This window comes from Culex pipiens, chromosome 2 (assembly GCF_016801865.2).
Source record: "Culex pipiens pallens isolate TS chromosome 2, TS_CPP_V2, whole genome shotgun sequence".
NCBI classification, from domain to species: Eukaryota; Metazoa; Arthropoda; class Insecta; order Diptera; family Culicidae; genus Culex; species Culex pipiens.
The window spans coordinates 63,202,726-63,324,327 of NC_068938.1; the positions used below are offsets into that span (position 1 = coordinate 63,202,726).

Sequence of the window (121,602 nt, forward strand, 5' to 3'; positions counted from 1 at the left end):
ACTGTTACAATCTTGATAAATATTCATGTTTCAAAGCTTCTTAAAACAACTTCAAATTTCAAACTTCATAACTATTCACTTACAAATTGCGTACGTTTGCTTTATGCACCCAACATAATAACAAGGATTAGCAGCATATCGTCACCCTCATCCATCGTCATAATCCAAATCCTAGCTTTCGGCAAAGGGACTTTTCAAGCCGGAAGAGGGTGGCTCACCACCAGAAACAACCCCCAAAATTTTGCGCCACTACCACGATAGTGTTATGGCAACAATCTTTCCAAAGGGGAAGAAATCCTGCTGGTTCTGGTATTTTCACCATAGTCAGTGTCATAAAATCAGCTGGCTTCTCGAGCGAAAGATTTGCCCGGACGTTTCTTCCACCCTGCCCCGAAGGGGAGTTGTTATGCTTCTGGAAAAATCTTTTGTCTCCTCCGCTCTCCAGTGGAAATAATTGCTTTATGAGACGTTAGCAAGTTAGTACCGAGTGCCGAGTTAGTCAGGGAGCATTTTGCCTTAAGCGTCGCAAGTTTGGAGCGTGTCTCAATAGTTTTACGCAAAGTTTGATGTTTGAGAGGTCGTTAAAATTAAAACTTTGCTCGTTGGCTAAGAGTCATGAAATTGGATGGGATCCTTGGGGAGATATGATAATTTTAATATCTTTGCTTAGTAACACCCCAGGAACTGATGGTGATCGCATGAACTCTTGCATTATTTTTGTCAATTTTTCAACAGATCATTTATTGTTTTATAATTTTTGTTTTGCCAGTTTTGCACTTGGGAAAGAATTTCTAAATTTCTTTTAATTCAAGGAAATTCTTCGGTTAATCAACTTGGCTATTACATTATGAATATCTTTGAATTTGTATCAGCTCTTGTTGACAAGTTTGGAATAAATTACGTGGCCTTCGAGTTTGTCAAGCCATCAAAAGTCTATTTTTAGCTTGTCACGTAAAATGTCAAATGGACAGTATAACACCGCTAAAAAAAAACAAACGGAGCAACTTTCCACAAAACCACTAAGCAGATTTAATTTTTACGACTGACCAGCTAAATCCTTCACATTTCCCCCTCCAAAATGGGGGAGAATCTTTTTTTCGTCATCTGACCAGAGATATAATTCGCGAAGCAAACACAAAATATCCTCCAGCAGGTATTTATAACTGGCACACATCAAGTGGGGTGGAGCATTTTATCTGCCGGAAAGGAAGTGGCCAACAGGCAGCTGCCTCAAACCACATCGCGTCACCACGCGACCACAACTCTGGGCAGAGAGGAGAGAGTTGAGTGAAGTCTGTAAAAGTGCTGACGAGCGAATAATTTCCTTAAAATGAGCAGCCAGAACACGGGAAGCTCAACTAGAGTCATTCGCTTTTTGTGCTAGCACGGTGTTCTTTAAAACAAATATTTCGGAAACATAGATTTTGTGTTTTTGAAAACTAACTTTATTTCCCGGGATTCCCGGGAGATCGGTAATTTTTGACCTCTTGATTGCCGGGAAATTTGTGTTTCGGAATGATATTAATAAATGTTGAAAAATATAATAAAAAAGCCAGTGCAATTCCCTGGGAATTATGTTCGAGCCGAACCAGCGTTTATGGCTGAAATGCTCGTTAATAAAGACAACTAACTAACTGGGAATTCAGTAATTCGATTTTTTGTATTTTTTAATCGGTATGCCCAAAGAAGCCAATTTGCATCATTAGTTTGTCCATATAATTTTCCATACAAATTTGGCAGCTGTCCATACAAAACTGGTACGAAAATATTAAAAAATCTGATCGATTTGATGTCTTCGGCAAAGTTGAAAGTATGATTAAGGACTACACTGAAAAAAAAATGATAGATGGTAAAAAAAGGGTGATTTTTAATTTCACTTTTTCTCACTAAAACTTGATTTGGAAAAAAAACAATATTAATATTTTTTTTTATTTTCTGATATGTTTTAGGGGACATCAAATGCCAACTTGTCAGAAATTTCCAGAACGGGCAAAAAATCTATGACCAAGTTATGATTTTTTGAATCAATACTTATTGTTTCAAAAGAGGGAAAAAATGAATAATTGCGACTTTTTTCAAAAAAGTTATCTAAAAATGGCTATGACTTAAAAACGGTGCACTTTATCATAATTTCACTAAAGTACTTTTCGATTGCAAATTCGATATTACATCGAAAAATGAAGTTGAATTTTTTGGCCCCCCGTTCTGGAAATTTCTGAAAAGTTGGCATTTTATGTTCCCTAGAACATATTTAAAAAAATAAATAAAAATAAATATAACAATTTGATTTGCAAATCAAGTTTTAGTGACAAAAAGTGAAATTGAAAATCACCAATTTTTTTTACCTTGTATCATATTTTTTCAGTGTAGTCCTTATCGATACCTTCAATTTTGCCGAAGATACCAAATCGATCAAAAAATTCTTTCAAAAGATACAGATGTTTGAATTTTCATATACAATTTTTCTATGGACAGCTGTCAACTGGAATAATCTCAAAGATCTTTTTGAAAGAACGACATTTTTGGAAAAATTCACGTATGTTTTAAAAAATTGAAAGATATTACAACAAAAAAAAGTTAAAATAGCTATTTTCATAAAATATTTTATAAGCCAGACTTTTTTTTTTATAGATCAGCTCATGTTCGAAAGAATGGAAAATTTACTGAAATATTACAACCATCAATAAAAGCTTGTTTTTCTAAACTGGAACTTCCCTTTAAGTATTTTTTGAAGTCAGACATTTCTTTAAAAAAAACTGTTCATGTTTAAAAGAATGGCAAAACTCAAAAAATATCACGACAATCAAGAATACGTTGTTTTAAAAAATGAAACAAAATAAGTCACAAAATATTTTTGAAATCGAAAATGTTTGAAAGCTTATGTTTGAAAAAATTGAAAAATATTACAACAATCAAGAAAATGTATTTTTCTAAAATTGAAAAATAACTTTCAAAATATTTTACCAATCAGTTTGAAAAAAAAGAGCTGTTCATGTTTGAAAGAAAGGAAAAACTCACAAAATATCATAACCATGAAGAAATGGTAGTTTTTATAAACAGATATTATAATTTACAAAATATTCTAGAAGTTGAACTTTTTTGTTTTAACTGCTCATGTTTGAAAGAATGGAAAATTTCTCAACATTTTTAAGAAGGAGGACTTAAAAAAAACTGCTAATGGTTGAAAGAATGGGATAACTCACAATATTATTTATTATTACTTAATATAATTAAGAATGGAAAAACTCACAAAAAATACAGATTTGTTTGTAAGAAAATAAATTCTACAATAATATTTTGGTAGTCTGACTTTTCCGCACGTCTTTAAATACATGTGTGGTAGAAAACTCACAAAAATATTAAGATTTTTTTTTGCTTTTTCAACATTTGACCTTTTGTTCATTTGACCTTTTGTCCATTCGACCTTATGTCTTTCATCTTTTATCGCACATCCCTTTTTATGATCTGTAATAAAATTTTCAAAGTGTAGCAGCCGGAGTCGTAGTCAGCTTATTTTTATTGTATGGAAATGTGTTATTGGAGCCGGAGTCGCTACTCAAGACTCCGCGCTCCTGGAAACTTACCCTTAACCCTCTAATGCCATTTTTTTAGATTTTTTTTTACTTCTTCCTAGTTCAGTAGATCATTTTGAACATTTTTTGTTCTACGAAAAGCTTTGCTTCACCTTTTTTTTTGTGTTGCTTGTTTCATTTTTGGTATTATATTTTGCATTTGTCTTGTTTTTATGTCTGTTTTTGATAGTATTTGGCTGATTTTTACACTTCCTATCATTACCTTTTGCCTTTTTCGTTTTTCCATGTTTTTACAGACACTTTTTTAAGTTTTGGCTTGTTATTCACAGTTTTTACAATAGAATGATACCATTACCATTTCAATTGAAAATTAATGCTTACGGGCATAGTCTGGTACAATACAAAAAATACTTCATACTCATACTGCGTCCTCAAATAGTGAAGTGAAAAACAGAGCCAAAATTGACACCAGAAAAAATTACATTTTTATAAACATTGGCAAAATCACTTAAAACAAGTCAAACTTCCATCCTCAATTTTTTTTTTCAAATTTTATCAGTTTTTCTTTCCAATTCTTTTTAAAGATCGAAATTTGGTTGAAAATTTTAACTAGGGGATCAAAGCCCGCCTAAAGGCGGGGTTGGGTTGTAGAGGGTTAAAAATGTATGATTGTATCTAAATGATTATTATTATTTCTTCACCCAGAAGAAAAAAGGAAATCAAAATCTGTAATAGCGTATTTGCTATAAGAAATATTACATTTTATAACAGATTCTGCAGCAAGCTCGCAAAGCAATTTTGCCCGTGATTAAACATGAATCAATTTTTCATCCAATTTTGAATCTTTAAAAAGCATTGGAAGGAAGAGCTGAAAAATTATAGAAAATTATAGGATTCAAGTTTGAATTGATTTATAACTAAAAATGTCATTTTATGGAGTCAATTTTGGCTGTGTTTTTTACCAACATTTTCAGTAATAATAAAAAAGGTATGCAGTAATGATTATATTGTATTGTATAAGACTATGCCCGTAAGCATTTTATTTTTCATTTAAATGATAATGGTATCATCATTTCGTTCGTGGTATCATTCTATTGTAGAAAATGTGAAAATCAAGCAAAAACTTGAAAAAGTGTCTGAAAAACATGGAAAAACTAGTGCAAATTTTTATGATTAAGTAAGGTTTTTAGTTGAACAAAAGTTGCTCAAAATGATCTCCTGAACAAGGAAGGCGTAAAAAATAAATTGAATAGAAAAAAAATGTTGCCATTAAATGTTAATAGAACACACCGTGACGTGGTGGTTTCGCGCCCGGAAGCGCTGTAAACCCATCTTGGCCTCCACCGCCGCCGCCACCACAATTACGTCGGATGAAATCGTCTTAGTGGTCAGGCACACCTGTCCTGATTATGACGATGCTGGTGTTGGTGGTAGCTGCTGTTTTCTACTGGGAATCATGTTCACTTCCGTTGCTTGACGGCAAGAGCCATTGTGCTTCATGTTACATATTTAATTAAAAGTTTATTCTCGAACTAAACAACTCCAGCGGGTTGGTTTCATAATATCTCTTGATATCATAATTGAGCAGGGCAGGGAAAAAAATCCTAAATGAGTTTGTGGTTAGAAGTGTGTGATTGTTGATATAATAAGGATGCATTGGGGTAATTCTCCGCCAACTCACACAGCAGTTGCCCCGACCCCTCTTCGATTTGCGTGAAACTTTGTCCTTAGGAGTAACTTTTGTCCCTGATCACGAATCCAAGGTCCGTTTTTTGATATCTCGCGACGGAGAGGCGGTACGACCCCTTCCATTTTTGAGCATGCGAAAAAAGAGGTGTTTTTCAATAATTTGCAGCCTGAAACGATGATGAGATAGAAATTTGGTGTCAAAGGGACTTTTATGTAAAATTAGACGCCCGATTTGATGGCGAATTCCGAAAAAACGTATTTTTCATCGAAAAAAACACTAAAAAAGTTTTAAAAATTCTCCCATTTTCCGTTACTTGACTGTAAAATTTTTTGGATCATGTCATTTTATGGGAAATTTAATGTACTTTTCGAATCTACATTGACCCAGAAGGGTCATTTTTTCATTTAGAACAAAATTTTTCATTTTAAAATTTCGTGTTTTTTCTAACTTTGCAGGGTTATTATTTGGAGTGTAACAATGTTCTACAAAGTTGTAGAGCAGACAATTACAAAAAAATTAATATATAGACATAAGGGGTTTGCTTATAAACATCACGAGTTATCGTGATTTTACGAAAAAAAGTTTCGAAAATGTTGGTCGTCGTTAATCATGGCCGTTCATGGTCACCCGCGACAGACACGGACGACGAAACAAAGAGAAACGCAAAAAGTAACTTTTTCAAAACTTTTTTTCGTAAAATCGCGATAACTCGTGATGTTTATAAGCAAACCCCTTATGTCTATATATTAAATTTTTTGTAATTGTCTGCTCTATAACTTTGTAAAACATTATTACACTCTAAAAAATAGCCCTGCAAAGTTAGAAAAAACACGAAATTTTAAAATGAATAATTTTGTTCTAAATGAAAAAATGACCCTTCTGGGTCAATGTAGATTCGAAAAGTACATTAAATTTCCCATAAAATGACATGTTCCAAAAATTTTTACAGTCGAGTAACGGAAAATGGGAGAATTTTTTAAACTTTTTTAGTGTTTTTTTTTTTGCTGAAAAATACGTTTTTTCGGAATTCTGAGTACGCCATCAAATCGGGCGTCTAATTTTACATGAAAGTCCCTTTGACACCAAATTTCTATCTCATCACCGTTTCAGGCTGCAAATTTTTGAAAAACACCTCTTTTTTCGCATGCTCAAAAATGGAAGGGGTCGTACCGCCCCTCCGTCACGAGATATCAAAAAACGGACCTCGGATTCGTGATCAGGGACAAAAGTTACCCCTTAGGACAAAGTTTCACGCAAATCGAAGAGGGGTCGGGGCAACTTTTCCCGATTTCGTGTGAGTTGGTAGAGAATTACCCATTGCTAAGTTTTTTACCTTTACCAACATTTTCTATACATGTGGTGCATATAAAATTGAAGTCCGGGTCCGGTGGTATAGTGGTAAGCGTAATTGCCTCTCACCCCATTTGGACAGGTTTCGATCTCAGACGGTCTCGGTGACATTTTTCAAAACGAGATTTGTCTGATCGATACCAGACACCTTTTGGCAATAGCATTGCAATAACCTTGCAGTAACCATTTGAAAATAGATAACAATTTTTAAAGGAATGTTTTGAAACAGTTTTAAAAATGATTATAAAATTATTCAACCTATATTGCAAGCTATCATTCCCAAATCAATATGAAATGATTTCTCTCTACTAGTAATAGTCATTTTCAGATCGGAAACCCGATGCACTCAAAAAACAATGCATCACTTTTTTTAACAAACAAATCTCACCACCCGATCCTGTAAAACAATAGAAAACAGGAAAAGTTGGCTCTTCCCAGCCAACAAACCGTGATACTCGCACTTGTGTTCCCAGAGGCGATTATTTCCACATTGAAAACTTTTCCTGCCACCGGCGACAACCAACCAACCGACCACAGCCAGCAGAGTTTTCCTGTGCGGATCAAACACAATGAAGTCATCCTGGTGAAAAATGTGCAACAAGGATTAACAATGTTAAATACCTTGTTTTACGCTTTTGCCCCATTCTCCGGCTTTAATTCTTCCCTCCCCAGGTGAAGGTGGAAATTCTGCACTTGAGGGGGTGGCGCGGGAGGAAAGTGTATCATCGTTTTATGCGCTTTTCCCTTGGCTTGAATGGGGGAGGGAGAGGAAAATGGCTTTTGGATGGTGCACAAAAACCATTCGGAAAAGTGTGTCCGGAGGAGGGAGAAGGGTGGGAAAAAATGTTTCACAACAGAAACTCCTGGTTTTTCATGAATCTGTGTGTGTATGTGTGTGTGCAACTATGAATCTTCTTTATGAATGTTTTAATTGTTGTCACTAGGAGGAGATTTTTGAGGGAGGTGGGAGGGGTAGAACTGCAACCAACCTGCAGCGAAGTGCAAAGTGAGTTGTGGAAGCTTTTCGGCCGCTGGCTCTGAAGCATTGCATCCACACCGGAAGTGGGACTAGTGCTGTTTGCTGGCTATGGAGGAGGATATGCCAGCTTTGTAGATTGGAGGTTTTGCAGCAACTGTGTGGGAATTCCAACGCTGCTGTTTTGTGAACTTTTTTGGGAAGAGGTCAATGACAACGGGATATTTTTCAAACTTCGAAATTTATATTAAAATTCGAATACATTCCAGACTTTAGTATGACCCCTGAACTACTCTAAAGTGATTTAGAATTTGTTAATTCAAGATGGCGGCCAAAATGGCGGTGATGGAATATCGAAAAAATATTATTTTTTTTAAAGGCAGTCAACCATTCAAAAATGAATAAAATGAGGCTGAAGAATTCTAACATTATGTTAAAACTAAGAAAATTAAAAATACGAAAACAAAATTTTAAGCTAGTTAGTTTTTGTTTTTGTTTTTGTTTTTGTTTTTGTTTTTGTTTTTGTTTTTGTTTTTGTTTTTGTTTTTGTTTTTGTTTTTGTTTTTGTTTTTGTTTTTGTTTTTGTTTTTGTTTTTGTTTTTGTTTTTGTTTTTGTTTTTGTTTTTGTTTTTGTTTTTGTTTTTGTTTTTGTTTTTGTTTTTGTTTTTGTTTTTGTTTTTGTTTTTGTTTTTGTTTTTGTTTTTGTTTTTGTTTTTGTTTTTGTTTTTGTTTTTGTTTTTGTTTTTGTTTTTGTTTTTGTTTTTGTTTTTGTTTTTGTTTTTGTTTTTGTTTTTGTTTTTGTTTTTGTTTTTGTTTTTGTTTTTGTTTTTGTTTTTGTTTTTGTTTTTGTTTTTGTTTTTGTTTTTGTTTTTGTTTTTGTTTTTGTTTTTGTTTTTGTTTTTGTTTTTGTTTTTGTTTTTGTTTTTGTTTTTGTTTTTGTTTTTGTTTTTGTTTTTGTTTTTGTTTTTGTTTTTGTTTTTGTTTTTGTTTTTGTTTTTGTTTTTGTTTTTGTTTTTGTTTTTGTTTTTGTTTTTGTTTTTGTTTTTGTTTTTGTTTTTGTTTTTGTTTTTGTTTTTGTTTTTGTTTTTGTTTTTGTTTTTGTTTTTGTTTTTGTTTTTGTTTTTGTTTTTGTTTTTGTTTTTGTTTTTGTTTTTGTTTTTGTTTTTGTTTTTGTTTTTGTTTTTGTTTTTGTTTTTGTTTTTGTTTTTGTTTTTGTTTTTGTTTTTGTTTTTGTTTTTGTTTTTGTTTTTGTTTTTGTTTTTGTTTTTGTTTTTGTTTTTGTTTTTGTTTTTGTTTTTGTTTTTGTTTTTGTTTTTGTTTTTGTTTTTGTTTTTGTTTTTGTTTTTGTTTTTGTTTTTGTTTTTGTTTTTGTTTTTGTTTTTGTTTTTGTTTTTGTTTTTGTTTTTGTTTTTGTTTTTGTTTTTGTTTTTGTTTTTGTTTTTGTTTTTGTTTTTGTTTTTGTTTTTGTTTTTGTTTTTGTTTTTGTTTTTGTTTTTGTTTTTGTTTTTGTTTTTGTTTTTGTTTTTGTTTTTGTTTTTGTTTTTGTTTTTGTTTTTGTTTTTGTTTTTGTTTTTGTTTTTGTTTTTGTTTTTGTTTTTGTTTTTGTTTTTGTTTTTGTTTTTGTTTTTGTTTTTGTTTTTGTTTTTGTTTTTGTTTTTGTTTTTGTTTTTGTTTTTGTTTTTGTTTTTGTTTTTGTTTTTGTTTTTGTTTTTGTTTTTGTTTTTGTTTTTGTTTTTGTTTTTGTTTTTGTTTTTGTTTTTGTTTTTGTTTTTGTTTTTTTTACTAGAACTTTTCAGATTCCAATTTGGTTCAACAAAGCTGTGTCCACTCTCCCACGCCCACAGTGCGTGCACGACTGACCAAAAGCTAAAAACGGATAGTTGAGCGTCATAAATTAAGGCAACAATATGAGACAATTTCTATTGAAATGAGACACTGAAGCGTAACCGAGCCGAGCCTTGCAGCAGGATTCAAAGTTTACTGTGTTTGGCCCCGGCTTTCAGCATTGGTCATATTCATCTAGTGCGGAAGGATGGAAATTATATTTTGGGAAATGTTGAAATGTTTTGCACCCGATGAAGGTTGGTGAGTCCTGGCGAGGAGAGGAACAAGAACGATGATGGTGATGGCATGCAGTTTTGAGAATAATTGTTATCCATTGCGGATTATGCATTCCCCCAGAAGGGTGGTGGGAGGGGGTGGTGAACCCGAATCAACATAATTTATAATTAAATGTCACCGGAAGGCAGGCCAAGAGAAAAGCACATGGAATGCAGATCATTTAGGGGATAATTGAATGTTAGTTTTGGGCTCTTTGCTACGGTTTTTTTGTTTAACTAAACCACACAGACTAAATATTTCCATGCGTACCATTGTTTACCATAGCTCTTGCATTCAAAGTCAAATGTTTAACAACTAATACAACACATGTTCAAGTCATAAAATCTAACCAAACCAGTCTTCATAATGTTCCGATCAAACCAGATCGTCGCAGATCAAGGCATCGATATAAAATAGCTCATTTCGCCAGCCAATGAATAAGTTTTTGATTTTTTTTTTTTTTCGACGAAGTCACGTACTAAAATTAGCATAAAATTCGTTCCTTCCTTGTGCACGACCTTGACATTCATTCCACACAAAGCCAGAACATCTTTGTCCGGCGGCCACCGCGAGGCAAATCTTCTTTTACGATGTTGCTGCTGGACAATCAGACGAAAATCGCCGCCAAACCGGTCCCATTTGAAAATCTGTATCAATTTCAAAAGATGTGGTTTGCACTGACTTATGCACCTAACGCACTATAGGCCGAAATGTCTGAAAAGGAATTTAAATAAAATAAAAATGATTGTACATTTAGAATGATTTAATAATAAAACAACAAAAACAAGATAATTTAACAACAAAATATTTGACTTTGTTCTGAAAAAGTAACAATAGACTTTCTCAAAGCGAAATTACGAAATTAATTTTTCCAATTTAATTTTCTTTCAGTGATGTATCTCACCAAAAATTGGTCATGAGCAATTCTCTACCAAAACCGGAAATGGATTTTATTTGTATTTTTTGATTTGGCTCAAACTTTTTGGGGGCCTTCCCTATGACCAAAGAAGCCATTTTGCATCATTAGTTTGTCCATATAAATTTCCATACAAATTTGGCAGCTGTTCATACAAAAATGGTACGTAAATATTCGAAAATCTGTAACTTTTGAAGGAATTTTTTGATCAATTTGGTGTCTTCGGCAAAGTTGTAGGTATTGTTAAGGACTATTTTTAAAAAAATAGGTACACGGAAAAAAAAATTTCCCGATTTTTTTATTAACTTTTTTTTCACAAAAACTCAAATTCCCAAAATATGTATTTTTTGATTTTCGAGATTTTTTGATATGTTTTAGGGGACAAAAATCCGCAACTTTTGAGCTATAGAGAAACATGGTCAAAAAATCTGCCGCCGAGTTATGATTTTTTGAAAAACTGGTGATTTTTGGAAAAAATCGAAATTTCATACATAAAATTTTTTTGACCTCATTTTTTTATGCAAAATTGAATTTGCAATCGAAAATTACTTTACAGATTTTTTGATAAAGGGCCCCGTTTTCAAGATATAGCCACCGAAAGTTTGATTTCAGCGAAATATTTGCAGTTTTTCGATTTTTAAAAATAGTGACCATGAGCGACCATTTCTAAATTTTTTTTTTTTTGAAAAGTTCAGAAAATTTGCTATAAAATTGTCTAAGAGACACCGAAGATTGGACCTCTGGTTGTTGAGATACAGCGGCTTAAAGAAAAAGAAACACGAAAATTGAAGTTTTCTAAGTCTCACCCAAACAGCCCACGATTTTCTAATGACGATATCTCAGCAATTAATGGTTCAATTTTCAATGTTATTACATGAAACATTCGTGAAATTTTCCGATCATTTCGAAAAAAATATTTTGAAAATTTTTAAATCAAGACTAACATTTCAAATGGGCATAATATTCAATGTTTGGCCCTTTTAAAATGTTAGTCTTGATTTATTTTTTTTCAAAATATTTTTTTCGAAAAGATCGGAAAATTTCACGAATGTTTCATGTATTAACATTGAAAATTGAACCATTAGTTGCTGAGATATCGTCATCAGAAAATCGTGGGCTGTTTGGGTGAGACTTAAAAAACTTCAATTTTCGTGTTTCTTTTTCTTTAAGCCGCTGTATCTCAACAACCAGAGGTCCAATCTTCGGTGTCTCTTAGACAATTTTATAGCAAATTTTCTGAACTTTTCAAAAAAAAATATTTTTAGAAATGGTCACTCATGGTCACTATTTTTAAAAATCGAAAAACTGCAAATATTTCGCTGAAATCAAACTTTCGGTGGCTATATCTTGAAAACGGGGCCCTTTATCAAAAAATCTGTAAAGTAATTTTCGATTGCAAATTCAATTTTGCATAAAAAAATGAGGTCAAAAAAATTTTATGTATGAAATTTCGATTTTTTCCAAAAATCACCAGTTTTTCAAAAAATCATAACTCGGCGGCAGATTTTTTGACCATGTTTCTCTATAGCTCAAAAGTTGCGGATTTTTGTCCCCTAAAACATATCAAAAAATCTCGAAAATCAAAAAATACGTATTTTGGGAATTTGAGTTTTTGTGAAAAAAAAGTTAATAAAAAAATCGGGAATTTTTTTTTCCGTGTACCTATTTTTTTCTAAATAGTCCTTAACAATACCTACAACTTTGCCGAAGACACCAAATTGATCAAAAAATTCCTTCAAAAGTTACAGATTTTCGAATATTTACGTACCATTTTTGTATGAACAGCTGCCAAATTTGTATGGAAATTTATATGGACAAACTAATGATGCAAAATGGCTTCTTTGGTCATAGGGAAGGCCCCCACAAAGTTTGAGCCAAATAAAAAAATACAAAAAATAAAAATGGTCGAAATCGGCCGGTTTTGTAGAGAATTGCTCATATCATGAACGTTTTTGAAACAAACAAAAAAATATTTTCATCACAAAAAATGTGTTCATGAATGATAAATGATTTAAAAAAAAAAAAAGAGATGAACATTTTTTTATCAGCCTGAAATATTCCTGAACTTTTTAAACGGTGCACTGTAAATTTGTTTGTGGAATTCTATTTTATTGAAAATCAGATTTTACACCGGTAAAACAATTCAAACAAAATTCAACCATGATTTTGAGATCTTTGATTTTTTTGCAAACATTCATAACTAAGGCAAATAATGTTTCATCTCTGTGCTTGAAATGTGGTTTTTTGTCACCAAAATCATATCTGATAATAACAATTTTCATAAATGGTATTTTTGAGCATTTTAGATTTTTTTGTTAAGTGAACTTACTTTTTTTCCAGAGTTCTCCTTATCCTTTCTGACCAAATACCATTTTTTACCATAATTTTTATTTTGATACATTTTATTGATGTTTCAACTGCTAAACAAATCGATAGAATGAAATAAAAGCTGAATTTGATGATTTTTTTTTAAATTTGGAATAGTTGGATAATGAAATTGATAAAAGTTCAGCTTAAAACTGATTTTTTTTCAAATGTTGTTTTGTTGTGATGGTTAATTGATTGAATTTTGAACATTTTTCCACTACTGTTATAGAATAACAAAATTTTAGAGTGCGAATTGAGTTTATTACGCATTTTTCTTCTTCAGTGAAAACATCAGAAACCTTGCTTTGTTTTTTTTATATTTGTTTTTCGAACTATTGAAAAACTCCAGAATTGTTCTCTACAAATGTACAAAAAGCACTCAATTCAGATGTGAAAATGGTTTTGCTAAATTCACTTAAAAGTGAAGTATATGTTTTTGAATAATTTGAAAAATCTGTAAAACTTTGATAACGCTGCAAAAATAAATGACAGATATTTATCAGAAATTTTTTTTTTTTTATAATGCCAGATAAATAATTTTCAAAGATAAGAAATGTCTCACAAAAACAGGGAGCAAACAATAATTTGATTTTTTTTTAAAGAAATTCGAAGGGCAGGCAATTGTTTGCCCTCTACACTTAATCTTTCAATTTTTTGCGGCCTTCTGAGAAGCAAAAATAATAAAAACTGTTAGTTGAAGTTAACAGAAACAATCACAATAAAATTTAATTCAGTCACAATCAACATTTTTTTGGTGCTATCAACCTTTCTTAAACCCAAAATATATGTTTACAATTGCAACGCCACCTTATGCTTCTTTGCGGCCTGCCACTGATTCTGAAATAACAGATCCGGGTTTAAAGATACAAGTTTGTTTAATGTATATACAATTTTTGAAAGTTGGGAAAGTTTTTTTGGGAAAAAAATATTATCTGACCAAAGTCGAGTGGGAGAAGTGTCATTAAATGCTTTTTACACCAGCCCAGTTGTTTTGTAATCATTAGTTTTCAAAATATCTAAGTATTAACGAAAAAAAAATTATTGCTGTAATTCACATTTGAATTACACAAAATTCCAAATAGTTTTGATCGAGCCCAAACATATCATATATGATAACCTACGCAGGAAAGTTCATTTTATGTAGTATTCGGTTGATTAGGCTTCTATTTCCATTAAAATTTTAAAGCTTTTTGAAAAAATATGTTGTTTGCTCTCTTATTTATCGGGCCGCTTTTGAAGGGGGCAACATAGACTTTGAAAAATATTTAAAACATCCTAAATTCATTTTTTTATGCAATTGATGGTTTTCAAATAAAATGATAATTAAAAGACGATTATTAATGAAGTGAAACAAAAATTTGTAATAACCTCAAAATTCATGAAAAAAGATAACAAATAAGAAAACAAAAGATTTACCAAACCTTCCACAGTGCCCACGGCAACGCTACCTGTGGTTTCAGTGGCTGCGACATGCCGGCCGTCGCCGCCGCCACCGCGACAATTTACCTTGGTGAAGGAGACACTTTGAATGTCTAATCGACCGATCAGCAGATCATCTGCGTTGAAGAGTGTGAAGAAGATGACACCAGCACGGGAGTGATATAAAAAGGCGCCCCGATTCACTATCTCGCTATCAGTCAGCTGTCGAACAGTGTTCAAACCACAAGTTTCTAACAATCCTCTCAGAAGTCTTCAACCTTCAAAACACCCGTCAAGATGAAATTCCTGATCGCATTCGCCGCCATCGTTGCCGTGGCCCTGGCCGCCCCCGCCGACGAACGGGACGCCCAGGTGACCAAGTACGAGAACGACCACAAGGGCATCGACGGGTACAACGTGGCGTACGAGACGAGCAACGGAATCGCCGGCAAGGAACAGGCTGAGCTGCGGACCTTTGGTGATGACGTTGCGGCCATCGTAGTGCGCGGATCGTACTCGTACACCGGTGCCGACGGACAGGTCTACACCGTCAACTACATCGCTGACGAGAACGGTTTCCAGCCGGAGGCCGCCCACATCCCACGTGCCTAAACAGTCGAAAAATGGTTGCAGTGCACCACGCTCAGGTGTATAGCAGTAGGCAGAAAGGCAGGTTGTGAATAGTGCACAGGTGCTGTAAATAAAGGTTTAGTTCTAGTAATCAAACTGTGGTGTGTTGTTTTGGGAAATTGAGCCCAGGGGATGTTATGGAAAGAAATGTCATTGAAAGCAACCAATAACTAAGCAAAGTGAATTTTTCCCGTGATCCATGAAGTGCATTGTGGCCACATTTTGAAAGCGGGTTCAGTAGCAATTTCTTAACTTAATGTTAACATTTAATAGGTCGTCTTTCCTAAGGAGTTGTTATAAGGTCCAGCCTCGATCTACCGCGGAAGCGTTATCACTGGGCTACGTGGCTCGGTCAACCAATAACTAGGTGCAGCCAAATTGAATCAAAAATGTGTAACAATTTTGATAATTATTGATAATTGATTTTGAAAACACTTTTGTTTTGTTTTGTCGGACGGAGAAGAAAATGTTGGCCCCTGTCTACACACAAAAACCTATTTCTGAATGCTACATCATTTATGGTGTAACACTTTTGTACGTCATTAAACATTTAAATTTAAATGCAATTTGATGTAAATTTGCAACAAATCATACGTAAAAATATGATTTTACGTGTGATTCAACCGTTTACGTCGAATTTCACGTTTATATCAACTGAGTTTACATGTAATTTATTTTTTTCCGTGTCGAGTAAATTCACATATTTTTTTCTGTGTAACCTAGAGGTTTGGACTCACAATCCAATGGTCGTTAGTTCGAATCCCGAGGAGGATAGAAGCTTAGGTCTAAAAAGAGGTTTGCAATTGCCTCAACAATCAAGCCTTCGGACGCCTAGTTTCGAGTAGGAATCTCGCAATCGAGAACGCAAAGGCAGTACTGTAGACCGAACAATAAGATTTTTTTATTTGTGGTTTTTGAAAATTTGGTCTAAACAATGAAATGAGGAAAAATGTTCTTCTGCAATTGCAAACCTCTTTTTACACCTTAGCTTCCATCCACCCCGGGATTCGAACTGACGACCTTTGGATTGTTAGTCCAACTGCCTACCAGCGACTCCACCGAGGCAGGACCCAGGGAGACGACTCCTACACCTGGATTGAGCTAACGACCTAACCTTTTCAGGTTAGTCCGGGGCCAACATTTACTTCCCGTCCGACGGAAGGCGTGATCAGACAAATCTCGTCTCGAAAAATGCCACCGGGTCCGTCTGGGATCGAACCCAGGCCGACTGGGTGAGAGGCAATCACGCTTACCCCTACACCACGGTTCCCGGTTACTTAACTGTACAAAATTTTTGAACGTTTCATTTTATAAGAAATTTAGTATACTTTTTGAATCTACAAAAACCCAATTTGTTCACTTTTTTTTTCATTTGGATCAAGGTTTTTCATTTGAAGATTTTGAGTTTTTTGTCACTTTGCACAAAAGTAACCCTTGTAGAGTGTTATTATATTAACAAATTTATAGAGCAGACAATTACAAAAAATGATGTCTATACATAATGGCAATTGAGCTCGACAATCAAAATTTAGATAAGGGTAATTCTCTACCAACTCACACGCAATCGGGAAAAGTTGCCCCGACCCCTCTTCGATTTGCGTGAAACTTTGTCCTAAGGGGTAACTTTTGTCCCTGATCACGAATCCGAGGTCCGTTTTTGATATCTCGTGACGGAGGGGCGGTACGACCCCTTCCATTTTTGAACATGCGAAAAAAGAGGTGTTTTTCAATAATTTGCAGCCTGAAACGGTGATGAGATTTTAAAAATAAATAAAAAATATTTTCTGACATAGGCTCTAAGCTCTAAGCGACTTTTTCAAATGATTTTGGAAACTCCAAAATATTTTTTCTTGAAAGTCAAACTTATCACTTTTCATTTGCGTCCGAGAGTGGTAAAATCGGTTAAAATGGAGCGAAGTTATATTTTTTGAAAATGGTGGTTTTAGAAAATATTGTTAAAAATAGTGTTTTTTGGGTCACCCTAATGGCGAAACAAAAAAAAAACGACTTGAATTATTTAGGCCAAAGTGTAACAGTTTGTCTCTTCATGAATTTTTAGATCAATAAACAATACAAATGTATCATAATATTGTGAAGGATCAATCAAATTGTGTCAATATTTACTCCTGAACTTCCAAGCTCGAGAAAAAGGTAAGATTTGTATGGAAATTCCCCTTCTTTTGGAGTTGGAGAATTTAGTTGTTTAGAACAAATATATAGATTAGATAAGTTAAGGCGGAGTTTCAAGCTTTAAAAAAGTTAGGACGAAATGCGAATTTGTTATGAAGATTTTCATAAAAGTGACAATTTTACCATTTTAGGGGCAACTTTAATTTTAATTTAATATGGATTAAATTTTGTTTTAATTGCAGTTTTGACAAAGAACTTTGTCCTAAGGGCTCTATTCTGGTGAGGTGTCAATCCAGAAAAACGAAAAATGTCGCGCGTTACGAAAATGTTGCATGCTTGGTACTGGGGAAGGGGTCTGCAACGCAACAAGACACTGTTGCGTGGAATTTTCCACACAGTTGAAACAAAAAGCGAATGATGAGGTTTGGGATAACCGGCACAAAAAGGTGGGGCATCCGTCACCATTTCGAGCCAATATAAACCCCGCTCGATCAGCCCAAGAAAATCATTCTATCGCTGGACGCCGAGGAGTGAACAACAACCTGGACCTGGAAGCAGATGGCCTGGAAGTCCAGAAGCAGTTGGCCGAAAAGCAGCTGGCCTGGAGCAAGGAGCAGCCCAAGCGGAGGCAGGCCAGCCGAAATATTCTGGTCACAAGACACGGAGTGGCCAGAACCCTCAGGGGTGTTCCGATGGAAGGCCATACGAGACGGGACAATATGGGTATCAAACTTCTTGGATTTTGATACTGGTGAAGAAAATGGCCATTTTGACAGTATTGGCAACAACCTGGAGTGGCCGGTGCCCTCAGGGAGATTCTCCCGGGAGGACATTTACCGAACCATACGATTTTGGGCAATATGGGTATCAAACTTCTTGGTTTTCAATACTGGTAATGAAAATGGCCATTTTGACAGTATTGGCCATAACCTGGAGTGGCCGGTGCCCTCAGGGAAGTTCTCCCGGGAGGACATTTACCGAACCATACGATTTTGGGCAATATGGGTATCAAACTTCTTGGTTTTCAATACTGGTAATGAAAATGGCCATTTTGACAGTATTGGCCACAACCTGGAGTGGCCGGTGCCCTCAGGGAGGTTCTCCCGGGAGGACATTTACCGAACCATACGATTTTGGGCAATATTGGTATCAAAATTCATGTTTTTCAATACTGGTAATGAAAATGACCATTTTGACAGTATTGGCCACAACCTGGAGTGGCCGGTGCCCTCAGGGAGGTTCTCCCGGGAGGACATTTACCGAACCATACGATTTTGGGCAATATTGGTATCAAAATTCATGTTTTTCAATACTGGTAATGAAAATGACCATTTTGACAGTATTGGCCACAACCTGGAGTGGCCGCTGCCCTCAGGGAGGTTCTCTCGGGAGGACATATACCGAACCATACGATTTTTGGCAATATGGGTATCAAAATTCATGTTTTTAAATACTAGTAATGAAAAATACCATTTCGACAGTATTGGCCACAACCTGGAGTGGCCGGTGCCCTCAGGGAGGTTCTCCCGGGAGGACATTTACCGAACCATATGATTTTGAGTAATTGTTCAAGGCTCAACTGCGATCGTTGACGATGACGATGGAATGAAAATCATTGGCAAAAATGCTGCCTTCACGACTCCACGGCTAAACAAAACAGCCAATCAGAGAGCGGAAAGATTTTTGCGTGGGTCAAAGCACGCGCTTGCTTGTTCAAGGCCAACTGCGATCGATTGACCGTTGACACTTGCAAGCGAAAATTGTTAATATTCGTTAATTTTTTTTAAAATGAAAATTTTGGGGGAAATATTTAAATTAATTTAAACGCCAAGCGTCAAAAGCTTTAAAAATGCATCAAAAGCAGTGCATGAATCATTTGAAACAATAACTCTTTCGTGAATTTTTCGTTGGCGCTGAAAAGCGTCATTTTGTTAAATTGCAGCAGAAGTTGATTCTTGTGGCCATCTTCTCGAGCGTCCATCCAAGTAGGCCTTGTTTTTCTCCTTCGACGTCGTTTTGGCAGCAATTTCACGCACACGCTGGCGTGTTTCTTCTTCTCGGAGCTTGCTCTTGATTTCCTCCAGTCGTTGATTTTTTTCCGCTGCTGCTGCTACGATGTTGTCGGTTCGAACGATGACGATGGAATGAAAATCGTTGGCAAAAATGCTGCCTTCACGACTCCACGGCAAAACAAAACAGCCAATCAGAGAGCGGAAAGATTTTTGCGTGGGTCAAAGCACGCGCTTGCTTGTTCAAGGCCAACTGCGATCGATTGACCGTTGACACTTGCAAGCGAAAATTGTTAATATTCGTTAATTTTTTTTAAAATGAAAATTTTGGGGGAAATATTTAAATTAATTTAAACGCCAAGCGTCAAAAGCTTTAAAAATGCATCAAAAGCAGTGCATGAATCATTTGAAACAATAACTCTTTCGTGAATTTTTCGTTGGCGCTGAAAAGCGTCATTTTGTTAAATTGCAGCAGAAGTTGATTCTTGTGGCCATCTTCTCGAGCGTCCATCCAAGTAGGCCTTGTTTTTCTTCTTCGACGTCGTTTTGGCAGCAATTTCACGCACACGCTGGCGTGTTTCTTTTTCTCGGAGCTTGCTCTTGATTTCCTCCAGTCGTTGATTTTTTTCCGCTGCTGCTGCTACGATGTTGTCGGTTCGAACGATGACGATGGAATGAAAATCGTTGGCAAAAATGCTGCCTTCACGACTCCACGGCAAAACAAAACAGCCAATCAGAGAGCGGAAAGATTTTTTGCGTGGGTCAAAGCACGCGCTTGCTTGTTCAAGGCCAACTGCGATCGTAGACCGTTGACACTTGCAAGCGAAAATTGTTAATATTCGTAATTTTTTTTTAAAATGAAAATTTTGGGGGAAATATTTAAATTAATTTAAACGCCAAGCGTCAAAAGCTTTAAAAATTCACCAAAAGCAGTGCATGAATCATTTGAAACAATAACTCTTTCGTGAATTTTTCGTTGGCACTGAAAAGCGCCATTTTGTTAAATTGCAGCAGAAGTTGATTCTTGTGGCCATCTTCTCGAGCGTCCATCCAAGTAGGCCTTGTTTTTCTCCTTCGACGTCGTTTTGGCAGCAATTTCACGCACACGATGGCGTGTTTCTTCTTCTCGGAGCTTGCTCTTGATTTCCTCCAGTCGTTGATTTTTTTCCGCTGCTGCTGCTACGATGTTGTCGGTTCGAACGATGACGATGGAATGAAAATCGTTGGCAAAAATGCTGCCTTCACGACTCCACGGCAAAACAAAACAGCCAATCAGAGAGCGGAAAGATTTTTTGCGTGGGTCAAAGCACGCGCTTGCTTGTTCAAGGCCAACTGCGATCGATTGACCGTTGACACTTGCAAGCGAAAATTGTTAATATTCGTTAATTTTTTTTAAAATGAAAATTTTGGGGGAAATATTTAAATTAATTTAAACGCCAAGCGTCAAAAGCTTTAAAAATGCATCAAAAGCAGTGCATGAATCATTTGAAACAATAACTCTTTCGTGAATTTTTCGTTGGCGCTGAAAAGCGTCATTTTGTTAAATTGCAGCAGAAGTTGATTCTTGTGGCCATCTTCTCGAGCGTCCATCCAAGTAGGCCTTGTTTTTCTTCTTCGACGTCGTTTTGGCAGCAATTTCACGCACACGCTGGCGTGTTTCTTCTTCTCGGAGCTTGCTCTTGATTTCCTCCAGTCGTTGATTTTTTTCCGCTGCTGCTGCTACGATGTTGTCGGTTCGAACGATGACGATGGAATGAAAATCGTTGGCAAAAATGCTGCCTTCACGACTCCACGGCAAAACAAAACAGCCAATCAGAGAGCGGAAAGATTTTTTGCGTGGGTCAAAGCACGCGCTTGCTTGTTCAAGGCCAACTGCGATCGTAGACCGTTGACACTTGCAAGCGAAAATTGTTAATATTCGTAATTTTTTTTTAAAATGAAAATTTTGGGGGAAATATTTAAATTAATTTAAACGCCAAGCGTCAAAAGCTTTAAAAATTCACCAAAAGCAGTGCATGAATCATTTGAAACAATAACTCTTTCGTGAATTTTTCGTTGGCGCTGAAAAGCGTCATTTTGTTAAATTGCAGCAGAAGTTGATTCTTGTGGCCATCTTCTCGAGCGTCCATCCAAGTAGGCCTTGTTTTTCTTCTTCGACGTCGTTTTGGCAGCAATTTCACGCACACGCTGGCGTGTTTCTTTTTCTCGGAGCTTGCTCTTGATTTCCTCCAGTCGTTGATTTTTTTCCGCTGCTGCTGCTACGATGTTGTCGGTTCGAACGATGACGATGGAATGAAAATCGTTGGCAAAAATGCTGCCTTCACGACTCCACGGCAAAACAAAACAGCCAATCAGAGAGCGGAAAGATTTTTTGCGTGGGTCAAAGCACGCGCTTGCTTGTTCAAGGCCAACTGCGATCGTAGACCGTTGACACTTGCAAGCGAAAATTGTTAATATTCGTAATTTTTTTTTAAAATGAAAATTTTGGGGGAAATATTTAAATTAATTTAAACGCCAAGCGTCAAAAGCTTTAAAAATTCACCAAAAGCAGTGCATGAATCATTTGAAACAATAACTCTTTCGTGAATTTTTCGTTGGCACTGAAAAGCGCCATTTTGTTAAATTGCAGCAGAAGTTGATTCTTGTGGCCATCTTCTCGAGCGTCCATCCAAGTAGGCCTTGTTTTTCTCCTTCGACGTCGTTTTGGCAGCAATTTCACGCACACGATGGCGTGTTTCTTCTTCTCGGAGCTTGCTCTTGATTTCCTCCAGTCGTTGATTTTTTTCCGCTGCTGCTGCTACGATGTTGTCGGTTCGAACGATGACGATGGAATGAAAATCGTTGGCAAAAATGCTGCCTTCACGACTCCACGGCAAAACAAAACAGCCAATCAGAGAGCGGAAAGATTTTTTGCGTGGGTCAAAGCACGCGCTTGCTTGTTCAAGGCCAACTGCGATCGATTGACCGTTGACACTTGCAAGCGAAAATTGTTAATATTCGTTAATTTTTTTTAAAATGAAAATTTTGGGGGAAATATTTAAATTAATTTAAACGCCAAGCGTCAAAAGCTTTAAAAATGCATCAAAAGCAGTGCATGAATCATTTGAAACAATAACTCTTTCGTGAATTTTTCGTTGGCACTGAAAAGCGCCATTTTGTTAAATTGCAGCAGAAGTTGATTCTTGTGGCCATCTTCTCGAGCGTCCATCCAAGTAGGCCTTGTTTTTCTCCTTCGACGTCGTTTTGGCAGCAATTTCACGCACACGCTGGCGTGTTTCTTCTTCTCGGAGCTTGCTCTTGATTTCCTCCAGTCGTTGATTTTTTTCCGCTGCTGCTGCTACGATGTTGTCGGTTCGAACGATGACGATGGAATGAAAATCGTTGGCAAAAATGCTGCCTTTACGACTTCCCATTCCTACCAGTACATCAAAAAGCGAATGACGTAGGAATGGGATAACAGGCGCAAAGGGGCGGGACATCCGTCTCCATTCTAAGCCAATATAACCCCGCTCCGTCAATCCTGGGAAATCATTCTATCGTTGGACGCCGAGGAGTAAACAACAACCTGGCACCGGAATATTCTGGCCACAAGACCCGGAGTGGCCAGATTCCTCAGGGATGTTCCGATGGAAGGCCATACGAGACTGGACAACATGGGTATCAAACTTCTTGGACTTTGATACTGGTGATGAAAATGGCCATTTTGACAGTATTGGCCACAACATGGAGTGGCCGGTGCCCTCAGGGAGGTTCTCCCGGGAGGACATTTACCGAACCATACGGTTTTGGGCAATATTGGTATCAAATTTCATGGTTTTTGATATTGGTAATGAAAATGGCCATTTAGAAAAAGTTGGCCAAAAGCTGCAGTGGCCGGTGCCCTAAAGGAAAGTTTTCCCGGGAAGACATCTTTTGAACCAACGAGTTTTGGCATTATGGGTATCACAACTCATGGTTTACAATACTGGCCATTTCGTCAAAGGTGGCAACAATCTGGAGAGTCCGCTACCTCACGATTGTTCCGATTGGGGGACAAACATCGAATTATAGAGATATCATGGTTTTTTTAATACGGAGCTTAAAGAGAAATTAAACGAAAATATAAATCCATTAATGTTTTGATTTTATCTGACGCATAGTTCAACAAAATTGCGTAATTTTAAAAGCTTTTCTGCTAAGTTCTTTGTCATACTGGTCATGTGTAACATAACCACCTGCACCTTTTTTAATGTTCTGAAAGATAAATTCTATCTCATTTGGCATGCTAAATAACCCCACAGAAAAAAAGTCCGGTGAAATTTTCACGTAAAATGGTAAAATTTTCACTTTTCTGAAGATCATCTTTAAAATCAGCATTTTGTGCTACTAATTTTCAACAGCTGATAACCCCGCCTTACCATATTTAATCTATGTGCCTTGGTTTAGGAGCAGTGGTTTTTCTGCCACGGATTTCAGCTTTTTGTTACAATTAAAACAAATGTTTCCAAAAGCAAACAAAAATAAACTATATGCAATGTTTGTTTGTACTATTCAAAATAACACTATATTTAGAACACATTATCACCCCTTAACGAGGCTTCAATCACACTAAAACTCTTCTCCGACTAAAACACAAACACTCAAATGACTAGGTCGTGTCGTGTCCTGCCACAATACTAAGCTCCTCTAAACCCGTGGGATGTGGGCGGCCTCCGGCTGGAATCCGTTCTCGTCGGCGATGTAGTTGACGGTGTACACCTGGCCGTCATCTCCGGTGTACGAGTACGATCCTCGGACGACCAGCGCACTCACATCGTCACCAAAGTTCTTCAGCTGGGCCTCCTCCTGACGCTGAATGCGGTTGCTGGTGTCATACCTGTTTGATGGTGAACGTTGATTTAGATATCGTTTTCTTGAGGATCTTCCTAAAATTACTTACACAAATCGGTATCCATCGACGCCCAGGTTGTCGTTCTCGTACTTGGTGATGTGGGCATCACGTTCCTCGTGAGGAGGGGCGGCCAGAGCCACGGCCAGGATGGCGGCAAATGCGATGGCGAATTTCATTTTTGAAAAAGGGTGGTTGCTTTAAACTTTTGGTAGCTCTTCGGAGGACACACTCTGCACAGTACTGAATCTAACTTTCGCACTGCATTCGGTATTTATATCACCGTTAGGTTCAGGTCCACCCCTACCATCGATAGAGCAGCAGAAGAAGAATCTTCCGAAGATCTGTCCAAACGGTGAGGTTGACGAGGTATCGGAGGGAGTTCACGTTCAAGACATGGAGCGTGTATTCAAATTAGTTTATGCGACCATGGATTTGGATGCTGCGTTGCGTGTGATGTAACCTTCGTGCACACCCCGTGAATTGTGAAAAAAAGAAGGCTGATATTTTGAACGATCCCACTATTTTGAACGGTCGTAGACAGAGGTGGAATTTTTGGATACAGCAACTTTCCCTGAAATGATAGAATATTGACAATTTATTTTGTGAAATAAATAAAATTAAACTCAAAAAGATAATTAAACTTAACTTGTAGAAAAAATGCCAATGTTAAACCATTTGAAGAACTAAACATAATGTATGACAGGTTCTAATTGCACCCCTTAATACGCCTCTGGCAGTGACGTGACGCGAGGTTACCCCAAAAACCAACGACGATCCTCGCTGACACATTAACCGTTGATCTATAATATCGCGGCACAGGTCAACCGGTGGTCGTTGTAGGAGTTTCGTGTTTTTGTGGCGTTATTTAGCCAAAAAAAGCGGTCATCCAACCGGTTTGGAAGATTTTTTTAGTCTCTTAAGGTGATCTGCTGGTGTTGATGATGATGATGATGCTGCACCACCAGTTGAATCCAACGAAGCAGTTAATCACCGTGGAGAAGAAAGAAGACAAGGAAGATTATGCGAAGGTGCAGTCGAAAAAGTAGTGATTTTCGAGCTGACCTTGAACTAGATTCGTGCTGGGCTTTATGGACGTGTTGGTCTTGAATTCCGCTGCAGATGTCGTCAGCAGGTCACCAACTAATGGTCGGTTATCAACGGATTCATCCGCTGCTGGGGATCCCTTTGTTCCGTTAGGTTGTTGTCACGCGTTTCGATTTCAATGTCATTGGAAGTGGCCGTGAAAACGTTTCGGGAGGGATGATTGGGCGAAGAAAAAAAAATATTTTTTTCAACACATCAAATGGTTTGCTCAACAGCGGTTCTATCCCATTCTCCAGAATTCCACTCCCCAGAATCATTTTAACATCATTAACCTAAAAAAATATATTTTCAAAAAAATCAGGCCTGCAAAGGCTGAATAGGTAAGTTTTGCCAAATACTTTAATTCGATTAGAAACTTTCTTTTCAAGTTACAGCTTATTTCCCAGTTGTAAAATTGTATGGAAACTTTTATGGGAAACATAAAATGAAAAAAGGCTTTATTCGCATTTAATTTTTTTCAATGTAATGAGTGGAAACATTTAACATGGTATATAATAAAAAATTCTCCATATTTTTTTTTTTTTGCTCCATCCTAAATCTCATTTTCAAATTCACAACAGATTTTCTTTCATCACTGTCCATTTTCGATCAGTCTGTTAGATTATAAGTCAAATACCTAGATAGATGCAAACAGCATTTTTTTTCACTGCCCAGAATTGGCCAGAAGGTTCCATGAATCAAAAAATTGCACATTTTTTTTTTTATTTGGTCATTAAGGTAGTCGTAGTCAGGTTCGAATGGATCCAAAAATTGTCTTTGAAGAAAAATGTTACTTAATCCACCTTTAGGTGGTTGGTGCCTTCCTCACATTCATAAAGTCAATACATTCAGTAAAAAAAGCAATATTCCCCCATAACATCTTTAACAAATCAATTTTATTACTCATTTCTTTTGATAGGGTTTGAAATCTTCAATATTTCTGGCTCATCGGCAAGGTCTGATGAAAAAACCTATCCAACGATAGTTCGCATGGAAGATTCAGACAATATTTCTATCACATTATCTGAAATCCGGCCTCCAAAAAGTGTATAAATAACAATTAAGTGCTAATAACTTTAAATAGGGCTGTCAGATCTCCAATGTGTTGGGCTCATTTGAAAGGTCTTTTCAATACCTTTCTGAAAATATTTTCTTGCAAAAACCATCCTTTTTAAAATCTTCCGAACATATGTATGTATGTATGTATGATCCCCATACCCGCAAATTGGTCCCGAAACACATGTGAGCGCTAGGTGACAAATTCGATCATCTTTTACTCCGTAATCTGTACACCCACGTGCATAAGTTTTTTTGCACGAATTTTGATGCTACAAATACCGGCGCATAGATCAAAATGGTTTCCCTCTTCCCTCTCCAAGCGCCGGAAATTTGTAGCACTTTGCATAGACGCCCTTGCTCCCATCACGTCACTGAGGGTATGTAGCGACGAGAAATTAATAAGCATACCCCCCCAGTCGAACCTTCACTTTCATTCATTGCGGACTTGATATCGCACGCTAACAGCAAGCGTCACATGACTTTGAAGTGGGCACACCTACTTCCAATAGGTAGGAACTGGACTCACAGGAACGCTTGAGGTAAAGAGCGCTTCGCAACTGTTGTTTTCGACTTTTTTTTTGCAACCGTAGCCGTGAAAGTCGATTTTCTAATGTCCCACAAAAATAACTTTCAATGCACTTCCACCAGTTCCGCTGTTAGTGTTTGGCACTCGAAACAGTAACGAAGTTCTGTTATTTTAACTAATTTTGCACATTTTAAAGAAAATTTAAAAAAAAATCAGAGGTCAAAATGACAGCAAACAAAAAACGTATCTGACCACAGGCACAGATTGCTTCGATCCTTTTTACAATCTTCCGGACATACGCCAAAATCGTTTTTTAGCATTACTTTTTAAGTACCTAACTAAACTTTCTGATTTTAAAAAGAAGCCTATGGGACCGTAAGACGGATCGAATAAGACTAATACGGTCAAAATCCGTTTATCCAGTCAGGAGATAATCGAGTGACAATTTTGTTGTCCACTCACCTACACACAACCACACAGACATTAGCTCAGAACATGATTCTGAGCCGATATGTACACGTGAAGGTGGGTCTACTAAAATATCATGCCTAACATATGAAAAGGATAAATGAAACATCAAAAGCCGTTTTTACCGATTTCTTAAAAAAATATATATCAGATTTCCTGCAAAATTTGACTCAACAAAAATAGAAGAAATTCATTAGCAGGATTCCGAATTGCAGCTTTATAGATATAAATAAAAATATAAATATAATAAAATAATATAAATATAAAAGAAAAAAATAGAGAAATGTACGTTTTTCAGTAAACCTACTTTTTTCCCATTTTTGAGTACATTATGCGAAGTTTTCCGGAGAATCCGGTAAACAAATATTTCCAGGTATGGGCTCTTTGGTCTAAATGTTGTCAAATCCTTTTCAAAGGTAAGGCTCGATTTTTCAGTCTGCAAACTTTTTTCCTTGAAATTCCAACTAAATAAACTCTTTCATTTGCGTGAACAATTCGGTTGAAACGTTTAGAAGGATTTTAGGAAATAAATTTGATTTGCTGGTTTTTACCGAAAATAATTTAAAATATATTCTGTCTAATAATTAGGGCCATGAAATTTCCTGACATATATAAGACCATTTTACGTTTTTGAATTAAACTTTCATATAAAGATGCTGAATTTAGCAAAATCTTGATATTTTTTTTTCAGTCGATTTGGTTTCTTTGGGCATTATATTGAGTTATAAATAAGAATTTTTAGTGATGAAGTAAGCGCATTTTTAAGTAAACTTGTTTTCTTTTGTATAATGCTGGTACACATTTTATTTAGTGTTTTTGTCCCTCGGCTTTTGCCTAACTTTGAAGAAAACAAAAGTATTCAAAAGATTCAAAAGATAAATATTATACAATGCATTTTAAATTGCTTACAACCTATTGTACATGTTCCAATAAAAAAAATTGAGTAAGAAACTTAGCTGAAGAAATAATTTCAATAATCCTCAGTTCATCGTTGTCGTGCTATCTTGTCACACGTGCATTTTTTACCAAATTGAGTTAAGGAGTTACATACATGCAGAATATCAAAAAAAAATCATGTTTCAGAAAATTTAATAAATCCACTTAAAAGATGATTTTCAATCACTCCGGAAAGTTTCATGAAGATATTTCACGATTAAACTGAGTAAGAGACGATTTACGTTCAAAATGTTGCCATGCGCAAAGCGAACTGTCGAACTTTGATAGCGTTTTTCTCTGAACACCGAGTTGATCTACGGGTGCCACGATATCTCGAGATGGGATGGACCATATTGGCTGAAATTTTAGATAAAGACTTGCAAGACATATCCCGTGTGCATGACGAAGCCTGATTTTGAAATTTTGCTTTTTAAAAAAATATAAAAATCAAAAACAGGCGATTTTTTATATGAAATTCATAAAAACATTTTTATCTATTTTTCAAACAAACTTTTTGAAAATCGGGCTTCGTCATGCACACAGGACCGGTTTAATGAGGCTTTCCTCAAAATTTTGAGCCGATTTGGTCAAAGCAGTGTGGAGATATCGTGGCACCCGTTTTTTGAAACTGCTAACTTAAAATGGCTATATCTCGGCAATGATACAACCAAATATCTTCAAATTTATTTTGATAATAGTTTAAAATATAGATTTTAATGCCCTTAAAACAGATTTAAAAAAAGTTTAAGTGTGTGCCCAAACCAACCTCTTAACTTTTTGTCGATTTACATGTATGTAACCCCTTAAATACATCATTTTGTGCAGTGTAATGCCTTACCTTTTGACCGTTATTGATCCCGAAATTAACTTTCTATCCTGAGACATTTAAAAAAAATCCAGAAAAACTCCGTGCATTGTTGAAATGAAAAAAGTTTCAATCTGATCGTTCGACATACCCTGCAAATTGCTGTAAGTGGCCAAAGAGATTTTTGTCAGAACGCGTTTGAAACATGTACATGCCCGACTACTGTAAACAATTATAATTCGACGCTGTCGTGCTATCATGTTGCACCCGCCATTTCGACGTTTCGAGAAAAACGCGTTTTAATGTTTGGCCTTGAATAAACAAAGCACGCAATGTAAACAATAAAAAACACGTTTTGTTTGGTTGACCATTCTGTGCATTACCCCGAAGTTTGGTTGTATTTGGTTGTCGGAGTCCCGAGTTATAATTACAAATGTTTACGGTAGACTCACTTGTACGTGCGTCAAACACATCCTGACCCCTTTGGCCAATTGTCGCACTTACCTAAATTTTCAGGGAGTGACAAGATAGCACGACAAGATTGAAACTTCTTTCATATGAAAAGTGACAAAAATCCGCGGAGCTTTTTTGGTTTTTTATTAAATATCACAGGATTGAAATCGAATTTTGGGGAAACTACCAAATCTCTATCAACTGGATTTATTGACAAATTAAAAATCATGTAAAAGTCGAAGAGGACTGATGACTGTTACATCGGATAAATGGATTTTATGTCAACAACAATCATGACCAATTTTTAGAAGTTTTATCTAAATAAATAGAAATTTAAAAAGTAAAACCGATAAAATGAGATTCGTTTGATTTTTTTCTCTTGCAAGTGATTGACGAAAAACACGAAAAATCCTAATTAATTTCAATTTCATTCGTCTGCCATCGACGGACCAACTTGCACGTACGTGTCGTTTTCACGTCACTACTGCAATTGATATTAATTGTTTCCGTTTGTGATATGCAATGCGGCATCGATTGTAGAACGCGTGGGTGGTTGGATTGGCGGACGGTTAAAAAAAATAAACGTTGTGAATTAAAACAGGAAACTCACACCCATCCGATTTGGTCGTTGGCACGTGTCCGATTGTTTTTCCTTCTGTTTAAGTTGTGAAATTGTATCCTTCCCACATGGTGCGGGAAATTGTGTAATGCAAATACTTTTCGAAATGCTCTTATTTTGATGTTATTTTTTATTTTCAACTTTAATAAACAGAAAAATAAATTGCTCAACGCATCCCAAGCCTATTTTATTGCTCCTGATTAATCGCTTTTGCACCCCACCGCGGTTGTTTGCGGGTACACGTGGCCTTCGAGATCACACACTCCCACACACGTCCAAACAAACCTTCGACCCTCCGGAAAAACACAATCGACCTACAGCGAAAAGGGAAAACTGACAATCCGAACCCGTAACAGGCCCCGTGAGAGTTCACGTATCCTCATTGGATTAATTAAATTTTTATTTTTAATTGAAACAAAGCACCACCACCACCACCGAAAAGTGTCCCACGTGTGTACAACGAAAATCGATTGCGCTCTGCAGGGGTTGAAAATTTATATCGATTACCACCATAATTACTTTAATTGGAAAGAAGCGCACCGCTGGGAGTGTTCTCGGAGCATATGCTTTTCTTTTTTGTTAAATTGTTTTTGCTTCGCTGGTTGAATCGACCTGGAACCGACCCCGTTTAAATTTTAAATGATATTAGTCTCTAGTGGAGCAATAGTTGTCACAGCGCGGGGACTATTGAGAATTGGAGACAAAATCAAATATAACTGGGAGCACGTTGGTGATGTGACCGTTTTTGTCCAAACTGTCACGTTCGTCACGGAATATGGAATGTGCGTGCCAATTTGCATCGATTTTGTGTGTCTAGGCCAGACAGATTGAGAAGTAGGAGTGAGTATTGTTTTAATTAAACATTCTAGTAGCAATTAGTTAAATGAATGAGTTTTTATTAAAAGCTATGTGTTTGAATTTTTATTGATACAAAATATTAGCAATTCTTTAAAAAATCGTTCGATTTAATGAAATTTGATTTATATTTTTTTTAAATTTGTCCATACAAAAATGGTTATTTAATTTATATATTTTTTTTAAATTTCTCCATACAAAAATGGTAATTTAATATTCGAAAGTCTGCACCATAGGAATGGATTTTCTTATCGATACGGTGTCTTCAGCAAAGTTATAATTATTGGTAGAGACAACATAGATTTTTTCTACACTCTGAAAAAGTACTTATTTTTATGAAATAAGAAAAAAAATCACCAGATGTGAAATTTTCAAAAATCACAGTTTTATATTCATTTTTTTTATATTTTGATATGTTTTAGGGGACTCAAAACGCTAACTTTCAAAGCCAAATAGAATTAAAAAGAAACAATTTTTCATGAAGATATAGCTTTCCGAAAAGTTCATATTATAGCGTCCAATTTCCAGTTCCGGGTAAAAAATCCCGGGAATTCCCGGGATTTCCCGAAAAAAAATTCCCGAAATTTAAGCGGAGTTCTGCATTTTTTTAACTTTTTGGCGCGTTTTTTAAATTTATAAAAAAAAAAAACAATTAAAGAACTCAATTTTATTTCATTTTATTTAATTTATTGTTCTTATTGAACTTATCAGTTCATCTTAAAATTTCATGTCAAGGATTATTTCAAATAATATTAATTTCGGAAATATTCACAACTGGGAATAGATCTTGTTTATTTGTCGGGCAACAAAAATTACGATTTTATTGAATGAAAATAAACTATTATAATTTTGGTAAGATGTTCAACGAAAATTGATGTAATATGAATTGTAAATATGGTTCCCGCAAGATCATATTTGAGTTTTTTTACGTTTTTGTTTACTATGACCGGAATGGATGAAAATTGAATTGATATCATAAAATGTCTCAAAGAGGATTGTGCAAGAAGAGTTTGGTTAAATTGTTCAAATGTTTTCAAGAAATTACAGTTTAAAGTTAGAATATTTTAGTGCCATAGAGCTACCAAGGGCCTAAGAGGTTTAAATATATAAAAAAAATCTAATCTCTAATGTTATGAAAATTATTATAACCAAATATATTTATTAAGCTCAATCGTAAACAAATTTATAAAAAACTAATTCGTGTTATATAAATGGTGTCCAAAAATGCAAACATGATTCAGAAACTCGCTCAAAATATATGAAAACTTTGTGCTGTGATTTCATAAAAATGGTATTTCAAGTGAAAAAGCAGATTTTTAATGTAAATTCAATGCAAATCATATTCTCTCATACTATTCACGGATACATTATTTAAAAGCAATTTTATGGTTTTGGAGCATCGATATTTTACTCTCTGTCCAAGCACTGTGATTAGAAAAATAATACTTCTTTACATAAAAATACTAATGATTATTTTTTGATATTTTGCACGAATTTTTAAAAACAGCGTATAATTTCAGATAATTTCTATATTTTCTTGAAGTTATATTTTTTTATAAGCAGTCAAGGCATAAATTGATCCAAACTCTTTTTTAAATTGCTAGTCTATTCAATTATATTGCGAAAAAATAATCAGAACCAAGATCAGAACAATTTTCGATATACGGTAAGGCTAATGCGATTCACTGTTCTAAATCGCAATATCCTTCAACTAAATTTTCTACAATCTCCAGAACAAACTACGCAGCACAATCGTACCTTCCCTCATCAACAACATAAAAATCATTAACCCATCAACAGCACATAAATTGAAATAAATGGCTGCTGCTATGCCCATTGGATTCGAATCATTTCCTGCAAATCAGAGAGAACCGAGAAGCACTTGATATCGTCAATTTCTGGTCTCCCGACGACGGCAAGACCCAGCTGTCAATCCGTAAAAGGGGAAAAGTATTGCCTCGAAATAGTGTGTGTTGGCTCAACTGAGAAGGGTTCCGAAATTGTACCAAATCTTGCCAACATTGCCTCATTGCTGTGTAAGGACTCTTCAGGTTTCAATGACTAGTAGTGAATCAGACCAAAAACCCGCTTCTGTTTCATTTCATCAAAACGGACCAGCACCACAACTACCGTCGTGTGTTGACATTTGAAGTCATGTACACACACGCAATTTTTGTCATGATTTGTTTCGCCACCCCCAACCACCCTTTACCCACTGACAGAACAGAATGGCATTCGATCTGCGTATTTGTCCTATTAGCACACGCGTCAAACTAGGACGACGACGAAGAAGGTCCTTGTTTTTCTCAATTCGTTACGCTCTTTCACTCCACACGAAGTTACCACCAACACCACCACTCGACGATCCTTGTTACGGATTCTTTTGTTGCGTGAGTTTTCCCTCCGTGTTTTACGACGAGGCCGACTGCCAAAGGATTCGATTCATTTTGATTTGATGAAATGGGGTCAGTAGGGTGAATTGAATTTCATTTAAATCAAGAAATGTTCTGATAAAATTCACTTGATGGAAATGTTCGAAATAAAAAAAGAACCCAAAATGAATACCTTAGTTTTTCAATAAAACCTTAAATTTATTTTGAAAACATTAAACTTTCAATTTCACTTTAAGGACAATCCCAATATTTGTTCTAGTTTATGTCCCTCGATTTGGACAAAAGTTGAGGGGGAGAGTTGCAAATAAGAAAAACAATGGTTTTAAGAAAATCAATTTAACCAAACTTAAACATGCTAAATTTGTTTTCAACGCAGCAAAACGCATTTCAAATTGATTTCAGTTCTATTTCCATTAAAAATTTATTTTTTAAGAAACAATATATTTTTTCGCCTTGATTCTGTTTTATTTTTTTTACATGTTGTAAACTCTCGTATCTAGGAATGTGATGAATTCAAATTTGCCAAGAACATTGAAGCATTCAAATTGGCAGTTGAATTGCTGATCCAATTTTCAATGTTACTAAAAATGAAACAATTGTGAAATCTTCTAATCTAATCTAATCTAATCTAATCTAATCTAATCTAATCTAATCTAATCTAATCTAATCTAATCTAATCTAATCTAATCTAATCTAATCTAATCTAATCTAATCTAATCTAATCTAATCTAATCTAATCTAATCTAATCTAATCTAATCTAATCTAATCTAATCTAATCTAATCTAATCTAATCTAATCTAATCTAATCTAATCTAATCTAATCTAATCTAATCTAATCTAATCTAATCTAATCTAATCTAATCTAATCTAATCTAATCTAATCTAATCTAATCTAATCTAATCTAATCTAATCTAATCTAATCTAATCTAATCTAATCTAATCTAACCTTAGCGCAGCCAGTCTTTCGAGGGCATCCTGGAAAATGCCTTAGGTTGATTAACGCCTAGCATCCTCTTGTCATTATTAACAATTGCAGTGCCCCAATGCAATAAATTGCTTTGAAACATCACAAGCGTTAAAGCGGCCAGGCCAACTGCGTAAAGTTTACCGCAAAGATGATTCGTTGAACTGGATTGAATTTGAACACGAATATTCAAACAACAATACAGTTTTGAATCTACAGGGGAGGAAGAAACGTGGGGATCCCCCACTCACGTTCCTGTTTTATAGGCAATAAATCGTTGGAAGCCACCATGCTAAGAAGTTTTGGTGCTCCGGGACCCTCGGAGATGGGACATTGTATTTCCACAAATGCCCTGGACACTATTTGCCGTGGTTATAGCGCCACAAATCGCTCTGAATTGTTAAATCTTCTAATTTATTAAAAAAAAACAAATTTTGAAAAAATTGGAATAAAGACTAACTTTTAATATTGCGCCCATTTCAAATGATTTTTTTTTTCAAAGAGCTCATAAAATTTTACAAATATTTAAATTTTTAATCATTAGAAATTGGACCATTTGTGCTGATATATTGGCATTAGAAATTGTGTTCAATGTCTCTATTCCAATTTTATTTTAAATTTTCACAACTTTTCAAAAAAAAAATATTTTCTGGAATGGACAGTCATGGACACTGTTCAAAATTGGTATTATTTTTTAAATCTTGTACCCGTTTTTCTGAATAGTCCTCATTAATACCTACAACTTTTCCGAAGACACAAAATTGATCAGAAAATTCCTTCAAATGGTAAAGATTTTCGAATAATTACGTAATTGTATGAAGACCTGTATGGGTGAACCAATGACACAAAATGTCTTCTTTTTAGTAGGCCCCCTAAAAGTTTGGGCAACTTAAAAAAATATAAAAATTGAAATGGTCAAAATCGGCTGATTTCGCAGATAATTGCTCAGGTATAAATTTTTGATTTCTTTTCGTTATTTTTTTTTGCATTTCAAAAATACTTGTTGAAAATAAATCACTTGTAAAAAACATATTTTTGAAAGCTCAGAGAATTTTCTATAATAATTTCTCAGAAAATTTAAAATCGAAAATTTCTAAGACATAGCCTCACAAATGATTCGAATCTATAAAAATGTTTTTTTTTTCTCACTTAATTAGGTGGTCCGATTTTCAATTTTAACAGTAAACCTTTGCGAAGCTTTTTAATTTTTTTATAAAAATGCTGTACTTTTGAAATGGTCTAAAAAAGATAATTATCCTAATTTCATAGTTTAGACCAATTTATAACATTTTTGAAATATGTTTAATAAAAATATCAGCAAATGCTGTAAATTTAATTTTTAAACATTGAAAATTGGAAAAATTGTTACCGCGATATCGTTAGTTGAAAATTACTGACTAATTAGGTGACACTAGGAAAAAAACATTTTCGTTGATTCTAATCTTTTATGAGGCTATGTCTCATATTTTTTCGGGGTGATTTACATTTGAAAATTGTTTTTAAACTGCATGAATTTTATCATTTTATCAAAAAATGTATTTCTTAAATTAATTTTAAATTAAAATCAAAAATTCATTTCAACTTTTAAACAAATATTTTTTACATATTTTATTGAAAAGGTTTTCGATATTTTCCAAACACATAAAAAATAACAAAATTGAAAAACACGTATTTTGGAAATTTTACTTTAAGTGATAAAAAGTTTAATAAAAAAATACGAAAAGTTTTTTTGTGTACCTATTTTTCACAAATAGTCCTTATTTATCATAACCTACAACTTTGCCAATGACACCAAATCGATCTGAAAATCTCTTCTCAAGATACAGAATTTGATACATGTCCATACCCATTTTGTATGGAGACTTGTATGGAAAAACTAATGATGCAAAATTACTTTATTTGACATATGGAATACATGGAAAAAGGTTCATCCAAATAAATAAATGAAAATTTAAAAATCGCGAAATTTTTTACAAAATCGTTGACAACTACTGTATTGAAATATGTATATCAAAAATTATCAGCAAAAAATCAGAAAAAAATCATGAAATTTAATTTGTATTGACTCAACTGCTTGGAAATATTTTAATAACTTTTTTTGTCGATTAGAAATACTGTGAAGTTTCTTTTTAAACTTTTTTTAGAAAATCAAACTTAAGCAAAAAAAAACAAAAAACATTTAATGCTTTTCGTTTGTTTAAACAGTTTTTGTTGAAATTCATTCTGCAGTCATGCATCATTTTGGGTAAAATCAAATATATTTTTTCCAAGTTCTAGTTAAATTATCAATAAAGGAAGTTCTTGCAAGTTGTTATATAAATAAATAAGCTTTGCAATATCAATCTGCGCGTTTACAGTTATACTACGATAATTGTTTTATTTTAAAAATAATTTAAAGGTTTAATTTGTTGGCTCATTCGGGAAAAATCAATTTAAAGCCTTTTCTGATAACGTTTCTAATAAATTGAATTCAAAATCCTAGACTATAGAGTCGGAGTCGGAGAACTTTTTGAGGATCCAGAAGTTAGACTTGCTTAAAATGATAATTGTCTCCACAAGCCACTTCTTAACATTTATTTTAAAAAGTTCTTGTCGCACTTGCCTTACAGTAATTTTACAAATATCAATAGATCGTATTAGATTCATGACGGGTTTTGAACTGTTTTTGAATGAGGCGATTTTAAAAATTTTATGAGACCCATCAAAAACATTGAAAATCGAAACCATGGCTTAAAGTTTGACTCGATGATTGCAGTTTAGTTACTATGAAATGGTACCAGAAATATGAAAATGTAAAACAATGTTTTTTTTTTTTCTTTCATGTCTGTTTGTTGAGTAATTTTTACTTACTTTTTCGCCAACCAACCAAATGCTAATAATGTTTCAGAGATGGCGAAAAATGGTGTTGATTTCTTATTTTAGGCTTTTAAGAGTGGGCACAGAAACATTTTGGATTTTTTTATTTTTTATGCACTTTTTTTACTTTTTATTTTTCGATTATCACGAAACAAAACAGCAATGCACTTAAAAAAATGATTCAAAAAAATATGTCTCAAGAAAAGGTTCTTGAAAGACTTCGAGAAAAAATCTTGCTTTGATAATGTTTCGTTATTTTTTTTTAAATTATATTTTCAATGAGTCTATTTTACCCCACTGCCCACTACTCCAACCATACATGTATAATTCCTAAGCATGAACCGTGCATACTTGAGCTCACCCTCGACGAAGTGGGGTGTTTTATTATATTTGCGAGACGAATTTTGGCTCTGCCTTCCTGGCACCCCTGCACTTCGACCACGTGTCGAGTCTCCGAAACCACGTGTACCGATGATGGCTTGTTGAGAATTTATCGCTTTTCAAGTGTGCACACTTTTAGAAATTCGTTCTGGTTCCGTTCGTAACAACAATTGGAACCTAAAACAGTGGCATCAAATATTTACCGATTAAAATTCCGGCGCAAATCTGAGTAGGCAGAGTCGGGGTGGTGCAGCTGGGATCGCTTGAAGTACTTTTTTGTACAAGGGAATTTTGCGTTTGCCACGTGACAATTTGCGATGCAATTGTTAACAATAGTTGATTTCGCGGGAAGATGGTTAAAAGTTACAAATAAAAGAGAAAACTTGTCACTTTCAGGATACACCTTTCAACGAAAAACTTTTCCAATTTCAACTCAATTTAGTTATCCAACTGCAAAAAAGAAAGAAAAAAGATTCACTTCTCAAAAGCAGAAACCTCATTACCGCACAAATCTTCTGTACAAAAAACGCCAGCAAACACCGGAAGTTGACGCTCAAACTGCGACAAATCTTCTTCAGAAAAAGAACTAACAAAAAAAAAGAGCGAGAGGAAAATCTCCCCTTTTTCGCAACAAAATTAGGAGTTGTGGTTGGTCGTTCTGTGGCAAGTTCTGTCTCATCCTCGCTGGGACAATGACTCATCCGCAGAGTCGTCGTCGTTCGTCAAAAGTTGTCCCAAAAGGATCTTCCCCCACCATCACCGTCATCGCCGCCCATCTGCGTGGGAGTTGTTTGGTGAAAAGATGATCATTACGATGATTGCTGCTATTATGATGAATAGGAAAGAAATTAGGCTGTATACGGGGAAAGGTAGCATACAGCGCTCCGGAAGGATCTGCTCCGAGTCTGGTGAGGTCCTTTTTGGGGGGCCGGGAATACACACTGCAATTATGCTCTTTTCATATAATTGCTTGTTGTTTTCTGACTGGTTTGACTCCCCTCCGGACCCCGTTAAGGATAGGGATTAGTGGTTTGGATTGAGCGATGAGAGAGGGAGTTGTTTGTTTCCTTTTTGGGGACACTTTTTTGAGGACGTTAACGGATTAAAAAGACTAAACTAGAACTGATCGTTGTTTGTGTTAAGTTGACTGGAAACTTTGTAAAACGGAAATCTTTTCAATTGCAGAAACAAAGACCAAGAAGAATGTTACACAGTAAAAAAAATCATGGTAATATTACATCTGGAAAGTGGTACAATTGTTAAATTTTATCTCTTTTCTGGTGTAATGCCACTTTTCCAGTCTAAATTGAGGTAAAATTTAATAATAAAGAGGCAATATTCAACCTTCCAAAATTATACCATGCATATTTACACAATTTTTTACTGTGTAGTCAAAACCATGGGCTGTGGAGTAGGGTGCCCAGAAAAAATGACCCCCTTCTCCACAAGCGGAAAACAGTTTTTTGGGTAATTTTAAGCATCTGTGTAAATTTTGAGCGAAAGTTGATGAGATTAACCAATTGATACCCGAGCCTAGAGGGTGACGATTCTCGTGATTTTCAATTTCCCGGGAATCGAGAATTGAATTAAACCATTTCCCGGGAATTCCCGGGACCCGGGATTTTTTTTTATGGCAATAGTGGCAATAATTCAAAAGGAATTGTAATTATACTGTTTTTTTAATCAATTAAGTTACATTCAATTCATACTTATTCTATAAAACTTCAGTATTCTCTTTATCTGAGGAACTATATCTACCTTTTGATTTTTTTCTGAATCTGCAAATATAAGATCGATTCTTCCGCTTTTTAGGACTCAAAATTGTAGTTTAAAATGTTAACGAATCTTTATTCGCACTGAGTGATTTTTCAAAAGTTTCACAAGCTTGTTGCATGAACTTCTTATTAGATGTTTGTGAAGTAAAACAATAGCTTATATATAATTTCCCAGTATCGGGATATTTGCAATATGATAAACAACGACTAAAAACAACAATGTGAACTTTTTTTTTCTTTTTATGGTCAACTGTAAATATTCATTGAAGAAATATTTACAGTTATCAGGAAAATCCGAATGTTCACAATTGGTGGACCTTAACTTTACAAAGATTGACAGAGTGTTTTTATCCAAAATATAATTGAATATTAAAGTTGACGTGAATCACAAAACAACTTATCAGCATCAAAAAAGAATTAACCTTGGTACAGCAAAATCAACTTAGGTTCTTCGAATTAAAAAAAACATATGAGGATTGCAAGATAGGATATCAAAATTGAACTTATTTTGAAAAAGCTTTCCCCTCTTAGAAACAATAAATAAAAACAATTTAAAACAACTTTTGATTTCATTTCTGGGAGTAACTGCTAAGTATGCTTCAAGAAAAATGTTGGGGTCCAATTTTGTTGGCTTCTCTCAATTATAGTTATTGAAATTTTTGATAGGTTAAATTTTAAACATTCTGAATAAAAAAATCAGAGAAGCAATGGTTTATTCAAACCTTGTACAACGAACATTGAATTTCCAATGTTCTAAGCAATTTAGAATTTTTCAAATAATTTTCTGATTAGTTTATATAATTTTGCTTGAATATTTATAAGTATAAAATTTCCCGGGAGTCTCGACCGAATTTCCCGGGAATCGAGAGGTCCAAAAATGGTCGATTTCCCGGGAAATTTTTCCCGGGAATTCCCGCTCGTCACCCTCTACCCGATCCTAAAGTTGGTGAAAAAAGAATTTTTCATACAAAAATGACTTTTTCAAATCTCTAATAACTTTTCAGGATCGTGTTTTACTGCTTTGGTATGTTCTACAAAGTTGTAGAGCATTAAATTTTCAATAAGAACCTCACTTGTGGGTAAATTTGGACGGAAGTAGCGCACCGTGCAGACAAAACCGTAAGAAACATGGGTTTTCCATACATTTTTTTTCGGTTTTCCCCATTCAAACTTCACCTCCAAGTATCAATGGGTAAATGAATACCAATATTGCTCATATTTGGCCAGAGTCCTAAAATAGGCCAAGGCACAATATTCAGCTTGTGGAGCGAAGTTTTGAAAAAAGTTCCATATTCTGGGCACCCTACTGTGGAGTCAAAATCGGTGGAACCGAATTTTTTTTGAGAGCTAGAGAACAAGTAATTTTTAGATGCCGGCTTCTGAGTCAAAGTTAGAGTCACCAAATCTGAGCTGCTGGAGTCGGCTGAATTCGAACAACTTCATATGGGCGTTGTTGTTGGAGTCGAAATCGGTGCATTCGGGTCTTAAAGAAGAGCTGGAGTCGGAGACATTATTTTCCAGAAGCCGGTGTCAGAGTCGCTTCAAAACCTACCAAATCTACAGCCCTGCTGAATACAACCATCTCATCTATTGTGTTTGTAATGAAAGAAGCTTATACAATCCATTCCAAAGGTCACAAAAAAAAACATCAAGGTTGTGAAGTAACAACATTTTAGATTTTCTACCTTTTATCTGCATACCTCATTAACTTATATTTGACATTTCGATTCAAGAAGTGACGATTCCAATTTTTTTTGATAACCCTCCCTCTCATTAATATTATTTTATCTATTTAAAAAAAACATTATAAAATATTTTTTAGACCGTTGAAGACAATAGGTTATATAATTTCACAATTATTTTTCGCTATCTTTAAATTTTCTTTTTTTTTTATTTGGATGACTTTGTAAAAATTTTAGCCGAAAAATCACCGATTGTGATTTGACCCTCAATAATATTTTAATTGAATAAATATAAATGAAAAAGTAAATCTGAATAGATAAATGAAGTAAAAAAATGTATGAAATTCTGTATCTTGAAAAGAGATTTTCTGATCGATTTGGTGTCTTGACAATGTTTTAGGTTGTGATAATGAATTTTCAGAAAAAATAAGTAAATCGGAAGAAAAATGTATAAATTTAATTTTTTTTTACCTTTTTATGACTTGAAGTTTAATTCCCAAAATACTAATTTTTGGATTATCAATTTTTTTATATGTTTAAGTACTGAAAATGCATTTTTTGAGTCAAAGCGTGTAATAATTTAAATTTTGGTTTAGATGGAAAATATCAAAAATCTTGACAAAAAATTAAAAAAAAAATTGTAGCAGAATCATATTTGCAATCGAAAACTACTTTACATTATTTGTAAATTGCTCCGCTTTCAAAATAAAGTTATATTTAGGAACACATTTTCGATTTTTTGGCTTTTGAGATAAAAAAAATAATTCTTGAAAGCAAAAAAAAATGTGTTGAAAGGCTCAGAAAAACTTCAAAAATTTTAAAATGAATTTCTTCAAGTGTCACCTAATTTGCCTGTAATTTTCCGCTGACGATGTCTCGGAAACTATTCGTCTAATTTTCAATGTTAATGATTGAAACTTTTGAGAAATTTTCTGATCTCTTCAACAAAATAATTTCACAATTTTAGAATCAAATTTAACTTTTGAAATGGTCTTCAAAAATATTAATTTCTTTATTTCATTATTAGTATAATAAATTTCAAATTTAAATTTTATTTAATTATAAGTTTTTTTTTTCAAACCAAGCTAACTTTTTTGATTCTTATAAAATATCTACAAATTAACGTGCTTTATCCGCGATATTACGCAACTCGCTTGCAATGTCGATTGAGCTTTCGTATCCTTGTGCTTTAATAACCTCGATGCAGTTATATGTAGCAACCGACCACGGGATGGCTCTGCTGTACACCATCAATCAAGCCTTACGAGCTTTCTAATAAATCACAATTTTCATGTTGCATGCAAGCTTTCAAGCAAGTTGAACTGGATAGAATTAAAATTGGCTTTTGAAATGTTTCATTGTTCATTTTATAATTTCAAATCATCGGCCAAAACAACCCTCCTGGAAATCAGATTTTTTTTTTGATTTTTTTTTTGTTTTTTTTTTGTTCTAACCTTAACTTTGTAGGGGCCTTCCCAATGACCAAAGAAACATTTTAGTTCAATACAAGTTTCCATACAAATTCGATAGCTATCATACAAAAATTGTATTTCAATATTCTAGAATTTAAATCTGGGGCGCCTAACCTTTTGGCCCTGCGGGACAGATTTGATGTATCTGAAGCAGTGGCGGGCCGGAACTAATATTTGATAAAAGATGAAAAAGAAAACAAATGTTACACAAAAAATTAATTTTATTTGGTCAAAAACATGTTGATTTTCGCAGGTTATTTTGTAACTTTTTTCCTTCAGTAGATTTACTTGATTCATTAGGCACCCGTAAACTCAGTTCCCAACTTTGAAATAATCAGCTGTTGAAAGGTAGTCCACATCTCTGGAGTTTTTTTTTTTTTTTTTTTTCGAAAAGGTCCTATAAACCAAATTTTCATTTATTGCTTTTTGGGTGTTTTTTAATACCCCTGACTCAAGGCGGTTCTAAAAACACCCAAAAAGCAAAAATAACTCCACACAAGTAATGCTTAAACAACGAAATAAATGAAATGAAATGAAATGAATATAATACACAGATAACTATTAAGATAACTATTTGTTTTAAAACATTTAAATTTCATTGGTTTATGTAAGTTTCTTTAAGAACTATTCTCATGATACTTATTGAAAATAAATTTGGATTACTTCTTTACAAAACAATTTTTTTTTCGTTGCTGTGCACCTTTATTCAAATATTTTACAAAATATTTTAAAATGATTTCGAAAACACTCAATATTTAAAAAAATTAGTAAAGTATATTTTTAAAAGCTTTCAATAAGTTATTCCTCAAATTTCCTTTAACTATTGAGGTTTATGAAAAAACATGTATGTGCTCCCTGATTCCTTGATTCACTATAGTTTTATATAGATTAAAAATATTTGCAACAAAGTTTATTTTGAATTTGATCAATTTGCTTTTGTAATCGTTTTTTTTTTTTTCAAACAAGACTGAAAAGTTATTCGGAAAAAAAATCATTTTCTTATTATTCATTTATGAAAAAATCAATCAACACAGTAAAAATTTTAATAACAAAAACAATTAAGTGTGTTTTCGTAGATTTTTAGACAACATTCCAACTTTTTCCTAATATTTCACATTTTAACGAATTGGATCATTTTGTTTTCTTGTGCCATTTATATTATGAAATAGTAGTTTATGCAATAAGTTGCAAAAAGAGGATTTTTTCAGCACGAGTCGTACATTTATCTAACGAGGTTCACCGAGTTAGATAAATATGACGAGTGATGAAAAATCAAGTTTTGCAACGAGTTCCATACAACGTTTTTTGCAATTCCGAAAAACACCCTTTGGACAAATGTCCATGCATTGAGTCAATGAATCGTTCAAATCAAAAAAATGTTGAAAAGTATAACTTTTCCTAAAAAGTGCTGAAAAGTTCAACTTTTCAGCATCCATTTCAGTGCTGAAAAGTAGAACTTTTCAGCATTTGTTTTGAAAAGGGTTACTATTCGATTCTGTTATTTTTGGTACAGAAAAGTAGGCTGTTTCGTTGTTCAAGAATGACAGGAAAAGTAAGTAGTTTCACGACGGAATTGCAAAAATATTAATTCAGATTTTAAAATAAAGAATGTTTTTAATTTAATACAAAATAATTTATTTCAATTATAAAAATGCAAATTTAAATAATGCTATAAAAATTTCATTATTAAAATGTGAAAATTAGATCAAAATTTCATTTTTGAAATTTGGATGAACATCTTATTTAATAAATATTTCATTAACAGCTTAATGGGTCAGTCATACAACTATTTCGAAAAGCCGTCGCGGGCCGGATGAAATGGCTTCACGGGCCGGACGTTTGGCAGGCCTTAATGTTGTGTCTTGAGAACGGAATTTCTGATAAATTTGCAGTCTTCGTCAAAGTTTTATGCATGGAAAGATTCGGGAAAAATAGGAACACAATTATTATTTATTTAGTTTTAAAGAAATCATGGTAATTACGGATAAAAAAATACAACTTTTGAGCAATAACTTTGCATGGGAAAAAAATATTATGCAGCGTTGCCTATTTTTTTTAAGGAAAACCATAATTTTAAAGAGTATACTTCAGTTTCAGATGTAAATCAAAAAGTATTTTATAAAAATGTTTATAAAAGGCGCCGTTTTTAGGTAAATCAGCACACAAAAAAATTCATACCGAGTATTTATCAATTTTATTGTTAAGTTTAATGGTCCCCATGGTTGCCCATGTCAAAAAAATGTGATGTTTTAAAGGCAAAAAAAAATACAAAAAAAAACATTAAGAAACAGTATTGAATATAAAAAAATTAGACATCTTGTTGCTACAACCATTCAATGGAATCCTGGAAAAAGTCTTAGGCAAGATAACGCCTATCTAATCTGCATTAGAATGCATTTAAATATCACAAATGTTAAAACGGCCAGGCTAACTACGTAAAGTTTACCGCAGAGATGATTCATCTGCAACTATTGATCCGATTTTAATATAAAAAATGAAGCTCACGAAAAATTTTGTGTTCGTTACTTAACAAATATTATCAGAATTTTAAATTCAAGACTAACTTTTGAAAAGGGTCTTAAAAGAAAAGCATGGCCCTTTTCAAATATAAGTCTTGAGTTAACAGTCGAATAAAAGGTCAAACCTGTTAAAAGTTTTTGAAAGATTTTTTTGAGATGAGAACAGTGCAAACATTTTTTGAAGTTTGTGTTCAATGAATTTGGTACCGGCTCAAGGGTCGTGGGATGCTTTAACATGTTTAAAAGTCTGGTTAATACACACAATTTTACTAAAATAATTATTTTGATAAGTTTCTATGTTTTAGTTAAAAGGTTAAAAATGTTTGAGTTTAATTAAAAATTAAAACAACACTGGAAGCTGATTTTTTTATCGAAACTGCAGTGGCATGAGGAGAACAAATAAACAAACCAAATGGATTTCTTTCTTAAGGTATTGAAAAATATATTTCTTGTTTTTTTTATTCACGTCATAAATCTGTACAATATCAGCAGAAATGGAATATCATTTTGTATGTGTGTTAAGTGTTGTGCTTGTGCAGTTCACGTGTGCCGTTAAAATTCTAATGGTTGAGTTTTGTTCTGTTTTGAAATTCAACCGCCTCTCTTTCTAATCTAAAATTTACAGCTTATAAAATGTAACTCACGAATCAATTGCACGAAAATATGTTAACTTAAGCTAGATTTTTGACTAATTGCGAGTTTTTTTGTAATTACGCTTTTTTCCACTTTGGCATTTTGCTAATTTGAACACGTTAACTGATCATAAAATTTCCAACTGAATCTAACAAAAAAAAAAGTCTTTTCCACACATTCCCACAGCTCTAATTTGATTACCTGCAAAGCCGGAAAATACCCGCACACGGCAGCTTTTCCGCTGCAGACACTTTTCCGATTAGACAAAATTTGGTGTGCCCGCTGTGTTGGCTGTGCTGTGTGATGAAATGAAAAACCCCGTAGAAAAATCGGACCCTGCAACACACTCACACGTGACATGAAATGTGACCGCATAATAATTTACGCACGAGCTCGAGCAAATGTGGTGGCCGAGAGCTTTTTCGAGTTCAAATGTGGGGGTGGGCTTTGTTTTGGTGGTGGAAATTTGCGAATGAGTGGTTTGCATAAATTTTAGATTTTAGCCGGTGTTGTTCGATTAGTTTAGCCTTGTCACCGAATGAAAATGAAGGGGAGGAAAAAAGTTCTAATAATTACGCAAGTGATGCTTTTTTATTTCGTGCGCAAATTTGCCACCAACAGACAGTTTGAAATTTATCAATAATTGAAGCGCTTTTTATTTGTGCTGTTACTCGCAGATGTGTTTGAATAAAATGTTTGTTTTTGTGCAGTTCTTCTTTTTTTCAACTACATAATTTCGATTACTTTAGGCTAGTCTAACGATCCGGTTTCTTTCACAGAGCTTTTGGGCCGCCACTAATTTTTGTACATATCACAAAGGACCTTCTCCATCGGGGTGTTGCCGATGGTTTTCTGGAAGTAGATCGATTCGATTTTGTGCGAGTTGATGATCCGCAGCAGGGGCAGCATCAGCAGCAGCCGGCCGAAGCGCGCGATCTGGCCAGGGAACTGGGTGCGGGAGTGCTGCGCTAGCATGACCTGGAAGAGAAAGAATAAAACAATGTGTTAGTATTGGTTAAAAACTAGTACATTTTCATCTAAATTCACTGTCAAATAGCGTTTCAATTTGTAATCGATACGAAATAATATTAAATTACTAAATAAATTGCTACGTCTAACAATTGGAAAAAAAGTTTATTATCGTTTCCGATCTGTGATCAATATTCAGAAAAAAAAATCTCCGTCAAGGCAACTTCCTATAAGAGTGGCATATTAGCCGTTTGATTTTTCGCATCGGCAGCCAAATCTGAACACTATTTCAGTGAAATTCAAGTTTCAGAAGATGCGTTGGAACATCCTCTACCACCTTGTGCTGATATCTTGTTTTTGCCAAAAGTGGATATTGACCTTTTTTCAATGGTGGGCACTTTACAAATCCACATTGGCCCATTAACATTACTTTGCTTGAATTTTGTCCGGTTTACAAAAAAATATCATAATTTAACATGGAACTATCGACAGGGCTATCCAAAAAAGACACAAAAGGGCGGTGTTTTTCAGTGTTTTATCAATTTGACTCATTATTCATACCACTAGATTGGGTAGTCAGATCTTCATATTGCAGGGCACTTATGTGCTTATAACTTCTGATAGGTCAGTCAGATCTCCAATCCAATTCGTGCACGTTGGAAAGGTCTTTTAATTACCTATCCAAAGATAGGTTGTTTGATATATTTGGACAACGTTTTCATCAAAATATCTGAGCTCTGGCCTCCGAAAAGTGTATAAATAACACTTAAGTGCTTATAACTTTTGATGGGGTTGCCAGATCTTCGATGTTTTGAACGCGTTGGAAAGGTCTTTTGATTACCTATCCAACGACAGGTCGCATGATAGATCCGCACATCGTTTTTATCAAAATATCTGAGATCCGGCCTCCAAAGAGTGCATAAATAACACTTAAGTGCTAATAACTTTTGATAGGGTTGTCAGATCTTCAATGTCTTGGACGCGTTGGAAAGGTCTTTTGGTTACCTATTCAACGATAGGTCGCATGAAAGATCCGGACAACGTTTTCATCAAAATATCTGAGATCCCGCCTCCAAAAAGTGCATTAATAACACTTAAGTGCTAACAACTTTTCATAGGGTTATCAGATCTTTAGTGTTTTGGACTCGTTAGAAAGGTCTTTCAAATACCTTTCTAAAAATGTATAGCATTACGGCCTTTTTTACAAAAACAACCCTTTTTACAATTTTGCGAACTTTAGTCAAAATCGTTTTTTTAGCATAACTTTTGAAGTACTTTACTAAACATAATGATCGAAAATCACGTTTTAGACGAGTTTTGAGGACGCTGTATCTTCTTTCAGGAGCAAGTTAGCACCATACTCTCTTCGGGAAAGTTGTAGAACACCTTCCAAAGCATCCGAATAAGAATCCGGTTTTAGTACAGCGTGAAACGTGGATTTTATAAATATTTTTTTTTGTAAAAACGTTTATTTAGATCATTTTGTTTAAATGTACATGTTTTTGTTGTTTTTAAAGAACTCTTTAACAAACTAAACTAACTGCGAAATCTAGTGATGCTAGAGTAAAAGAACAATCTGGATCTAACACAAAATTTATATAGAAAATAAAAAGCTTTAGCGCCCTGCTTTTACTGTTAGCCTCAATATTGTTGAGCTCTGGTATCAAAAACAAATTGAAACTAACTCTTCGATTCAAAATTGCTCCTAATTTTGATTGAATGAAGTTCCAGAGATGTCTCACTCGAGTACACTTCGCGAATTTGTGCTCCAGATCTCCCACGGCACCGAGACAATGTTGACACGTTCCACTGTCTAGTCTGTTCTGTCGGAACAGCAATTCAGCGTGTGGTATTTTCCGGTTGACCAGCAAGTAGAAAGAAGTCTTCTCCGCAGATGTGAGTACTCTGCTCCTGATGTTGCGCCAGACTGACCTCCACGCTACAGCCGGGTGCTCGTTCATGATTTTTGGTGTGGTTAGTGTTCTCCTGAAGTACCCGTGGAGTTCTGTTGCCGTTGGTTGTCCAATCAGCCGTTGCGGTAAGTATGGCAGTTCTCGAGCTATGGCTTTCAGACACGGGTACAGCGCCGGAATCCCACTAAGGTTTGGTGGGTTGTCCAGCTGACTCACGAAGGAAGCTGCGAATGGCGTTTCGCTAGATCCTCTGATAAAGCGGTTTAGAATCAAAGCTTTGCTTTTCATCTTTGGCACGTGCAGGTTTAGTCCTCCCTCTGCTACCGGGAGAGCTAGCTGGTCAATGGATACCCGAGTCGGATATCTTCCCCAGATAAACTGGCCAATCTGGGACGTGACTTTGGCTATGCAAGCGTTTGGCATGCTAAGCACTGATGCCATATACCACAACTTAGACGTCACAAACAAATTCAAAAGAGTGACCTTTTGATGGATGGAGAGATCACGTGGCTTGAAAAGCCACATGAGGTAGGACGTCTTCCGGATGGTTTCTCTCCAGTTCTCCTCGATCGTTCGTTTCAGCGAGTTGAAATAGATAACTCCCAAGATCTTCACAGAGTCGCAAACCGTCGTCCATCCCGCTCCTGTTGAGTTCTCCCGCTGCGGTCCAATGTTCACTGCAGTTGTTTTCGCTATGTTCAGCCTGGCCCCCGAGCACAGTCCGAAGTCGTCGAAAGCCCGCCTGACTTCAGCCAGCTTCGTTTCGTCCACCAAAATGATGGAAATGTCATCCGCGTAGGCCACCACTAACTCTTTGGGATGGTTACAAATAGCAAGAAGTTTCTCGAGGAGAGGATGAAGGAAAACGACAAAGAGCAGCATGCTAAGAGGATCACCTTGGCGCACGGACCTCTGAATGGGAAATTGAGCGGAGAGATTCCCATTGATGATTATCCGTGATCGGGCGGAGCACATCAGCCTACCAATCAAAGCCACCAGATTTTCGTTGATGCGCATGCTGCGCAACACGCTTAGCAGGTACGTATGGTCAACCCGGTCGAACGCATGGTCCAGATCGAACGAGATTAGCTTCCCAGTTTTTCGCTTACAGTTCAACTCCACAACCCTGTCCTTTATCGCATGAACAGCCTCGAAGATATCGCGTCTTGCGTTGGAGCACTTCTGACACGAGTTGAGGATTCGATTCTCGTTTATTATTCGTTCCAGTCGCACCTTCAGAATGCGCGCCAGCAGTTTGTAGTCGTAGTTCAGCAGGGTAATGGGCCTGTACGCTTTGATGGTTTCCAGGTTCGTTTTCTTCTTGCTCAAGACCACTACACCGTCCAGGAACTGTTCGGGGAACCCTCCCCGCAGCGCCTCGTTCAGGATCAGGTTGAGCTGTCGATGAATAATGTTGAACGCCTTGACATAAAACTCCTTCGGGATGCCATCACATCCTGGGGACTTCCGGGATGCACTCGTCTGGATAGCAGTGAAGATTTCTTCCGTTGTAATTTCTTCCATCGCACGGTTGTTTGCCTCCGAGTTCGGGTCCACTAGTCGATTACTCGGAAAGTCCCGGTTGAGCTGAACATCTTCAGCACTGTACAGCTGGCGGAAATAGTCAAAGATGTGATCTTCGACTTCCGCTGAGTCTTCCAGAAGTCTTCCTTGGTGTTTGATAGAAGAGATTGTGCTGTTCTTCTTGCGACCGGCCCGGTCACCTAGCTGGAATGTCGACAGCTTTTCGTCGCCCAGAAACTTGTCGTTCAGGCGCTCGAAGGCTTTCGAGAAATTATTTTGTAGCAGAAGCATCTTTCCTTTTATACGGTTGATTTCGGGAACCATCGCTGGATTGTTGGTCAAGTTGTCGTAGGCTGCTCGGAGTTGTCCATACAGTAGTTCATTCGCAACGTTGAACCGGCGGAAAACTTCGTTTGTCTTCCAGCGGAAGAAGCTCTTTATTCTGGGTTTGGCACAGCGAATCCACCACTCGATCCAGCTGTTGAAGTTCTGCTTCTCTCGTAGCCAGCGATTCCATTTGAGCTCGAATTCCTCGAGGTTCTCTTCAGTCAACACATGCGCACGCATCGACCAGAAACCATTTCCGGTCGGTCGTCGTTGATCGGGAAGACAGCACCGCACTTTGAACGCCTTGTGGTCCGTGAACGACGTCACGAGGTACTCCGCCGTGCGCAAGCCCGGTACAAATGCACCGGAAACGTACAATCGGTCAAGCCGGGAGGAGCAGTTCGGCCTGATGAAACTGTACGCGATCTGATTAGCTTTCAGAACTTCCCACGCGTCTTTAAGTCCCAGGTTGCTGGTTAGGTTTTTAAGCGCCAAGCTGTGGTTGCTGGTACCAGTTGCGTCCTTCGAAGCAATCACGCAGTTGAAGTCACCGCCAAGAATGCAGTGGTCTGAGCAGTTTTGGAGGAAAAGGGGAAGCGTATTGTTGAACAGGCGTTCACGGGATGCGGCGTTCACGGTTCCGGAGGGGGCGTATACGTTGCAAATGGTCACCATGCTTCGCAGGGTAACGGCAATGATACGCGTGTCGAGGCTGCGTCGAACGTTCGAGAATTGGATGTGCGATTTCAAAGCTATTGCTGTTCCTCTCCTACTGTCGTCCACGTTCGTTAAAACGTTGAACCCTGGGAGAGCTAGGTTTGGGTTTTCAACTTCTTGAAGCAGTATAATGTCAAGGTCAGTTGAGCGAATAAAGGTTTTCAGGGATTGGATCTTGTTGTCGTTCGAAATGGCATTAATATTTATGGTGGCGATGTTATAGGAGCAAGACAGATTCATTGCAGTGGGAGCCGCAGGGTGCTAGGTGACTAAACTTTTGACTTTTTTGGACGACCCGGTCGTCGCTTCTTCTTCACCGCAGTGAACTCACTAGAGCGCGTACTTCCATCGCTCTCAGTTCCAGAGATGGAACTCAATGAGTGCGTCTTCTTGAGGTCAGGATTAGGGAAAGGGACAGGGATAGGTGCAGGGAATTCGAAAGGACTCACCGACTCACAGCTAGCGAGGTCCGACACGGCCGGCATTTCTGCGTCCTCTTCCTCACACGGCAGCTTCGGATGCGGAGTGTTGAGTTCTGCAGCATCGTCGGCAGCAGACGGGCTTTCGGTCTCCATTTCTTCGGTTTTTTTGTTGTCTCCTTCAGCAGCAGGTGCAGCAGGGGGGAGTGGAATGAGCATTGTTGGAATTCGAGCGAGAAGAAGGAAAGCATTTCTCGCTCGCGAACGAGGGAGAGAACTTGTAGTACTTCTCTCTTCTCGCTCGCGCTCGCATTTTCGTTCGCGTTCTCGCTCTCGCCGCGAGCGCTCGCGAGCGCCTCGTGCTAGACGTTCGTCCCAAGCTAGAAATTTGTTTATCAGGCTTATGAATACGAACCAGGCGATGGTATAGAGGTGTAACTTCAATCGCTGTGTTGTTTTTTGTTCGTTTCTAACACGTTCAACTTCTCGCGAACGGGCGATTCTGGCTCGCGAGAAAGCCCGTTCGCGAGCGGAGGAGAGCACGGGAAATCGGTGAGTTTCTCTCGGCAGCTCGAGACTCGCGGCGAGAACTCGAGAGAGAGAAAATTTTCTCGCGAGAGCGCAATAATACCAACACTGGGAATGAGTAACATGTCGCTTGTGCTGGCGAGCTCAGACTCGTTAGGGCGATCGATCAACGCACCACCTTCGATGGCGGTCGCAACGGATCCAGCTGAGACCTCTGTCTCGCTTGCTAGGGTGTTCGAAACCTCGGACGACGTGCCGCCTCCGCTAGCTTCAGAGCCAGCTGAGTGTTCGGCAACGTCCGTCGAGCCGCTTGTCTGAACAGACGATGTACCGTCTCCGCTGATGTTAAGCGATCCATCAGCTGAGTGTCCGGTAGCGCTCGTTGCCGCTCCGCTCTGAGGGGCGTTGGGTGCCGTGCCCGTGCTCTCGGGTCTTATCGGTCGTTGCGGGATGACCGGACCGAGGATGGTGCCACTGAACTCTGGCAGCAATGTGTTGGTGTCAGGGGCAACACCGTTCAGCACACCAGCGTAGCTAGTTGAGGTTGATCCGCTCGCACTTTTCAGGCGGGCGCTGAGATCGGCTTTTTGACCGAGAAGTTTTTTGTTCTCCACGCACGACATACCAATGTGTTGGGTAAGCGTGCAGTGCCTACAGGTCATCGGCTGCCCTCTGTAGGAGATTAGTGTGCTCTCTCCTAGAATCGTTGCGAACGATTTAATATGGCGGCGAAGGATCATCTTCGCCACCCGGATGCCTGATGACATGCCACGGAGAGGGAAACCCTCTCCCCATGACACCTCGCGAATGCTGAGCACGTCGCCAAAATGGCGCAGGAACGCAACAATGTCGTCGTTCGTGACGTTTTCAGAGAGGTCATGGATCTTTACCTCCACTCCCCCGTCCTCCATCACTAAGCGCACCGTGACCTTGGTCTTGTTGATCTCCATCACGTGTTTGCCATTGTGCATAGCAACGGTGTCTTGTGCCACCTTCAGCTCACTACACTTCACATGTACGCAATTCTGCGCATGGTTCACCTGGAACCTTTTCACTTGGCCAACGGCCAGTCCTAGTTTCACTAGCACAAACTTCTGCAGTTCCTCAATGGACGGTCGTTTCGGAAAGTTCGAAAGGTCCACCTTGAAGGTGTTTTCACGCGATCTCACTTGAGCCATTGTTGCGAGTTCGGATGTAATCCGGATCGCAAATTAAAACCGGTCGTCAGATGAAAACTGACGCTTAAACACGCGAAATCTGCACCAGCAAGTGGTGCAGATGGCCGACACACGCGATAACCCAAAGCGCGCAGAATAGCTCCGATGCACACGTCTTATTGCGTCGAGAGCCTGACGCAAACTACGTATATCAAAATAAAAAAAAAAAAATGATTTTTCCCATACAAATTTATATGGAAAATTGAATCGCTTTACGCAAAGCGAGGACTAAACCAATCGTTCCCAAACTTTGGGGCAGCGCCGTACCTAGGGGTTGGCGCAGTTGGCGACCGCCAAGGGCGCCAGCCCTTGGGGGGCGCCGAAATCGATGATAGTACAAAATTTTCATGTCAGTTATAACATTCTCATTAGGTATTTGCAACAGAATAGGTGCCAAATTATAAAGTAGAACTATAAATAACTAGATAATTTGGTTTAAAATATAAAAAAATATGATTTGGGTGCGTTAAAATCAATTATATGAATATTTCTACCGAAGTGTTTTTGAAAATTTATTTTTTTATCAAAGAAGGGGCGCTCAAGTGGCAGAAAGTTCAAGGAGTTCTAAAAGAGCTTCTCAAAATGAATACAGCATTAAAGTTTGGAACATTGTATAAAGAAGTTTAAGTAATACCTTCCAGACTACAAAAATTTACAACTATATGTTATTTTAATTTGGATGTAAATCACAATCAGCCAAAAATGATGGTCATATTTCGAGCTTCTTTGAAATTGGAATTATGTTTACATTTTAGGCCGTTGCAAATATTTTTCAAAGTTTATGTCGCCCCCCCCCCCCCCCCCCAGCTTTACGAACAGCAGAACAAAGGAAAGGGAGCGTTTTTTGGGCTCTTATTCACCCTCTCTGGCTTGCTTTCGTTGCTGCTGCTGCCCATTTGAAATTTTTCTTGACCGATTCCTTCCGAAGTGCATACACCGCTTTTAAATGCAAATTCGTGCATTGAAATTTGCCTACGCTTTTTTCAAAAAACTAGTGTTTTGAAATAGGAAAACTGCTTTAAATTTTCACTAATAAGATCAACATTATTTTTTCAAGAAAAAAAATATTTTTCAGAGCACACAAAATGATCTAAACATCACTTTTTCAGTTTTAGCTTAACCGGTGTTGTTTACTTTTTTAATCGTCTAAAAAGCTTTGGTAATGAGAAACGATTCAAACTTTTTTTTCAGTTAAAAAAAAATTTTTTTTCAAGGTTTGAAAACATTGATATAGCTTTGCTTAAAAAAATAATTTTCTGAAACATAAAATTTAATATCACGAATTAAAAATATACCGATCAAAAAAATCAATGCAAAATATAATTATAAATATAAAATTATGATAAATATTCTCAAGCCTCGTATGGGCGAATCACTTAAAATGAATAAAAATTTCTTATCTTGATATTTTTGCCCAAATATTAAAATAAGTTTCATCATGAATTGCGCTGGATTTTGAATGATCTTTAATTGATTTTGACGAAATATGGTTCTGCCGCTGCATGTTGAAAAATTATACTTCGATGCCGGTTTGCTCTTTTGTACTAAGCTTGCTGGGATTCCTATCTAGATAAAACAAAAGAGGACACGGGCATCGACTAATTATTTTTTTTATCTTGAAGAAAGATTTTTTTCTTTTTTCTAATTGCACCAAAATGAAATCCAAAGCCAAATCAACTAATTATTTTACGAAGCCGGTAAAGTTCTTTGCTTATGCAATAAATTTAATACTAGATCAGATTTATACAGGCTTAGAAAAAAATATCAAATTTGCCAACAAATTAAAGCAACATTTATAGTTCAATTCTGTGCATTTATCTGAAAAATAAATTAATAAAAAACAAAACCTAGCTTTCATTATCGTGTTATGAAATCTGAGAAAGATTCAGCCAACGCAATTCCCACAATGAATTTTCAAATCAACCTGTCTAATATTATTTAAAAATTAAACATAAAAATTAATAAATAACTGTGTTTCTGAATTTAACCATATTAAGGTCTCCAATTGCAATTATAAAATCAAAACTCATTGAAGCAATCATTAAAAATTAACCTCAATTTCAAATTTCTTGTAAATTTGGGAGGGGTGCCAAATTGATGCTTCGCCAAGGGCACCGTGGACCCAAGGTACGGCTCTGCTTTGGGGAGTTGTTTAGGACCCCAAAAGGAACTCAAAAATTGCTGTGCTGGAAAATCGATTTTGATATTACACCCTAATGGGACATATATATTTTTCAATACCAGAAGGAGTTTTGCAAAGTGTAATCTGTAGAAAACTCATTAAATTAAAACAATAATAGTTGACCAACCTGCGCCTGATCCTGCAGATTCTCAATCTGCACCGGGTCCTTCAGCCCTCGTGCCTCCGACCGAAAAAGCACGATCGCTTTCATGCAGGCAAACTCCGCCGGGTCTACCATGACGGACTTGAATCTGCACAGGGTATCGTTCAGCACGCGCAGGTCCTGGGCCAACTGGATTAGAATTGAAATGTTGGTTAGTTTCTAGATATGTTTAGATCCGCTTGAGGTTTTGCGTACCTGTCCGGGTTTGAAGATTCCGGAGTTGTTCACGCTGGAGCAGTGCTCGTTCAAGGAGAACAACGTACACGCTGAGGTTTCGATTGGCATGCACCACTGGATGGCGTTCAGGAGGAACAACTCTGCCCAGGATTCTTCCAGGAGGATGACCTGGAACAGGAGAAGTTGGTTATAATTTGTTTTGGGATGACTCAACCAAGCCGTCCTCACCTGATCCCGAAAGGTCAAACTGGCAAAGCTGGGCAAGTTTTTCGCCCACTTGACCGCCATGAAGAGCAACCGGGCGCTGGTTTCGTAGATGGTTTCCTGAAAGTTGAACATCTGCAAGTGACAGAAGGACTGGATTAGTTGGTTGAAGCTCTCCGACGAAGAATGCTGCTGTGTGCATTACCGGACTTTGGCCGTACAGGGGATGATTGACCAGGGCGGGTAGGCCGGCATTGTTCTGCACAGGTTCAACGTCCTCGTCGTTGGTCACGTCGATGGAGTCGTCTGAAAACAGAGATTAGGACACGGAGAAAACAATCATAATTCGTTCCAATTTGCTAAATATTTTCATAACCCTCAAAAAAGGGGTATTAATATCCGTATCCACGTCGTAAAATCCGGCTCTATTACGGGCACCCTCACCCTAACTCCCAGTAACAACGATTTTGCCACCCCTTCGCTGCGAGCAATTATTTATGCGGTATTAAAATACCGAAAAGTGACAAATAGTTATTTTATGTGGCACAACCCCTCTTCAGAGAGCGGAGAGTAGTGCCAGCAATGTGTTCAACCATAAAACCGAACCCCTTCCGAAAACCAACCGTCGGAAGTCTGTCTGACCCCCGTTCCGAACTTCATTAGTCAAATTAGGTTTCATACAGTGTCGGAGTGGCCGACTGTTTGCGAGTACAGAGAAGAGCAGAGATTTACTTCTCGAGAGTTGTTGTGCTTTCCAAGGGCAGACGACTGACGGCCATCAAATTATGGGTTATTATTTTATGAGAGATCTTTTCCGAATGGTTTATTGGTGGCAAAGTGATGGGTGATATCTTCAGGGTGGCACTGGAGGGTGTGTGGAAAGTGCAATAAAATTTCAATCAAACTGATTGAGATCTACTGGATGAAAATATACCGATTAAAGACATTTGAAGTGGTTGGCGCTTAAGGGACAAAATTATCGCAATGAAATTTCTCAAATGTAATTCCAAATTTACACTCGAAATCGGGAAAGGTTGCCCCGACCCCTTTTCGATTTGCGTGAAACTTTGTCTTAAGGGATAACTTTTGACCCTGATCACGAATCCGAGGTCTGTTTTTTGATATCTCGGAGGGGCGGTACGACCAGCCGTCCCCTAACATGACAGTTTTCGTGAGTTGCGCGTATCCACCGACAGATGGCGAGTGGGCCTCGTCGGATTCCGACCATTAAATACGCAACTGAAAATTTGTACGGGAAACTTTTTTTTCGTGACGGCTTTCGCGGCACGCTCCTTCCAACTGTTCGAGACTAATATTTTAACGTGGCGTATCTTAAAACAAGTTTTTCAAGAAAATGATTCCACAATGCTTATTTTGTCGTTTTAAACCGAAACAAGACAAAAACTATATTAATTTAAACTATTCGCCATTTTCAGATGTTTGGCTAGATAATATCAAAGGCGGTACGCTCAGTTTGTATGGGAGCTGTCAACATGTTCCCGGGCTGGGTACGACCCCTTTCATTTTTGAGCTTGCGAAAAAAAGGTTTTTTTCAATAATTTGCAGCCTGAAACGGTGATGAGATAGAAATTTGGTGTTAAAGAGACTTTTATGTAAAATTAGATGCCCGATTTTATAGCGTACCCAGAATTCCGAAAAAAACGTATTTTTCATTGAGAAAAACACTAAAAAAGTTTAAAAACTCTGCCATTTTCCGTTACTCGACTTTAAAAAATTTAGAACATGTCATTTTAAGGAAAATTTAATGTACTTATCGAATCTTCATTGACTCAGAAGGGTCATTTTTTCATTTATAACAAAAATTTTCATTTTTAAATTTCGTGTTTTTTCTTACTTTTCAGGGTTATTTTTTAGAACGCTCTGATGTTTTACAAAGTTGTAGAGCAGACAATTACAAAAATTTTGATGTACAAACATAAGGGGTTCGTTTGTAACCATCACGAGTTATCGCGATTTTACGAAAAAATAGAGCGTCCAATTTCCCGGGGTTACAAATTTACCTGGAAACGGGAAATTGTCAACCGATTTCCCGGGAAATCCCGGGAATTCCCGGGCAATTTTAAATTTATTGAAAATTGTTCTAATCTTGGTTCTGAATCATATTTTTAATCAAAGTTGAATAGGACAGTGACTCTAATGGTTAAAATAAGTGTAAAGATCAACTAATTCATGCAACTACAAGAAAATGTCTATTTTTTCTAATTTTATAAGCTCAAATCGTGTAATAAAAAACAAAAAAAAGATCTCTGATATTTTTTGTTGAGAAGATTTTTTTCATCAAAGTTTCTGAACAGTTAGTAAAATGAATCCATACTCCACAATCTCATATTTTTTTTAAACTTGCCTCTGTGACCAATTTGAGAATAGTAGTTTATGCAACAAGTTGCAAAAAGAAGATTTTTTCAGCACGAGTTGTACATTTATCCAACGAGGTTTACCGAGTTGGATAAATACGACGAGTGCTGAAAAAATCAAGTTTTGCAACGAGTTGCTTACAACATTTTTTGCAATTCCGAAAAACGCTTATTTAATGGAATTTTATGTCAAACATTCATGTGTTTAGTAAATTCATCGTTCAAAACAAAACTATATTGAAAAATGTTACTTTTCGATACTAATGCTGAAAAGTTCAACTTTTCAGCTCCCATTACAGTGCTGAAAAGTAGAACTTTTCAGCACTGTTATTGAAAGGAATTAATTTTCCATTCTGTTATTTATGGTAGGGAAAAGTAGGCCGTTTCGTTTCTCCAGAAGGGCAGGAAAAGTTGACAGTTTCACAGTGGAATTGCAAAAAGTATGGTTTGACACATTATGTTGAATCGAATAAAATCATTCAGAAATTATTTTTTTCATTACAAATAACTTTTCTAAGCCAACTTGGTTTCAGCTCTTGAACAAAATGGTTGATCTTTTTAGTTTTTTCTTAAAAATTAAACTTCTCGTGTTTGTTTTACATCAAACAACTCAATACTTTCACATATTAGGAGCAAGTTTTTAATATGTTATGTTTGCATTTTCGGGCACCTCTTAGACAATACAAAGTAGTTTTTAAATGATTTTTTAATTTTTGTTTCCACATGGTTTTCAGGTTTATAATTGACTTGTGTTAAATGTTTTTTCATAGAACGTATTTCAAAACATTTTTTTTCGTAAAATCGCGATAACTCGTGATGGTTACAAGCAATCCCCTTATGTTTATGTATATATTTTTTTCTAATTGCCTGGTCTACAACTTTGTAGAACATTGTTAATGTTAAAACGCACGTGAAACGTTCAAATCAATACTTGTTTAAGTTCAATTATAATAATTATTTTTGTTTTGCTTCTATAAAATTCATCCATAAAAAAATTAAAGCCCTAAAAAGAAAAATTCTATCTTCAAAATTTTGATTTACAAAGTGACAAAAGTGGCAAATGGGTTTTCGAATGTTTTCAAAAATATTTTGAGAGTCATTTTTAAACATGTTTTATTTAAATCAAATATTCCCAATATTGTTTTTGTATTATAAAGTATTAAAAACATTACACAAGGTAACCAAAGTATTTATTTTGCTTTGAAAAATCTATTAGCTGAAGACGGTTTATTTAAGTGTTTGTTGTTTGTTATATTATTCAACCCTTTACAAGTATTTCAATTTTATTTTTAAGTTTAATGCAAAAACAATCAATAAATTTGGTTTACAATTATTGAATATTGATTGAAATAAACAGCGAAAATTATCTTATGAATTAAGAAAAAAGTCATAAAAATTACAAAAAAAAGATCTTGAAATCTAGCATAAATTATTGTGCGTGTACATTTGTTTACAAAGGGAGTGTAGAATAAGTTTTGGTTCACGGTTGGCCTTTTATTATTTATTTTAAATAATAAAGGTATAAAATCATACAAATTAAGTTTTTTAATTCAAATTTGTTAACTGAAGATACAATATCTGAGTTGAAAAGCTGCACATATCAAATCAACTAAAGCATATCATGAAATTGTAAATCAGGCTTTCACCCTGTTTGATTTCTCAAAGACATTCTCTAGGGGAAAAAAGGTCTTACCGTGGGTGCACGTTTGGTAAGTGACATTTTCCAACATTCCTTATTTGTTCATCAACAAAAAAAAGTCATGAAAAAATCTACCCACGTGACTCCCAAAGGAAACGAAAAAAAAACTAAACCATAACTTCGAGGCCGGAACATGTCACCAACCAACCCCAGCAGTAAAAAAAAGGATAAGTATCGTGATCCGCGATTTTTTTCCTCGCATAAATTACAGCAATAATCATTTAACTGTTTCGCAATACCTACGCTGTAAAGTCACGCGTTAGACTGCGTGCGGGTGTTTGCGCACTCCCACGTGCACAATAAAACGAGGGACGTTTGAATTTTCCACTCCCTCTCAAAAACTTACCCCCGGAGGTAAACTTTTCCAATTGAAAAGTGTGTATGTGTGTGCACGAAGGAAACTCAAAACGAGTTTTTCATTGAAATTTTATAGCCGTTTAACGCCCGTTTAGTCACCAACACCACCAGCAGAAAGAAAAGGAAACGGGGCACATTTTTGTGAGCAAAAGAGCAATCCCAGTCGCTACTCAGAAGGGGGGGTGGGGGTGGAAACTGAAACCGGTGTGTGCCAAGGATTTCCTGGTGTTTGTTCAGGAAGTAGCTTGGCGTGGAGGCACAAGTGTGAGGTTTGGTTGGGAAAACAGCTTAACTTTGTGCAATCACTTGACGATGGAAAACGATTTTGTGATTAATTGCGATTTGAGCTCGGCTCCGCCAGGGGAGGAACGAGAGATGCAATTGCACGTCGGGGAATTTAACGTTTAACGTGAGCTGAAGTGAGTTTTGCTGATGTCACTATACAATTATGTTGTTATTACAAGAAAATAAATATTAATATCACTTAAAAGTTTAACATGGCTTTAACATGGATTTAAATTTTCAAAATGTTCAAACCTTTTTTTATGTTTGCAACTTATCAAATATAGAATTATATGTGTAGAGAAGTTGAACACATTAAAAAAGTATTGTAAAAAAGGCAACTCAATTACATTCCAATAATGTACCCAGATGTAAATTTCACCTTGAAATGACTTCTTTTACCCCTCAAAGTCAGGGCTTTCAAAAAGGAAATTGGCATAATTTTTAAATTAATTTCACCATAATCGTCATAATTCCTGGGTCCACACCCCTTCCGTCTGTCGGGATAATTTCCATACAAACCACCTTTCACCGAGCAGCGAACTTGCCTTGCCCGACTTTTCCCGCGATTGTCCTCCTCGCGGGCGTTGCGTTTTTTTACGAGCCTGTTTTTCGTACCTTTTGTCCTTGTACACACAAATGTCACCCATAAAAATGCGACAGTTAAAAGGCGCCAGCAGTCGATCCCAGTGGAAAATGCAAATCAGTGGGATTTACTTTGGGAGGAGAAAAAAAAACAGACCCGGCCGCGGGACGGGAGGAAAAATAAAAATTCAATCAAATAAAAAGCTTCTTCGCCGGGTGCAGGGCTTTTGCATCAAATGTTTTTCAGGCGCCGCCAAGGCGGATAGTTTTTTTAGTCGGTTGAACAGGGTGGCGATTCAGAATTGATTTTTTTCGAACATTTTAAACTTTTAATATTTTGACTCACCATCATTATCGTTCATCGCATCATCCTGCAAAATCGGACTGGCCGACCCGCAGGACGACGTACTGTGCGTGTGCTGCTTCACCGACGAGCTCTCCTGACCCGCAGAAGAGTTCAGTCCGGTCCCGTTCGGCGACGCCGGCTGGTGCACTTCCGGCGAAGCTCCTCCCCCACAGCCACCGTCCTCCCTCCTGGGCGAGTGCGGGTCACTAGTGTTGGAGTGATTCGACGACTGGTTTGCGTTCAGATTTTCCGAGGAACTCAAATTCGCGTTGCTGACCAGCGGGCTGTTGTTGTTGTTGTGGCTGTTGGCGGCAGCGGCCGCGGCTGCTGCGGCCGCCGAAAGTGCCGACGCCCCGTGGGTGACCCCGTTGAGACCCAGCGATAGGCCGTTGGCGAGGCCATGCATTGCCGCGTGGTGTGCAGCTGCCGCCGCTGGATGGTGTGGGTGGTGATGGGGCAGGCTGTTGACCAGCGAGGACACCTGGCTGTGGTGGTGCAGGAACTGGCTGGTGGGAAGCGATGGGGCCGGGAGCATGCTTGGGCCGTACCGGGATGGCGAGAGGAGGGCCAACGAGACTGGGGGGCTGGAAAGATAGAAGATGTTTTGAGTGAGTTGGTTGTTTGGTTTCGTTTTATGTTTCTGATCATTCCGATAAAGATATTGAGCGAGTCCACGAGCAAAGCATACCCATCTCGCATCGACCTCACCAATCTGCCTGAAATTTTCAGAGGTTGTTTATACATATAAAACTAGCATCTGGCCAAAATATGAACACTCTAGGTCAACGGGAAGTGGGGCAAATCGGGACACAAAGTTTGAAGGTTCAGAAACGTCAAAAATCATAAAAAGGCTGTAACTTGGGCAAAATTCAACTGAATTTCAAAATTCAAAATGCACCTGAAAGAGCTTAAAAAATGCAACAAAATGCAGGGTAGAGCACCCCAATTGGTTGAATCTGAAGGGAGTTATTGGCATTTTATGAAAAAATAACACATTTTTCAAACTCAAATAAAAAAGTGTTCCATCCAGATATCAACTCGGTTCGATCTGCAGCTTGTAGGGGACATCTGGGACTACCATCTGAGATTGAGAACGCTTTGGGTAAGGCAGTTTCACATATCAATTAGACACTTTTTCTTTTAGTGAATTTTTTGGTTGTAAATTTTAGCTCGGGGGACCCCTTAGATCCCATTTTCTGATGATGATTTTATCATATTCGTGTTCCTGAGACAATTTCATAATAGAAACATGCATAAAAATGTTTATTTTCATCCATTTTAACCCTTTAAAAATGAAAGTTAAAAAAAATCTTCGATTCACATTTATTGAAATTCAAATTCGTTTCCAAGGATGACACCAGACAAAAAAGCATCATCTCATTTTTTTTCTATTGTGAAATTGTCTCAGGAACACGAATATGATAAAATTATCATCCGAAAATGGGATCTAAGGGGTCCTCCGAGCAAAAATTTACAGCCAAAAAATTCACGAAAAGTAAAAGTATCTATTTGATATGTTAAACTGCCTTACCCAAAGCGTTCTCAGTCTAAGATGGTAGTCCCAGATGTCCTCTACAAGCTGCAGGTCGAACCGAGTTGATATCTGGATGGAACACTTATTTATTTGAGTTTGAAAATTGTGTTATTTTTTCACTAAAATGCCAATAACTCCCTTTAGATTCAACCAATTGGGGTGCTGCATTTTGTTGCATTTTTAAGCCCTTTCAGATGAATTTTGAATTTTGAAATTAAATTGAATTTTGCCCAAGTTAGAGCCTTTTTACGATTTTGGACGTTTTTGAACCTTCAAACTTTGTGTCCCGATTTGCCCCACTTCCCGTTGACCTAGAGTGCTCATATTTTGGCCAGATGCTAGTTTTATATGTACAAACAACCCCTGAAAATTTCAGGCAGATTGGTGAGGTCCAAACGACGTCTCATACAAAGGGGTATGCCCTGTTCGTGGACTCGCTCTAAGAAAATTGAATTCAAACACTATAGGGGAGTGTGGGGTAATTTGGACACCCTAAGGAAATTGCTCTGTTACGGGCTGTATGGATATTTTAAAGGAATGTGGATGACACCAGAGGATAATAGAGACCATATTTGATGGTAAAATGTCATTCATTTCGATAAATTTTGATGAAAAACCCATTTTTATCGCAAAAATTAAAAGGTGTCCAAATTACCCCCACATTTTTGTGTGGGGGTAATATGAACACCCCTATGGGGTAATTTGGACATGCCTTGTGGGGTAATATGGACATACCTTGTGGGGCAATATGAACACCTTTTGTGGGGTAATTTGGTCACATGTTGAAGAATAAGTTTAACATTTGATTTTTTGAGCATGTTTTTTTATCCTTCAACCTGGTTTTGTAATTGCTTTTTATTTCGAAGTGTTGCTCACAATATTTCATCAAAGGTTTAAATAATGATTTTGTGATAGAACTATAATTCAATTTATTAGCCTGAAATATCATTTTTTTTATTTTACATTCTGTAGCCCTTCAAAATTTAAATATTATTGTAAACCAGCATAGAAATTAGAAATGTCAAAGAAATTAATTAAAAGCAATCAACATTAGAGTCTTGTTGAACGCCAAATGTACAGTAATCAGATTTTCATCAATTCGAATATTGGAATAAATTTATCTAAATTAAAAAATAAGGGTTTTGTGAAGGTTCTCATTGCTCACATTCATTTTTGATTGTTTTGACATATTAAATCCCTCTAAATTTATCTAAATCCCTTTAAAAACTCATCCAACCATGAAAGTTACTTTTTTGTTGCCTGACAGGTAGACTTTCAGGTATGTCCAAATTACCCCACAAGCCATGTCCAAATTACCCCCATAGCATATTCTATCATAAATTGCGATTTTTGATGATAAAAATGGATAAAATGCACAATTTTTATACGTACATATCTCAGGCATCGTCCAAGCAACCCCCTTAAACAAAAAATGACCACTTTTTTTGCCATATAACCCCTGCAAAACCTTATTTCCTAACCTTCAAATATTAAAATTTAAGGCAGTGCCAACCGGCCTTTGGAAACTTTTACACATTATACCAAAACTACTTAACCTATTCCAACTTTTTTGGTTTGTCCATACTCCTAGGCCATTACTAGTACTAGCCTTATCACTTAAATTGTCGTTTTCACTTTATATCCGAAGAAAACGTGATTTTTAAAGGGGTGTCCAAACTACCCCCACTGTCCATATTACCCCAAACTCCCCTAGTATGTATGTAGTATATATGTATGTAGTTTATATGTTATATTTAGCAAGTTTTGTCCTTTTCAAATATTATTCATAAATTTAAAACAACATTATTAACAATATTATTATTGGGAAAAATAACTTTGAAAATCGGATATGTAGTAAGTGGCTCAGATATCGGCAAAATTTAATGTAAGTTAAATCCAATTTGGATGATACAGAAAACCCTATTTTTTCTTGTTTCTTCCCCCCTATGTGGCTTTACCTCAGCTAGAGGTGTAATCTTTAAAGTTTATTAGACAAATTAGGTGAATTTGCTGATCTGAATTTTCGCAAAAATCAAAATCAGTGAATTTATATTGAAAACGATGTTTTTAATCAAAGCTGGTGTAAAAAAATTTTGGTTTCAAAATCCAATTTTGCTATTGAATAGGTTGTTTTGATCTTGAAATGAAATATTTTTATTGAATTACTTTTTTTTAATTTATTTTTAAGGTCAAGTGTGTTTTAATGAATGATTGAATAAACGGTGCAACAGTTTTATAAATTCCACACAACAGTTTCAAGAAAATGCATGCAAAATGTGTCGTTTCTAACAATTTTTCATCAGAATTTTAAAATTAAAATGACATGATGTGCTTCAAATCCCGGTCACTGATAAAAGCTGATTCGAAATCCAGACACTTTTGCTTCGAATTCCGGACACTCGATTTTACTTATGGATCGCACCAATTTGGACTGAAATGTTAGTGAAAGGCAAGAATGCCTCAAATAAGCTGTTTACATCAAAACAATCGATAGTTGTGTATGTGTGTGCAACCAACCAAACAGGACCACGTGGCCACTTCTTACAAATTGAGTTGTTTCCATGTATTTTCAGATCTTACATTCTATACATGCAAATAACTCGCATAGGCATTTGGAAGGTGTTAGCTCTGCCGAGCTTCGGTGACCCATTTCTACGCTGGCTAACCGAGCGCGAGGTACTTCAGCTTTGTCGACAAGCCCCGTCCTGAAGAACGTTTGCACCAATCGGATTCAAACGTTATTTAGAACTTCCGAGCCCTTGTCAAATGGACAAGGACCCAGCGCGTATATTTTGGTAGTAACAGTATTCCTAATAATTCCAATAATAGCTCACCAAGTCGCGATGGCCTAGTAGTTAGCATTTTTGATTTTTCGTTCATTCTCAGATTTTCAAGATTTATATTTCCTATACATTCTCGTTGGGAGCGGATGGGAATCGAACCCGGGACCATTCGCTTACAAAGCGAACACCGTAACCAGTCAGCCACGGCCTCTCCTACATCAAAACAATCGATAGTTTATATAAAAATTTGCTAGAATTTAAGAAAATCGAAACCATAAATCTCTGCTTTGTCTTGCCGGTGCCTATGAAATATTTCAAGTGAAATTTTTCGCATTTTCGGTAAACTTATAATTTTATTGTATTTAATTGTTTTGGCATTAACTACAGCGTTCAATCAAACTTGAAATGAAAGTTGATGTTGGAATTAAAAACACAGTATGACATTCATAATGCGAACTTATATCCAAATAATTGATAAAACAAGATGAAGTGTCCGGGTTTCGAAGCGTCCGGGAATTTGAATCATGACGTTAGTTTGTCCATATAATATCCCAAACAAATTTGGCAGCAATTCATACAAAAATGATATATGAAAATTCAAAAATCTGTATCTTTTGAAGGAATAGTACTACACTGAAAAAAATGATACACGGTAAAAAAAATTATGATTTTTTATTTGACTTTTTATCACTAAAACTTGATTTGCAAAAAAACTGCTATGCTGTAGCTATCTTGAAGAGCTCTTGTAGAACTCCTGGAAAATAAATGTTACTTGGGCAGTCAAACATTTTTGCACAACCTGGAAATTTTTGAATAGTCGGCTTTTGATGTCCTCTTCTACATATGAAAAAATACAAAAAAATAAAATAGTGTTTTTTTTTTTGCAAATCAAGTTTTAGTGACAAAAAATTATATAAAAAATCACTAAAAAAAACTTACAACTTTGCCGAAGACACCAAATCGATCAAAAAAGCCTTCAAAAGATACGGATTTTTGACAGCTGCCAAATTTGTAAGGAAAATTACATTGACAAACTAATGATGCAAAATGGCTTATTTGGTCATAACAAAAGCACCACAAAAGTTTCAGCCGGATTAAAAAAATACAAAAATGATTATTTTAAAAACAAAACCGATTTTGTAGAGAACTGCTCTAACGTCATAAAATAAAACTATTGTGAAATTGTTTGCTCTTTTCATTAGAAATAATAAAAAAAAAATAAGTATTAATTTTGGAAAAAGCTTAAAATATTTTTTCTTGCATCTTCTAAATTTTTGGCTGGATTTAAATTTTTTGATATATAGAAAAGAACTGTTTTTTTTTGTGAATCGAACCGAGTTTCCAATATAAAAAAATGTGAGCTAGTTAGATGACACTAATAAAACTCATTTTTCACCAAATTATAACTTCGCTCTATTATCTTAGCAACTAGCAGGCCGACCGACAAAGTAAAAAAAGGAAAATTGTTGGAAATATTTTTTCGAAAATATTTGCACGGGTGCTTTTATTTTCTGAAGTATTTTAATTTGAAGAGAACTAAACGTTTCTTAAAAATGTTAATCTTAGTATGCTTTCAACTTGAAAACGGTGCACCTAATCAAACAATGGGTAAAATCATTTCATTTTGCAAATTTTATTTCACCTGTAAGACCGTTGCAAATATTTTTAAATTTTATGTAGCCCCTCCACCCGCCCCCCCCCCCCTCAAAATTGGTCCAAAAATTCAGGGAGCAAAAAAAATATTTTTCAAAAAACTTCAAAATTCTCCCGAAAATAGACGTCTAGTCAACTGAAAATAATCTTAAATGCATTTTACTGCATTGATAATCATAACATTTTTTTTGAATTTTTATGAAATTCCGATGTACAGTACCGCAAAAAAATTGTTTTCGCAAAAAATAAAATTTTCGTCAGTACTTAGATATTTTGGAAACAAATGATTGCAAAACAATTGAACAGGTGTATAATGAATTTCAAAACACTTTTTTTCATTCAAATATTAAAATCGTGGCTCCTTATTTAAATTTTTATACCTTTTTAATTTTTTTTCTGTCCCGTGTAAATATTGGGAAATTGATAAAACATTTCATAAATTGTTACAATTTTTCACTGTTTCTTCCAGAAAAACTGTTTTATTAGTTGATGCTCAATATTGATATAAAATGAGAGAGCGGTTTGCACATATTTTCCCACCAATCTTTCAATTTTCCCATCATTAATTCCATTCCCCCATTTTTCCACACAAGCACTCGTCATCATATTTTTTTTTTGTTCATTTCGTGGGTGTGAAAATCACGCTGTTAAGAGCGACGTCAAAAGGACCAATTTCCACGGAGCGAACCATCAACCCTTAATATAATATAATATTCATGCACAAAAATGTCGCTTGGTACTCACCCGAAAACGCCAACCGCGACGGCCGCTTCCCGCAGGGCCCGGCCCTGTTCCATGTCCCGCAGCGCTTCCGGCCGGATCGTCGCCGTGTTCCGTGGTTGACGCTCATTTTGGACCGCTGATTTTTGGGTTTTTTGTTGTGTATCGCAACCGCACGTGGTTCCATTACAAAGTATGAAAAGAAAAAGAAACGGAAAGCAAAATGGCTCAATCAGTGGAATTTTTATGCGTTGCACCGTTTTTATGCATAATTAATTTTGATGTGTCGATGGGTTTTTGGGGCGTTTGAGTGTTTTAAGGTTATGTTGCAAAGATTACCGCCACGGGCGCACGCGGGTTTTGCCTGTAAGGGGTTCTTCCCACGTGGCGCTGGTGACAACGGCGGACACGTGACCGCCGTTTGGCGTGATCCCTCGCATGAAAAACGGGTTATCTCTGGGGTTGGCATGAGTTGCGTGTAAACAACTCAATTATGAGGCCCTTTAAAAAGAGTTTGAAGACGTTTACAGAAGCTCTGTGAAATCGCTGAGACCAATTGTTAGCCGAAGTACACAAGATTTTTACGTTTTTTTCGAAATGAAAATTATAATTTTTCATACATACAATAATTGCAGTATGGTATAACAAAGCTGTCTTATCTCTAGAGTTAAAACTTTAGGCAAAAAATCACCAGCTACCCGAGCAGACGGAAATAACGTGGGAATAACATTTTTTGATATTTGAAAATACTAGGCCAATAACATTTTATGTTATTTATAACAAGATTTGTTATTCATCGTTATGATTTTTTTGTTATTGGATTGTTATTGTAATAACAGACTAATAACAGTTTTAGTTATTCTTCGAACAAATCTTTGTTATTATTTTTTGTTATTTTAACAACTAATCCGATCATCCCAATAACATTTGGAGATATTCTTCCATAACAAAATATGTTATTCCAAAGTTGTTTTGGCTTTCAACCAATATGAGACTAATAACAAATTTTGTTATTATAACATAAACTGTTATTAAACCCTTATGCAAAAATGGATTTTTCAAGAAGATTCCATAACACTTTCTGTTATTTTAACGGTATTTGTTATTGAAATGGCATGAATTTTGTTATTACCGTCTGCCCGGGTAGGCATTAATTGAAAAGGAGATTATTTTTTTCCCTATAAAACCTCCTTTCGTTGCCCCGTCAAGCAAAAAAATGGCTGCCAAAAACGAAAATTTAAACCAATTCATCAAGTTTGAGGATTATAATATTTGTTTTTCAAATCGTGTCAATGCGAAGGAAAAAAAATAAGAAAAATATACGATAGTGGTTTGAAAAAGTCAAGTGTCCCGTCATGCTACATTTCCTTTTTTCAAGAAAGCACAGAAGGGATATTTTTCTAATTAAATGATGTTACTTAGTAGGAAAATCAGTTATCTATTCGATAATGTCAAAAAAAATCATGTTTTGGTTTCTCTTTTGTAAACACGCAATTTTAGAATCTTTAGTCTGAAACCATAGTTATAAAATTATAACATAATCGGTGATATCTCAAGAAAGTCTATTTAAAAAATAAAATTGCGGAATAGATATCAAAACGTTTTAAAAAATAAAGCTTGTCAAAATCTAAATTATAATAAAATAAAGTTCATTTGCTGAATAAGGCTGAATATCCTTGAACTGCAATTAAATAAAAGCTGTTGCCTCTACTTTCAAAACTTTCCCCAAAAATCAGTTATAGACAGATATAATCAGTTAAAATCGTTTATTTTGGCTGATTCAACTAGATACAAGAAAAATATATAATACATTAAAGTTAGTTGGGTAGTACATACTTCGAAAAATGCGTATATTTTCATAATTTCAAATAAAATAATTGTTTCAGAGATGGACGCCACTATTTTCAATATTTAAATTAGGAAAAATAACTTATTTTTAGAACACAAAATTTAATGCCTGTTTCATTTGTGGACATTGAAAATCGGAACAATAGTGACTGAAATGCCAATCTTTCAAAAATTGCGTACAATTTTGAGTGAAAACAAAAAAAAATCCGTTCTTTTCGTTTTTGTGGCTGTTTTTCAACAACTGAAGTTCAACATTTAAAAAAACAGAAAAATTTAATGAAACTTCTTGAAAAAAACACAATTAACAATAAAAAACAATTCGCTAAAATCAAACATAGCCTTGGTTTACGTAAAAACGGTGCAATTTATCAAAAAAATTGTAAGTGCTTTTAATTTTGAATTCGATTTTGCCTCTGAAAATCAAATTGTTTTCGACCTTTTTATCAAAGTTTATCATCAAATATTATTTAAATTTACTAGGTTGGTTTAACAATTACATTGGTGCAGATGTTGCAGATACCTTTTAACGACTGATTTGTTCAAAATGGGGAGAGTGTTTACTGGTACAAAGGAGAACGAATTGGAAAGAGAAAGAAAAAAGAAGCAAAAATAACCTTCGACATCAAATATTAGATTTTTTTAAATTGACGATTTTTTTAAATTTGTCGAATATTTCTTGCTCTTACAGGGTCAATGCTCTAAAATTGTCGTTTTAACCCTCTAAAATACAAATAAAAAAGGAAAAAAGTTTATGATCAAATTGATTTTATGGTTTTTTTCAGGGTGTACCTTTTTTCCTCGAATTTTCCTTATTATACATTCAACTTTGCAGAAGAAATTCCGTTCTCCAGAAATAAATTCTAGATATACCTTTTTTGAATAAAGAGATGTTAAATTTGTATGCGGTTAATTTTAGAGGTGCAATTACACATTTTTTCTGCCATAAATGGTCCATCATTTATATTATTACCTTTTTTAACAAAAAAAACTGAAATTAATCAATTAACGAAATTTGAAGAATTGCACTTAACTCATTTCTTTTAAAAAGTCCTTATCACAGCTAAAAACAATCATGGTATTATTACATTTGAGAAAAATGTGTAATTTTACCTATAAAAATGTGTAAAATAATCAATATTTCGTTGTAATGCCACATTTTCAGTTTAAGTTGTGGTAATCTTTCAATTTTGCATCTTCAAAATGTATACTATTTTTTACTGTGTACAACATTCCCGAAGTTACCGAATGAATCAGAAAATCGTTTAGCAATTTACGTTTTTGAAGAAACTAATGATACAAAATAGCCTATTTTAACACAAGGAATCTATGGTATAAGTTTAATCAAAAAAGTAATAAAAAGTTAAGGCAAAATAACATCTGGAACTGATTTAATATTGTATGCATGAAAAATGTGTAATTTTAGCTACACAAATGAGTAAAACCTCTTTTCGAGTGTTTTTCCACTTTTCTGTCAAAATTGAGGTAAAGTTACAATACATAATGTGTTATAATAAACATTAAAATTTTACACCTTCCAAATTACCATAAATTTAACTGTTATAAAAAAATACAAAATAAAAATCGCGAAAAAAATGTTCACAATAACACAAAAATAAAAAGAGTTGTACAATGTTCGATGCAACTGAACAATGCACTCATCTAGATTTTGATTCCAAAACCAGATGCAAAACAACCATTAAAATAAGAAAGGACAAACGTCTGTGCAGTGTAACCGAAAATTTTTTGTAAAGATAACTTTCAATGCTATTATTCCCACCTTAATTTATTACAAATGGGAAGATTTCAGTTTCTTTATCTTGCAGTTACTTTTGTGTTAAAACTACACAATCAAGTCAAAAATATAAGTGTGTTCATTTATGCAGGTATTTAAATTCTCAACAATTGACTTTAATTAACTCTCTATTGCCCAAATTTTCGAAAATTTGTATTATTCCCGTTTTTATTTTGCGATCATTTTGAGCATCTTTTTTTCTACGAAAAACTTTACTTCTCTTGTTTTATGTTTTTTTTGTTTCTTTCTTAGTATTTTAATTTTGAATTTATCTTGTTTAGTTAATGTTTGTTTTTGTTAGTATTTGGCCTATTCTACCACCTCCCATCATTACATTTTGCCTATCTAATTATTTTCATAATTTTAAGTCACTTTTTTCAATTTTTTACTTGTTTTTCACAGTTTCTGCTATAAAATGGCATCATTATTATTTAAATTGCATAGTCCTGGTCACTAGAAAAAATACTGCACACTTCTTTTTACTTAAAATCTAAGAAATGTTTGTAAAAAACACAGCCAAAATGACCCCTAAAAAACTGACATTTTTAAAAACATGGGCCAAGTACATTAAACGAGTAAAATTTCCAACCCATAATTTTTTTAAAATTTAAAGAGTTTTTCTTCCCAATTCTTTCTAAAGATCAAAAATTGGTTGAAAAGTTTATTTTTGACGATTTTTTAAATCGAAATCCGTCTAAAGCTGGGTTGGGTTGTAGAGGGTTATTATTTACGTTCAATACTTCAATATTTCACAGAGTTCGCAGAGAATTATGCAACCAATATGTAGATATTGCTGCAATTACCATGCACAAACACCCGCCAAGTGGCGGTCGGTTGGACCAATTTGCAATCGCTGCTTGGCCAACTTTCCAACGTAACTTTGTTTCACCGCGATAATTAGTGGCTTTGTACAGTCTGAAGATTCTCTCTTCCTCTCGTCCAACAGGAGGGAAGGGGGTGGTTGAGCACACGTGCCATCTCATCGTTATCGATGCTTCACTGCTGATGATGACGGAGCTTCCAACGCCAAAGTAAAGATACATGTAGTCTAATTTTTGGAGCGCCCTCAATACAGATCATTTGAATAAACAACAAAGTCCAACACTGTTGTTACAGTTTAACGGTTGGGTTGAAGTTGAGGCCTGAGGAGGAAGAAGACACACGTTTTTGTGACATTTTGTGTACTTTGGGTGATGTTGGTTTAACCTACATAGTTTGAAATTTAGGTTAGAAGTCTGGCAGCAGAAATTGGGGACGTCAATTAGGGTTTTTCCATTTGAACAAGTGTAACAGTTGAATAAAATCAGAGTAGTTGTTAGAATTTTTGATTTTTTTTTTGTGAAAATTTGTTTTTTGTAATTCGAAATACCAATCGAATTTTTATCACTGCAGAGTTTTGCCGTTTCAACTACTAATGCTTGACTGCTTCTAACTTTCTAACTCAACCAAAGACAAGCGAAATCAAAACTAAATTACAGTGCCAAGTTGAAGCGAAAATTCGTTTACCTCGGCGAAAAAAAAACTATTCCCAACTTTCTTTTATCTCAACCACACCGAAAACTGCTCCCAACCATATGCAAAATTGTAACCAAGAACAATTTGTCCTGAACTTCCCAAACAGCAGCAGCAAACAACAACGGCAAAAAAGGACCCACTGCTGTCATCACTCCAGGTGGTGGCGATGCTCTATAAAAAGGGTCGACATTTGTGTCTGTTTTCGCCACAAAATAGAAAATGTAATTTCCCGCGGCACGTGTTTTGTTTCATGCTTTTCCGGCCCACCTCTATTTCTCACAACATGACGGGGCATGGTGCACCGAAAATGACGTTCAGGGTGCTTTAGGACAATTTGATTTTGGTTTTTTTTTTTTGGGAGACAAAATTTCCGTGCGAGTTTTGTTGATTTGCTGTTTTGCTACGGAAAGGTGTTAAAATTACTGAAAAAAAAAACTAGTTGAGCCTCGTAGTAACTTTTTTTGTCTTATGAAGGATTTTGAGACAATTCAGATCATAAAAATGTTGTAATAGCTTCCAGTGAATTGTCCCATTTGCAAATATTTCTGTCTGCAATAATTAATATTTGAAAAATAAAACAACTTAGAAAAAAACAACGCTATCGTATAAGAATTAATTTGGAAGATCATTTCGAAAACAAAAAGTTGAGCTGAATAATAACAAAGAATCTTGTGAATAAAAGCTATCCCTATCATAAGCCTACTAAGAAATTCGCTTTTTAGCTTCATGTATTGTCGATGAACACTTTAAGTAGTCCAAATTCGTTTCCATAATGCCCTATCTACAATCACTTAGCTTAGAATAGTTAAGTAAAGTAAAACTTAGAAAATGTACACAACTTACGGCCGTCATCCACAATCAACTTAGAAAATTTGCTGGGCTGATATACGTTGCTATGCAGTTGTTTGTTTACCTTTGATATGGAAACGTCAACTTACCGTAGATTTTGAAATTTTCCAAACCATACGTCAAATTTCTAATTTTATTCCTTTTCATTGTAGAAGATCAGATTCATTTCCATTGATTCAAACTCCTAAGCTAAGTGAAATTTTCTAAGTTAAGTGATTGTAGATAGGCCATAACTTTTGAGCTTTATTAAGCCATAGTTCGTACACCATCATTATTTAAAAGAATCACGTTGTTTCGCTGTATCAGCCTGAAAAATTAAAACATTTTATTGCCCTATAATTGGATCTATGTACCTATTTTCGACCTACCATCATTCCCGCCATATTGTTAGTTAACAATGTTTTTTGTCATTCTAGTCATGTCTGGAACATAACCACTTACATTATTTTATAAAATGTTTAATTTTGTAAAATTCAGTTTGATAGGTTTGGTTGGGCAAAAATTTGCTTTTTCGAGATTTTAATTTGACTTTTTTTAATAAAAGGGTAATTCTCCGCCAACTCACACAGCAGTTGCCCCGACCCCTCTTCGATTTGCGTGTAACTTTGTCCTATGGGGTAACTTTTGTTCCTGATAATGAATCCGAGGTTCGTTTTTTGATATCTCGTGACGGAGGGGCGGTACGACCCCTTCCATTTTTGAACATGCGAAAAAAGAGATGTTTTTCAATAATTTGCAGCCTGAAACGGTGATGAGATAGAAATTTGGTGTCAAAGAGACTTTTATGTAAAATTAGACGCCCGATTTGATGGCGTACTCAGAATTCCGAAAAAACTGTATTTTTCATCGAAAAAAACACTGAAAAAGTTTTAAAAATTCTCCCATTTTACGTTACTCGACTGTAAAAAATTTTGGAACATGTTTTTTTATGGGAAATTTAATGTACTTTTCGAATCTACATTGACCCAGAAGGGTCATTTTTTCACTTAGAACAAAATTTTTCATTTTAAAATTTCGTGTTTTTTCTAACTTTGCAGGGTTATTTTTTAGAGTGTAACAATGTTCTACAAAGTTGTGGAGCAGACAATTACAAAAATTTTGGTTTGTAAATATAAGGGGTTTGCTTGTAAACATCACGAGTTATCGCTATTTTACGAAAAAAAAGTTTTGAAAAAGTTGGTCGTCATCGATCATGGCCATTCATGGTCACCCGCGACAGACACGGACGACGAAACAAAGAAAAACGCAAAAAGTAACTTTTTCAAAACTTTTTTTTCGTAAAATCGCGATAACTCGTGATGTTTATAAGCAAACCCCTTATGTCTATATATCATATATGTAATTGTCTGCTCTACAACTTTGTAGAACATTGTTACACTTTAAAAAATAACCCTGCAAAGTTAGAAAAAACACGAAATTTTAAAATGAAAAATTTTGTTCTAAATGAAAAAATGACCCTTCTGGGTCAATGTAGATTCGAAAAGTACATTAAATTTCCCATAAAAAAACATGTTCCAAAATTTTTTAAGTCGAGTAACGGAAAATGGGAGAATTTTAAAACTTTTTTAGTGTTTTTTTTTCGATGAAAAATACGTTTTTTCGGAATTCTGAGTACGCCATCAAATCGGGCGTCTAATTTTACATAAAAGTCCCTTTGACACCAAATTTCTATCTCATCACCGTTTCAGGCTGCAAATTGTTGAAAAACACCTCTTTTTTCGCATGTTCAAAAATGGAAGGGGTCGTACCGCCCCTCCGTCACGAGATATCAAAAAACGGACCTCGGATTCGTGATTAGGGACAAAAGTTACCCCTTAGGACAAAGTTTCACGCAAATCGTGTGAGTTGGTAGAGAATCACCCAAAAAAAATATCACTTAAAATAAAATTATTTTTTTTATTGTCGATTTTTTATGAATTTGGGGACTTGAAAAATAATCTTTAGCTATGAACTTAAACAATAAATATTTTTGGAAAAAGAAATCTAAAATATTGTCTAACAATAACTCAAAAATAATTTTAAGATGCATTATTGTTTTTTTGTTATTTAAAGTAACTTTATGCATTCTTTGATAAAGTAAACGGTTGTCATGTTTCAGGCATTTTTAATGATTTTTTTTTAATTTTAAGTGATTTGCAATTAAAAATGGCCTATTTCTAAAAGATAACTGAAACAAAAGCAGTTCTTTACAAAATCGCCCGATTTTGACAATTTAAATTCTTTGTTTAATAACAATATTTTGATTTTTTAAATCAAGACTAATATTTCAAAAGGGCGCAATAGTGAATATTTGGCCCATTTAAATGGTAGTCAAGCTTAAAAAAAATGTTTTGTTTTTTAACATTGATAATCTGACCATTAGTTGCTAAGTTATCGACATTTGAAATTGTTTGGGTGAGACTTTAAAAACTTCAATTTACCTGTTTCTTTTTCTTTTATCCGCTGTATCTCAGCAACCAGTAATTCAATCTTCAATTTTGCTTTTAAAAATTGTAGGAAATATACTGAACATTTGAAAATATTTATTAAAGAATGGAAATCAACTTTGAATGGCTATATTTTGAAAACGGTGCACTTAACAATATTCGATTGCAAATTTAATATTTCTTCAAAAATGAGGTCAAATTTTAATGTGTAGATTAAGATTAAGATTTATTTTTTTTACAAAAAATCACTGTTTAAAAAAAATCATAACTCGTCGGCAAAATCTTGGTCCAAACTAGAGCGTCCAATATCCCGTCCCGGGAAAAAAATCCCGGGAATTCCCGAAATTCAAGCGGAAGTATACATTTTCTTAATTTTTTAACTATTTTTTTAAATTGCTCTGAAAAAAATAATAAATGAACAAACTCAACATGATTTTGTTCAATTAAATGTACTGTTTGGTTTATGTATAATTCATTAGATTATCAGAAATTATGATATAAGAATTATTTCTGATAATATTAATTTTTGAAGCAACTGTGAATAGATGAGTATTAAATTATTACAATTAGGTAAGCTTTTAACAGATTGATGTTATTGAAATTGAGATTTTTCACGTTTTTGTTTACCATGATCAAATGAAATGAAAATCGAATATGTGCAAAAAGAATTAATTCATTTGGTTGAACACCTAGTATTAAAGAAATTACAATTTGAAGTAAAAGAATTATGAAGCACTGGTGCAACTACAGGTGTTAGAGGGTTAAATGTGAAAAAAATAAATGACTTTTTGTGGAATGATGTTAATGTATCGTATAATTTAAATCATGTTACATAATAATACAAAAAAAATCATTAAAAAATTCCGTCTTATTGTTTGTTCTCAAAAAATGCAAAAATATATGCAAAGCTTGCTTCAAATATTTGAAAACATTTGGTTGTTTAGAGTAAAATCAACACCAAAAGATTTACCATTTGTTCAAGAGCTGAAACATAATTTCATGATTTGCAAAAAAGCACTATTTTCATTTTTTTTTATATGTTTTAGGGGACAGAAATTTACCCATAGTTGCTGAGATATTGCCAGGCAACAGAAATAACAGGAACTTTTATGTTTCTAAATCTCACGCAAACAACCCACGATTTTCTAATGTCGACATCTCAGCAACTAATGGTCCAATTTTCAATGTTTTCGAAAACAATATTTTGATGTTTTTTTTTTAATTTAGACTAAAATTTCAAAAGAACATAATATTCAATGTGTTGCCCTTTTCAAATGTTAGTCTTGTTTAAAAAAAATTAAAATATTGTTTTCAAAAAGATCGAGTGTTGAGTTTAAAACGCCATTTTATTCAGCTTTCAAATCCTCATCTTTTAACCGAAACGGATTACCAATAACATTCATTTTTTTGAGGACGCAGTTTTTTATTGTAGAAGCAAGTTAGCACCATACTCTCTTGGGAAAAGTTGTAGAGCACCTTCTATACAAATTTCCAATCGTTCCCAAATTTGGGGAGTTGTTTAGGACCCCAAAAGGTACCGGAAAATTGCTGTGTTTGAAAAACGATTTTGTTATTACACCCTAATGGAACAAAATTGCTTTTCTTAGGAGAAGAATGACCGCTTAACTCAAAATTTAAAACACGGGAATTTGAATTAATTCATAATACTGCTAAGTGATTTGACAAAAGCACTTTCCCACAAAGATACCAACGAGCCTCGAAAAATCGCCGTCACTTTATTCCGGCAAACCGAGCCGAACTCCTCATCAAACAAAATATGTTTCCCGTCCCAACAAGTTGGGCGTGGATGGTGGTGGGCTGGCCGGTGGGTGGCAACAACGATGTATGTTTGATACAAAAACACGTTTTCCTGCTGCTGCAGTTGATGGTAAATTTGTGGCAGAACTCACTGGGAGGAGGAAGCAACAAAAAAATAGGATGAGCCCTGGGAAATGAGGTGACAAGAACAAACAACTCTCTCGGGCGCTCAGGGCTTTTGCGTTTGCAAAATTGTGTGAGTTGGATGTAAAATTACTCTTTTTTGTGTTTTTTGCTGCTGCTGCAACAATCCTCCACCCCCGGTGGTTATAACTGGAAGAAAAGTTGCTGATGCTCGTTAGGCAAATAATGTTCTACTGCTGGAAAATGCCTTCAGGTTGACGAGTTCCAGTTCTTCTGTGCGCCACCACGCTGTGATCGTGATGTGGGAAAATTGAAAATAATGATGTTGTGAGGGAACAGGAAAGCGGCGTCAGGTCTAGCTTCTGTTTCCGATTTTTATCATTATTCATAAAACCACACCGACGATGATGGCGCTTGGTGATGACAAAAGAGCGGGTGGAAGTTGTAATCAAATTTGAAGTGCTTAAATTCCTATCGGGGAAGGGATGGCGGAGACAGCAAGTAAAGAAGCTTTTCCAGGACAATGGAGGTAAAGCGTGTGATAATCGCAGATTTGAGCAAATTGAAGGAATTTCATTCAAGGAGTTTTCATTTATTGTTGATTGGAAACAACCTGTTGTTCTGTAAATTATTTGTATTTCTGTGTATTTCTTTATATTTGAGCAGAGTTATTCTCCGCCAACTCACACATTAGTTGCCCGACCCCTCTTCGATTTGCGTGAATCTTAGTTCTAAGGGATAATTGTGGTCCCTGAGCACGAATCCGAGGTCCATTCCGTATTAACTTTTCAATATTTCGCAATAGATGTAAACAAGCAGCCTATCCCTTTCATACTCAACGTGAACTGTCACTAGAGCAAGTGGGATAGACTGTTTGTTTACATTGAAAGCTTCGCCCTATTGAAAAGTTAATACGGCATTTTTCGATACCTCTTGACGTAGAGGCGGTAAGATCCCTTTCATTTTTGACCGTGCGTAAAAAGACGCATTTTCAATAATTTGTAGCCTGAAACGGTGATGGATTGGAAATTTGGAGTCCGAGGGACTTTTTTGTAAAATTTGACGCCCGAGTTGAGCAAGTCATTTTAAGGAAAATTTAATTGACTTTTCAATTTGCAATAACTCAGAAGGCAATCTTTTATTCAGAACACAAAATCTCAATTACAAAAAAATGTAAATTTTCTGGGTAAACTACAAGATCATTTTAAAAACTCATGATCTCCTGTATAGTAAATATACGAATATCGGTATTAGTTTATCAAAGCTTGCCAGGATGATACGGGATTAGCCGTGCAAGCGGAAGGTGGTGGATTTGATTCCCGTCTGCACGGTGAAAAAAGAGTTCCCAAAATCGTGAACAAGCATTAATGAAAATGGGAACCACGAACAAAGTGTTCAAATGCCGTGGTACGTTTTTCGTAAACACTTTGTTCGTGGTTCCCATTTTCATGAACGCTTGTTCACGATTTTGGGAACTCTTTTTTCTCCGTGTGGTTCGGCAATGTCAGATTCCCTTCAAAGAATAAAGCAATGCTTACTGAGAATCCTAACGCGTTGGAGATGGGTTCGATTTCTTTACTGAGATGATGAAATTAAAAAAAAATTCGAGGAATGATTATGAACATGAAAAAATGGCAACTAAGATATCAGAATACTCGATAATCTGAATCTTGATCGGAGTTTCTGAAAGAATACGCCTCTGGGGTTTCACTTATACAATATCGATTTTTCATCACTTAAAAAATATGTTTCAGAATATTGAATATGTGATTTAAATTTTATTTTATTATTTAAATTGAATATTTAAGGTGAATTTTTAAACGGTTTTAGGTGATAGTAATTAAATTCCTCTCTCGGAGTGTTTTTGACTGTCGATAACTTATTTAAAAACGTGAGCTTTTCACTAGACTACGAAAAAAATCAAACGTTCTGAAGGTGAAAAGTTCTTATCTGGATTTTTTTTTTTGAAAAGGACCAATAAACCAAATTTCCAGTTTTTGCTTTTTGGGTGTTTTTCAATACCCCTGACTCAAGGCGGTTTCAAAAACACCCAAAAAGCAAAAACTGGAAATTTGGTTTATTGGTCCTTTTCAAAAAAACTCCAGTTATGTTTCTTTTGTTTTGTTTTACCTTTTAACTGGAAAAAAGTAAAACGTTAAAACTTGTCTTAATATAAGGTTTGATAGTTAAAAAATCAAAAATCAAAATATAAAAAGAAAGATCTCACCAATAGACTATTTTGATCCATAATTTTCTTCCATAAGACAATAAATTCATATATTTTTGTGGAAATTCCAGAGTTGTCAGAGAAGTGTACAAAATTAATAGAACCTTAGGGAAAAAATTCAAGAATATATTTAAAACAAACTCAATTGTTAAATTGTAATTCAAAGTCCTTATCACCAATTTACTCGTTTTTTGATTAATCCAGCTGATTTTCATTAGTGCTAAGGTTGTTAATGTCTGATTACATTTTCATCAACATTGCCTAGATAGTTGTTGCTTCAATATAACAACAAACAGAAACAGAAAAAAAAACATTTTCTTTATTTTCGCTCAAAGAGGAAAAGAAAACAATGTTGATGTCTAAGTATTTTTTCATCAGATTACCATCGATAATAAAATTGATAATCATACGGCTTACGGCTTTTTGAAAACTCACCCGAGTATTTTTTATTATGCTTTACATCTCTATGACAATTCTTTTGAATTTTGAGCTAAAAAGAAACAATTAAAAAAGGCTTTTCCTGCAGAATAAAGATTGTTTTAATTGTTTTTCTTTCATTGAAATTTATTACTAAAAAAATAAATTTCTTGCTATTGTTCTATGTTTCATGTTTTATTTGAGGGAAAAGCCCGTTTGAGTGGAACGCCGAAGAGATCGATTAAAGCTGTTCAATATTTATTTCCAGAGTTTTTTATGAAATCATTCAAAACACAGTAGCTTAAAGGACCTCTAAAAAAAATTTGGATGCTCTAGATCAGGCCTGCACAACGTCCGGCCTGCGGGCCGGATTCGGCCCCTGAAGTCATTTCATCCGGCCAGCGACGGCTTTTCAAAATAGTTCTATGACCGGCTCTTAAGGCTGTTCATGAAGTATTAAATAAATAAAATTATTAGAAGTAAATCTTTCCCTGTTCCTGAGGGGAACACCCTTGAACAGTATCGGGGCCGGCATTTACAAAGCGGATTCAGTGGCAGTTTTCAATTTAACTAATGTTAACATGTTAAGGTTAATGTTAACATTCCATAGGTCGTTGATAAGGTCCAGCTTGTGACGATGCACTACCTTCCCTTTTACTAAGCAATCGAATCCAGAAATTGAACCCCGATTACCGCTTACAAGGCGGAAGCGTTACCACTAGGCTACGTGACTCGGTCAAATAAAATAATTGTCTGGAAAACAAAATTGTGCAGGAAAACAAAATTGTCCATTTTTTAAATTGTGAAATTTATGAAAATACTTAGATGGTTGTCTAAAAATTAACAAAAAGAGACTGAATGTTATTTCTTTTAAACTGAAAGAAAAAACATTTAGAAAAATGAAAATTGAAAAAAAAAACTTCAAATTGAAGTTTTTTTTTCTTTTTTTTAATAAATAAGTAATTAAAAATAATATATTTTTCCAGAACAACTTTTTGTGATATAATTTAAAAAAGCTAAAAAATCAAATTATTCATACTGAAAATAGTTTCCATCAAATATTTAAAAAAAAAATAAAAATGTATAAAAAACTTCAAAAAATTGCAACGCTCATTGAAATTTTAATGTTTTTTTTTTAAATAATAAACCAAGGTATTTAATTGAAATCTTCAAAAACAACAAACAAAAATTAAAATGAGTCAAATAAACACATTTTTGAATGTTATTTTTGTTTTTCATTCTTAAAATCAAGATATATGAATCATATTTGCAACACTAGTTCTTTTATGTATTTACTTTAGATGATCCCAAACATAAGAAAATTATAAAAAATGTGTTTAATTTTTCAACTTTTATCAAATATTAGTTCCGGCCCGCCACTGCTTCAGAAAAATCAGACCTGGCTCGCAAGGCTAAAAGGTTGGGCACCCCTGCTCTAGATGCTAAGAAGATTTTCATAAAAAAATTAAATTTACCAAATAAGAAAAAACGGTGTATTCGAAGCTGCATTTTGAAAAAGTTATCTTCATATGAAAAAAAAATGAAATGTAAAATGCCTTTGAATTTATCAAAACAAAACATTAGTTAAAGTAACTACAGATTTTTTCAAAGAAATCAGCTGTTTTAAATATCTTAATCTGTTGCGATTTTTAGATGATATAGTATAAGTTGTAAACAAAATCAAACAAAAACTTAAAAAAGCTGTATGTTTGATTAAATTGTTTAATGAAATTTCAAATTATTAATTTCTCAAAAAATGGATTTTCCGTTCCGTGATTATTACACTTAAAAAAAACGTATTATAATTTATATAAAAACTAAACTTAAGGTAAGAACACGTTCAGCATTAACATTTTGAATCGATTGCCATGTATTTTTTTATTTTTTGCAAAGGGAGGCATTTTTCTAAAAGAATTCTTAAATAATTTTTGGATGAGGATAGCAGTTTGCATTTTTTAGAAAAATTAACCAAACTGATTTAAATTATTTTATCGCCATTTTCCGAATAAACACAAATCTAAAAAAATCAACATATCATAATAAATCGCAAAAAATTAGCAAAACATTCGCATATATTGCAGATGTTTTCATTTCAAAACACATCTAAAAAAATTCAGAATTTCTGTTTAGTTTTCAAAATTTAAACTGTATCGTGATACATTACAGTGTTTAAAAAATTAACAACTTATACAATTTAAATTAATTCTTTAAATTTTTATGTTATCAAATTTGAAAATTGGCTTCCAACATATTGTGATTATATCATTTCACGTTTCGGAATCTCAGGATATGTTTTATACTCACATTTATTAATGATAACTGAAATGAGAAGTAAAACATTTTAAGGGAGCATCAGAATTGTATACAAAGTGCAATTCTCATTAGTTTTAGAATAAAAATTTGCATTTTTTTTTTGTTTTAACTGTTTAAGATAAAGGAACATTTGCTTCTTTATAATTTAGCGATTCGTGTTTTTGACAAAAAAAATATATAAAAAAACCCTTTGAATATAAAACAAAACGAATCTATAAATTTTCAAGTAATTGCTGTGTGCCCAACAAATGTATGATTAAATATTGATTTATTCTTAAATATAATTTTTAACTTACCGTCTTTGTTCATTCCCATGTTGAGACACTTCTTGAGTCGGCACGCCTGACACTGGTTCCGATGAGCCTTGTCCACCGTACAATTCCCGGTACCAGCCTGACATCTGCAAATAAAGATACAGAATCCGTCGGATCATCACTCGGTACTACTTTCAAAACCTATTCAGTGTAATGTAATAACCCTTCAAAATAATTCAGCCCCTTGCTTGCCCTAAAGTTGCGCGCAAAGTTTAATACAATTAAAGATAATCTGTCACTATTAAAAAGAGATACCACCGCGAAACTCATCAAAAACCCCCGGTGTTCATCAAAGTGACAGAAGTTACAGAAAATCTCGCCATGTGTACAGCCGTAACACCGCCGGATCCGCTTGGTCAGGCCCAAACGGGATTCGTTACCGACGGCCGCACAAAATCTAGTGTTGCCGTCGGAACAGAATTACAAGTGCCCTCGAGAGTTGGTCTCTTCTGGCCCTGCGTCCCGAATGAATCCTCTCTTTCAATTGAATAGATTTTTAATACCGGATCATCCTTTTGCATTTTGGTTTAATTTTCTCGTGTCTCGTTTTTGTTCTTTTGCCTTTTTCCCCCTGGTTGCTGATTTTGGGCGTTTTTCGGGCTTGAGGTTGAAACCTTTTTTCCCCTCCGCGCACCCTGCCTGCCGGCACCCGACCTCCTCCACCCGTACAATCGATGCCAAATCCTATCAAAGAGAGCCTCGGTGGGTGAACGATAAAAAGTAGGATTTTGGGGCAGGGTTGCCAGTTTTTTTCCAAATTTCAAGTCTTGTTTGACATTTTAAAGACTTGAGCGATGGCTGTTATTTTGACTGTCCAACTATTGAATTACATACTTTAATTTAGTTTTCTTAAATTTTCAGAAATTCATTGACTCACAACAAAAAACTTACTAGTATACTGGCAACCCTCGCTCCCCGAGCTCAGCCGGTCGATCGAGAGCAGCAACAGACGCCCCTTCGACCGTCGACCTCCATCGAGAGACGTTAATTGGAATTGAAGAGTAGTACCCGCCGTCCCAGTTCTGTCCCAGCTTCCAACACATCGGTGCCAAGCCACGTACTGAACTTTGTGATTGGGGGACGTCGACGACGCCAACGCCAACAACGACGAAAACAGAGAGCATCATCCAAATGCTACAAGTTCAAATTCAAACCCCCGTGTGCTTCATGTCCTCCACCGCTCCTTCACGAATCCTGCTGTTGATTGAACCCGGGATTGATTCCGACGGGGCCATCATGGCGAACGGCGACGCCATGTTTGTGCTTCAGCTTCGACGGGACGGAGCAGGAAAGCTTTCTGCTCAAATTGAATCAAGTATAAAACACATAACTGACTGACTAAAACTGGAGCAAATGGCAGAGAAGGAGGACGGGGAGTGGTGAAGTTGGGATTGGAGTGCGAGGGTGGCACAACAAAATGGTGGAAGGCACGGATGTTCAACATCACATCACGAAGCAAATCGGATCAGGGGAGCGATATAGAGTGGAGATGTCAGTCAGTCAGGCTGCCAACACGGAACGATGCTGGAGTAAGGCAATTCTGGGAAATGTTTCGAGTGATATTGGGTTGGGAGTGAAATTCATGTTTTGTCAATTCAATACAATGTTATGATTTAAAAATTGACAAAAGTTTCTACTTGAAATAACATAAAAAATAAAATAAATTAATTAATTTTTTAATAAGTTTCACTTCATGTACTTCCAGGTCATTACTTTTTCGCATTTTTTTTTGTGTTTCAGTAAGAATAAAATTGTGACTACCCATTCTTTCTGTGCAATTTACCATATTGCTCCATAAGTTTGTCCAACTCCATTAGTAATACCAGTGATTTTTAACAGCAAAACATTGAAATTTCACGGCAATTTCACGGTTCTCTAGAATCTGCTTAAAATTGATGCAAAAATGTTTAATTTAGGAATAATTGAATAAGGGATAGTTAACAGCTGTTTAAAATACAAAATATAATTCCCTGACAAGAAAAATCACGACATAAAATTATGTGTACAATTGTATGAAATTTTGCAGGATTTTCATCAGCAGTTTTTACGATTCTGCCAACCTGTTTTTGTTGAGATTTAAAAAAAAAATAATTTGCTAAATTATCTCAAAATAAAGCACATTTTAATCAAAAACCTCACTGAATGTAGAATCAGTAAAATAAGAAAAATACTTCTTTTTGCTATCATAGTTTAAAGCAAAAAGGAAATTGGAGAATTTCAAAAAAGTTTGAACAAAAATCCATATATAACAGCTTTTTCATCACACGTTATTGATAATTTCATTAAAATAATTAAATATTGCAGGGTACTAGTGTTTTTACAGAATGTACTGCATTTTCAACTAAATTAAACAAAAACCATAATGTATGATGAAAAAACATTGATTTTGTTCAACATTCCTTGCGTTTTATAAAAATTGTTCATCGTTATTTTTACATTTTTCATAGCGATTTAAAAGTCAAATTGCACAAACTGCTCTGTATTTGTTTTTTTATTGTATTGCAGTTTAATGTCATGTCATGTTAAAATCAAAGCTATATATCCACATTACGAAAAAAAATTGTTATAAACAATAACTTCAAAAATGAGTTCCAAAACCGTTACAAATCGTGTGGATTGTATGAAATAAAAAAAATATTTTGAAAGACACTGAGGAGCAACTTGTTTCCGAATTTGCAACCAACAAGTTAGCCAATTTTTTCATTGGAGTGTACTGCCATAAAGTTACAGCGTCCTTTAGGTATAAATTATTTTTATTAGTTTTTTTAGCTAAGATGTGGATTCGGAAGAGAAAAGCACCATCCAAAAAAAATAATTTCAAGTTGTGAAAATTATCCTATTCAAATCTCATTGGAACTTTGAAAATTGGATTTTTGCGAAATTTTCTGATTTTTTCAATGAAAATATTTCCAAAAGAATATAACTTGGGCTGAAATATGAAATAAAGAAATTAATCTATTTTTAGAAAGAAATATTTATATCACAAATTTTTCGATATTTAACATTAAAAATCAGACCAATTGTTTCTGAAATATCAGCAGTTGAAAATTACGGGCTAAAAAGTGAGACTTAAAGAAACTCATTTTTATCAATTCGAATTCTTTTTAAAGCTGTGCCACAGAAAAAAGTCTGATTTTCAATATTCCTGGGGATTTTTTATGAAAAAAAAAAAACAATATTTCAAGAAGTATTCTAAAAAAAATGTTAAAACATATTTTGTATTCATGCTCATGGTTAAGAGTTTGATATGTATTCTTAAAAATCCAGGTATACTTTTGACAATCTAAAAATTGCAAAAATCAGAGTAGACAGACATTTGAACACAAAAATTGAGTCATTATCTATTTTATTCTTCTTAAAATAATGTTGTAATATTTTTGATTATTTTCATTTCTAAACAAATCCCACAAAATCAAAAATTCAGTTGAAACAATATTTTCAAAATTTTTTGTGATTTGCTACCTTCTACAAAGATGTTTTTTGTCTTATTCTGCACATTTTGATGAGTAAATTACAAATAAGACACATTATTTGACAAGTTTCCTGAACAGTTATTAAAAAATGTCCAATTAATGATAAGGGTAATTCTCCGCCAATTCACACAGCAGTTGCCCCGACCCCTCTGCGATTTGCGTGAAACTTTGTCCTAAGAAATAACTTTTGTCCCTGATCACGAATCCGAGGTCCGTTTTTTGATATCTCGTGGCGGAGGGGCGGTACGACCCCTTCCATATTTGAACATGCGAAAAAAGAGGTGTTTTTCAATAATTTGCAGCCTGAAACGGTGATGAGATAGAAATTTGGTGTCAAAAGGACTTTTATGTAAAACTAGACGTCCGATTTGATGGCGTACTCAGAATTCCGAAAAAACGTATTTTTCATCGAAAAAAACACTAAAAATGTTTTAAAAATTCTTCCATTTTCCGTTACTCGACTGTAAAATTTTTTAGAATATGTAATTTAATCGGAAATTTAATGTACTATTTGAATCTACTCAGAAGGGTCATTTTTTCAATTAGAACAAAATTTTTTTATTTTGAAATTTCGTGTTTTTTCTAACTTCTCAGGCTTATTTTTTAGAGTGTAACAATGTTCTACAAAGTTGTAGAGCAGACAATTACAAAAATATTGATATATACACATAAGGGGTTTGCTTATAAACATCACGAGTTATTGCGAAAAAAAGTTTTGAAAATGTTGGTCGTCGTTGATCATGGCCGTTCATGGTCACCCGCGACAGAAACGGCCGACGAAACAAAGAGAAACGCAAAAAGCAACTTTTTCAAAACTTTTTTTCGTAAAATCGCGATAACTCGTGATGTTTATGAGCAAACCCCTTATGTCTATATATTATTTTTTTTGTAATTGCCTGCTCTACAACTTTGTAGAACATTGTTTCACTCTAAAAAATAACCCTGCAAAGTTAGAAAAAACACGAAACTTTAAAATCAAAATTTTTGTTCCAAATGAAAAAATGACCCTTCTGGGTCAATGTAGATTCGAAAAGTACATTAAATTTCCCATAAAATGACGTGTTCCAAAAATTTTTCCAGTCGAGTAACGGAAAATGGGAGAATTTTTAAAACTTTTTTAGTGTTTTTTTCGACGAAAAATACGTTTTTTCGGAATTCTGAGTACGCCATCAAATCGGGCGTCTAATTTTACATAAAAGTCCCTTTGAAACCAAATTTCTATCTCATCACCGTTTCAGGCTGCAAATTATTGAAAAACACCTCTTTTTTCACATGTTCAAAAATGGAAGGGGTCGTACTCCGTCACGAGATATCAAAAAACGAACCTCGGATTCGTGATCAGGGACAAAAGTTACCCCTTAGGACAAAGTTTCACGCAAATCGAAGAGGGGTCGGGGCAACTTTTCCCGATTTCGTGTGAGTTGGTAGAGAATTACCCATAAAGGAATTAAAAACAAAAACTAAAAAAAAATAGATTTTTCAGCAATTTTTTATGAAATATTTCGCTGTTTGAAACATAAAAAGCTGAGCAAATTTTCACTTTTAAAAAGAATTTGTTGTAGGGATAAGGGAACACGCAGTAAATCGGTTTGTTTTTCTTCCATGTACAGTACATATAACTTTGCCTAATACACCAAATCGATCAGAAAATCCCTTTTCAAGTTACTGATTTTCATACATTTTTTATAAACATTAAAAAAATGAATATTCAAAAAACGCGATTAAACGTGCGAATTCGTAAAGAAATACACAATAGGTTTGCATTCTATATTAGAGAAGAATCACTCAAACTTATATTTTATGTTTTGATCCACAACATCGTTCTGTCAATATTGACCAAAAACGTCAACCATCTCAATGTTTGCTTACCCTGACACCACCACCACCAGTCAACACCACTGTCAATATTTACCAAATGTCACCCCCGGAAATCTCCAGCAATAGCAAACATTGCTTCGACCTTCGAGTGGAACAAAAACATTTTTTTCGGCACCAATTTGCCCGGAAGCAAAGCAAAATCATGAAAACAGTGAATTTGAGGAGATAGGAGGAAAGAAAAAAACCTTTTCACAAAAGGAATTCCCCGTCGCTACAACCTTAATCCCCGGTATCAATTTAACGAAACACAATCGATAACACAATGCTGACTGCCTATTCCAGGATCAACAAGAGAGTGAGACTTTGGGAGGGGTGACCTGCTGAAGTTGATCTTTTCTGACCAGTTTCGGTGCGGGGTGACACGGACCGGTGCCAGCTAGAGTGCCACTCAATAAATTAAATTCTAATTAATCAGCGATTTTGCGTTGTGTGCGAAGGGAAAGGGGGTGGACGCGCAGATTAGGGGCCAAATTTTATCAGATGTCGCTATTCAATTGTTCGTAGACCAGAGTTAATGCACTTTACCGTTTCACCTTAACCAATTGTTAAGGGGGACGTACCGATGGATGGTGGCAAGTTAGGGGTGAGTCGGGTAGGCACCAGTTGGCCGAGCTTCATTCACCGGATTCAGGAAGCATGAATACAAATGGGATGCAGCGAAATATGTTGCTTTTTAGCCTCGGAAGAACTGCCTAGAGGAGGTGAACATCTTGTCAAAAGCAGCAACATCACTGTGTTAGGAGGGTTCGTAGCTTTGCATAACCCAAAAAGTGAAGAATGCAACAGGACTTTGAACCAGAGATTACGGACTCGGTTGGTGGGTTGATGAATGGTGTTATGATAAATTGATATTTTATGGCGTGTAATTTTTCTATCGTGATGCCGGGTAATCCCCGGGCAAAATTTGTCCATATGTTTGATTGCGTGGAAGGAACAGAAAATTAACTTGCTTTTGATGGCAGGATGGAAATCACTGGAACGGAGTTCAAAATTCAGTCAGTGATTGAGTGAAAAATCTGACCTGTTGTTATTAAAACTTTTTGTATCATATTTTGATTTTTTTCGAGTTGATCAAGGTTCCATAAATTATTTTTTTCTTAAAATAGTCAAAATGATGATGATGACTTTCTGGATCTTGCATCTAATTTTGCAGGGGATTTTCATGATTCTCAAAGTACTCGTCTTACTACAAAGAATTTAATTAGAATTCCAATGCAATCATTATTACTGTCTCATCAAACCACCGTTCCGCAGTTAATAGCAGAAAGCTTCCGTAAAACTTCACCTGAACCACATTCCCAGCTCCAAGAGCACATTCCAACCAAAGCTCCCCCTGGGACCCCCAAAATAAACCCACCGTACCAGCTCCGCCATCGATCGCGACGAGGACACTTCTGCCGCACAAACAGGAATCACATTCCTGATTTATGTCCTGCCATAAAAACTAACTCGAATTTGTCATTCCAACGAACGCGGTTGAGCCTCGGCAGCGGGAAGCCACCCACAGAGACAGAGAGTCCCATCAAACATATAATCCGCTCCAAGTCCCACTTCCAGGGCAATCTGTCGAGTCTTCAAACGTTCCGCAGCGTCCCGGGCCTGAGAGGGTGGTGGTGGTGGTTGCATGAATGACTGCCTGCCGGTTCATGGGTTCAACCGTGTAGAGACGGAATACACCAGGAGTGACACCAAATCCACATCCCACATCCAGCGCAGGAACACGCACCAGAACCAGCGCTCAATCGAATGCTGGCAGAAACAAGAAATCCCATAAATCATAAGAATGTAATCCCGGCCTAATCCCCGACTGTATACATAAATTTTGATTCAATATTTTGATATTTGTACTGTCGTTCTGGCTCCCGGTTTCCTGCAGGTTCTGGCGGAACACAGGACAGTGGCACATTTGGCCGATTTGGCCAAGTGGAAAAGTTATACGGATTACGGCGTCGTTCGTTGTCTGTCGTTTGGGGTTCGCTCAGCACGGCACACAGTCGATGGAACCGGGTCCGTCGATATGCCGGATTGAGTCGTTTTCGGGACCGGATTGGAGCGCCGTCCCGAGGGTGCCATTATTTAGCGAATCGGCCATGTTTGTGGGACGTCCAGCACGAGATCCAGGCATACGTGTGGTGTGGGTCAGAGCTCAGCTCGTGGGTGGATATCAAAGTTGTTTTATAATTCATTTTTCTTGTTGGATGTGGGAGTCTATGGACGTTCCGTTGGATGGGTATGATGGACCCGTGCCCGTGTATGAATCACGCTTGATGTGTCAGAGCAGGTGAAGCATACAAATCGGACTTTCGCAGGGGGGAAAGTGAAATATCGAAAGAGTAATCGATATTGAGAGGCTCGACGAGGGGTTGGGATGTGTCATTTTGAAACACAATAATGTTGAAAGTATCCAGATTTTATGAAGAATGTCAATAATATGAATAAACAGTCCAGCTAAGGTCTAAGAATCTAAGCTCTCTGAGATTAACTGATGGAGAACTGTATGTTTACTTATTATTTTTAGCACTCAAGTTTTCAGTATTTAAATCAGTTTTTATACAGAAAATAGTAGGTCATATTAATAAAAAAAACAATTGAAATATTTAAAACAAATAAAAAAATTGAACTCAACCTGACTTAACGTAAAACTGATTTCTAAATAAATTCAAAATATCATTTTTTATGTTTGTAAATACGTTCTATTTGTGAAAATATGGTCTTCTTTTAAGATGTAACAAAAAAATTAAACTAACTTTTTTTCTTGTTAAATTTCCAACTTAAATGTTGATCTTGGAAGTAGGGTAGAGTAGTCATCAATGAGCCAATGGTTTTAAACTTTCCCGAACAGACGGTAATAACTAAATTCATGCCATTTCAATAACAAATACTGTTAAAATAACAGAAAGTGTTATGGAATATTCATGCAAAATTCATTTTTGCATAAGAGTTCAATAACAGTTTATGTTATCATAACAGAATTTGTTATTGGTCTGATATTGATTGAAAGCCAGAACAACTTGGGAATAACATTTTTTGTTATGGAAGAATACCTCAAAATGTTATTGGGATGATCGGATTAGTTGTTAAAATAACAAAAAATAATAACAAAGATTTGTTCGAAGAATAACTAAAAATGTTATTAGTTTGTTATTACAATAACAATCCAATAACAAAAAAATCATAACGGCGAATAACAAATCTTGTTATAAATAACATAAAATGTTATAAGCCTAGTATTTTCAAATATCAAAAAATGTTATTCCCAAGTTATTTCCGTCTGCTCGGGTTGAATAATTTTAGTACTTTTCGTCAGGTTTTGGCAGAAGCAATGAGACATGTGGTGTAAGTAAATTACTCTACTTCAAACTACAAAATGGTATGTGTTGTAAAAGAATGTTTTTTTTTAATTTCATACTAAAAACAACTATACATATAAGTTAAGTTTCACAACAACTTCATCAATGACCATGTTTTAGGAGTTGGATTTATCCATATTTTAGGAGTTACAAGCTTTAAACTGAAAATCACTTGAAATATATCTTTAAAACTGATAAATTAACGTTCTTGGCCAAATAGGTGATACCCGTAACTTAACCACCTGCATCCATTATGGATTTATGAATAATCAAAATAGTTCATCACTAAAATTCAGTTTGAGAGTACTGTAAACCGGGGTGGCATTAATAGAATTTCAATTTATTTTTTCAAATAATATTCAATCTTGGAGATTCTTCTCGTGATTTATACCAGAGGTGCCCATCCTTTTAGCCCTGCGGGCCAGATCTGATTATTCAGAAGCAGAGGCGAGCCGAAGGAATGTTTGATAAAAAATTTGAAATCAAACGAAACGATTTTGTGAAGTAGTGTTGCAGTTTAGATACAAATATTTAGTTTTTAAGAAAGTGAGAAAGTGAAAACCTTAAGCAAATTGTGGATTTTAAAATAAATATTCAGCAATTCCATTTGAAAAGAGCCTAAACCAAAAAAAAAGTTCTCCGATCGGGCTCAAAATTTTTCTGGGGGTTCCTTGGCCAAAATAATTAGACCCGTATTTTTTTGTTTGGCCATTAGGGTGGCCTACATCGTGCTAGGGTGGTTCAAAAAATGGCAATTTTCGTCATTTTTCGCAAAAACCACTTTTTTCTAAAAATCATATCTCCGCGCCATTTCATCCGATTTTAGCTGTCTTAGACGCAAAAGAAAGGTGATGAGTTTGGCTATTTGGGAAAAATAGTAAAAAGTTCCAAAAATCTAGCTTAACTATTGAAAAAGTCGTATGAAAACTTAAAATGGCGTTTTGACCGTGTCTGGACCAAAGAGCATATGTCTGAAAATATTTTTATCGGATTCCTCGGAAAATTTCACATAACATATCAAAAAATTGGCGATGTCGAACCGTACGTTTCCGAGATATGATTTTTTGAAAAAAAAACTGCGTTTTTCGACGCGCCACGCGCAAAAACGGGAAAATGACGAAATCGGCAAAAAATCAACTTTTTCCACTAAAACTGCGATAACTTTAAAATTTCAGCGATGACCTATAGATGTTATGGTACCAACAGTTGCGGTACCAACAATTACGAAAATTTTGGTACCCAGACATGTATAGGTCATCGCTGAAATTTTAAAGTTATCGCAGTTTTAGTGAAAAAAGTTGATTTTTTGCCGATTTCGTCATTTTCCCGTTTTTGCGCGTGGCGCGTCGAAAAACGCGGTTTTTATTTTCAAAAAATCGTATCTCCAAAACGTACGGTTCGACATCGCCAATTTTTTGATATGTTATGTGAAATTTTCCGAGGAATCCGATAAAAATATTTTCAGACATAGGCTCTTTGGTCCAGACACGGTCAAAACGCCATTTTAAGTTTTCATACGACTTTTTCAATAGTTAAGCTAGATTTTTGGAACTTTTTACTATTTTTCCCAAATAGCCAAACTCATCACCTTTCTTTTGCGTCTAAGACAGCTAAAATCGGATGAAATGGCGCGGAGATATGATTTTTAGAAAAAAGTGGTTTTTGCGAAAAATGACGAAAATTGCCATTTTTTGAACCACCCTAGCACGATGTAGGCCACCCTAATGGCCAAACAAAAAAATACGGGTCTAATTATTTTGGCCAAGGAACCCCCAGAAAAATTTTGAGCCCGATCGGAGAACTTTTTTTTTGGTTTAGGCTCTTTTCAAATGGAATTGCTGTATTTAAATAATTTTTGTTTGATTGCAGATTACAACAATTCCAGTGTATTTTCATTCAATCCATAACTGAAATTATTCAAATTCGGATAAATTTTGCTGCATTTTTTAAGTTTAATTACACGAGTACACAGAAATTTAAAAACAAATTGAATCGCATTACTACATTTGCTTTTCAAAAAACATAGCTTGGATTACAATTCTTTGACAAAAAAAAAATCTTTTTATGGTGCTGTGCAACTTTATTTCAATATTTTTAAAATATTTTAATATGATGTAATGTCCATGACAAATTTCAACAGTTTTGATATATTTTTTGCAAAGTTTTCAGAGCACAAAAAATTTAAAGGATTTTTTTTGTCACTGATAAATTCGTTTATTAGTATTCTGACTAAAGCGTCCAATTTCCCGGGGTTACAAAATTCCCGGGAAACGGGAAATTTTCAACAAATTTCCCGGGAAATCCCGGGAAATTTGAAATTAAACGAAATTTATTCCGATCCTGTTTCTGATTGATATTTTGCAACAGAATTGTATAGAACAGCAACTTCAATGGTCAGATCTAAGATTTTCTAATTTTTATGCTGTTGCTCAAATCGTACCAAATCAAAAAAAAATAGTATTTTTTGTTGAGCAGTATTTTTTTATTCAAAGTGTTTGGAAAGTGAAAATCTATGCTCCACAACAATAAAATTGTTCTAAATTTGCCTCAGTGACCATAAAGTTGAATGTGAAAAAAACATGCAAAAATATTGTTTTTCATGGCAAATAACTTATTCCAGAGCAAGTATTTTCAACTTGTGAATAAATAAATAATCAATGAATTTGCCTTTAAAATGTAAATTCTAGCGCTATTCAACTTGAAACACTGTTTCATGAAATCACAATTCAAAGTTTTAAAATATTTGGAGCATGTTTTTAAAATATGGTTGCATTCTTTTGGTAAATTTCATAAGATACGAAGTTGTTTTTAATCATTTTTCATTGTTCCTATTATGGTATAATTTAAGTTATATGGTTATATGGCCTAATTAATTAATTAGATTTAAATAATTTTCATAGTGTAGAAGTGGTTGAAATTAAACGATATTTTATTTATATTTAACCCTCTAATGCCCTTGGTAGCTCACGTGCTTTATACATTTATAACAAATAGTAATTTCTCGAATACTTTTAAACAAATTCTTATCGAACAACTCTTTTTCAATAATTTTATTTTCATCAAATAAACAAAAATGTCAAAAAAATCTCAATTTTAATACTGGCCGGAAGAGGTGGATATATATGAATGATATAACAAAAAAAATCGTTAAAATATGTTGTCGAAAATAAAATAGTTTATATTTAATCCATAATAGCGTAATTTTTGTTACCCAACATACAAGCAAACAATATTCCTATATAATAAATAAATAAATATTATCTGAATTAAACATTGACATAAAATCAACAGAAAAGCTAATTAGTTCAATATGAATATGAAGGTTGAAATGAATTCAATTCACTCATAATTATTTTTTGTATAATTTCAAAACTTTGATGCCAAAAAGGTAGTAAAACGTATACTTCCGCTTGTATTTCGGGAATTCCCGAGAAATTAATGCATTATAAGGAAATATTTTTTCCCGGGAAATCCCGGGAATTTTTTTCCCGGGACGGGAAATTGGACGCTCTGATTCTTACTTTTTTCTAGCAATATTTTAAATCTTCAAACTATTCTGAAATTCTTAAAAATATCAGTTTTATTATTATTTCCTAAAAAAAACAAATACTTCATTTCATAGAAAACGTAGAAAAACATTTACAAAATTCAATTTAGTATTCTTTTAGTTTTTTATATGTTTAATTACGTCTTCAGATGTATTTTTTCAATAATATAATTGATTTCGAATACCGTAAACCGGGGTGACTTTGATAGGATTTCAATTTGTTTTTAGAATATTTTCCAACAGGTAAGGTTTTTCTCAAGATTATTATTTTTAAAACATGTACTGGGGTAGGCCACACAAAGTTCATGCACTATTTTGGAAAAAAAGTTGTTTTAATAGTGTTTAGAAAAAAAAGTTACGTTAAAAATTCTTAGTTTTAATTCCGGGGTGACTTTGATAGTCAAAGTTTTTCTTGTTAAAATCATATTTAAGATGTTCAAACTTTATTTGTACGTTAAATGTATCATTACTAATGTAGCTGATATAGTTTGTAAGAAAAAAAAATCAATGTTTATGTTAAGTTAACTAAGTTTATAAGCTTTTTAACAAAATACATATAAATTTCAGGTAAAATTGTTAAAAAGTCGGAATTTTGCCTGAAATTTGTTAAAACTTGTTTTGTTTATAAAATTATCGATTTATATTGCATTTTATACTGAATTCGAAGCACGAATCACAAGTTTTCTCATTTTACATGAAATTTGTTCAACTGAATTTGCCTATAAATCTGGATTTTTTTTAATTGTGTTACAAAAACACATATTATTTATTATTTACAAACTTATTTAACCTTCTCCTAGTGGAAAATTGTCCAAAGAATCCGAAAATGCATTCCGTTTTCCGATTAAGAATCATGTTCATTGAGAAAATCATGACACTTTGAGAAGTTTAAAATAATGACTTACATCAACATTTTCTTAACTATAGTTAACTAACTTTATAAACCTTTCAAAAATTTATGAAAAGTACTTCTTGAGGTACTTTGAACACTTCTCTACCACGGTCAGTATGTTTCTGAACCATTCCTTACGTATTTTAATTGTACTCTTCATTTTGCGGAAAAATCGCAAACCTATCAAAGTCACCCCGGCTATCAAAGTCACCCCGATTTACGGTACATAAGTTTTGAGTAGAAAAGAAAGAAATTAAAACAAAAAAAAAGGTTTTTGAATGGACTTGGTACAATGATAATTTACTTTAAAAAAAAAGCGAAATTATGCTCAAATAGAACGTTGAAGATAGTAACATTTAATTGCTCTGAAAAAAATAAAAGGAAATGTTTGTAGTTAGCAGTTTAAATGGCAAAATTAAGAACTCATCTATTTTTTTTTTTTTCAATAGTTTATGAACGGCAATGAGGGCCAATCACAATGATACCAGATACATAGATTTGAGGTTTTTAAATGTGCACAGACTTTTAAAAAACTTCATGAAATTATTATTTTCATATCATCAAAAACTTATTTCGTTTGTCTTAAAATGTTCAAAAACGCAATTTCTGATGGATTTCCATGACAATAAATTGATATATTTAAATTTTAAACAAATGCACAGACATACACAGCCATTTTAACAGACTTTTTAAAATACCATGTGGCATCAGTAGGGTGCCCAGAAAAAATGACCCCCTGCTCCACAAGCAGAAAACGGTTTATTGGGTTATTTTAAGCATCTGTGTAAATTTTGAGCGAAGTTGGCTGAGATTAACCCATTGATACCCGAGCCTAAAGTTGGTGAAAAACATGTTTTTCATACAAAAATGACTTTTTTAAATCGCTAATACCTTTTCAGAATCGAGTTTCACAGCTTTGGCATGTTCTACAAAGTTGTAGAGCATTAAATTTTCAATAAGAATCTCACTTTTGGGAATATTTGGATGGTGATAGCGCACCGTCCAAACCGTAAGAAACTTGGGTTTTCTATACATTTTTTCGATTTTTCCCATACAAACTTCACCTCCGAGTATCAATGGGTAAATGATTACCGATTTTGCCCATTTTTGGTCCAGAGTCCTAAAATAGGTCAAGGAACAATATTCAGCTTGTGGAGCGAGGTTTTGAAAAAAAGTGCCATATTCTGGGCACCCTAGGCATCAGTCATAGAACAATTTTCAAAAGCAGTCGCGGGCTGGTTGAAATGTCTTCGCGCACCGGTTCCGGTCCGCAAGCCGTCCGCCGTTTGTTGAGCACGCCTGAATTATATTTATAAATCATTTACTGGGCTGGGTCACGCAATATCAATGTACGTTTTTTGAAAATAAAAGTTGTTTTTCAATAATGCTTTTTTCAATCCGGGGTGACTTTGATAGTGACTGTGTTTCTTACAAATTTCGGCCTAAAAGGGAGTAAATTGAATTTATTACGTTAAATTGATTTCTGGTAATTTCTAATTTGAAAAATAAAAAATATGGTTGTTAAACAAAGTTTATTAAGTTTTTATAAAATTTATATGAATTTGAGGCTATGTCAAAACAAGTTTTCCAGTTCGATTGAAAATATATTAGAATTTTTTTTTTTCATAGAAAAACATCAATTTTTGTTGCATTAATTTAATAAAAATCCAAAGAAACCAGGAAAATTATTTTACTGAAACTGCCTATAACTCTGAACATATTTTTAGGATTTGATTCAATAACACTTGTAATCTTTAAGCTTATTTTAGCTGCTCTCAGTGTAAAATTGACCTTATAGTTCGATAATGCAGTTCGTTTTCCGATTTGATAATTTTGCTAAATTACTGCTAAATATAAAACAATTATCCCAATTGTTTCCAAAACCTTTTCAAAGCACCGTCACAAATGATGACAAGTGTGTCTGTCTAGCCTATCTGTCTAACCGTCCACCCCTCTGTTATTTCCATCCCGAGCCCAAAACTAGCCGCTAAACGATAGACGTGGAAAATCAGTGGCCGCATCCGCAGCCGCTCTCTACAAAGAGGGTTGGCCAACCTTTTTGCCGGCCGCCGCTTCTTCCACTCTCAAGGGACCGATTGGAATTATGTCGAGGATACACTTGGCCAAATGTGACCTCGCGTCCCAGCACCAACACCAACAATCTGACTGACAGCCGGAGTGTGGCAAGGATTCACTTATGCGAATATTGAGAGGTTACCCCCGAAGGTTTCTTCCAACCCCCGTTATTCTCGTCTGTTTGTACATTAAATCTAACTTATGATAATAAAACATAAATATGGAAACAATCGAGTTGGATGATTGATTCGGTGCGTGGTTTTCGGAATGTGTAATGCAACGAAGAGGGGGTGTTTCAATATTTACCAGCAAATTGCAGATCAAATTAAACCAACAAATCGGAATTGCGCGTAATCCTACCTGTAGATCAGCTTCCGCCGCACGCTCCGCTTGAAGAATCCCGAACAGCCGTTGCAAGCAAGAATGCCGTAGTGCTTCCCGGAACTGGTGTCCCCACAAACTACGCAAATCAGGCCCAGATTCTGTGCCTTCCGAGCGCTGATGCTACCGCCGCCCTCGCTGGCCGGCGTTAGGTGTTGCGAAGACCACGGTAATAGGCGGCTCTGAGGGGAGTAGCATGAAATTGGAGAGCCGCGGGGATCTGGATTTGAACGTCGAGAAAAATGAATATTTTAGTTTTGATTTTTAATTCAACTTAAGGATACAAACTAACCTGATTTACCGTTTTCATGACGAACCAACGCCCCGCTGTTGGCATCATTTAGACTGAAACTTCGACCGTTTTCTTCTTTTTCTAGCTTATCGTAAAAATCCGCTATGGACGTTTTGTTGAAACCTGCAAGACATAAAAATAAAATAAAATTGTTTGAAATATCATTTTTAAAATTTTCAAACAAAAAGTAACACACAGTGCTTAAACATATTGTTCTGCTGTCAAAAGATTGCAAAATATCAATGAATGTATGGAAATCCTAGAATGCTTCCTCCATTTCCAATCAGTGGTCATATTCTAAAAATTAAAAAGGAGTAAAAGTTTGAAGTACTCTTCTAAACTGCAAAAGAAGTTTTTTAGAGAACTTCATCCTGCAGCGGTCCATACTGCTAAACTGTAGCTATCTTGAAGAGCACCTGTCGAACTCCTGAAACTTTTTGTTACTTGGGTCATTTGATTGAAAATGCAAAAATATATTTGTTATTTTTTAAATAAAATTTGCATCGATCAGAAGAAAACTCTAGAACAAATTTCGGATCCACATCTTCTTGCATGTTTTTTAATTCTTTGATTTGTCTTCATCTTTAAATGCCTTTAAAATGATATAGATTTGATTTTACAAATACAACATGTTTGAATTTACAATTCAGAGCATATTTAATTTAGAATTTTCTCCGAAAAATCAAGGCACAGAAATAACTATTGCTATATGCTTTTTTTTTTTTTGATGAAATAACTCATACAATCGATTGTAAAGAATTGAGGATACTCAACATAACGTTTATTTTTGTAAACAAATCGAATGAAACTTTAAAAAAACGATATTTTTAAGAACTTAATTGAAGTATGAAAAATAAATGTCATGACTGTTACATCGAATAAAGCTTATTAATTATCAATTTTGATGTGTTAGTTTTGCTAAAACCAAGGGACTTGGAATGAAAATCATAGCAAAAAAGAACAAAAAAACTAACTAAACACTGGAACGCCCAACGCATGTCCAACTTACACGGACGCCCAAGCCTCTCAAAAAAGGTGGAACGGTAAATTCAACTCGCTGGTTCTCTGGCATTGCTCAACCAATCGGGACGATTCTTATTTTCAGTGATTTGTAATAATGTCTAGATGATCCTAAAATTTTGCAGAACTTGATTTGATCAAATCTGTAATTTTTGCGACCGAAAACATCGTTCCACCTTTTTTAAAACGACTGCCTCCGCGGAATTTTTGGCGAATTTTGTTTTACACGCGAAAAAAAAAGTTGGAACGATGTTTTTGATAGCATAAATTACAGATTTGTTCAAATTAAGTTCTGCAAAGTTCTACAATCATCTAGGCATCCTAACAAATCACTGGAAAGAAGAATCATCTTGATTGGTTCTGTTATGCACGAGAACCATTGAGTTGAAGTTACCGTTCCAACTTTTTTGGAGCCTTGGGCGTTGGAATGTTAAAAAAAAATCTATTATTTGGAGGCCACGTTGCTTATGCCCAACCTCTAATTGAGAAATAACTGGAAAATAAAAATACAACATGGTGAAATTCAAATTAAATTCCATTATTTTGCAAATAACTTATTAAAACAAACCTTAAATACCTGAAACTCATGACATAAAAATAATGAAATTTATTGTATAATTTACAGTTTTTATAATATCATATATTTCTATAAAATTCTTATTTTTTATCAAAGTTGACTTTTATTTTAAATTACGAATTTGGTCTTGCGAGGATCAATAGGATTAAAATAAATTTAAAATATTTTGTTTAATAAAATTTCATTTTTAAATTTTCATGTTGTCCTTTGCCATAATGTGTTATTGAAAATCAATACATCTTATTCTTTTTGCAAAGCTGTGATAAATAGAAAGTTGACTTTATGAAATCGTCACCTGATTGAAAAAAGTTTCCCTCGTAATATTTTTAAGAGCAATGTAAAAAATAGTTGTGTAATTACCCAAAGTAATCGTAACAAACAAAATAAAATATAAGATAGAATAATTTAGTAGCAGCGATATAAAATTACAAACTACACACAAAAAATGTGTAACAGGCCAGAAAATGCTGCTTGTTAAGATACAAACTAAAAATAGACAGCGTGAACCGTAAACCGTTAACGGTAATATTTTTAGAATAAAGATTTTTTCGAAAAATTAAAGAAACAAACTGAATGCGAATAAAGTCATGTGGAATCAAGCTTTTCTTGACAGATAAGTGTTCAAAGAAATTTATTTTTGTTTTATTTGATTAATTTTTTTTGCAATTCCGTCGTGAAACTACTTACTTTTCCTGTCATTCTCGAACGACGAAATAGCCTACTTTTCTGTACCAAAAATAACAGAATCGAATAGCAACACTTTTCAGCACTTGTTTCGAAAAGTAACACTTTTCAACATTTTTTTTATTTAAGCGATGTATTGACAAACTACATTAAAATTTGACATAAAATTTCACTCAGTGTGTGTTTTTCGGAATTGCAAAAAATGTTGTATGGAACTCGCTGCAAAACTTGATTTTTTCAGCACTCTTCGTATTGATCCAACTCGGTGAACCTCGTTGGATAAATGTACGACTCGTGCTGAAAAAATCCTCTTTTTGCAACTTGTTTCATAAACTACTATTATATTATCCTCCATGAGTCATGTTTTTCTCAATAAAAGATTTCAATTTATTGATGGGTACTAAATTTGGTTTTTTTTTGTGGTGTTAAACAGAAATCAGAAACAAAACAGAAGTACAGAAATATTTTTTTTTTCATTTTCTTTGATAAATTTTTAAGTTAATTTTGGAAATTTATGTTTTATTACTTAGGGTTGAATTTGACTATTAAATTTGACAATCAAAGCTACCTCCGATTTTGAGTAACGATTAAGACACCAACGTTGTTTAACCACTATTGTAAAAACATTTTTGAACAATAGTTCATGGACATTGTTTGGCATACCCTTGTACATGTTGAACAATCTATACCTGTTGAATATTACTTAAAAATTTAACGAAATCATATCAATGTCAAAAACATGTTTTGTAATCCTTTTCCTTTATATAATAGTAAACTGCAAGCAAAGCAGCTACAACTTCGCAACAACATCTGCAACTTATTCTCTGATTACTCATTGCAGTAAACACACCTTCAACTGCCACTTGCGCCTACATCACGTGTCACAATAATCCACGTCCAACCGCCGTTCCAGGCCCTACTGCACCATCGGTCATTAAATCAGCACTTTAAACGCGCTTAGCAAATTATGTCCCTCGTCGTCGACTCCAGCAATATCCTCTTATCAAAGTACGTTGCGAAAAGGCGCCAAATTTGCATAAATCTACGTTCGATATTTACGTCACGTTTCGCTCCTTCTCTCCCCTTGGCGTCATCTTGGCCACTTTGGTAGGACATGTATATTAGGGGGAAAAGGCGATTTGATGTAAATTTAATCAACCTATAGTCATACTGGAGGAGTTTGCACATTTACGCAACCGGTAGTAAATGTGATTAACATAATTGCAGGGTGAAAATATTTTGCTTTATTACTTACTCCCAGCTTAAAATTATTCAAATTCTATAAAGACGGTTAAACTTTGTTCTAATGACCTCAATGCATTCCAAAAAGGTAAAATCATCAGACAACAAACTTTCGATTTTGTCTTTTATCGAAACCTGAAACAACCAACTGTCTTTGTTCTAACGGTTGGAATCCACCAGCAACAAAGTGTCACCTTATTTACGCACTCAAAACATTCCGCCCGGTAGCCAAACAGCGTTTAATTTCTTATTCCCTCACAAAAGACGTTTGGATCAATTTGAGTCAACAACCTGCCGCTCTGCGCTACACGAGCTGTTTGTCCCCATCAAACAGAGAAAAGCCAGCAGAAAGAAATGGGCTTTGCTCCACTGCGTTAGTAAGACCAACTAACTAAACCCGTCCCGCCACCACGGAAAAGGCCTCTCGTTTGATCTACGGTGGACTGCCTTCTTCTTCTACTTGAAGTAAGCAACCCCACCGCGTCCACGTGTGGCCCAACGGCGAACGCTTGCGTTGACATTAGGGGGTGGCTGGAGGTGGGGTCGTGTACGAAGGATGGTCTTGGCAGAGAGCGCGCCGACTCCATGTGGACGGCGATGGTGATGGCGGCCGCCATTATGGATTTGGGTGGAGGAGATTGCAACAATTTAGTTTGAGTTGTTACTAGCTTTAACATAGGAAAAAGATATGAATTTATTTATGATTTAGGCTCGAAAAAATCAATCAAACAAAACAAATCCAATCAAAGATGTTTTGTTTGGATTTTTTCAACGAATGTTGGTGCTTTAAAAAGATTTGGAAAGAATAATTCTTAAAATTTAAGACAATGTAAGGGATGGAAGTTTGACTTTTTTATGTGAATTTGCCTATTTTTAAATCTTTCTAGGGTCATATTTGGCTGTGTTTTCGCTCAAATTTTCTATATTTTCCGTAATAAAAAGTATGCATAATTTTGTATTGCCCCAGATGATACCTCTACATTTTTTCAACAATTCAAATGATAATGGTATAATTCTTTTGAAGAAAATATGAAAAAACAAAAAAAAATAAAAAGTGTCTGTAAAAAAATTTAAAAAAAACTAAAAAGACAAAAGATAATGATATGAGAAGGGAGAATATGCAAGAAACGAACAAAAACAAATGTAAACTAAACAATATAAATGAAAATATAAATAAATATAAATATATACAGCAATTCCCCACGAAAACAGCATGGAAAAAAACAAAAGTGCTCGGATCGGGCTCAAAATTTTTGTGGGAGTTCCCTGGCCGAAATAATTAGACCCGTATTTTTTTGTTTGGCCATTAGGGTGACCTACGCCGTGTTAGGGTGGTCTGAAAAATTGCCATTTTCGTCGATTTTCGCAAAAACCACTTTTTTCGAAAAATCATAACTCCTCGCCATTTCAACCGATTTCAATTGTCTTATATGCAAATGAAAGGTGATAATTTGGCCTTTCAAAGCAAAATAATAAGAAGTTTCAAAAATCTAGCCTAACATATGAAAAGGGCGTATGCAACTTTAAAATGCCGTTTTGACGGTGTCTGGACCAAAGAGCTTATGTCTGGAAATAATTTTATCGGATTCCCCGGACATTTTTACATAACATACTAAAAAATGGGAGGAGTTCATTAACAGGATTCCGAGATATGATTTTTTGAAAATAAAATCCGTGTTTTCTGACGCGCCGCGCGCAAAAACCGGAGAATGACGAAATTGGCAAAAAATCAACTTTTTTCACAAAAACTGCGATAACTTAAAAATTTCAGCGAAGACCTATACGATGTCTGGGTACCAAAAGTTGCGTCTTTTAATTACAAAAATTTTGGTACCCAGACATCTATAGGTCATCGCTGAAATTTTAAAGTTATCGCAGTTTTTGTGAAAAGTTGATTTTTTGCCAATTTCGTCATTCTCCGGTTTTTGCGCGCGGCGCGTCAAAAAACACGGATTTTATTTTCAGAAAATCATATCTCGGAATCCTGTTAATGAACTCCTCCCATTTTTTAGTATGTTATGTAAAAATGTCCGGAGAATCCGATAAAAATATTTCCAGACATAGGCTCTTTGGTCCAGACACTGTCAAAACGACATTTTAAAGTTTCATACGCCCTTTTCATATGTTAGGCTAGATTTTTGAAACTTCTTATTATTTTGCTTTGAAAGGCCAAATTATCACCTTTCATTTGCATATAAGACAATTGAAATCGGTTGAAATGGCGAGGAGTTATGATTTTTCGAAAAAAGTGGTTTTTGCGAAAATCGACGAAAATGGCAATTTTTCAGACCACCCTAACACGGCGTAGGTCACCCTAATGGCCAAACAAAAAAATACGGGTCTAATTATTTCGGCCAGGGAACCCCCAGAAAAATTTTGAGCCCGAGCCGAGCACTTTTGTTTTTTTCCATGCTGTTTTCGTGGGGAATTGCTGTATATATAAATATAAAACAATATAAATAAAAAACAAGAAATCAAATAAGAAAAACATAAAACAAGAAAAGTCAAGTATTTCGAAGAACAAATGTTGTCAAAATGACACAAAATAATAAAAGTTTATATTACAAGCTATAATTTCAAACTTTCAATTTGAAAACATTTGGAAAATGCATTATTTACCCGTACAATTGAAATGAATAAATTTTTTTGAAAAAAAAAATTTATTTGCCCCCTGATTTTTCATGCCGTCTGTGAAAGGGTGGAGGGCAACGAAATTTTTAAATAAAATTTGTACCAAACTAATTTAACATAACCATGCATAAACTAAAACGGTCCATCGTGGCGTCAAAGAATGGAAAATAATTTTTTTAAATATATTTAAATAATTCTTTAAAAAAAACATCATTAATCGAAAGAATATCTATTCTGGATTATTGCAATGCAAGAATTTTTGGAAAGATTGCACGATTTCAATTCTGGTGTAAAGTTTTACCGTCATCAAGTTGGGCAAACAATCATTTCAAGTTACAAAGGCTGATGTCGTTATGATATGGAGTTAAAATCTAAAGTTTTTTTAAGGTCCAATAAATTATTGTGTTTAATATGTTTATAAGACCTATTCAAAAAAAAACTCAAGAAGTGTAAAATAGTTGGAACAACATAAATCATTAATAACCCGGGCAGACGGTAATAACAAAATTCGTGCCATTTCAATAACAAATACTGTTCAAATAACAGAAAGTGTTATGGAATCTTCTTGAAAAATCCATTTTGGCATAAGGGTTTCATAACAGTTTATGTTATCATAACAAAATTTGTTATTGGTCTGATATTGGTTGAAAGCCAAGACAACTTTGGAATAACATTTTTTGTTATGGAAAAATACCGCCAACTGTTATTGGAATTATCAGATTAGTTGCTAAAGTAACAAAAAATAATAACAAAGATTTGTTCGAAGAATAACTAAAACTGTTATTAGTCAATCCAATAACAAAAAAATCATAACGACGAATAACAAATCTTGTTATAAATAATTCAAATATCAAAATATGTTATTCCCATGTTATTTCCGTCTGCTCGGGAACATTCAAAATGTTTTAAAGTCACAAAGGGATTTTTCAAATTGGTTATATAATTGTTAAATAATAAGATTTATAAAAGATTTGTCAAAAGAGGTTATAATAAATGATCCAATTTTAATCCTGCGAAATTCTTTTATCCGTGTTAGGTAGTAAATTAACTACATAACACGGATAAAAAAATGTAGCAGAATTCAAATTGGATCATTTATTATAACCTCTTGTATGAAGAAAAATAATTATTGAAAAATGTTAAATTCTAAACCCATAAATTTCTTAACAGAATATAGTTGAAGACAAAATATAATAATTGAAACATTATTATTATACCCTGATTCTATCAACTTTTAGAGCATTCAATTTGAAAAAAAAGGTTTTTTGCAATTCCGCTGTGAAATTGTCAACTTTTCCTGTCCTTCTGGAGAAACGAAACGGCCTGCTCTTCTCTAGCAAAAATAACAGATTTGAAAATCAAAACCTTTCAATTCCAGTGCTGAAAAGTTCTACTTTTCAGCACTGAAATGGGTGCTAAAAAGTTGAACTTTTCTAAAAGTAACATTTTTTAATATTGTTTTGTTGTAAGTAACTGGTTGCAAAACTTGATTTGTTTTCGAAACGTGTTGCGTAAACTACTATTTTCTGCATATAAAAAATCTAGAATACTTTTTTAAGAGTTCCAATCTGCCATGGGTACTGATAGCATTTTTTGAAAATGTTATCTTTAAGAAAACAGAGCTTAGATTTTTATTATGAATTGAAATTATAAGTCAAGATATAAACATTAGGATGAAAAAAGTGTTTTTAAAAGCACTTTTCATCAGTCCAGTTGTTTTCCAATCATTAGTTTTTTTTTTAAAAAAAAGCTATGCACTGACATTTTTTTTTTTGCGAAACAAAATTACTGTACTTTGGTATTTCATAAAAATACAAAATATGTTTAAAGGAGTTCAAACATGCTAGATAATCGCAGGAAAGCATCTGACAATTTAAATTCACGGGACTTTTCTGGTTAAAATTTCATAAATGGTTTTTTAGAATACAGATCTTCAGTTTTTGTTTACAATGTTTTTAATTTTCATTTCAGTTGGATGTTTCAAAATTGTGTATTAGGAAATTTGAGTTTGTTTTTTGTCATAGCTGTTTTACATGATTTTCTTAACAGTGAATGAAAAAGGTTCCAGGGACGAAGCAAACATTTACAAAAATAAAACAGTAATTTATTTCAAACTGATACTTTCCGATGGGAAATAGGTTTATCTTAATTTCAGTATGAAAATATGATATAACGTCATCATGGAGTCTGGGGTGAGATTGGGTCATACAAAAATGCTGAAATTTGCATGACCCAATCTCACCCCACAGATGTCACCCCTGATGACGATAATTTTGAAAAAAATATTATCTAGAAGTGGAAAAAGGCTTTAATAACCTTTCTCAAAAAGGCACAAAACCACCTCATCTTATCGCATCCATAAATACAAAAAAAAATCAATGATTTATGATCTAATCTAACAAAGTGAATCAACCAAAACTTAGAGAAAAAAAATAATCCTCAATTATTTAGTATTCTTTAGTTTTTGGTTCAGAATTTATTTCTTCATTGGTTTGTTTTTTATTAGCACAATTTTAAGTAAAAAGAAAAATGTTTCTATGTAGACTGAAAGATGTCAGTGCACTTTTGATACAAATGAATTGCATCACTTTAGTAAAATGATCCCAGGTAAAAAGAAAAATGTTTCTATGTAGACTGAAAGATGTCAGTGCACTTTTGATTCAAATGAATTGCATCACTTTAGTAAAATGATCCCAGGCAGGTTATGCTCTCGCTCCTAACTCCATCCAATTTGCTGATTTTTACTATTTAAACAACTAATTTTGCAAAACTTTTGATAGAAACTTGCTTGCTCACTTCTTATTGAGCGATTTATCACGCGATTTCAGCTGAAAACGCTTTTAATTAGCTTTAATTGAATTTCAAAGTTCTGACCAGCCAACATTAGAGGCAGGCTGGAATTAGATGCTGTTTCCCTACCTGATTTGTTATCGTGCAGCACCGTCGATCCTTCCATGTTTCGAAACGAAAACATTCAACCCAACACTAACCGCTACTGTTCTAGCAGAACTTCAGACAACAAAAAAGCCCAATCTCACTCGCACGACACTCTTCTCTGTGACACTTTTTTTCCACTTTCTTCCTCACAAAACCGAATTATCCCATTTGATCTCTGACACTGTCACTCGACGCGAACTCCACACACGTCCCTCAACGATCCTTTTTTCCGTCCGAACTCGCGTTAATCCTTTTCAATTCGACACATTAATTGTGCACCAGCATCACCACAACCACTCTGGTCAAACGATGCAAGTCACACGAAACAAAAAAAAACAACTCGCGATTTCACTGCCGATGCATCCACAGTGCATCTCCAATGCGGGCCTCGATAGTGATGCACAAGAGGACTTGCAGTAGCGCCCGAACGATGCCGCGAATAAAAATCCAATTAACGGCGCTCTCTTCAACGGCAATTGGAGTCGATGAGGCCTTTTTTCCGCGATTGATTCTTTTTTTTTGTTGCGTCCAGCGATTCCGCAACGAAGAAGTGCTTTCCAGAAAGGTGACCCTCGACACTGACCGAGCTAGACTCTCCAGCGTTTGTACGCGCACTTGCCGAGATCCGTTCAACGACTAAAAATCACTCCGTTAATTCGATAACAACAACCGCCGTGCCACACTGACGTTGGCCGATGTCGACTGTCAGCTTCCGCGTAGACCCAGCCCGGCCGAGGTGGTGTGGAAGAACCCCTGTGCTGCTACATCACCATCATCATCTCCTCCACGAGAGATCAGATCAGAGCACAGAGCAGCTAGGCTGCTCGCGAGTGAGCAGGACAGGACCAGCGTAGAGACGGCCAACATCCCCAGCATGAATTTATGATTCGTCCTGCTTGATGTTGAAATTTCACATTTTTTGCCGTTTGCCGTGTACCAAAGCCGCAGCAGCATCCAGCAATCCCTCTAATACGGCACTTTCCACTGCTCTGCTACTGCCTGGCACTTGGAGTTGCCCTAACTTGCTGACTCCTCCTCTTGGTGAGATGGCACGATGCTCGGAGTAGAATTTCCTATCTCTGTCGCACGTTATGTACAAGCTGGAAGCAGAAATCCACCATATCTCTCGTCGCATGTGTTCAGGGCTTTGTGACAGTCAACGCGGAGATGACGGACGAAAAAGTCAGGCCAACAAGTGCCAGCAAAACGGTGAGACCCACTTGACGTCGGTGGCGGCGGCGTTTTGGCTTTTTGGAGTAGGTTGAGCTTTGTGGATGGGGGAGTTGGGCTACAGAACAGTGGACAATGGGAATCGAGATTTCTTTTTTGTTTTGTGAAAAATCATATAATAAACAGATCGCTTACTAATTTTGCCGCTTGAGCTGGAATGAATTTTGAATGAATTTAAAAAGTGCTAAAAAACAAAACTCCTCAAAAATGAAAATAAAAACCTCTGTCGAATGAGAACTTTTCAAAGAAGTGGCCAAAACTGTGGCTGCATGCGGCCCTCAGAGATCTTGTGGCTGGTGGCTGGTGGCTGGCAGCTTGGGGCTGGTTTTAAACTTGGAATCCGGCCCACTTAGGATTCCTTATGAACTTAACAAAATGATGAATACGTTTTCTTTTTTATGCAATGGTGTACAATTTCAAATTTTATCGCAAATACCTACACCATTTATATGAATATTGGGAGCATTAGAAAAGCGATAACTCATTTTCTAAAAGTTTACAAAGTTAAATGAATGAAAAATAACAATAAACTTCAATTTCCTGTGTTAAAATTTAGATTTCAACTTTATTCAAAAAGGTAATTTGAATTTATTTCAAAACTACGATGCTTTAAATGCCGTTATCCCAGAAAAAAAGTTAAACAATTTTTTAACATCATGTTAATTCTGTGGACTTCTTCAGACTTGAACATTTCAAAAACTAAATTCAAATCAATTCATCAAATCTGGGCCAAATGTGATCACCATAGGTCAAGGAAAAGTTTGATGCAACTATTCTCAAAGTTTTAAGCTCTGAATGTGAATGTTTTATTGAACTCGCGATAGTGCTTCGTTTATTACACATAGCTTACTTCTAGAGAGTGACAAGCGGGAATTCCCGGGAAAAAATCCCGGAAATTCGACTGTTTTTTGACCTCTCGATTCCCGAGGAATTCGTCCAAGACTCCCGGAAAAATTGAAAGTTATAAATATCGAAGCAACAATCTATAAACTAATCAGAAAATTATTCGAAAAATTCGAAATTGCTTAGAACATTCGAATAAACCAATGCTTCTCTATTCTTCTTTTTTAAAAAGGATAAATTTTAACTTGTAAAAAAATCCAATAACTATAGTCGAAAGGAGCCAGAAAATGCGAACCCTTAAATTTTCCTTAAAGCATAGAGTTATCTACGTGCGCATGTATTGCGTGTTTGTACACGAAGGGTTTTTAGGTTAAAATTTGTACCCGACAGCAAAAACAAATGGTAAGCTAGTGTGCGTGAGATGAGGCTTAGATAGCTCTATAGGGGAAATATACCCATTTTAATCACACTAAGCCGTTCGACCAATTCTCATCACTTTTGCCATTTTCCGCTATTATATCAACATTTTCAGATGTATCAACAATGGAGAGTTGCTTGCTCACTTTTATTTGAGCTATTTATTACTTTGGAACAGTCAAAAACACTTTATTTAAGCTGTTATTCGTGATCAAAGTGCTGATAGGCCGATAATAGAAATAGGCTGAGAAAGGGTATAGTTCCCCTACTTAGCAGTTACACCCCAGATTTTTTTTAAATATTATTTTTATTTATTATTTCTAGGAGGGAAAATCCTTTTAAGATAAGTTCAATTTCCACATCCTCTCTCGAGCATAGCAATCCTCATAATCTGTTTTTTTATTCTAAGTACCTAAGTCAATTTCGCTGTATCAAGGTAATTTATTTTTTCGATATCAATAAGTCATTTTGTGTTTCACGTCAAACTCAATTTTAAGTTATTTTTTTGAAAAAAAAACTTGGATAATCGTTGTAAAGTTATGTTCCGCCAATTGTGAGCATTCATTTTTCTTCAATGAATATTTGCAGTTGACCTTTAAACAAAAAAAAAACGAAGTTTAAATTGTTGTTTAAGTCGTTAATTATCATCTAGCAAAAATCTCGATACTGAATTTAAGCAATTTTTTACTCCACAAAAATCTATTAAAAATTTCATGCAACCAGTTTATGCATTTTTTGAAAAATCACTCAGTGCGAATTAAGTTTCGTACAAACTACTATTTTGAGTCCCGATAAGTTCAAGAAACGATCTTTTATTTGCAGATTCAGAAAGTATTATATTAAAAGTATTATATTTCTTTAAATAAGATTGAATGATATTCTACTTTTTAGATTTCTGAGTGTTAATAGTAATTGTCGAAAAGATGTATGACGAAAATTTCAATAATGATCCATTTGAAAGTATGTTACACAAATATTTCAATAAAGTTCAATCTTAAATTACAAAAAAAACATCAAGAGGACGTTTTTTTTTTTGGCCCAATGAATTCAATCATTGATTCGTTTGACGCTTTTTTTTTTCTTTTTTCTTGAAATAAACTTACATAGAAATATTAGAAAAAAAATGCTTTTGCCCAAGTAACAAATAACCATCTCAACTAAAAAAATATAAATATTTGATAAAATAAATGATAAGAAAAAAAGTTAATGATGGGAAAACGATTGTTATAGGCTAGCTTTGGAAATTTCGTTTTTTGATCAGGCCACTTTAAAGTGTTAAAATGTATATATTCTGGAAATTTTCGTGACAAAATTCGTTTAAATAATTGAAAAAAACTATTGAAAATAGTAGCAAAATGTTTTCAGCACAAAAAAGTGTTCAAAATTTGAAAAACCACAAAAATCTTTCAGTGTTAAAATGTATATATTCTGGAAATTTTCGTGACAAAATTCGTTTAAATAATTGAAAAAAAAACTATTGAAAATAGTAGCAAAATGTTTTCAGCACAAAAAAGTGTTCAAAATTTGAAAAACCACAAAAATCTTTAAAAAAATGATGAGGTTTAAAAACGAAATATAAAAGCATAAAATTAAATGTTTTTTTTATTTTTGGAGCACTATTATTATGAAAAGAAAATTCTTGAAGAAGAAGTTAATATTATAAAATTTTCAAATTGTAAATATTAAATTACATACATAAATAAAAAAAAAGATGTACAAAATGTTAGTTTATTAAAGTTAAGCCTTACGTACGACAAGTTAGCACGATGGTGACGATATTTTACATTAAAATTGTTTTTTTTTTTCTAATCTTGATTGAGGATGAACTACTCATTTCTTCAGTTCAGCAATTAAATTAAAATATTCAAAAATAATTTGAGTTTCAATATATATTGTACGTATTTATTTTGATTAAATTTGAAAGGATTCCAGAATGTCTTTTTAGTAAATTTTGTATATTTTTGTTTAATATAATTTTCTGTATGATGTTAAAATACATTACATCCGAATATTTTAATGGTCAGAGATTCCTTTTGTAACATTGGCAGAGCTACTGTATAATTTGTCAAATGCATGAAGTTTGATTAGAACGAAATGAAATCGAGAAATTGCTGTTTTGCCTTTTTCTACCTAGCTTAACAGTAAAAATGTGTAGATTTTGATGGATTGAAATTCAATTACGTAATAAAACCTCCATTTTAGGTGTAAAAGTAATGAGATTGTTTAAAACTTTTTAATATATATTCAAAAGGAATGCATATTTTGTAGATTGACGCTGTAATTTGACCATCTTTTTTTACTGCATAAACATATAAAATTTCCAAAGTATGTGTTTGTATAAGTTTCAATAATTGCTTGTACGTTTGTTTTTATAGTTTCATGAATGTTTATTTTGTTTTATAAGTTAATTGACAATATTGATTAAATTTTTGTAAGGCCGTTGCAAATATTTTCCAAAGTTTATGTCAACCCAAAGTTTATGTCAACCCAAAGTTTATGTCAATGTCCAATGTGCAGCACCGCAAAACATTTATTTTTCGCAACAAATAAAATTTTCGTCAATACTTCAATATTTTGGAAACTAATGATGGCAAATTAACTGGACAGGTGTATAATGTATTTTAAAACACCTTTTTTCATTAAAATGTTGAAACCATGGCTCGTAATTTCAATTTTTATACTTTTTTTTTATTTTTTGCCCCCCTCCCTCGACTTTGGTCAGAATCGAGGGACATAAACTTCAACAAATTTTTGCCACGGCCTAACATAAAATATATAAAACAATTTTCTACCATTTTTTACCAAAGCAACAATTGAATAAAAGCTCCACGTTCTCTTCTTTTGGATTCCACTGTGCTATGTTGCCTCAGTTTGGTTCAAGCACATAACCATTTTGTACATAAGAATCGCTCCTGTTTCGAGTTCAGGCTGGTTTGGCAAATGATAACAGCCTGCTGGCTGGCATAGTAATCTTGAAGGATGGGAACCCACTGTCTGCAGTTCGAACGTTGGCAAGTGCGGTATCAAAGCTTGGAAAGCGGTGGGATTTAGCAGGGCCACATGTGTTCTGAGTTGAAAGCACTGTGAATTTTAAAGGAATATATTTTAATAATTAAAATTTTATGAAAAAATAGCATCTTGACTTTTTACCTTCTTGATTTTCATCCGCGACGAAGGTTTTCATGTGATGTGTTGCTGACTTTAAAACGTTACTTAATCCACCTTTAGGTGGTTGGTGCCTTCCTCATATTCATAAAGTCAATACATTCAGTAAAAATAGCAACATTCCCCCTTAACATGTTTAACAAATCAACTTTATTACTCATTTCTTTTGATATGGTTCGCAGACCATCAATATTTCTGGCTCATCGGCAAGGTCTGATAAAAAATACCTATCCAACGATAGTTCGCATGGAAGATTCAGACAATATTTTTATCACAATATCTGAAATCAAACCTCTAAAAAGTGTATAAATGACACTTAAGTGCCAATAACTTTTAATAGGGTTGTCAGATCCTTGATGTTTTAGGCTCATTTGGAAGGTCTTTTGATTATCTAACTAACGATGGGTCGCATGATAGACCCGGACATCATTTTTACTGAAATATCTGAGATCCGGCCTCCAAAAAGTGTATAAATAACACTTAAGTGCCAATAACTTTTGATAGGATTGTCAGATCCTTAATGTTTAAGGCTCATTTGAAAGGTCTTTCGATTATCTAACTAACGATGGGTCGCATGATGGACCCGGACATCATTTTCATTGAAATATCTGAGATCCGGCCTAAAAAAGTATATAAATAACACTTAAGTGCTAATAACTTTTGATAGGATTGTCAGATCCTTGATGTTTTAGGCTCATTGGAAAGGTCTTTTTAATACCTTTCTGAAAATGTATAACATGACAGGGTTTCTTACAAAAACCACCCTTTTTACAATCTTCCGGACATACGCCAAAATCGTTTTTTTAGCTTAACTTTTGAAGTACTTTACTAAACTTCATAATTTTCAATAGGGACTTATGGGACCCCAAGACGAATCGAATGAGACCAAAACGGTCCAAATCGGTTAAGCCAGTGCTGAGATAATCGAGTGCATATTTTTTGGTGCACAGACCCACATCCCTACACACACACACACACACACAGACATTTGCTCAGAATTTGATTCTGAGTCGATAGGTATACGTGAAGGTGGGTCTACGAGGTCAAATTAAGAAGTTCATTTTTCGAGTGATTTTATAGCCTTTCCTCAGTAAGGTGAGGAAGGCAAAAATCATCAATTTAAAACCATAGAAATTTTAGGTTCATAATCACTTACTTTTTCAAAAGAAATAATCAACAAAGGAAACTTATGGTGCACAGAATTTTTGGAAAATTATTCTAGTATGCTTTAAATTAAGTTTAATAATCGAAATTTGTGCCGGGACCCGTGTTTTAGGGGTAAGCGTGATTGCCTCCCACCCAGTCGGCCTGGATTTGATCCCAGAAGGTCTCGGTGGCATTTTTCGAGACGAGATTTGTCTGATCACGCCTTCCGTCGGACGGGAAGTGAATGTTGGCCCCGGACTAACCTAAAAAAAGGTTAGGTCGTTAGCTCAGTCCAGGTGTAGGAGTCGTCTCCCTGGGTCCTGTCTCGGTGGAGTCGCTGGTAGGCAGTTGGACTAACAATCCAAAGGTCGTCAGTTCGAATCCTGGGGTGGATGGAAGCTAAGGTGTAAAAAGAGGTTTGCAATTGCCTCAACAATCAAGCCTTCGGACACCTAGTTTCGAGTAGGAATCTCGCAATCGAGAACGCCAAGGCAATGCTGTAGAGCGAATAATTTGATTTTGATTTTTTTTTTTTTGAATCGAAATTTATAACAGTGCAACAACTAAGCCTTACTAAAAAGTCAACGTCATAATCTTTATCGATAAAATGCTCTCCACCCAGTTTGCTCTCACCAGACCCAGCAGAAGCCAGCATCCTCTGTTCAGGATCCTTTTCCAACATTGTAGAGCGTCTCTTCTCCACCCCCACACCCTCAACTTCCCAGCAGAACCCAAATGTTTGGTGAACTCTGATACGCTCTTTCCTCTTTCTACATTTCACACCCAGTGACGTTTATTTATTACTTTGCAAGCGCGCTCTGTTCTCTCTCTGCTTCTTCGAGGGTATTTGTGAGAGAAGTGCAATATGAGATGATGCCACGCCCCTCTCACTCATGAGAGGAGGCGTTTTGCAAACAATGCACACACAAAGTGCACCCAAGTGGGAGAGTGAGAGAGAAGTGGAATTCGACAGAGAAGTAAAGTTATTTTCCGCTTTTCCAACACTTGACATTTTCATTTCGCAGGGTTGTCGATGTGGTAGTGGCAGCGCAGGTCAGACCAACGGTACAAACGAGCAACGTGGCATTTGTGGATGAAGGTGTGTGGCGGCGGAGAGGAGCAGAGAGGAAAAGTGCACAATCACAACATCTCACCGTCGAACGCAAGAGTCAACAGCGAGTGAAATGGATTGGATCCACCACCACCACCATCACCAATACCACAGTGAGAGGAACAAAGAAGGAGAGGACCAAAAAGGTGGAGGCAAATGGGAGCAGGATTCAAAATGGGGAGAGTCACACACAATGACAAAGGGGATGTATTTAACGTTGAACGGTTTAATTTCAGCCATTAGGGTTTTTAGCTTTTTATGTGGTGTATTGATTTTTCGAACGCTCGACTCTCGGGCCTCGGCCGCGTAATGGTGACATTTTCGATCTCGATTGTCTTCGGGGCCGGGCGATGGAATTGTGATGACACAGCTGGAATGGGTTCTTTTGATTCCATTTTTTATTACGCAGGATTACCAGAGCAGATAGTTTAGTTTGCAGAATGATGGTTCATTGAACCACAACCAGCATTTTGAAAATCTGGAGTTGGAAAGACAAAATAGTAGATCTTTAATAAATGGTATACTGCCCATGATCGCATAAATGTCCCATATGCATTTTCATCACTTTTGAGTTACTGATACAGTTTGGTTCAAAATCGTGTGCTCTTTCTAAAGAGCCTATAACATCCAGTACTTTGTTCTAGAAATCGGGAGGAAATCCAGTTTTTTCGTGAAAACTTAACACGTAGCCTTATGTGTGGGACAAACTTCAAATGCGTTTTTCTCAGTTTGCTATTTTTGCATATGGGACATTTATGCGAACATGGGCAGTATATAAATAACAAATAAATTACTGAGAAATGCAAAAAAAAACTCTTTTGGTTTGTAAAATTTTAGTTTGAAATTTTCATCATAATTTTAGTTTATTTATTGATTTTTTTTGAAACATTCTCTCGGTGCTATTTATCTTATATTTTTTTTTTCAAATTTCAATTTCAAAATGATTGAATTGGTGAGAAAAAAGACACGAATTTTGCTAAAAATTCTTAAATACGTTGAATATTTAAACTGACTATACAGTTTCAAACTATTGCTGTAAATTGAATCAAAATCTAGACTCGACTTACCGACGTCTCAATTATCCAAAGTTCGGTTATCTAAACATTGGTTCGAGTCAAACTTTAGTTCAGAGACCCCATTTTTGGGTTAAATTTGAGCTACACTGAATTAAAAAAAAGTATCAAATTTCTAAATTCTAGGAATTTTGCCTCCTTTTCTTATTAAGTAATCCAAAAAACCCGATTACTAAATAAGGAAAGTAGCCAAAATTCCTAGAATTTAGGAATTTGGTACTTGTTTTATTTCAGTGTAAACCATCAATCAACATAAAAATTCAATTTTGTATTTTATGCCATAACTTTGTATTCATCCTCAAGATGTTTTTTGGAGGGGGGTCAGTTCTGCAAAAAAAATTCAAAACATCAAAAAAACATTATGATATTAAAAAAAGTTTCTTTGGAGCTTTTAAAAACCACTGATTTGCTCCTTCTAAGAACCTATCAAGAAAAATTGTTATTACAATCATAACCTTTCGAAAATATCACTCTCTTTGGCTTTTGTTTTTAACCCAGAACCAGGGTTGCCTGGTCCAACTGTTCAAGTACCGAAAATATATCTAGTAGAATCTGGCAGACAAAATACTAACAAGTTTGAATGGGAAAAAGAAAGGGGCCATGAAATAAAACAAAAAAAAAAAGAAAATGAAAAATCTGTTGAAATCTGACAGAACTAATGGTAAACCTGTATTTTGACTGTCACTTGAAAAATCTAGCAATCCCAGATTTATCTGGCAACCTGGCAACCCTGAACCCAGAACCTCATTACTTAGATACAATCCATACTCAACTATCCAAAGTTTCGATTTCTCGGAGAAAGTTCTCAATATCGTGAACAAGCGTTCTTGAAATTGATAACCACCAACAAAGTGCCCACATTTGAAAGATGAACGTATAAAAATTGAATTTACAAGCCAGAATTATAACATTTTTTAATGGAACAATGCTTGGATAATGCATTATACAGCAATGCTTTTGGTTTTTCAATCATTTTTTTTTTTTCAAAAATCTTAGAATCATGGAAAAAATCTTTGGTAGTATTGAATTAAAAATCAAATAATGATTAAAAAAATAATTTTAAATTATTTTCCGCATCGTCATCGAAAAAACTAAATTTGTCGTCTTTCGATTACCACAAGATTATGTTTGGGCTATAGTTTGCAAAATTGATTAAAATCGTATCATAAATTTGAAAATTTTAATCAAGATTTTTCATACCTCTTTTTTGAAAACCTTTTGGCCCATGAAATTGTTGACTTGCATTTCTGTTATTATTTTTGTGAAGTAATAAGTCTGCATCACTATATTTATGAATTTTATTAAACAAATGAAGATCCTTTGTTTGAGTTTGTATTCTGATTCTCAATAGAAAACTGAAATAGTTATCTCAAAAATGCTTTATTTTATGATAAATCTAAAGCGTCAATTTTTTTCGAGTTTTTATTATCTCGGTAAAAGTAGAAGAGTAATTTATTTGAAAATCTCTGGAAATCCTGATATTCCGGGAACTAAACACTGGAAACCTAAAATTTCCTTAGCTTAATTTTCACAATTTTTAAGTTATAATTATCACAAAAGCTGATTGAATAATTATACGTATGCTACTGCCAATAATCTGCATAATATTTATGGACTTTTATGAAAATTTTTGGTAGTACAGTCCAGACTCGATTATCCGAAGTTCGATAATTCGAAGGTTTGTATGGGACTTTGAATAATCAAATAACAATAAATAATATATTTTTTCGATTTTTTTTTATTTTCTTACTTACATCAAATTCGAGTTCTGCGACCCAATTATAGTCAAATTGCATTATTTCAATGTTTCATCATAACCATTTTGGCCCCCATCCGGGATTTAAACATTTTAATTCACTTTAGAGTCGTTTAAGGGTCATACAAAAGCTCAATAATCAAAAATATGACAACGAAAAAAAAAATTGTTTTTCGTGTTTCGTTTATCCGAAGTATTTTTCTTCATAAAATTATTTTTAATAGGTCCTTTTCAGTACTGGGACCTGGTAAGGACCGAGTCGGCTTTATCCAAAGTTTCGATTATCCGAAATGAAATTTTGTCAAGGCTTTCGGATAATCGAGTCTGGACTGTAGCATTATCATTGAAATTCAAATTTCATGATTTTCATTTGCTCCAATGTTCAATAGCTTGCAAAATGCAAAATGATTTCCATGATATTAAAGTAAAAAAAAAAACGAGTTCCATAGATAGTACAGATTTGTTTTCAAAAATGTAGTAAAAATGTATCATGGTTCTTAATAAACATTTGAATTCTTTCAAGTGCATTTTTATTTGATTCTTTTTAATTTTGCACATGTGTGACATAAAATTTCATTTCAAAAGCGTTTCTCGGAATTGCAAAAAAAATGTTGTAAGCAACTCGGTACAAAACTTGATTTTTTCAGCATTTGTCGTATTTATAAATATACGACTTTTGTGCTCAAAAAATAATCTGTTTTGAAATGCAAAAAATTTTGTATGGAACTTTTTGCACCTTATTGCATAATCTATTATTAACATTTTTGACCGGTTTAAAAAGTTCAAGAAAGCCAATAAACATCAGATTTTTTTTCGCAATAACAAAATAGGTAAAAGAATGTTCCAAAAACCTGAATTTTCAAAAAGATGTTTTGTTTTTAGACTGATCGGCTTGTTTTTAGATTAGATTGGATTAATTTTAATTTAAAAACTCGAAATAAATGTTAGTATGAAGAGCAAACAAACTAAAGTTTTATTTTTTCAACAATTCAAATTAAACCAAATTTTTTTAACATATCGCGAGTTGAGGATGATGACACTGATTAAAACTAATTTGTTGCATTTGTATATCAGCAACCAGCAGTCTGATCAACAAAGTCAAACAGATAAAATTATATTCGAAACTTTATAAGACATTTCGATTGCAAATCTTAAACATAAAATAATTTTTAAATGTTGTTCGATATCAAAAATTGTGAATATCCATAAATAGAATTCTAAGGCATGATTTTTTGAAAAAATATAGATTTTTCGACTCGCCGTGCATAGAATTGGAAAAAAATGAAACTTTCACAAAACAACACATTTTCGCGAATCACACCAAAGAAAATCGTTTCCGAAATACTCGAATAAAATAAATGTTGAAGATTTGTGGTGATTTTCCTTGTCAGCACCACTTAAAATTATTTATTTCGTTTTGTTTACACACATTGCCCATCTACAAAAAGTGTCAGATTTTTTTTCCGACGTGTGACGTTACACCTGCAAGTGTAGTTGTGAAATAGATGATCCACCGAATATTCAGATGTTGATTTTTTGAGATTCCGTTTTACTGATCTTTCGTGCGCGAAAGAGGAGAGCCAAGTTTCCTTTCGTTTTTTTTCTTGATGAGCGTCAAATTATTTTCTTTTGATTTGTAGAATTATACTTTTTGGGTACTTAATTTTTTGTTTGTAAATGAAATACGCAGCTTTCTAATTTTTCAAACACTTTTAGAGACAACAAGCTTCAAAACATCCTGCTTGAAAAAAAAATCAAATATAAATATTTTAAACAATTTGCACACATATCATTTACATGAAGCTTCCCGGTGATTTAATTTGCGCCTTCTTGATTTAAACCCTTGCCACGTATCCATTTCCTGCACAGCCATTCCGGAGGAAATTGATAAATAAAACTTCCAACGACAAAACTTTCGCCCTACGTGTTCGCCAACAACAAAAACGTAAAGTACAAAAGTTTTCCACCAACCAGCCCTCCCACACTTGATTTCCACCAAGACTTTTTCCAGGGGGCTTCGTGTTTCATCAAGACGACGAAAGGATCCAAACTCTCGTACGTTTTTTTTCTTCTTTTCTGAACAACTCGTTCACTTTTTTTTGCTCAAGGATCCTCCCCCATCCATCCTGTGCG

At 34.9% G+C, this 121,602-nt stretch overlaps 3 protein-coding genes across 3 annotated transcripts; 1 reads left to right on the plus strand and 2 right to left on the minus strand.

Moving 5' to 3' along the window:
• The first annotated feature begins 14,570 nt into the window (after positions 1-14,570).
• LOC120420819 (endocuticle structural glycoprotein SgAbd-5-like) lies at positions 14,571-15,077 on the plus strand. The gene has a single exon (XM_039583939.2). It carries the CDS (start codon positions 14,649-14,651, stop codon positions 14,961-14,963), a length of 315 nt encoding a protein of 104 aa, XP_039439873.1. The 5' UTR covers positions 14,571-14,648; the 3' UTR covers positions 14,964-15,077.
• Positions 15,078-23,770: 8,693 nt separating this feature from the next.
• Positions 23,771-24,203, minus strand: LOC120420796 (flexible cuticle protein 12-like). The gene is made up of 2 exons (XM_039583908.2): positions 24,039-24,203; positions 23,771-23,975 (listed from the first exon to the last, which is right to left on the minus strand). The coding sequence occupies exons 1-2, from the start codon at positions 24,164-24,166 to the stop codon at positions 23,786-23,788; spliced, it is 318 nt and encodes a 105-aa protein (XP_039439842.1). The 5' UTR covers positions 24,167-24,203; the 3' UTR covers positions 23,771-23,785.
• Positions 24,204-45,281: 21,078 nt separating this feature from the next.
• Positions 45,282-109,729, minus strand: LOC120420820 (photoreceptor-specific nuclear receptor-like). Its single transcript, XM_039583940.2, has 11 exons — positions 108,711-109,729; positions 99,638-99,760; positions 99,325-99,565; positions 83,731-83,834; positions 68,170-68,284; positions 61,456-62,039; positions 56,017-56,117; positions 55,836-55,946; positions 55,626-55,775; positions 55,395-55,559; positions 45,282-46,449 (listed from the first exon to the last, which is right to left on the minus strand). Exons 1-11 carry the CDS (start codon positions 108,763-108,765, stop codon positions 46,267-46,269), a joined length of 1,932 nt encoding a protein of 643 aa, XP_039439874.1. The 5' UTR covers positions 108,766-109,729; the 3' UTR covers positions 45,282-46,266.
• Between the last annotated feature and the right edge of the window lie 11,873 nt (positions 109,730-121,602).

Coding starts and splice junctions, on each gene's coding strand:
- LOC120420796 (XM_039583908.2), bottom strand. CDS start 24,166: ATGAAATTCGCCATCGCATTTGCCGCCATCCTGGCCGTGGCTCTGGCC. Junction 23,976..24,038: donor GTCGATGGATACCGATTTGT/GTAAGTAATTTT, acceptor ACCATCAAACAG/GTATGACACCAGCAACCGCA.
- LOC120420820 (XM_039583940.2), bottom strand. CDS start 108,765: ATGTTTTCGTTTCGAAACATGGAAGGATCGACGGTGCTGCACGATAAC. Junction 99,761..108,710: donor GCTGCACGATAACAAATCAG/GTAGGGAAACAG, acceptor TATGTCTTGCAG/GTTTCAACAAAACGTCCATA. Junction 55,776..55,835: donor GTTTGACCTTTCGGGATCAG/GTGAGGACGGCT, acceptor CTCCTGTTCCAG/GTCATCCTCCTGGAAGAATC.
- LOC120420819 (XM_039583939.2), top strand. CDS start 14,649: ATGAAATTCCTGATCGCATTCGCCGCCATCGTTGCCGTGGCCCTGGCC.